This window comes from Lichenostomus cassidix, chromosome 3 (genome assembly GCF_008360975.1).
Source record: "Lichenostomus cassidix isolate B80296 chromosome 3, HeHo_3.0, whole genome shotgun sequence".
NCBI classification, from domain to species: Eukaryota; Metazoa; Chordata; class Aves; order Passeriformes; family Meliphagidae; genus Lichenostomus; species Lichenostomus cassidix.
Window position 1 is genome coordinate 77,569,222 of NC_139483.1, and position 144,179 is coordinate 77,713,400.

The 144,179-nt window shown below is 41.2% G+C and overlaps 2 protein-coding genes, 2 long non-coding RNA genes and 1 other non-coding gene across 10 annotated transcripts in view; 3 read left to right on the forward strand and 2 right to left on the reverse strand.

Annotated features, from left to right (window-relative positions):
* The window catches only part of LOC146440049 (uncharacterized), a 5,136-nt gene extending 1,554 nt beyond the window's left edge, over nucleotides 1-3,582 (reverse strand). Inside the window, exons 1-2 of the long non-coding RNA XR_014851338.1 lie at nucleotides 2,853-3,582; nucleotides 1,544-1,769 (exon numbers count right to left, since the gene is read on the reverse strand). This is a non-coding gene — a long non-coding RNA (uncharacterized LOC146440049). The remainder of the gene's footprint in view (nucleotides 1-1,543; nucleotides 1,770-2,852) is intronic.
* A 15,029-nt stretch (nucleotides 3,583-18,611) lies between these two features.
* On the reverse strand, nucleotides 18,612-101,171 carry LOC146440050 (uncharacterized). Of its 2 annotated transcripts, XR_014851340.1 has the most exons (4): nucleotides 101,023-101,171; nucleotides 65,950-66,068; nucleotides 35,811-35,889; nucleotides 18,612-18,728 (listed from the first exon to the last, which is right to left on the reverse strand). It is a non-coding gene; the product is annotated as an uncharacterized LOC146440050 (long non-coding RNA). The 2 variants fall into 2 exon arrangements; XR_014851339.1 differs by lacking the exons at nucleotides 18,612-18,728; nucleotides 35,811-35,889 and adding an exon at nucleotides 65,429-65,529.
* Nucleotides 101,172-103,298: 2,127 nt separating this feature from the next.
* On the forward strand, nucleotides 103,299-111,171 carry LOC146440051 (uncharacterized). Its single transcript, XM_085056744.1, has 6 exons — nucleotides 103,299-103,354; nucleotides 104,928-105,010; nucleotides 105,181-105,471; nucleotides 107,120-107,166; nucleotides 107,645-107,713; nucleotides 108,252-111,171. The coding sequence occupies exons 1-5, from the start codon at nucleotides 103,299-103,301 to the stop codon at nucleotides 107,705-107,707; spliced, it is 540 nt and encodes a 179-aa protein (XP_084912870.1). The 3' UTR covers nucleotides 107,708-107,713; nucleotides 108,252-111,171.
* Nucleotides 109,550-109,620, forward strand: LOC146440052 (small nucleolar RNA SNORD50). Its single transcript, XR_014851440.1, has one exon. It is a non-coding gene; the product is annotated as a small nucleolar RNA SNORD50 (small nucleolar RNA).
* Nucleotides 111,172-126,450: 15,279 nt separating the features above from the next.
* The window catches only part of SYNCRIP (synaptotagmin binding cytoplasmic RNA interacting protein), a 25,390-nt gene continuing 7,661 nt past the window's right edge, over nucleotides 126,451-144,179 (forward strand). For 2 of the 5 annotated variants that reach the window (XM_085056397.1, XM_085056398.1), the window contains exons 1-9: nucleotides 126,452-126,758; nucleotides 128,077-128,236; nucleotides 129,100-129,218; nucleotides 129,402-129,509; nucleotides 131,264-131,377; nucleotides 131,463-131,639; nucleotides 136,707-136,842; nucleotides 137,563-137,768; nucleotides 142,779-142,928. In XM_085056397.1, coding sequence (XP_084912523.1) covers nucleotides 128,089-128,236; nucleotides 129,100-129,218; nucleotides 129,402-129,509; nucleotides 131,264-131,377; nucleotides 131,463-131,639; nucleotides 136,707-136,842; nucleotides 137,563-137,768; nucleotides 142,779-142,928 — 1,158 coding nt within the window. In that variant the 5' untranslated portion in view covers nucleotides 126,452-126,758; nucleotides 128,077-128,088. Of the gene's footprint in view, nucleotides 126,759-128,076; nucleotides 128,237-129,099; nucleotides 129,219-129,401; nucleotides 129,510-131,263; nucleotides 131,378-131,462; nucleotides 131,640-136,706; nucleotides 136,843-137,562; nucleotides 137,769-142,778; nucleotides 142,929-144,179 lie in introns of all 5 variants that reach the window. The other 3 variants (XM_085056396.1, XM_085056400.1, XM_085056399.1) reach the window with 3 other exon arrangements.

Here is a 144,179-nt window from a genome sequence, read left to right on the forward strand (position 1 = left end):
CTGCCCTCATGGTAGTAGTCACTTTCCTGACTGGCATCCTCCCTCCCTGCCTGATGAGGGACAAAGCCTCCCACTTGTTTTCTTGCTTTTTCTTCTGCAGATGCCCTGGGCAGCTGCAACAGATGGACAGGAGCAGCCTGATGGGACAAGGCTGCCTGAGGAAACCAGCTCTTCACCCCAGGTGAGGGAGTGTAGATAAAACCAGGAATTTTGCAGCTGGGGGCCAGTAATAGTGCAGCAGGCTCATGCAAGCAGTGCTACCTCCAGTTGCAAAGAAATAAGATTAATTTGAGTGGGCTTTTACAAATTCATATTCTTTTTTTTTTTCTTCAAAGTGCCTACAAGACCTTGCTTTGTGCTGTGGTGTGCTAAAGGGTAGCTCTGTCATCTCATGGAAGGTCAACTGTCCCTCTGTGCCTCACTGACCTGGCTGGGTAGCACAGATGACAAAGTCCACAACCAGTACAACACAAAGAAATACAATTGCTGGCAGCCTGTCCTAGTTTCCACACCCACATCCACAAGGTCAGGTTTCTTCCAAAGGCTATGACATTCTCAGTAGTCTCCAGTGGTTCTGCCCCTGCCAGAAATGACCACCACTTCCACTTGAAAGACTGAAATCTTATCAAAACCAAAATTTCCCAGAGCTCAGCAGGTGCTATAAATCCCTGCTTACTTGACTCAGGCGGGCAGTAACACTGCTTTTAACACCTTTAGTGCTATGAGGAGTAAAAGCAAGTGGCTCTGAGCACCCTATTCCAGTTCAAGATGTTGAATTGAAGGGGGGTTGGGACTAGATGACCTTTAAAAATCCTTTCCAACCCAAACTATTCTATAATTTTATGATTCAATTTCATATGAGCAAAATACATATTTCAAATCTGACTCTTTTTATTTCTGGCCTTCAGAATGGATGGGAATTTGTTTCCTATATTTAAGTGTAGTGTTGAATTTCTGCCTCTACTATCACAATATTCCTGTCTGCTAAAGCATCTCTTGGCATGCTACAGCAATTATACATTTATCAGCCAAATCTGTTTCCAGTTGAGAGGAAAAATAGATTTTGCTTGGGCGCTTCAGAGTATTTTAAATAGCAGGGTGATTCCCTATAATATACAGATGAGCAATTACCACCTTTAAATCATGCACTGTATGTTACTACTCCCATGAATAATGTATATGCCAGCCAGCATTAAAAAATAAAATGGTGCTACATCATAGTCTGCTCCAGGTGACCTAAAGATACTAGGATTCTTGGCAGAAGGGAAAAACATTGCACAATCCTCATTCTGCCCATCACCAGGAAGCATCCATGGCAAGGGGAGAGTCTCACCATCTAACCTGAGATTCTGCAGTGAAGAGGTCTGAGCTGGTGCTAGTAGCTGGGCTCTGCCTTTTATAATCACTGAAAAGAAATAGGCAATTTCAGGGTGCAATTTCTATGGTCAGTTTAATGTTTTCTTTATGATGACATGGTGTAATGAATCCTATCTACTCACTCTGAAAATGTGTTTTGAGAGAAGGCTCTGAGGAAAGGGCTTACCTTTCTTTTCCAGACCACTTTTCCCCCTAAATTGCTTGCTTTCCTTTCTTTCCTCACCGACCTCAGGGAAATATTTTAGAACTGGTGGATTAAGATTTGATTCTTTCCAATGAAGAGCAAAAGGGTTCTGCACTGTAGGTCCCATGCAGACAAAGCTGTCAGCCACAAAGATGGTTTATCAATCTTTTGTCCTGTACTTCACACCTTTACTATTTCCCATAGATTGCTTTAAACAAACAGAAAAACATAACTGCCTGAGAAGCTTAATGGGTTTCCAGTCAGTAAATATACAGCTCACAAAACCCAGGTCTTTTGTTGACCCATCACTCCTGATACACATGAGGGTGGATCAGATCCTCAGTTGGTGTAAAGGGACTTGGTGACACAGATTTCCCCTTTTTGTGATCTGCACGGATATCTCTATGGTACAGATGTCCCAGTTCTGTGATCTGCACTGATATGCCTGTGTCACTATCTGCATGGGTATCCCCATGTCGAGACCTGCACAGATTCCCCCATATCGTCATCTGACAGCAGTTCAGTTCTCCAGCAAGAGTGGGTTAGCAAGCCCTGAATATCAGAGTGATTTGGCACTGAGGCTTCTTGTTGATGTGAAATTCAAATCCCTTCAAGCAAACAACTAACTTTTGCTTATGGATGGCAAAGGGACAAATGGATTTCTAGAGAACAATATTCACTGACATTTATATCATTCTGTGAGCTATCATTTCCTGATGTAATTGGAGTAATGAGGAAAGGAAAAACATCTTTTTCTTGGTTGAGGGTCAGAGGATCCTATCAAGGAACATGCTGTCATAAAGAAAGTATTTTGCAATCAAGTAGCCAATTATGCCAAAATGGAAATAAAAGTGTTTAAATGACAGAATAATTAGAGCTGTAATAATAACAGGCTTTAGTAGAAATTCTGAAAAGTGAAAACATATGAAAAACTCAGTTTGTAACAGATTAACATAGTGCTACAGATCAGGTCAGATTAAAAAATAACCTTTCCTGTTCAAACAATAGATCATTTTTGAACAGAAGGGAAAGTGTAAGTAACGTGAAAGGTCAGGATCTTGGTACAGCCTGAAAGAAGTACTGGTAAAAATCCATAGGTACAAATACCTATGAACAGTGCCAAAGGGGCACCAAAGAGGAGACACATTATCTGAATACTCAAATCCTAGAGAAACTCCATTATCTCTGGTGCCAAAGACTAGATTTAGAGGGACAGCTGACTGCATTTATCAACCCTGCTTGCTGACTCTCTTTGGAAACTCCAAGCTACTTAGTTTCCAACAAAGCATACTGCGTAGTAGGCACAAGCCCTCTGCAAGTTGAAGACTCTGTCACAACTTTCACATTCTTTTGTATTCCTGCTGCTCTTTGTTTGTCTCATCAACTTGTATTTTCACATTGTTCGTCTCTTGACAGCCTCTCCAAGGACCACAGACTGGGTGCTCGAGCCTGGGTACAATGTGAGGCACATTCAGTAAATTCAGTCTGCAGAAACCACCCATGGCACACAGCTCCACAAAACTGATGTAAGCACAGAGGTGGGGGTACATCATCAGAGACCCCTTCTGAAAAAAAAGATACAACTGCCCCCCCCATCATATTTTAAATTATTGACACAAATTGATCAGGAAAAAGGTCAAAGTTCACCTCAGTCAAACACAGTAAAAAAATTAATCTCAGACAAAAGTCAAGATTTTCAGTTGATGGAGGGATGTATGCCTGTGTCTGGTTGGCTGGTTGGTTGGTTAGGGTGAGTTTTCTACTTTTATATCATGAACCCAGCTAAAACAGAGCCGTTTCCTGCATCTCCCTTTTGTGAACACAATCCACACAATCCACCGTAGGAGTGTAACTGTTCAAGGCTCGACCAATTGAGACTATTGACATAAAACCCCACTGCTGGTCTTAGCAGGGCTGTCCTGCACTGTTTATTGAGCCCATTTGCTATGGACTCATGCCATTTTGTGACCAGAAGTGCTGCTGCAGAATACATCAGCACAGCTCTCTCTGTGTTTGTCTTCTCAAACAGTTCCCGATGAGTCTAAATTTAGAGCATTGCCAGCCTGCCTTATCAGGCAGACACATAAAAGCTGGGATCAGTTTAATTAACATTCACACAACCCTGCTTCAGAGAGTCCCCTGAATGTGGCAGTGATGGGAATCACATGCACGCAGCAAACACACAGATATAAGAGGGAGTCCACACTTGCTTTTTCTCAGTGTTCGCAGCGTGGTGCTTGCAGCTTCTGTGCATTATACATCCTTGCTCTCACTCTGGGTGCTGTCCTTGAGGCTGGCAGCACTGGGCTGTGAGAGACAATTTCTCCAGCCTCTTTCCCAGTGGCTGAAGGGCTGGACAGGGTACAGCTGCAAATCTGTGGGGCCTCTGTGGGACACCATGGTATGGGACCAGTCCCAGCAATGATAGTGGCACCACAGTCTCTGTGAGACAAGAGAGCCGAGTTGGAGGTGAAGGATGAAGCATCAGCACTGATGAGGACCCCAGATTTGAAGGAAATTATGTGTGTCTCCACGAGGACAAGTCTGGCATGCAGAGGCAGAGTGTTGTTCAAGGGCAGGCTCAGCAGCTGCTGACGTTGGTCAGGCTGTCCCTGACCTCAGGGCTGCAGCATCCTACAGGAGTTAATAGCTGGACTGGTGTATGGATAGAGGCAGGGACAGTGTTTGGTAGGGCCATGCTGTTTGCTGCACTTCAGCTCAGGTAACACACAGCTCATCCCCAAGGTGCGATGTGTGTTTGGAGTGGTGCCATTAAGTTAAAGCGACAGTGTCAGGCTGTCTGGGCACAAGGAGAAGAGAGGGAGAGGTCACCCTGCTGCCCTTACTACCTGCAGCTGATGTCTCCTGCAGTGTTGTCTGCAACAGGGACTGTATCTGCATGTTTGCTGTTGGATTTGTGATAGTTGAAGTAATCTGGGAATTCTGATTTGCCAAAGAGAAAGTGTTCAGCTATTTCTGTGTGGTAAGGATTTTATGCTAATAGCATGGCATTAGGCAATACGGCACATGAGTAAAATAATTTTCCCTATTTCATGTGCTCAGCCCATTTTAAAACCATAATCAACCAAACAGAAAGACACGGAGGGGAAAAATTGAATTAAAAAATTAATTCAGAGGAAGTGCTTACACCAGGATTAGTGATTTAATTCAATGCAAGAATTACTGTAGGCATGCATAATTCAGAGACAGTTTTGTACTTCTTCAACTAAGAAAGGAAAAAAAATTCTGACACTTATAGTCTGATAAACTGCAGTGGGATGTTCTTATCTTTACTACATGGATTTCTTATGGGACTGGGGGCCAAATGAAGGGCAGGGACTGTGATTTTCAAGATTTCAGCACAGCTCAATGGCCACCAGCACTATGGACATGATTTTCAGCAGTGACTTCCATAGGTGCAGTGAGTAGCTCACAGAGAGAGCTGGGAACAACATCAGTGGTGTTTTCAATGAGTGTGGAGAGGACTTTGTGGTTGTCTGGGAGAGACATTATGGGCTGGCAGCAGTCCACAGTCTCAACTACTTTAGAAACCACCGATGTAATTTGTGACGTAAATAGTGTTTTTCAGCAGCCTTGGAACCTTTCAGAAAATAAACAGCATTTTATTTTATGGATACACCTTACAAATCTTTACATCAAGCACAGGTATTTGGGTTATACAAGATAGGCAGTAATAGCCCTTAAGGGAGTAACCACAGCATTAAGTGACTCTTGACACAAAACGAAGTTTTTATGCCAAGAATAGGAAGTTTAAGTAAGTAAATATTCATCATTTTGCACATTCATTGATCTTTTACTTATGATATTTACTAGTTGCTGCTAAGAGAGTACCAGCTTAGCTATTAGACACAGTGAATTAAGTGCATGTCAGGGAGAAATGGAAAGTTTTCCTCCAATTTTAGTAATTTCTTCCCCTCTATTCAGAAGATTCAGTCTTTGGAGAGTTGTGGTGGTGAATTCTACTGTCAGTTCCAAATGTGACACTGCTATGTCAGTGCTAGAATTTTAATCTATATTGCCAGGCTTCCTGCAATTTTGGATCTAAAAATTTTCTGTCTGCCCCTGATACATAAATAGAGGCAAAGAATTTTTTAATACCAATTACAAAGGAAAATATCATTGTTTAACAGCTTGCCTGAAAATCCTTTGCAAATGCCAAAAGATCCCGCAAGGTCAGGGGAATTTTTATGTTGTTCAAAATTTTATGTGGAATAAAGTAAAAAGAGGTTCTGAAGGGAAATGCTGCTGATCTACTTAAAACTGCACAGTTTTACTAAATGCGGGACCTTCAGAATTTTCTTCCTCTCTTTCTGTTTAGGTATTGATTCAATTTTTAAAAGCTGTGAAAGCAGAGGCTGTATGAAATTTGAAAACATTTTCCTTTTAAAATAAAATGAATTAGCTGTCAATATATAGTTATATAGCTCTAGTGAAGAACTTCAGAGGCACAGACTTAAATTTCATTGCTTGGTTCCCAGAGGAGTCTAAAATCCCTCTTTTTTTTGGTTCTCTGATTTGAGTTAGTCCAAGGCTGCTCAGTCTTCTTATGGAACATGGTTAAATGAGAATTACAGTAATGTCCTGGCGCCTTACCTGGGAAATGATGTTGGCTTTAGACAGCAGTGGTTCAAACACCCATTTCCACCTAACAAGAAAATGGTCTGAGCATGAGAGACTGGGTGAACACAGGACTCCCTGGAGAACAGCTGTGGGAGTCATGAGTATGTAGGCAAGGACACTCAATGGGGAATCCAGGGTTTTTCATCAACTTCACTTTATGCTACCCTTGATTATAAAAATAGAAATATTTCAGGATATGAAAATCCACATTTCAGTGCTCCCAAAATGAAATAAAACTTGTTTGTAATTTGGTTTTGATCAGTCTTTCTCCTATTTGGTGAATTCCATTTCTCTTACATCCAGTGTCACACTTTGAAGTAGAACAGTGGCTTTATGTCTAAAGAAATAGTTATAGTCATGAACCTGTAGAACTGCTGTCATATTTTTGTAATACAGGGGTTTGTGCATACAAGATTTGTGTTCCTGCAAACACACTAAAAGAATTATAAGCCTTAATTGTGTAGATGTTCATTTTTGTTTAAAAAAAAATCCCCAAAGTAGGAAGGAATCTGCCACAGTTTCCTTGTTAAAATTTCTGCTTTCCATTTCTGTCATTGCTTCACGAGGCCTGCAGTGGCACAGATGATACAGCCAGACCAGCTCCATTAACAGCCCCAGCAACAGCCCCCTGATGAGACATGGTTGCATTCCTTCTAGCCCAAAATGTTCCTTAGAGGCCATGGAGCAAGGAGCGTGCATGAAGTCAAAGGTGCTCTCCTCCGCCCTCACCCAGCCTCAGGTCTAACGGGAAACTCACCTTCAAGAGGAACCTTTGCATGGGAGCAAAATGTTTCCAGAGCAAAAATAGCAGCACTTATTTCCACAAATATAAATCCATCAAAACATAGACTGCACGCTGTTGCTTTAAAATGCAGATACATTTTCCAGGACTTGAAAGCACAAATTCACCTGCTTTTCTGGTCTGTGTTAAATTCTTTGTGGTAAATCTTGTGCAAGTCCTTGGGTTCTCGCTGCTTCACACCACACTGGATGTGGGAGAACACCAGGCAAATGTAAGCTCCTAGACTTTATAACATGCAGGTGCAGTTGATATTGTTCATATGTTTTTGTGAATCAGATTTTACAGGTTATTTTCTTGGAAGGTTTTTGGGGCCAAATGCCCTCAAGGACCTTTTCACTCATTGTAGTCAGAATAGTTTTCTTTGGTGACCAATACCTCTGGGCTGGCCTGTGCACACACCTTTTAAGTCCTCTTTAACAAAATTTGAAAGGAAGTCCTTGAGACTTACTTCCTTGTCACTCAGAGAAATATCACCCTCTAATTGTCCTTTTGGCCTTTTTTTCTGGAAAATGGGATGTCTCCTGTTTCTTTAATCCAAGTCATTGCATCAAAGGTTTTCCAGTTCCTAGGTTTGTAGAAGGAAAGCTGCTGAGAAATGGTCAAGATGAGGGTGAGGTTTCATGCAGAAAAGGAGCCCCAAGACACCACCACAGCAGTAAGTTGTGAGGGGTATATCCCTTCCTTTTCATTTTCTCTTGTCAAATGACTTCTCAGAAGTAGAACAGATATAAATGGCTGCTCTGGTATTTTTCAAAAAAGGAAATCCTAAAAAGAAATATGCAAACCTCAACTGATTTTTAATGCCTTCTTTAATAAGTACTGAATGTTCTCAGCACTCCAGGGGAAGCAGAAGGAGTGGTATATGCAGCCTATTTTTAGGCTCTCAAACATTACTTCCAGTGCATCCAGTAATGTATTACTGATTTCCGGATGGTAGAGCAGCCATTGAACTCATTTAATTTCTCAAAGCCTGTCTAAAATTCAATAATTGTCTTCAGCTGTCTGAATTTTCACTACCTACCATTAGTTTGGCTGTGCTGAACCTTCCCATCACTTGAGCCAACCTGCCATTCCCCACACAGTGCAAATGCCTTGCAACCCACAACCCATAAGGCTCTGATGTGGTGGCAGCTGCGTCAATTATCCTCATTTCCCAGGTCCATCATGGAGAGGGTAACTGCCCCTCTCACATTCAACCCTTCTGTTGCATTGGAGGAGATTACAAGATTACAGGCAATGTTTTCAGAGCCCAGATTTCAAATGTGTGAGTACTGGCAGGCACACATTGTGAAATGTGGTCCAGTTGATATTCAGCACAAAAGTTCCTATCACCAGTTCTAAAAGAAATTGTGCTGCCATGGGTAGAAGGGAAGTTCTTTGTCAGGCTAGTGTATGATTAATAGCAAGAAGCTGAAGATTGGCTATTAAAAACCAGGTTGCTGGCAGGGTGCATGAGGCTCTATACCAGGACCATCCAATGTATTCTGTATGTACCTACAGAGGCCACTTTTGTATGAGAGTGACACACTCAGTTCAATGTACTGATAGAAAAGCAGAAGCAATGTGTGCTACCCAGCCTGAAGATAATACAAAATAAATCAAAGTAGTCTAATCTCAAGCTGTCTGCAAAAATTGTTATCAGAACACTAAATAAGTGGGCAATAAGCTTGCAGGTGAAATTGAGTGCAAATAAAAGCATAGTCAAACTCAAGGAGAAAATTATCCTGACTGCAACATCCCCATCCACAGCCTCTGAATTGCCCCTTATGAGCCAGAGAAGAGGTCTTGATATCAATGTGACTAGTTTTCTGGAAATGTCAATGCTCAGAGAAAGACAAGTAAACTATGAGATGTGGTCAGCAGTTTGACTGTCGCAGTAGAGTACAAAATATTGGTATATTTGGATTTAATATATTTTATTAGTCTAGGCAGTGCAGGTAGAAAAGCAGTGGATGAGTGTTCAGGATGCAGTGTTCAGCCTTTTCTGCATCTCAGGAAGAGAGAAGGAAATGGGAAATGTGATTATACCACCTTATAAAAGCATATAAATGCAGCTCCAATAATGCTTGTGGTGTCAGTCATCCCAGCTTAAAAATATGATAAATTTGAAAACTACAGAGATAAGGTATATGGAAAAGCTTCTTTTGAGAGCAGAAAAATATAGTTTTAGATTCTTCAGCATACAGAAAAGAGATTAGACATGGGACTCTGCATAGACAAGAACTGGTGTTACAGTCATAGGGAAAAGTAATAGGGAAAAACAATTGATTTTCCTCACAATACAAGGACTGTGAACATCTAATATGATTACTGGGCAGTAAGTTTTAAACAGAGAAATGAAAGTGCTTTTCAGTGCAATATTTAACTGAATTGTGGAACTCTTTGGAACAGTTTAGTATTATTTTGTAGGAGAGGGAATCCAGAACACATAAAATTGTAGGGATATGGGAAGATCAGAAATGTAAGTGTTACATTTAAAAATCAGTGGCTAGAAGAGGGAACAAATGTCAAAATGCCCTTGTTTGCACAGGATATTTAGCAAACTGGTGAGAAAAATTATCCTGTGAAAGCCCATAGTGAAGACAGAGGATGTTCTTTCAACTAGCTGTATGGCTGAAAAGAGTTAAATCTTGCTCTGATATGATATAAAGCTTAGCAAATCTTCAAACTAAATTATGTCCTATTTTAAAATCCCAAATTTGCTACACTTTTAAGCTCTTTCCTCTGTGGTGAGCCAGTCTATAATTGCTAGTTTTAGACACAAAACTCCATAATCCGTGGACTAATCTTAAACAAGCACACATCCCCAGACACCTTTTGCCTTGTTCCTCTCACTGCTGCAGTTGCATTTCTGCCTCCTCTGATCCATACAGTCTAGCAGCCACTGACTTAGCCACAGAATAACTTATTTCTTGTGATCCTGGCTCTTTATCAGCTCCAGCTCAGGCTTCCTTCACAGAGTGATTTCCTGCACAAATTTGTTTTTTTCCAATTCTTTTTGCCAGGTTTGTGAAAGACACAGACCAGGCACAGTGGCACAAGGACACCTAGAGCACACATCTAAGGAGTTTTGCCCTCAGAATTATGTCAGCCTGAGGATTAAAGAAATTCCCCATTCAGCTGACAGAGCCATGCCAGGAGATGGCCTTGGAGAGACACAGGAATCTTCTTCGTGGCAGTTTGCCAGGAGAGCTTTTGTCATTCCCCTAGACGCTACAAACTCCCCTGAGGAAACAACTTGCTCATCAGCATGAAATGTGCAAAAGGGCACTTGCTGCTTGAATTTGGTCATTGGACTGAGGTCTCTTCTGGCCACAGCTCAAGGCAAAGGGTGTATGCAGCAGAGAGAAGAGGTCATGGGAGCTAAATAGGGCTCAGCTGGGGCAGAGATCAAAAAGTGGTTATTACTCAAGCTGATCTGCAAGAGCTGGTGCAGAGTGAATGGGTCCTTGGCAGCTCCTCTCCTCCCTAGCAACTTTGGAGCAGCTTTTAACTAAACACAGCACTGAGTAGAGCAGAGTCTGTGCAGGGAAGCTCAGCTTGATGCAGTGTTGAAGGGAAATATTGCACTTCATTTCCACTGCATCACCCCAGCTGCTCTTGCACTTCATGGTGACAGGCTATTTGTCCAAGCTGCAGTGCTGTTGTTTCACGCAGCGCTTGCCAAATTCATCATTATGATGTCCCAGAGAAATTTCCTTTTTCCTCATGATTCAAGTCACAGCAGTCCTGGGAGTATCTTTTCATTCAGATCAAAGCTCCAGAGCTCTGCAAGGATGACTTTTCAGAAGCATGCCTGCACTGGGTGCTGGTTGCTCACCCAGGAGAGGCACAAGCTGTTGCAGCACCCATGGGGTCCCTGGCAGCCACATGTCCCCATGTCCCCTGTGCTCCTTAGCAGCCCATCCAGGGGTGGGTGGGTGTTTTGCAAATGTCCGAGGAGTTGAGCCATAGTGAGGGAAGGGGCTCTGTCATACCCTATTTTTGTCAAAGCTGCCTTTGGCCTTAACTTGCCTGTTTCCTCCCCTTCCCAGCACAGCATCGCATGTGTCCTCTCCTGCAGGAGGTGTGAGCAGTGAGGCACTGGGTGTTTGAGCTGCTCCTAACGCGGGAGGCCCACATGGGGCAGTAATTAGTTGGTGGTCATAATTACACAGCACTCCAATAGCACCACAGAGGGGTGAGCTTGAAAGCTACTTCCCCATGTAGCTGTTTGTGCCCCCAGGTCTGCAGGTGGACATCCCCTCCATTTCACATTGCACTCATGAAACTGTAGATGAGACTTGTCACCGTCTGGGAACATGCAGCAGATCCATATTTAAACAGCTGAATGGCTCTTTCTGCAATGCCTATGGGAGCTAAGAGAGAGGCTCCTCTTTATTTTGTATTTTATGACAGCGCCTGGCAAGCAGAGAGTAAGAGAGCTCCACCTGGGTTCCCCATCCAATTCTTGTTTCATTTCACTATCTCCCTTTGCCTTTGCCTTGCTGTCAGTACACTCCTACCTGCTGTACCATGCACTCATAAGTCCTCCTTCTCCTGCTTCCTGCCCCTCCACATGGACAAGTCCCTTGCTGCTGGAGCAAGGTGGCTTGAGGGGTGCGTGGGAGGTAAACACAGGAGGAGTGAAAGGCCATGTTTGTGTCTGCAGATCAGAGAAGCATCATTTCAAATATCTACCTTTAATTCCTCTAAACAAAGGGCAGCAAAGTTTTCACTATGAAGCTTCATACTGCAGTTTTTCTGTGGCTTTTTTTAATTGCCCCCAAGAGAGGTGTGTGAAACACATTCCCAGAGCAGGCTGTCTGTAAAAATTATTTTTTGTAATGACTTCTCCCTCTCATGCAATCTGGATAGAATTTTGAGTATGTTGCACTCAACTTACAAGTCTAAGGTAAAAGACTAGAAGAAAACCAAAAGAGTATGTTGCCTGCTAGAACATAAATTCATAATTTAAAAAAAAATTATCACAGAGCACACAAGACTAATTCATAGCATTTACCTTTCCCCATCTATAACAGACTTACATGACAGCAAACACCAAGGAATCCCATGGGGTTTTTCCTGTTTTAAACAGTTTGTGAGGAGAAAATACGTGTAAAAGTAAGAGAAGGTTTTCCAACTTGTAAGTTGGGAACAAAAATATTAAGAGAAATATTAAGAGACAAGGGGTCAAAATAAAATCTGAGAAATAAAGAAGAGGAAAGGAAGAGGGTGTGCTGGATCTCCTAGAAACATCAATGCACTGCTAGCCTGGAAACAAATGGGGACAGAAGAAACACAAATTATGCTGAGAAATAATAAAGGCAGCCTCAAATGTAGATGGCATGTAGGACATCCTTATTGGAGTCCACAGTTATGAGAGAAAAGTTATTCATCCACTGGAAAGAGTTTGATGAAGGCATAGCCACAAAATTAAATTCCTCCAGCTGCACCCTATTTGGTTTACTCTTTCATTGATGTAAATTGCTCCCCATTAGGCCTATTGCAGCAAACACTTTTCCTAGAAAGTTAGCTTGAACTCTCCTAGACCTGGGGACCAGAGATTAAAGAAACCCTTCTGAAAATTAGTTTAATTTGCCTCTTTGCTATTTTGGGCAGACAGTAAAGCTTTCAGAGGAATTTTATGCTCTTATTCACATCTTAATGTCTTCCGTACAGCAATTAATTAAAGGTGGACAGAACTGGCACAGCTGCATCCTCAGGAAACTGGTGGGTCTGGATATAAATGCTGGCATGTGCATGCATGTGAGAGGGTGAGGAGCAGGCAACAGTGTGAAGAAGTTAATGGTCCTTAAGACTTCAGACCTCATCTTGGATCCATTAGATAAATTAGCTATAGAAAGAGCGATGGTGTGAGTGGTTTCCAACACCCCAGGGTACCTTCTAGTGTCACAGGAGTGGCTGCCAGGGCAGTGTGCAACCAGGCTGCTCTTCAAACCCTCTATAAGCAAATGGCCTCATCACTGCAAGTGGTGATGGGCTTGATGGTATCTCACTTTGCCTCTGTTGAGAGCTAAATTTTGAGAGTGGAGAATCACACCAGTGATTTATAAAGATAAGGGGAAAAACCTCAGCAATACAGATCTAAAAGGAGAAATAAAGACATCAGAGCAGTCACTCAGCAGATATCCCTGCAGTGGAAGCACAGTTACTTTCTCAACCAAGCTTCACACCCCAGCTGACACAGGAGAGGCAGCTGCATGACTAAATGCTCTGTTCATAAAATCTTTGCTGTCTGGGAGAGTAGGTAAATAAAACATATTGTAGTCAAGCCTCAGGTCAAATTTATGTGTGTTTGTTATCAAGGTCATGCTCTGCAGGGCAGAGGTTTTCCAAACATTATAATCCCTCTAAAAATGGAATGGAATGGAATAGAATAGAATAAAATAGAAAATATAATAGTCAGTGATAGGAATCTGCAACAATCCATTCTCTAATCCAACTGCCTGTCCACTTCAGAGCTGACCAAAAGCTAAAGGTTATTAAGTTATTAAGGGCATTATCCAAATGCATCTTAAACACTGACAAGCTTGGGGCATCAACCACCACAGTAAGATCCTTGTTCCAGTGTTTGACCACTCTTGGTACAGAAATGCTTCCTAATGTCAAGTTTGAGCATCCCTGATGCAGCTTTGAGCCATGTCTTGCCCCTCAAGAGAGTAAATAACACCCCCCAGTTTGGTATCATCAAAAAGTCACTAATGGTGCATTCAACTCCTGCATCCAGATCATTGATAAATACATTGAACAGAAATGGCCCTAAAGTTAAACCCTGGGGAGCAGCACTGGTGAGTGTCACCAATCAGATGAAGCCCCATTCACTACAACCACTTGAGCCCTGCCATTCACCCAGCACACTGTGAATCCACTCAGCCCTCAGCTGGACAACTTGTCCAAAAGGGTGCTGTAAGGGACACTATCAAAAGCCTTATAGAAATCCAGAAAAGCTACATCCACTGCCTTCCCTTCATCTGCTAGGTGGGTGACCTTAATGCAGTTATCAAATCAGTAAAACAACCTTCCCTTTGTGAAACCATGTTGATTGTGCCTGATCTTTGCATTGTTCTTTCAGTAGCACCAATATGATCTTCTCCATATTTTTTCCTGGAACTGAGGTTAGACTAGTAGGTCTGTAGTTCCCTAAGTCTTCCCTCACACTTTTTTGTTAAAATTCAAATAATACTGGCTAACTTCCAGTCAGCAGGGAACCTTCCCAGACTCCAAAGACCTTTGGTAGATGATTGAGAGCAGTCCTGACATAACATTCATTAGGTCTTTCAGTATCTGGGATGAATCCCATCAGGCTGACTGGACTTGTGAACATTCAGCTGAAAATTATATTTATATACACATACTGAAATTCTAATAGATATATGTCTGTGTATATATAGTGCACATACGTATAGAAATAACATTTATCTATTGAGATACACATAAAAGAAATTATGGAAGCTAGGGTCCAAAACTAATCCTTGTGCCTGTACTACTTAAGGAAAGAATAGTTGAAGCCATTAAAAATTAAATACCAGAGGCACACAGGTAGGCAGAATGAGCTTCCAACAAGAAGAGCTGTTTCGTGAAAGTAAGAATTTGGGATGACCTCTAGCTAGATGCCATCCTAATGATGCTGAGGCTGTATATGTGTTATTAATGAAAAATACCAGCTGCAAAAACTCTGGAGTGAGAATTTGAGTGTTAAATTATGCAAGTGGAAAGGATTTGGTTAACAATTTTTCTGGCTGAGGAGCAGACCTTGATAATGAGGAGAATTTCAGGTAGAAAATGATAGAATATACCTCGTGACTTGCCTTCTTGTCTTCTCCTACTGCGTCAATGAACATGGAAAAAGCCTGAGGCTGCAGACAGGTTAAATACAGCCTTAGAAATGAGACCTGAACAGGTCCAAAGGATGGGAATCTTCTGATTGAGTGTGCCTGCCTGCAACTGAAATTCTTGCATTTGCTGACTCAAATGTCAGCAGTGAGAAGTGGAAATTGGCTTGTCCCAGGTCAATAGGCTCCGTAGAGCAATGAGTCATCCCTACATGCTCCAGTTTCTCCTCATCAGCTGTAAAGGAGGGAGAAAACCAGAGCTAGAACACTACCTCAGACTTGTGTGTCTAGAGGGGAGAGCTTCCAAAAAAAATCTGTTAGGTACACTTAAGTGTTACCAAAGTAATTTCCAACGAAGTACATTTCACTAACCTGCTGCAAGTATACAGCTCACTGAGATGTAGGATAAGACACAGAATTTCAGAGGCACAATTTCTACAGGAAGAATCCCTACCTGGAGTGAGGTGGTCCATACCAGTTACATGCTGCCTTCATATGTGTGTTCACCTGAAGGTGCAGGGGTCAAAGCTGAAGGAAAAGGTTATAGTGAGCTCCAGATAAAAGATTAGGCATATTCACACATCCTGCTGGCTTGTAGGATCCCACTACGCTACAGTGGGACATCTCTGCCCCCTTTCAGGACTATTGTTAAGATCTGTTCCCTTTGAATCCCTTTCAGATTAATTCTCAGGGGTAAGCATGGCTATCTATTTATCCCCAGAAGCACACAGAGACCTGACTGCAGCACCCACCAGCACAAACCCATGGGGTGAGCATGCCATACCTCCCCACTTCCCACACAACTCACAGCAATCTGCTGCAACCCTGTGCCTCCGTGTTGCTCAGCAGGTGACTTTTGGGATGCTGCAAGATTCACCTGTTTAGTTTTGAGCTGCTGTGATCATTCTGGACAGCTTAGGATCTCTCTGTTTGAGCTTTTGTTCTCAATTAATGACAGCAGCACAAAAGGGATTATGTTAGTGAGGCTGATCTCTGTACATTTACCCCATCAACGTTTGAGGGGCTCTGTGGATACAGCACATGTTCAGAGCTCCTACTGAATGTGAAACAACTCAGGAATACAAAAGTAAATATACCCCTGACAACCTACCCAGCTCAGGCCTCTGAGCAAGAAGGACCAGCAGCAGCAAGTGATGAAAGCCCCCCTCATGCTGTTCTCCTCAGCCTCTGCATTTTGCTCAGCAGTGCTGCAGCAGGTGTTAAGCTCGCAAGCCATGTATTTTTCCTTTCCCATATAGACTAGAGAATAATGAAATGAGCATGAAATATATATGTATTCAAGAAGAGTTTCTTCCTTCTAAGGTCTCTCTCTGGATCACGTTAGTGGAGCTTTTAGCATTACAGTGACTTTAATTTCTTTCCCTGAAAATTCCCTGAGGTGGGATTTGCAGATATTAGACCTGGCTTGGGTGAACAATTCAACTGATGCAGACAGCTGTTAAAAATCAGCACATATAAGCATAACCTAAGCATGCAAATGAGAAAACTTTGATTTCCTCACTCTTTTATCCTTGATTACAGCAAAATGATCATCAGTCTCCATAGTTACCTATTTACTATGGATAGAGCAGCCTCATGGAAATATTGCATTGCTGTTGGACACAATCTGAGATTTATTACTGTGAATTTCACACTTTGGGTAAGAGGTGTCGATAGGGTGTTTGTTCGCCTGCAATGGATAGTAAAATAAGTTCGTCTTAGATCTGTTGAAATGTTTCAAATTCGTATTTCTTGAAGAGTTCTTTTCAGCTTCACCCTGGCAGATTTCTTGCAAAGATATTCTAAAACAGAGAGAGTTTATGAATGGATTATGAAAAGCACAGCAAAAGCATTTGTTTTATGGGGACACATAAGATTATCTTTCCTAACCAATTCAAGTGATAAACATTGCTGAAGACTCTTTAAAGCCACTGTGTCAGAGTCATAACATCATTAATTATTCTGCAAATACCAGGTCATGTTTCAAATATGTAACAGAAATTATTAACTCTGAAACTTATCATGTCTAATTCACCTCTTCAAAAGCCACCTGAGGGAGTCTCAAATATCAAACATCTGGTAAATGCAAGGTCTCCATAGACAGAGGCAATTTTTCCACTAACCTGTCATTAGAGAAGCCAGTAACACAACCTATTCTTTTTAAATGCACCTTGACTCCTGCTCTTGTCCCTCTCACCATAATTCTCGTGATAAATTGTTAAAGAATTACTACAAATTATGTCCATAACTAATAAACTACCAAGGACTGGCCAAATACTGCTTATGCGACTCCCATGCTGTTGCTGAGGCCACATAGGTGTGAGAGGGGGCGTAAATCAGCCTTTCACATCTGCAGGGGCTGATGGTGTTGCTTTTTTCAGTATAACTGTGCCTTTTCTCATGGCTGTGTGAGAAAAGTAATGAATTTGATTTAGCACTTGCTTCACTTGCAGCTTCGCCATGCTGTGAATGTGCAGGAGCACTTTCAAAGGAATGTTTGTGTTGGGAACAATAAAACCAATCCATTTTTTCTGTGCATGATGCAAGGCTCTTGCTACCTTCCTGCTGAAGGGAGAGCAGTCCTTATTTGTCCATGCCGGAAAGGTGGTTCCAGGACAGTATTCTTGTCCCCATCAGCTTCAGGGTGTCCCTGGTCAGGGTATACCACACTGTCTCAAGTCTCATCAAAGACAAGGCAGTTATTTGTGGAATCACTTATCATAATATTACAATCAGTTGAGCTCATTATACTCTGGAAGATAAAGGCAGGGTATCAGACTAAGAATGAGCTGGTGAAAGAGGGCCAGGACCAGCTGTCATTTATCTCTGTGATAGGTGCCAAAGGATTACTGACATAGCAGGTCCAAAGAATTTTAAAGCTTGAGCCCTATGACTGGAAGGCTTGTCTTCCTTCATATGACTATAACACATATCACCCACTCTCATATTTGTTATGAACTCATATCACTTGTTGTCCATCAATGTTTTAATTTCTTCATACTGTTGTATCCATGGCAAGTGTGCATCTGCAGTCCAGCTGCTAGTAACACCCCTGAACTGCTAGTTCAGTGCAGAGGAATCTTCTTCCCCCCAGGATGAAGACCTGCATATTCCTGCAGTTCCTGTGGCACCTCAGAATGCAACTGCTCAGGCACAGGCAGATCCCTGCATACCCTTTTCCATGCCTTGTGAGTGCCTCCCACCTAACTGGCTTCTGAAACTGCTTGATTATAGCTGAGCCTGTTTTTCAAGACTGAGTAGCCACTATTTTAACTCTGCTTCTCACCGCCCCCCCATCACAGCACAACTGAATGAGCACTACTCCAAGTGGCTGATGCACCGACTGCAAATGGCTGGGATGCACTGAAAGGCAGCCACATTCCTCTCTCCTGAAAGTGTAAGTTGCTAGGGGGCTGGAAACACATCATCTTGCCACTGGGACAACCTCCCCCCACCCACCCCCCGTGTTAACTCCCTTCCTCCACGCACCCCACTTTCCAGCAGAGGTAGAAAGTGACTGGCCAAACAGGCAGCTGCTCTAAAGACATCAGTAACAGGCAGAGCGGATGTTGTGGGATTTCAGCCCAGGATGCTACATCAGACATGTGCACATAAACAAAGGCAAAGAGACATGCATAGAAATTATCCCCTGTGCTTTACTCTGCACTCACTGCTGTCACAGGGAACTCTTCCATGCTCTGCATAAGGCCAAAAATGCTGACAGCAATGCTGGTGACAGGAACTATCTGCACCCACTGTGATTTCAATGGGGGCTGCCAAAGAGTAGCTTAGAGAGGCTGCAGGTACCCTTCATTTCTGCTTGCTGCTCCAGTGCTGTTGCACCTCCAGAGTGGTCACTGCAAACCTGTATGATCTAAAGAATCTAAGCCTGCAGTAAAATAAGATTTGAAAGAAAAAGATAAAACTGATAAGGGAAATGCCTACATACTGATGTATAAGAAAAACAAATTTTCTAGGGAGATGCAGTATATTTAATATACAAGCTGTGAAAATAGGGAAAAGAATGGGCAAGGTTTCTGAATTTATGCAGCATGGCTGGGCATGAATTCAGGCTAGATCAGGGGGGCCTGGAATAACCCACATTTTATGGATAAAGCAAGAAAGTAAATTCTGAGCTAGAGGATTAGCAGGCACAGAGGAAGCTCCTCACAACATGGAAATATGTCTGTGTTTCCCCCTATGAGATGTGAGATATTCCTCCCTTGAACTACCACTGTAACCTGGGCTCCCTGTCATTTACAGAAGAAAGAGATTTGTGTCTGAAGAACGTGAGTTTCACAGAAACAGGGGGACAAATGACCCAGCACTTGGATGAGAGCTGTCTTCCTCAACTGCCTGTCTGTCAAGTGCAGAAGGCAGCAAACAGAAGAGCAGACGTGCTGATTGCTGCAAGGCATACCCCAGCCTCTCTGTGAGCAGTTATAGTAAGCTCATTTCTCTGGAGTGGCTCCTGTTGAGTTTCACGTTTTGCAGATATTTTCCTTATGAAAGTTCCTGTGTTACTACCCCAACCCCATTCTAGTTTGTTGGGATTCATCCACCTTGCTTCCTTGAGTGCCTTAGAAAACTTGCCATTAATTTCACTTGAAAACACAGACACTTTAACCAATCTCCCTCAGGGAAGTGGGTGTAGATCACACAAGATCCAAAGTCACAAGATCCAAACACTCACTGTCTGCCTGTGTCAGTGGCACCCTCTATATATTACTATGTTCTTTAATTTCTCTCCTAAATTTTTATGCTCAAGGCACTTACTACTGGACAAAATTCACAGAATTATAAGATATTCAAACATTCACACAGATCTGTAGTCTCTGGAGTTAAATAGTACTTCCATTTCCACCCAGCAAAGCTGCTGAGAGCACAGCAAAGCTGCTGAGAGCACAGCAAAGCTTGAATGCAAATGAAGATGCCATTTGACTCACAACGACTTGTGTGCCTTGACAGGCAAGGACCAAACACAGCAGACATTGCCCCAGATAGTTCCTAGTCTACAAAAGCAAATAAACAAAACCAGCCAGAAACGGCTGGTGGGAGGGAAGTGAAAGTTTTGCCATGCATTTTAGAAAAGGTCAAGGCCAGTCAAATTGCCTGCATATCAGCTTAAGCCAACTTTTCCAGTAATGGATCATTCCTACTCTTCTTTGGGATTATGTTCCCAAATGTGACAGCTAAGAAGAACTTTGAAATCCCAAATGGAAATACAATATTGTGCTGTCTGAAGACCACTCACTATGAGTCCAGAATACTCAATCTGTGGATCTACTGGCTCTGGATTGCACCTACCAAATAGAGCCAGCTCCTCCTACATCTGTCCACAGGCAGCAGTGACATGGCCCAGGACCACAAGGTTCCAGTCATGCCAACACAAGTTAGAAGGAAAATGTCTCAGACAACTGGTTTGATCCTTCTTTCATCCAGACACAATTTTCACATCGAAATATTTCTGAAATTAAAGACTGAAAAGTCAACTATGACAAAAATAGCAACTGCAGATACTAGAGCTACAGAAAACAAATATCCAGAAAAGGTTTCTCCACATAAAGATCACTGTTGAATTCAGGCTCTGTATGTAAACGAAACACGTCTGTTGATTATGTATATTATGAAAAATATCATGCTGGAGTGAAACCATCTGAAGAATGTTACTGAACCAATCACACAGACTTTCTTTATAGACATTTTACAAGGGACTGCAAAGTCATGCTAAGCAGAGAAAAATATAAACACATAAGATAGAGGCAGATATGTGTGTACATATGAGGTAAAGGAAGATGTCACCCTCATAATCAACTCTGGTAGCCAGATGATGCCCTAGGTCAGTCTGAGGAGTCAGTCAGTGTTTTGGACTCAGAGGGTCTCCTTTGCAAGGAGGACCTGGGGAGGTATTTATTTGCTACAACACTGTTGAATTATGAAGAACAGACACAGAGGCCCCCTATTCCTGCATACCTAGCAGCGCCCATTACCTGTTTTTTTAATAAAAGGTACCAAGAGAACTGCTGTGTTGCAGGGGTGAATTAGTGGAGAGGAGAGAGAAGGCAAAGGCAGCACTGACCCATCTCAATGCAGTTCAGTGCTGTCTGGGTGCATGACAGGGCCTGTGCATCCCCCATGTCACATTGCTGCAGCCACATCTAGACCTGAAACAGATCCACACACCCTATTTGGCTTTCCAAATGATCCATATTTGGGGCAGAGGTTTCCATCACTTTGGCTGTCTGTGACTTCCTGCATTTCTGACTGGCAAGGGGAAGCTGATATGCAAGGCAGCAGAAGAATGATGGTCAGGCAGAGCAATCAAGGCAATAGGAACACTGCAAAAATAGGACAATAGCAAGAAATCTAGGGATTATAACATCAATTAAAATGTCCAGAATAGAAAATTTGGCAATCAAGATGGCAGAACAACCAGCTGAGGACATGGACACCACTGCCAGAAGGCACCATCCCAGAAGCCTGAAGGGTCCAAGGCTCTCAGTGGATGGGAACTGCCACAGCTCTGTTCAGGCCAAACTGGAGGCTTGCCCACTTGTTTGTTAAATCCTGCACATTTCACACTGATGTTCATTGGACAGCATCTTTAAAGCTGAAATCCCAATTTTTTCCATGTCTTTCAGAGAGGAAGTGTCAGGTTTCATACCAGTTCATTAAAAAAGACCAAGAAAAGCTTAAAAACTTATGTTTTAAGCTTTAAATTAGTCTGCAGGGTAGGTTTAGATTGAATATTGGGAAAAATTTCTTCACTGAAGGGGTTGTCAAGCATGCAAACAGGCTGCCCTTGAAGATGGTTGAGCCTCAGGTTAAATACCGTCAGGTATTTAAAAAGGTATTTAAAAAGCATGTAGATGTGGTGCTTAGGGACAGGGTTTAGTGGTGGACTTGGCAGTACTGGGTTAATGGTTGTATTCAATGATCTTAAAGGTCTTTTCCAAAAAAACCAATTCTATAAGCATTGATACAGAAAGGCAATATGGCTTGTTCAAAGGAATACTTGTCTGTTTATAGATCAAGTGAATATTTCCATGGTCTTGGTCCTTCATTTTGAAGTGTGTTGCTTTTACCCTTGTAATTTTCTTGAAAGGGAGGTAAGAGATTTTAGATAGTGGCTGCAGTTCTCCTTTTCATGCAAATGCTTTCAGTGTTTATTTTATATTTACTGAAGCAAGATCTAATTGCAGTTTGTTTTTGTTAAACAGGAGAAACATATATAATATATGATTGTATATATGTATATATTTCATATTATTATTATAAATCTATAATATAAATAAACTTATTTTTATTTCTCTAGAACACACAGGCATTGTACCTTAACTTCTGAGCCAGGGACTAGTTTCTAGGAGCTTGCTATAATTGTGTAGAGTGAATGTTCATCAGGGGGAAGGACCCTGCAAATGTGGGATAATCCCACTTGGGAAATCATAGCTCTTACGAGCTGATGAAGGTTTGACTGATTGAGATAACTCTGGGGAACTTTAGTGGTTGTGGGACCACTGAAAAGGCAGCACCTTTTCTCAAAGACCAGATCATACCATATATTTGTATTTATAATGCATTATGTATCACCAGGAGTGCCAAAAAACCTGCAGTTCTCACTCCTTCATGCATTTCAGATAGGAGATAATCTGCACCTTACTCCTCAAGTCCCAGTGTTGTTTGGGAAGGAGCTATATGGTTTGGGAAGGAGCCATAAAGAAACCAGCAAAGCCACACTCACAGCAACTCTGTCTGCTGATTCCTATGGTGTTATGTGGCCTAACTATCATTTGTCTTTTAACCTGGTCAAATCTTCTTTCAAAAAGTGAACCCTATGCACAAAGAAATATCATTGTTCTAGTTATACTCTTGTACATGTCAAGAGGTAGATCACATTTATTATTGTTTAGGCTCATATATTACTTACCCCATTTCATTAATAGCTGTGACAGTGTACTCAGGAACAAAAATAAATCCTAATGAACACTACAATGGTAGAAAGCAGTTGTACTGAATTGTGGAACATGTCCTAGGCAATGAAGAATGACTGAGGGAAATGAGACAAAACTGGCAAATGCTTACTAACTGTCCCAGAAATGCTCTGTGAGGGTGTGGGCAAACCCACATTTCCTTTAGAAATGCACTCAAGGAAGGAATTTCAGGGCTCCTTCATGCTCGAGATGAGCTACATGGGCACTTTGAACTTAAAAGGGGACAAACTTGCAATGATTTGGAGGATCTTGCACTGAATCAAGTGCTGCTCACTAATAAGCAGGAGACAAAACAGGGTGCAATTCCCTGCCAGTGAAACACCCAGCATTTCACCATGGGCTCCCCACAGACAGGATACAGCTTTACATTTAAAAATCCAGTTCAGTAAAGCATTTAAGCAGAAACTCAGTAGCAGACAGAAAAATAAAGCACATACTGCTCTATAGCAAGGCTGAATCTGCTCCAGATCATGCCACAGGGCATCCTCCCCTCAGCAGCACAAATGCAACTGTTGAGCCTCTGGCTGTCAGCTCTTTTTCCCCATCACCAGGTTTCACAAGATTTAATGTGAAGTCAAGTGCTAAAGTATGAGCATGAAAGGAATGCCTTCACAGATGATTCAAACCCCATTCTGGCTTGCCTCGCTTCACTGCATGCTGCCATTCCAGTGATCCCTCCTTCTGGTGTAACTCCATTGTCTTAAAATAGTCCATTCTCTGAAAGGACAGTCATTAGAATCAGCAGTTTATTTTGAACAGGGAGGAGTACCAGGCATTTCAGGAGCCTGACAGCTTCTTCTTTTCAACCCCATGATCAAGACAAATCTCCTGTTCTGAGCTGAGCACCTTCCTGGCTGAAGTGATGTTCCCATCATTTTCCTTTCATGTTTCCAATTAGATGAAAGAATATTGCGCAGAGTTTCCTGTAATGACATTTATTGTCACATCTTTTCTACAAAGGCACATATCTATAAGCTGTGTGTCAGTGACATGAAAGTAAAACTGAGCCTCAACATTACAAGCTCAGATAATTGATGTAGTATGACAGAGGCTTTCCTTAGAAGTTTTTTCCATATCCTATACTCTATGCCAGGGAGTTTTGCCCACTGTGTCATAATCTTGCTTGTCACGGTACTTCCCACAGTAGGAAATAAGTGCCCTAAGAACTAATATGAGTCTTAAGGAGATTAAGTCATTAGCTACTTTGTTAAATGTTATTGTTAGAGTATTATTCACACATGTAGAGTCTAGCATGTGCTTAAATGCTTTTAACAACTGCAGCTGAAGGAAGGAGACATCTCACTCAAAAACACACTGAATAATTAGAGGTGAAAGTACTGCATGTCCCTTCCAGGGCACTGAAATGAATATAAACTGCTGTCTCAAGCCAGTTTTATAGGCATGTATATGGTTTCAGTTCCCAACTTCCATATGCCCTTTTGTAATGTTTGCATTCTCTCCTCAGATTCTTTTGCAATCATTGCTGACGTATTTTGAGAAAAAACAAAGTAGGCACATTTGCTGAGGCAGAGCATCTTCCCATCCCTAAGATGATTTCCTTTCTTTTTGTCTACAGTTCAGACCACTGTACCCCATTTCAAACCAACATTTTGAAAGAAACACTTCTTGGAAAGCTAACTTTTCAATGCTTTTCCTTTTTAAGGCTGTTGCTTCTTGGGTAATTTTCCTTATGTCTGCAGTGTTGACTCAGAGTGGTATGGGACAGAAGGAGGGAAGGAAGCTAGGACACCAAGTCAGTACCAGGACTTCTCTGTGATCCAGAGGAATCACCAGGGAAATGCTACTTAAATCTTCAAGCAATTTATATCTTTCTTGGGGAAAGTCAGTAAAAGATGTAATAGTGAAGTGTTTCCTTTCAATTGTAAATATAAAATGTCTTTAGCCAGGCGGAACATTTTAAGCATCTGTGTTATAGCAGAGCTGTAAATACAAGCAGAAACACTTCCACATCCCCAGACTACTTTGTCCACAGTTCAGCTCCTAGAAGTAACACAGGAACACAGAGGACTGATGGTCTCTTTGCTGCCACTCTTTCCACATGGCAGCATATGATGATGCAATGCAAAAGGTGCATTCACCTGAAACTTAGGAGCTGCTTAGGGAAAAAACTTCTTCGAAAAGGTTTGTGGCTTTTGTCTCTCTTTCCATTACAATGACTTCTGAGCCTGAGCATTTGCTCATGATTTTTCTAGTCTACTAACTTACTCCCGCTACCCCTCAGCTACTGTCAGAATTTTGTGCCAGTGTCACTTGGCAGGTCTGGCCCTTGGAGGGAGCTGTTCCTTCTCCTGATGACAGCTGTCGTGGCCTCTTCTGCTGCCAGTGCTTTTCAAGATGTGAAGACAAGGAAACTGGCAGCAGTGTTGAACAAAATTTATTCAGCAGTTCATTGTCACGGATCCACAGAGGCTTGAAGGGACCTCCAGAGGACAGCTGCTGTGATCCCTACTTAAAGGTGGGCTAGTAAGAGCACATTGCTCAACAATGCTTCAAAATCTCTGAGGATGAAGGTTCAAAAATGTCTCTCAGCTACTGAAGTCTACTTCCCTGTTTGAGCAGTCTCACAATGAATGATTTTTTGTTTGTATCTGATGATAATTTCTCCAGTTCCAGCTTGTGTCCATTGTGCATTGTTGTAGCCTTGTCCATTGCACTACCAAGAAGTTTGGCACCATGTTCTCTGTACCATCTCTTCTGATGGTTGTTTGCTTGGCTCACCCCAGCATGTCCATTTTTTCCTGTACTGGAAAGCCAGAAATGGAACCCAGTACTCTGGATGTGCATCCCCAGTGCTGAGCACACACTCCCCTTGACCCACTGGAAACAGTTGCCCAGCCCAGCACACTGCTGGCTCATGTCTCCCTTGTCCACCAGGACACCCAGATCCCTTTCTGTAGAGTTTCTGCCCAGCCAGTCAGTCCCCAGACTGCACTGGTGGATGGGGTCATTCCTCCCCAGGTGCAAGACTTCTCGTTTCCCAGTGTTGAATGCCATGGAATTCCAGTCTGACCATTTCTCTAGACTGTCCAGGTCCTTCTGCACAGCAAGCTGTCCTTAAGCAAATTGACCACTTCTCTCAGTTTAACATAGTCCTCAAAATACTGAGAGTTCACTGTCCAATCACCCACAAAACTAGCAAAGATGTTAAAGTATTGGCCCCAGCAATAGCCCCTCTCACTAGTCAGATTTTGCAGCACAAGTCATGTCCTTTGAGCCTACATGTCCAGCCAGTTTTCTGCTCACCATTCCCTGATTTACTTCCCATCCCACCAGTTTTGTTGGATAGATATTGTGGTGGACAGGCATGAAAGTCAAGGTAAACAGCATCCCCATCTCCACCAAGATGGTCACCTCATCATGGAAATCAGTCAGGTTGATCAGGCATGATTTGCCCAGTCACCTTCGTGACCATCACACAGTCATAAGCTGCTTTCAGGAGGATTTTCTTCATAATCTTTCCAGGGGCTGAGGGGAGTCTTTAGTAGAAAATGTAGGAGAATTCTCAAAACATTACAGACAGAGAATAAAATATCAACTCCTGGAAAAGAAGTTATAACCCTGTGTCTATCTATATATGTGGAAAAGTGGGCTAAAACCCTTAGGGTTTGTTGTACTGCTTTTACAGGAACTGAAGGTGAAAGAAAACACGATGGAGGGGGTGTAAGGGGTGTTGCACTGAGAGCTTCTTCCACTGAAACTTCCAACAATGAGATGTCAGCAAGCATTGCCAGACCTCTCCTACCTGCATCCACCTCTGCTCCATGCTGGTCTGCAACCCCTGGCAGTGAGGTCTCGGCCAAAGCAGAAGCACCAGGCAGTTGGTGATAAATAAAAACCCATCTACTTTTACTGCTCAAGTGTTAATTTGCAGATGTTAGAGGCACAGGATCTAGGGTGAAAGGTAAAGTATTCAGAGCGACTGATGAATTGTTGTATTTCCTTCAGATTCTATGAGGCTGTTCATCTGTTTACGGTGTTTCCTTGCAAAAATAGTCTATTGATTTTTCTTTTTCTTTCACAACCTGTTCCTGCTTATTGTCCCTCTGGTAGCCAAAAAAACTACACCTAAAATACCATTCATCTGTGCATAAAGACTGCTAATGGTATTGCACCACCTCAAATGTTTTATCAGAATGAAATTTAAGTAAATCAAGAAGCTCATACAAATAAAGATGCTTTAAAAGTTTTTTCTCTTTTGAAACAAATACTTTCTGCTAAGAGTTATCTGCTTTCTAGTTCTCAGTTTATGACACCACACACAGCAGCCAGGGGTCAGGCAGGGAACAGTCCAGTACAGGCAGTGAGGAGTAAAACAACACCCTGTGGAGCTTGGCAGAGACTGACATTTTGATTATCGATGCTAGAGAAAATGTCCTACTTCCCTTCGTATCTGATGCACTGCTGCTTTAAGAATTAGTGTTATCAAATCTCCTGGATTAAAGAAGATTTTTTTAAATGCATGGAGGAGGAACAGATTCAGTAGGTGGCACTTTCATTCTGACTTGGTGTTAGGGGCAGATGATGTCAGGATGGTTTTCTTAGCCCTGGTTTCACAGGGAACATATCCATGTACATAATTCTGGTACATGTGCCTCTTTAGCCCAGGCCTTCCTTCTAGCAACCCTGACTGGAATAGTGGCATTCATTACAGTTTAAAACAGTTGTAGAAGTGTTTAGGAAAAATATAGCACCTCAAAATAGCATGCAACCATCCACCCCACTGGTATTCATTTTGGCAATGGGTCCTTTTTATGAATGGTGACTTACAAAGCCTGATCCAAAGCACACTGAAATCATGGCGAACTTCTCTTTTGGTTTCACTGGACTTGGATTAGCTGCATGAAAAGCTAAAGGGATTTGCACACATCCAGAAAAAGTGTGGAGATAATGAAAAGCTTCTCTGCAAAAATGTAGTCTACAAGATCCTGTTCTGAGGGACTGCTGCTTGCCCTCCTGAAATAGTCTACTGACTGCATTCCTGCCTGAACAGTGAAATGAACCTGATGGATTAGCTACTATAAAAAGCATAAATACTCTGCATGAAAAAATAAAGCCTGCCATTCCCTGATGCTTTCTCTTGCTGAATTATCTAATAACTGAAACTGGTCTGCCAAGAAAAAACTTGCAGGCTCCTTGGCAATTTATTGCAGTGTCTGAAAGGCAACACATTACCCGTGGTGTAATGTCACTCACAGTGATCTCAGAAATTACACAGGGAACAAGAAGAATTTATGTGTGTTTATCCTATTAAAATTATTGCTGCAATAGAAGAATCATCTGTCCATTTAATGGGAGAACCTGCTTTAAAATTACCTAACTCTCTTTGCAGGCAAGTATGTGTACAATTTCTTCTTTTTAAATAAACAGAGGGTAGGGGTTAGGTTCCCTCACACACACGAAGACTAAGGAGAGCATTTTCTGAAATTGTTTTATTGTGTTTTCTTATGGTTCAGCACTGTTGACATCAGTGGCTTTGGTTGGTTCTAATTTAACTTAGTTCTGAAGACCAGACCTGCTAAGGGCTGAGTCTGGAATTCATGTAACAACACCTACATTGAATCATCCTGGTCATTCCCTGAGGATATCCCAGACTGACTCACCAGGGCTTACTAGCCCAGCAATAGGAATGTTAACATTGTTCAGGCTAATGGAAGAAAAGCTGCAACCATGAGCCCATGCTCCTCTCAGAAGATGCAGTTTTGAACTTGTCAATCAGAGAAGATTTGGGCAGGATTTTCTGCTGCAGATCCCTTGGATTTAAGAGCAGCAAGACCACATCTTTATTTAAAAGTAGTACAGATCAGGACCAAACAACCCAAGGGGCAAGTGGCACTTCAAAGTTTGTATACATCAAAGCAGAGCCTCTTCTCTGCTTCCCTGAGCCAAGGTCGCCTCATCCAGGGTACTGGTGGGGAGCCAGTTCTGCTTTGCACCCTCGCCAGGGCATGTACCAAAGCTCTTCTGGATGTGTATGAGTCTCCAGAAGGCAGCCTTCACTACCAAAAGTCTTCTACTACCAAAAGGAATTACATAAATACTGGATATTGTTTACATGAATGGTGAGTCTGGGCTAGTCTTTAGGAATAAAAGCTGCTCTGAAATATATGAAGGGATATGCAAGATGTTTTCTGCTCCTGTTTATCTTCATTGTGTGCAGAGGTGCTTATTAACATTTGCATATAATTTTAGTTTGCCAAACTGTAATTTTTCTGCTTCCCAAATTAAAACAGACAATGAGAATACGGCCATTTCCCCAGCTCACAGTGCAGTGCTGGCCATGTGTTAGAGAGAGTGTTGAACATCTAGTCACGTAATAATGCAAATGACTTGGAAGAAAAAATATAATTAGCTCATTAAGAAAACAGAAAATCTCTCCTGTCAGGCCAGACATGATTTAGCAGTTTCATCATTCATGTCCGGCCAGACAACACAAAGAACAAATTTCCTTTTCATTTGGTTGTAGCCTACCTAAGGCATACGAAAACCTCGGATGCAAAATTAAAGAATATGTACTAGGCTACTATGAAAGTAAGGCTTGGTTCTAGTTATTATGAGGCTCCTTCTTTCAGGCTTGTGTCTCTGAGCCCAACCTCAAAGAAATACCTGGGTTGATGCAAAGGCTTCATTCTGTCAGGTTGTCCTGGCAGCTGCAGCATCCACTCCACACATCGCTGCTCCTTGTCCTCCCCACACTTGCCCACAGCACTGGCAGTTCAAATGGATGCAAACCCTCCAGCTCACATGTCCAATAAATATAAAGCAAATGCAGGAAAATCTTATAGTAATCCCTCCATGCATAGCCTGGGATGATATCAGAATAAGCATTCTTGAAAAATACGTTTCAGTAAAACCTGAAAAGCGTTAGGTTTGACCACCCTCTTTTTTGTCACAGACAAAGACGGAAAGAGTGGAAAACTCACATTTCATCTGAGAGCCACAATTGCTTTTCTACAAAACATCCAATTATGATTCTTTTCTCTGGTCAAAATTCAGAATTTTCATAGGGAGAAATTGCAAACTTTTCTGGCTATACATGAAAAATAACACTGCCAGATGTAGCTCAGGGCACCTCTCCTCTCATTAATATTTGGCTGTTTAAGGATTAGCTGTGCTCGGTCGAGAATCACCCCATCTTAGTGAAACAACTAAGTAAATCATCTGATAACACAGGATTCAAGGGAACACAGAATGGAAATGGGCCTGTAGTAAAGCTGTCTAAAAAATCCTTCAGCTAATATCACCTGATAAACTCTGAACATTGAGAGACCATGGTAGAAGACAAGAAAAACTATTTCCCGTCATTCATGAGGAAGCAGATGCCAGAGTAACAACAGTGGGACAGCAATACTTTAGGTAGCAAAGGGGCACACACAGGTGGGAAGAAAAGAGAGTGAGTGAGTGTCCTGTCAGAAGCTTCAGCAACATCTGCAAACCCTGGTATGTGGTGTTAAGGCATCTTTCCACATGTGAAAACCCAGCTTTGAAACTTTACCTTCCCATCTTGTCTTCTCATGATCTTCTAAGAGCAACTGGATTGTTTATATACTTGAACCAAATTTTCAGGAAGCACTATGTGAAAATCAGTATCTGAAGGACAAATACAGCAGTGTCCTTGGAAAAAAAGAGTGGCCTAAAGGCTTTCATTCAGACTTTGCATCTCATTTGCATCCCTGTACACTCCATGAAGATAATTTCTTGAACCAAGAATGAGAGCTAACAGTGATTGAGTAGGAAAAAAGGATCAATATCTCCAGAGAAGATAGCCATCTACAAGATGTGATTCAAACTCCTCAAAAGCAGAGGCAATCCTTAGAAAACTTTCTAAGTAAAGAATGTTTATTTTTCTCTTTCTTCTTTGCCTTCACAGCACATACTACTAAGCAGTTCTCTGCAATCCATTGCATGTCACATAACTCCTCTCAGTCACATCTTGGAGGTGGAGGAGCTAATTTTGTGACCACAATTTGACTGCATAATCATACGATTGGTTGAACTGGGATTTTGAGAGAAACACTGCATGACATTCAAGTTTCATGATAACATAAGGAGAGCTGGGAACACTGTTGGGCTCTCTCTGAGCAGAAGAGCACTCGGGCAGGAGAAAATGCACACCCACAGCCAGTGATGGTGTTGGCAATTTGTTTAAGAAGTGAAGAGCAGGTATCACATTAAAAAGATGTCTGGCAACTTTTCAAAATATCCTTAAACATCAGCTCTTATTTTATCCTAAGCTGAGTGCCAAGATCCTAAAATCCATGTCGAGCACTGAACCCTGTCCCATGGACACACACAGAGCAGAGCCACATCTGGGGACATTTTTCCAGCCCTCACACAAGAGTTACCCTCCAAGGCTGTGCCAGGGTCTGCTGCTTCTGCTGACAGCATAGCTGTGAAAATCATAGCTGTGAAATGTGCTCAGTAACATCAGCTCATCTTCCTTCTTTCTGTCCCTGCTTTTTGAGGAATTTTTATGGTACCCTTTGAGATACCTCCAGGAGATTCCAGCAGCAGGCAAACACACCCTCCTCATGCTCTTTTCAGGGAGCGCCTATTCTATCTTTAATCAGCATCAGTACCTAGAAATACTGAAATGTCATGGTCTGGTGTGAAGAGCAGGGTCACCTCCTGGTAATTCCTCTCTGTTGACAGCAGTACAGGCGAATACAGAGAAGTGCTTCATACCTGACTGCTGCCCATAGGCGTATGAAAGGCTAAAGTTCAGAGAGACTTTTCTAAAAGCCCTGCCCCAATCTGAGGAGCAGATTATCTCTGTGACCCCCAAAATGTTTTGAAATAATAGTGTACAAGTCCATAAAAGCAACGGAATTACATTTGCTGTCAGATCACAGACAAGCAGAAAACACAGTAGGCAAAAAACTCCCTGCTGAGCCCTAAACCCACATCTTGTATTTGCAGTGAGTTTACCAAATCAAATCACAGGGTAATTTAGTCAAACTGAAAACTATGTAAAGTCTCAGAGGCAATACCTGCTTTCAGATGTAGTGGAGCATCTCGAGTTCAGCTCCAAGTGAGGAAGGGGTGTATTTGTATACGATGGCACTGCAGGCAAAGCTTCAAAGAGCAGTGCAAAGCAGGTAATAAAAGTGCACCAATGCACCAGGGAAGATCTGAGTTGATAAATAGACCCCATTTACAAGGTACAGACAAGTCTGGGAAAGCAAATGCAGGAAAAATAGTCAAATAAAGAAACAAATAGGCTCCTGCTTGAGAGATTTGCAAATCACATACTCTATCTGCAGCACGCCCAGCAAGCTGAATTGGATTCAGACTTACTGAGAAATCTTTAGAGAAATTCTGCTTTCTTTTATTTCCCTGTGGATATATATTTTCACTGCTCTACCTCCCACCATGTAGCAATAGGACAGATACAAATGATTGTCAATGAGTGTAATGTGAGCAACACAGGAAAAGGGAGCTGCTACTGCAACAGTAAGGCTGATTTGTACCTGTGAATTCCCATCAAAGAATTAAGATATTTCACATAATATTCCAAGCTGGAAGGGACCCACAAGGAGCATTGAGTCCAACTCTTAAGTGAATGGCCCATACTGGGATGGAACCTGTGACCTTGGTGTTATTAGCACCATTCTCTAACCAAGTCTAAGATGACACATTTTTGCATCCAAACTGACTGTGTACAAAGACTTACAACTGAAATTTTCAAATTGGACTCTGATATGAGGCAAGTTCAGTTGCTCACTTTTGATAAAAATTGTTACATTTCACTGATGCTGTATCGTCCTAAGTAAAGGAATGTTTTGTTATTCAATGAAAGGCTCTGGACAGCAAAAGACCCTAATTCAGTTTGCATTTCCATCACCTTCTGCATGTGCAAAAATCAGAAACACCCAAATGGGAAAAGATTAAAGAACATTTGTTGAGTTACTTTTCTAGCCACTGACTCTGAAAGAAAAATAGCAAGACAAACTACATCGTAATGTTCCTTCACAAGTGCTGCTATTATCAGCAACAAGGAGATACTATTTATTGATGATAGCCCAAATGAAAAAAGCTGCTCCTAGGAGGCTCTGCTCTTTTCTTGCTGATGTAATAAGAATACTTAAAACAGCAGATGGCTGCTGAAACCTTCCTAAGGCTACCAGAAAGACAGGCTGTGTCACCTTTTTGTGCAAGACCCCATAGGGAAATGACAAGAATGCCTGTAACCCTGTTTTATTGGAGGTCAGGGACTTTGTTTCAAGCTGAATTTTCCTTTATGTACTTGCTACAGTCAGCCAGAATTAAAACGGTTTTGAGGGAGAGGTTGGAAACCTGCTGAAACACAAGAGCAGCAAGTGCATTTTCGCTCTTTTATATTATCGCTCACTCCAGCGAAAGGCCTTCAGCTTGGATTGTCAAAAATGTTTGTTCAAGATTCATTAAAATCCACCACACAAACTGATATTTTTCATCTGAAGCTGCAAACTCCTTCAGAAGTTGTACTTTCATTATGTTTCACGAAGTACTCCTTCCTTTTTGCTGCAATTAAATGTGGAGTGATTTAGAGAGGAATTTGTCTGTATTTGCTGAAAATTATATTGTATTTTTATTACTAATTTATCTAGAAGCATTCTGCAAATGCAAATTAAACCCAGATAGATCATTCTTTCAAATGGAAATTTCATGGTCAAGTTATCATCACAAGAAGCTGAAGACTGAGGCCCTTTCTACCTGGATCAAATGTCTTATGGCTGAGCAAGATGAAACATTGTATGATGCTGAACACGCAAAGAGAACTTTTTCTTGAACTATCAGTCTCCTATTGCTTGCGTAATTCCTAACTCACAAGGCTGCATTTTACCCACTTATGCCAAGAAGGCTGTAGGAAGAGTCAAGTGACAGCCTTTGCTCAGCAGGACAAAAAAATTCTTCCTCGCACTCTCACTGCCAGGCCTCAGAGACATCCCCTGCACTGCTCTGGATGGCAGCAGCAGCCCCTTCTTGGATGTTCCAGTGGCTGTGAAATCCCTGCAGACAACATGGGAATCATTTGGTGTGAAGTTATGCCTGAGACAGAACTCCTTAGGTATCTCCTTCTTCCTTTTCATTTTTATCCTCTATTTCCTTATGGATTTTTTCCTTTCAGCTTTTATTGCTTTTCCCTCCGTATTTTTATCTTATGGGTCTTTTAATCTTTGCATAATAATTTTCCTGGAAATATCATGACAGCTTTGGTATTTTAGTCAGCAGAAGCCTGTGAGGCAATAACCTTGTCTACTATAAACAAGAAAGCATGAAGGAGCCAGATAATTTCATTTGCACATTTCTCTATTTTGCCCAATACTGTAATAACAGGGTCCCATTGAAAGTAAATATTTTGTGCTTTCCAATCTACTGATGCGTGGTAAAAAATTTGTTGAGTTACACTGCATCAGTTTTTTTTGGAGGAGAGTGTAAAAATAGTATTTGTCTCATTCCCAAATAATTTCAGAGAGAAAAGTATTGTGATGGGCTGTGTTACGACTCATGACATCTACCCATTTAATGTCTTTTGCTGTGCAAATGTACACTGTGTAGTTGCAGATAGGCAAACATAAAAACATGGTAAAAGACAATTTCCTTCAAATATGCCCAATGTGAGAGGAGATATCAGCTCACTGCAGTTAGAGATACCAGCTGTAAAAGAAATTATGAAGGCAAAGTCTATGTCCAATGTGCATCTGAAGGTCTGTCAGGTCATGGCAGGCTGAGGACACTTGAAATTTAATACCATTTCCCTGAGAAAGTCTAAACAAGCCAGCTGTGCTCAGGCAACTTCAAACATGGGATGTCACCTACTACAGAAATGCCTCTCACCTGCTGTGAGCACTGCATGGCAATCCGTGCATATCTGCAGGGCAAAGCCTTCACTAACACATAGCATGACTCTGGGACAGTCAACAGGTTTGGGAGAGGGATATCCTATGAGCATGGATAATTGCCCTCAAAGCTTACCTTGCAGGGGTTGTGATGAAATGTCCATCCACAAAGAAATTCTGGGAGTAGTTTTCATCAGATATCCCCCATTCCACTGGGTCCCAGATTAGTGGAATTTTTAAAATGTGGTCAAACTTTCAATGTATACCAGACCAAGGCTAACATGATGTTTTTGTGTTAGGTGATGCAAAATCCTCGACAACCCATGTCATGTAAGAAATTAACATGCAGCACAAGCAACTGGATTTATAGATGAAATACAAAGCTGTGGACTGACTTGCTTAATTCCAACGCTTTGGAATTTGGTATCAGGAATGATTTTCCATCTGAATGAAACACTTTTTTTTTTACAAGGGATACAGCAAGACTGACCAGCCATAACAAGATAAGTGAGTAGTATTTCCATTGGGAAAACAATGGATTAGGATGGGTTTTGATAATAATTTCACACTGGCACCACCTAGAAACTTCACTTTGTCTCCATTGAAGTGAAACTCCTATTCTCTAATGGGAAGGATTTAGAAGAATTTCTGAGTGAAATTATTCTTCAAGGCTCAGATCACTGTAATTAATGGTTTTGGAAACATTTTAAATGCTTCTGAAAAAGCAAGATCATACATGAGCCCTAGCATATGCTGAGAAATTATAAGGAATAAAAAAGTGAGATATTCTGTGAAAAGATGGAGATATAGAGAGAAAACCTTAGTGGTTTTATCTATGGGAGTAGACTAAGTTTTCTTTACTTGTTTGATGGTGAATTCCAAAACAGCAGCATACTGTCAGCTCTCATTGTCAGCTTTGAAATCCCAAAGACAGCAAAGCATTAGACACAAACCACATAGCATACATTCAATCCCACCAAAACTTCTCTGTCCTTATGGGACTCTACTGATTTAAATGGAAATAAACTCTTTCATTGTGCATATGGAGGAATCACTACCTAAAGATGGCTTTGAGAACACTGGCAAACAGTTGAAGGCCACTGACTGCAGGAGCTCAAAGCACAAAGTGATCAAACTCACCTTTACCTTCTTCAGGTGTTCATAGCAGAAAACTGGGTGAGGCTTTCACATCACCTGGTTTTGGAGTATGTAGGACACACTGAAAGACGATAACAAATTAATTGATTGAAAATAGAAGTAAAACACACTTTTCCCAAGCACGTTACTTAATATAATACCACTATAATACTCCAAAAGCATTCTTGTCCTTTTTACAGGAGCTATTTGTCCTTCCTTGATCCATTGAACAATTTTATATGGGAGGAACTATTCTAAATATTTCTTCCACTGTTCCTTCACTGTTCATGTGCTTTGAATTGATTCATGCTCCACAGCAGTTCATGCAAATTAAAATATGAATGAGAAAAATAGGTGTCAGACTAAAAATAACAGCTGATGAAATGCAGTTTAATATCCATAGATTAATATCCCAGATGTAGCCAAAACTGTGAGTCTTCATGGATAGATCTGCATTTCTAGATATGCTGTAAGGACAGGATTCAGTCACATAACTCCAGCTGTCTCAGGTCACTAAGTGACTGCAATAGCTGTTTGGCTATCTAATAGGGATAAATAGATAACAGGAAATATGAATGCAACCCACCTTAAAACTGTGAGTCAAGGGAGATTATGTGAATCACCCTCTGGTAGTGTTCCCTTATCCACTGAGTGCAGAAAGAGGCTTAGGGGCAAGCTGAGCCCTCATACTTACATTTAATAAAGGATTAGACAAGAAGAACCACAACTCTCAAGAGTGACATGTTTGTGGCTACCATGACAGTGGTGCTAAAGAGCTGTATTAGTACCTTGGGCACCTTAACTCTCCTTCAACCAATCACATACACATCTGCCAAAATCACTATCCATGTACATTTGTGTCCTTTTTGCTGCATCTGGGAACCTCTTCTCTCCCACAGCTCTATGCCATTTTTATCCTCTGCTTTAAGATATGCTGCTTCTGCCAATTCCTCACTTGCAAGCAATCTCATCAGTCCCCTCCCCTACCCAATGGAGTATAAATGCAAGACTGATGGCTCATCTTTTCCACGGCCTCCAGAAATATTTTAAACTTTGCAAAAGGAGATGAATAAAGTTTTCCCCTAGCCCCTTCAACTTTCATTCTGTAGATCTCTTAGTTCCAGGTGCAAACAACCAGAGAGCAACTCCAGTGCATTGTCTATGATTGCATGTGTATTTGCATCTACTGAGAATATATCTGAGTATGGACAGATATACACAGAGATATGCTTTTATATGAACCTTAAAATAAAAATTTATCAAGTTTACTATAAAAATCCTATGTCTGTAGACATCCCCATATAAGATGATCTGCAACTCTGTCAGTCCAGGTGCAAAGGTGTGGATCATACCCAGCCTGTGCACCCTGTGATCCCCTTGAGATTTCACGGAATCTCCTTCCTTCAGAGGTAACAATGTCTGGAGCTTTCAGGCAGTCTGACTTTCTATATACACCCCACCCAAGAAGAGTGAGGTGACCATGTCAACCTAGGAGCCATGGCAGGCATAATACAATATAATAATATAACTTAGAAATTCAGAAAATGGCACTGTTGATGAGGCTTAAAAAATCGCAACAAGCAGAGGTAACTGTGTTGAGATCTTGAGGTCGAATGACATACACACTCTGTAGTAAAACCAAACTCCAAAATTTCTTTCAGGGTCTTGACCTTGAGAAGGAGGATACAGAAAATGTGAGAAAGTAGAGTACCTCTTTGGGATTTTTGCTCTCAGCGGTATGCACAAAATGAGAAGCAGCAGATGAGTTTTTGATGCTCTTGAAATTTCCAGTGCTTCAGCATCTGATTTTTCTGAAGAGACTTGACCATGATGTGCTAGCAGGAATACTTGCAAATGTATCAGGCAAGCAGACAATTAGTCCTTTACAAAACCTGAAAGAATGAAACATTGCAAATACCCTGTGATTTTTGAGAACTGGAAAACTCTACAGTATCATATGCGCCACTGCGTCTTTGAAGAGCTCAGCAGGCAGTTCTTCCTGTGGCAAATGGGTTTACTGTAGTGTTACTAAAATGCTGCAGATAATGTAAATGCAAATGTATTGTGAAAGTGGAACATAGATAAATAAGGGAAGAAAGAACAAAATCTCTGTCCAAAAGTTGACCAAAATGTTGTCTTTTACCAAAAAAATGCAAGGAAAATTTTGAAAAAGCACTGAACTCCCTGTGAGAAACCTTCAGAAATAGAACAGGAGCAAGCTTTGAAGACAGGGGTGTTTTGTGGACTGGTAAGAAGGTATTGGTATTTCATCCTTTACTGTTTCAAGTGTAGAAGCATTCGTAACTGATTCCTTTTTAACCTCCAGCATTTAGAATTGCAAGCTAGTCCTAGTCCATCTCCATTACTCAAAATGGGCATGAGTAAATTTGCTCTCTGAGTAAAGAGACCAGTGCCAATTAGAAAGCAGGGAAATAAAACTCATGCAGCAGCTGCCAATGAAAAACAGTGCCACAAGTCACATTGGAAAGGAAAGAATAAACTGGTAAATGCTCTTCCACAGCTTCCACAGCATTTAGATTTGTTTTTATAAATTAAAATAGTCCGTTTTTATGACAAAAGAATTATAAAAGAAAACAATCCAGGACAGAATATTTCGTTCAAAATTCTCAGAATTCCTACTCTTAAAATAAATTGTTGGGAACAGTCCTTAAATACTAAGGCATACCTGACCACCTGTACTAAAAACACCTGCAAACAAAAGGCGTGTGGTCACCTGTATCAAGACTCTAAATGTATTGATACCACAACAAAGCAAACTTTCCCCAGTGTAAATTAAAACTCTGCAAAACTAGTATGCATGGTACAAGTAATGGCACAGAAAGATGCTTGGCCTATAATGAAATGCTAAGTGCAAGCTTTTAAAGACACTTCTATACAACATTTTAGAAATGTTTCCTTGAACACATATAACCTGATTCAAGGAGAGTCATATAAGACTCCCACATGTTACTGCATCGTGATAAAATGTCATTATTGTTGTTCCTTTGGTTGTTGCTATTATTTTTAAAATCATGTGTTGTCAGTGGCTGTAATGTACAAACTCATTGAAATCTGTGTCAAGATTCACCACCCACAAAAAAAATCAATGTTGTAAGCAGTCTGAGTCTAAAGGAGTCAATATTTGGCAAAGAAGCAGGATTGAAAGAAATTTTGGAAGTGCCAGCCCTTAAAAAAGAAATTGAAATGAATGGGGAGAGTAACTGGCAAATAATACTAATGACAACAGATGGCAATTTGCAAGTTGCATTTATTTAACTGAAATATAGATGATTAAAAAAAGTTGCCTCTTTCCAGAAAGCAGCAGGTATGGGAACTTTACATCTTTTTTTCCTGCTAGATATTAAACCAGTACTAACAATGAAGGAATATTTTCTAGTGCAACTTCGGTATTTACTGAATTTGGTATTGAATAGAAATAGTCAAAACCATATGTAAGGCATTTTTTCTTTCAGTCCACCAAGTGAGATACACAAACAAACCCACCCAGTTAGCCAAGAGTCGCTCCCTTTATTCTTTGATCTCAATCCCTTTGTTTCTGTCTCCACCTGCTCACTTTGGGAGTTTGTGCCCTTGAGGTCTTTCACTCTGACTCACTGGACTTTGAAAGCACAGCCCTTTTAGCAAAACCAAGCACAGCCTCCAGTAGAAAGTACTTTATGCTAATGATCCATCTGTGAATTGGCTTGACTATTCAGAAAATTTAAATATGTCCACTGTCCACAAGCCATCTTCAGCTGGCTCCCATTTGAGAAAGAGGTAACCCAGTGTTAGTCCACACATTATCCTCCAGGACCATTTAAAGCCATGGTAGGAATCAGTCCTCGGAGCATCTCTTGAACAACGTTTCTACCTGATCCTCTGTAACTCATTCTCCTCCCTAACACTTTTGTTCTAACAACAGGGAGCTCTCAGGTAACAGAGAGCTCACAGTGAGACATCAGATGCATCTTTTCGCTTACTGCCACTGTGTTCACGCTGTTAATATTGTAATAGCTAGTACACAGCATGCCAACATCAGACAACAAGGAGAATTAATTATCACAGGCTTTGGGGCTTTGAATCACATACTATCTACTAACATTTGTCTGCAGCAACCAAACGCTTGATAGAAATCTCAAGCATATCATTAAATCCCAAGGAGACATTTTGAGAGCAATATTTCAGTAGCAAGTAGAAAGGTAACTTCTTTGATAAGCCAGTTAAAAGAAAAAGAAAGGAAGATCCATCCAGGGATGTTCCCTATTCAGCAAACACCCCTGGAGCGAACAGCAAAACAACCTCACATACAGGCTCAGAATGAAGTGATTTCACAGTCATGGTGTGACACTTTTGCAGCTGATAGTGTAGTGACACCTGCTGATGAGCACAATCATTGCAAACACTTGGGAGATGAAGGGCTGGTTCACATCTGTATTAAGCCTATTTTTTCTTCTGATCCCACACGCTGCTTACAGTACTACAGTTCTACCAGAAGCACATTGCCAAGAGCACTGCAGACCCCCAGCCATTCCCCTCAGCCTGTGCCTGGCTACACCACTGGCTGGCCATGACAAGCTCACTGGGTCTCTAAATTAATGCCAATCCCTTTTTTTATGGGACTGCAGGCTGGATCATGACTGTGGGAGGGAGGAAATAGTATCCTTCTGGACATAACATTCAGTGATAAAGACACCTGCTCTTTACAGTGAACAAAGGGTTTTCTCACTGCAATTTAACTATCTTTGGCTTGTTTCCCAATTAATCTCTATGTTTGCAAATGACACCTGGGAAATGTATCTCAATGAAGGTGCAGGATTCAGAAACAATGTTGGAGGGTTCCAAGTATGGATCCAAGCCTGAAAGCAGAGATTCATTCAGCCCCACTCTTTCACACACTCTCATGAATTTCCGCCAACTGGATACTATGCCCTCAACCATGTTTTCCAGCTACATTTCTACATTTGCATTCATTCAAGCAATGGTAGGGGAAAGGCAGATAGTCACCTCAGTTATTACTAGGTGATGTTAATTTATATGCAGCTTTGATAGCCTTCATGCCCTGAAGGTCTGGATCACTCTTCTGGCTAGACCACTGATCCTTGCAGTGACTGTTTTCAAGTCACTCTGTCAGATCAAGTGTGTTGTTGTTTCATTCAGTCATGTCTGTCACCTTCTCAGTGACAAGCTCTCTTTGGATCTATGCTATAAGCCCTCAAGGCTTTCCCAAACTCTACCCACCACAAAGAATAGCCCCAGACACACTGAAAAAAAGAAAGACTTCTTAACAGGCAAAGGATCAGTTTAATATTGACAGGATAATGAGGTAATACCCACTTTGGTAATAGGACATTTTATATACATTTGTTAATAAGCATATATATAAATAGGATGAATGACTATGATGTTAAATGTCCTTGTGCCTCAAAATCTGATCAGCAAAGCCTTGTCTTCCTGGCTATTCTATCTACCCTTCAAGAAGCCTCCTTCATCATAGCAAAGCTCAGCAAGCAACAGGTACCAGTTCTGCTGTGGCCACCTTCAGTAAGTCAGTATTTATCAAAGTTTATTCAACTATTATAAACAACATGATGTACTACAAGAAACTCGTACTGAATTCCTCGACCAAGGAAATGTTATCTGAACAGCTGTACCTTCCCTCCTGGCTGATTTCCCAAAGTGTCTCCAATGATGTTTCAACTGTCTCAATTATTACCTTTGGCAAATGTGCAAGGAAAATAATTATTTTAGTATTTATCTCTATTGCTTAAATACTGCTAGGCAGAAGCAAGATGCCTCCTCTTAATTCTTTGACAATAATTAAAATTAATGCATTGTTTCTTATTAATTTAAATTTTTGTACCTTTAAAGGCCTCATCTTGTCTGCCTCATACAGCAGCTGGAAGGGAATACAAAGCAATAAAAATATGGGGGGAATACTATTTTTCTGATTGATATTAGAGCTGGAAAATAAAAAGATCACATCCAGTATTCATTACAACTCATTTTATCAGTTAAACTGTTATCATTATCAGAATCAAGCTGTCAGCAGCAACAGATAACTATGTGCATTCAGCTCTGCCCACTCACAACCTTTGAGGTGAGATCTGGGGTATCCAGACAGGACAGAAACAACCAAGTGTGCAAAAATCAAGGAGAGCTGCCAGCTCATCTGACTACCAGCCCATTCTCAGAGTACTTTTAATGTTGTCAAACAAGCATTTTGCCCTGGAAGACATTTCCCACCCAATATTTCTGCCCAGCATGAGGGCTGGCTGTTATGTGAGCTGTATTCCTCACAGTCTTCACTCACTCTCTAGTTCTCCTTCCCTCCCTCGATAAGTTAACAGGCATGTCTGACCATCCTGTTGCTGAAGGTGTTTTGTGGGGGCATTAGGAAGTGATGCTCTGCGCAAAGAAAATTATGGTGTGTGGTAGTGCAGAGCTGTGAAAGCAATAGCAACATCATACCTCTGGCAGCAGACTTCTCCAGGGAGTTGTATGCAAACGTATTTTAACTAATATGAAATTCTGCATTTGTTGCCTCCCTAAGGGCATCGTGCAAGCCACTCACTAAGGGTTTCTTACTATCGTTTCTAAATATGTATATCTGATTTGAGAAGGTCTCATGCTTCACTGAGACCACAGGAAAAGTCCCATTGGAAACAAAAGGACGGGGCTCAAGCTTGGCACTAGCCCTGAGCAGAGAACTTTGCTGGGTCATCAAGCAGGGTGAGCATGGGCAGCAGCACCTGGCCGTCTCTCTGCTTGCAGAGATGGGCAACGTGCTGTAGCTCAAAATATTAACTTGTTTGTATTCCCCTAACTTTAAGAGGCACTGCCTTTCACGTTTGTTGGGGCAGTGGTGATTTTTCATGTATACCATGGCCCTTCATTTCAGATACTTGTAGAAGATACTTGGTGCAGCACAGAGATATTTCACACCTATTCAGGCATGTCAGTGCAGTTTGGGGCAATTCTCCACATATCTCATGCTGCCATTTGCATCATGTTTAAAAAAGACAAAGGCACTGCCTAACCTGTCAGGTTACAAAGTCACACTGAGTCCAGAATCAGCATTAGAGTCCAAACCCTGCCCAGGACCATGGAGGGCAGTGGACAACAGGCACTCTGCCATACCTCCAGCCCCAGCTTCTCAGTCCATCATTAGCACCAGAATCATAAGACAAATAACTTGAGACACAAGCAAGAAAAACTCATCTCATCCAAGGTGTCCTTCTGGTATTTTCCCTGATTGGAGAGACTGGGTAGATTGGGGTTTGCAGGGATTTTTTCCCCTCTCATACAAAACTTCATCACAAAATGCTGCACTCTTTGCTCCTGCTTTGTTCTCTTTTGTCTTTGGGAAATTACTTTAGAGGGAAGTGGTAATTCTAACAGCTGATCTTTATCCAGAATTGCTGGAGGAAGCAATTCTGCTCTCTTTCTGAGAAAGGGACCTGGTGTGGGAAGAGCCCCTGGTGCCAGGCAGGAGCTGCCCCTAAGAGCATGTAACAGAACATTTTGCTGAGCACTTCTTGCACCTGCAAAGGGAGCTGTGCTATTTGAAAGGCTTTGAGCATGTGTGTGCATGTGTGTGAGCTATTGCAGCTAGACAGGGTTTACAAGTATGCACTAAAGGCAGGAAAAAAAAGCAAGATCAACCAGAAAAAAGTGAACTGTCAGGAGCAGCTGAAGGGATATGAAGTAGGGGCACAGTGCTGGCTGGAAACAGAGCTTTGAAAAAGTGGAGGAAGGAGATGAACAGTCTCCAGGCATTCACAGTGAATGTACTCAGCAAGGCACACATTTACACACTTCATACACAAAAGGGCAGCACCATGGACCAAGCACTGATTCCATCACTAAGATCTTTCCCCTGAGGCAGGAGGTGACTCCTTCTCCTAAAGGCTGTCTGCAGCCTCAGGCCTCACCCCAGGGCCACCCTACTTCCCTCTGGGCTACAAGGGCAGGGTGGTGCTCACCTTCAGCAGCTGGTAGCCCACACTGTGATCCAATGCTTGGAGCAGCCTGGGACCAGCAGTGACTACCCAGCTGTGAGACTGCCTTGCCCTGCTTCTCAGCCACCTCCTCCCCTCCTTCTTCTCTATTAGTAGGACTGTGATTTTAGTCACTTTAATAAATGTCAAGATAGGTCTGGCCTTTGGGTGCCTTTAGAAAAGTTTTATCCTGGTTTATATCTGCCTTTGCAGGAGAAGCTGCAAATCAGACCAGTTTTATTCTAATTAAGTAGATTTGTCCTATTTTATCCAATTTAGACTTTTTTTAATGGTATGACTTAAATAAGTGTACTAGCTGTGAGCAGAATACCACTGTCAAGTCAAGGAATCAGGAGTCACTGGCAATGCAGGGCACCAGAATTCTCTGGCACAGAATACAAGTAATATAACCACAGAGTGATTTTTCACATTAAATATAGTCCTAATTAGTTTCTATATTTGTTTTTGTTTGGGTTTTGTATTTTTTTTCATTTACAACACCTATGTCTGTATTAAAATCCAAGTTAAAAGGAAAAAAAGACCCTTGTACACGAGGTCAGTTGGAAAATACTGCTTTTAACTGAAAATCCTACTTGCACGTTCCCTGTTACAAGCAAATCCTCATTGTTTAGGGTCCTAGCAATGCTGAATGGAAACCTCTTGTTATGAGTCTCTGACTACATTGTGCTTCCTGATATCAGAGCACATCCTACCAGTAAGATCCTATCCCAACTATTCCCTACAAAACCACAATTAAATCATACAGCACTTCCTCCTTCTGAATGAGCTTGCTTTTGTCAAAGCATCACTGACAGCCATAACAAATCCTCCCACCGCTTGAAAAGTACCTTCAAAGAGTGAACTGTGATGGGCAGAAGATGAACTGATTAACTTCAGATAGCTGCTGAAAAAAAAATGGGGAAGGACCCTGCGGAGTATGACTTTCTCCCAGGGAAGGCTGTTGTGCTGTGTTTTGGTTTTTCTTTCAATTGTGTCTCGTGCTCATAAAAGTCAGTAACAGAACATATTTTGACATGAATTTAGAGCATTTGGAGCCTATTTTGCCAGAAATTGAAATGTGTGAAGAGTGATCACACCATTTTTTGCTCTAATTTTTTAACAGAAATTCCATGAATGAAGTTGAGCACTTCTGCTTCACTAGAACACTTGCCAGAGACAGATTTAAGTCCCCTCAGTCCATCAAAGCACGTGTCTTGGCCACCAGCACAGCATGTTGGAAGGCAGAGGCAGAGAGGTTGTCTGACAGCACAGCCACTGCTCGCTCCCACACCCAGCTGCCAGTCACTGCTGTCATGCTGGAAGCATTTTAAGATCTGAGCTCACAGAGCAGAGTGACTGATGTTAAAAAATATCTTTTCCAGATAAGGGACCAAACCTGATAGGACCACAAGGGGGTGGGAGGCTGGCCACCACAATTCCAGTCTCACAAGGAATTTAGGAGAGCACCAACAATCAGAGAAGCAACAGGTTCTGTGTATGCTAGGGGAAAATATTAGAGGCAGGAGATGAAAAGAGAATAAAAAAGACTTTGTGGACACTTTTTGCAAATAAAGACTACAGTGTAAAGAAATACATGAACTGCAGGACCAACAGCCCAGCATTGCCACTGCTACCAGTAAACTGCATGACTTTTCAAAGCCATATGCAGCAAAATCTGGAAATCATGGATATAAAACAAACTGGGCCTGTGGATTTCAGCACTAAGATTTTTCCCAACATATGAATATTAATGCTGCTTTAAAGGGATGTGATGAAATTTCAAGAGAAGATGAGAGAATGTGGTATTTACGAGGTCTGTGCCTGATAGCTTGCACATAGTGGGAAGAAGAGACAGAACAAATGTGATGCAGACACTTATATCCCAAGTGATTTGAAAAGTGTCTGTGCCAAGTCGCTTGGAAAATCTCATGAAATTAAATAATTCAATGGAGGAAAATGTTATTTTACAAAGCAAAGAGGAATGGGGAAGGAACAAGCTTTATAGACAAGATGGAAATGTGCATTAAGTATTAAAATAGATTGAAATAAGTGAACAACGACTGTCAGACCATGCTGCATTTTGTTTAAACACAGAACAAGTCAATGTAACACTGTAGGTTTATCTGACAAACATATATATAAAACACTGCACAGCCCCGGGAAGGGAGAGAAGGAAAAACATGTCTCAGAGATGGAGAGGTTTGGTTTGCAGTTACTGAGGTCAACGCTGACCCCAACTAGTAGAAATCTGTCCCCTAGTTTAGGTGGCTTCTCTGCCACACTGCAGATCCTCATAGGGAAGCGTTCAGATCCAAGCTTCTGAAAGTGGATCAAAGGTACCAAAATGCACACAGAATAACTGCAAACTGGTGTGGAAAACTGTGATCACAGAGAAGTTGTTTGGGCTGAACCCAAACTTCCACACAACCAACAGGAAAACTGCTGCTGACTTTGGTAGGATCAATCCTGACTTTTGAGAAGCAGTTAACTAGGGATTTCCTGGGCTGGGGTTTGAACAATTTGTGAACAGGGTAGTACAAAGATATTTACTGAAAAGGATAGAAGCAGTTATGTGAGGAAGGGGCTTAAGTTGCTTAAAGAATTACCATCAAAAATATTGGCAAAAGCAGATTTGAATATAAAATTGTGAAAGCATGACAAAGTTTGGTGGCAAGATTATATTCTATTACTTAGTACATAGATGAATCACACAAAGGAAAATAGGCTTGGAATCACTTTAGAATGATCTGCACAGAGGCTGAGGATGTGCAGGATAAGGATGTAAACTATAAGGATGCAAAGGGTAGGGGAGACCCTCACACTGAGTCATGAGGTTCAAGAGAGGACCCCTTGCTTCAGAGAGGACCCCTTGCTTTCTAAACCTGTGACAGTCTAGGTGTGTCTAAGTCCAATCTTACCAGTCCCAGACCTGGTCAACAGTTTATGTCCACAGAGTTTAGCATCACTTAATCATTGGCTAATTTAACATTTATAAAGCGATTCTGTAGAAATTACTACACTTACAAGAGTGACTTAGTTACAGATCTGAGATGGTGAAATTTATGCTATACTTGCCATAGGGTATTTAAATCCAGTCACACACACAGACACAGAGATGTATATATATGTATCTATATGCACAAATGTGCCTGTTAAAAATTCCCCCTCTGTGTCAGTGAAAAGTGTCAAATGCCCAGGTATTTCTCAGTGGGCAAGGGTTGACCCTCAAGGGGTTGGGGATATCAGCTGAAGACCCATCATCAGCTTTCAGCAACAGTCCTCCAAGTATTATGGGAGTTCATGAGCTCCAAGAGTGTTCCTCCCAGAGGGAGGTGCTGGGTCAACCCGCTGCCACCCAGGAGAGCTCAAAGTACCACACTCAGGACTACTCTTTTCAGGGTTGTTAGATGATTTGCTTTAGTCATCAGTAAATTTCCGTGCTGACCACAACCCAGGTCAATAATTACTGGAGCTTCCAAAACTCCACCAACAATGGTATTGTTCCACTCAAGCTATGACTGAGGTAGGGAATGTTCCAAGGCTGTCAGGGATGAATGAGCATCCCCACTTCCATCCTTCACTTCAGCCAGGCAACAGAGTTCCTGGTATGGTCAGTGCTGCTTCCACTTTAGCCACAAGAGAGTTCCCAGTGTCATCAAGGGATACTTGACTCACTGCCCAGCTCATGACACAAATGCCAAATTCCTAACAGCAATTCCAGTAATCAAAAAGCAGTTCTAAGGGCAGTGGAGGATGCACCACCACAACTGGGGAGCCCAGAAGTGAGCACCATTCTCCAAGTGTAGTCTCACCCACGCTGAGCAGTCAGGAATGTTCCCACAGTGTTCTGGCAGTGTTCTGTATGGGAACACTCTGAGGAGAACTCATCATCATCACAGAGGAGATCCATACTATCTTCCCCCATACTCCTTCTGAAGAACATGGCATTTCCTCTATGAGGGTGATGAGCATGACCATAAACAGAATTAAAAGAGCTTTGAAAGCCAACTGGGTAATAAAAAATTTGAATATCCTAGGCTTCATGGGCAGAAAAGCAGACAAGGCAAGCTTTGTGATCTTATTTCCATCAATCTGTTTCATATTTCACTTTTATTTCCTGGGAAGGAAAGATACAGACAGAGCACATTCATCTCTGTCAGGAGCAGGTCCAGTCCTCACTAATATAACAGGAGAGGGCCAAGCCAGAAATAAGCACTTTCCAGTGTAATTGCTTTGCCTCAGCAATTTTGTTTTATCACAGCTGATGTAAGTGAAGGCGAGTGAAAGGGACTTGAGAGCAGAGCAAAAAAGCGACATAGCACACAAAAGGCTTCAGCTTTCTCAAAGACAGATTGAGTCTGTCATCTTTATCTGACATTAATAGGGAGCTTTTTCATTATCACTGCCAAATTCTGCCCTTGGCTACTTGCAAATAAATCTTTCTGACATTTTACAGTGGGAGCTGGAGGAAGACAATCAGAGGGCAGAATCTGATGGGAAACATGCAGAAAGAAACAGGGAGGTATGGAGGCTCCAGATCAGAAAGGTGGTGAGTGTCCTAGGTTACAATACAGATGTATTTAAGCATTCTATTACCACCAGCTGTGGGCCATTAGCTGTTATCGCCTGCTATGACTCACACCTGATAACAGTCAATGAGCCATCAAGAAGCCACCACATGACTTATCCTGTTGTGAGATGCTCCCCCCAGAAGGGAGGAGCCAAGCATTCCAACCTGGATATAACCTGGCCTTGGAACTGCCTAAGTTAGTTCTGTCTACTGGATTCCCAGAGGACAAGAGCTATCACTGGACCTTCAGGTGGAGACCAGACCTTCCACAGGATCACTGCTTGAACTGAACTACTTAATTTGGACTGCTACCACCACCCTAACAGGGTGTCAGGGAGTATCTGACTTTGTCAGTGCCTTTTTTCCTAGTATTATTTCACTTATTTTTAATTTTTTCCATTAAATTTTAATCCTGACTTGCCATCTCCCACTAGTTTGTTTTCAAACTAATACAGAGAGCCACTAATTTTGGGGCCCAGTGGACATCATCTTGGCAAGCCCTGTCCAGCGCCAATGTGCCTGGAGCTCGAGGATCTTTAGATCTCTCAACCCAAACCCTAGGCATAACTGATTCACCTCAATTGAGCTCAGAGACACTTCAGAGACCAAGTCAGAGAAGTAGGTATTTGCTTTATTCGGTGCACCGGATGTGTAGGAATTGTTTCCACCAAACACACATACCTCAGTACCCCAAAGACAGAGTGTTATAGGTAAAATCATGAATATTAATTACATTCTTCAGGATAGGAGTGGTTATACAAAAAATTTCTCAGAAGTCATTAATATCATTAGCATGTGCACTACGCATGCTCCGTGTATCCTGGTGGTCTTTGGAGACCCCCAAAGCCCCCTCCAAGGTGAAGGTCCTTCATGGGATGATTCAGCGGTTTCTGTGCTGGTTTCAAATGCATGCTTAGCCGATAAGCCATCAGGCCAGAGCTGTTACCTACAATTTGAATTTGAATTAAGAGTTCAGCCTTCAGCCCTGGAAGCCACAGACAGGTGCCTGTGCTGGTGGAAGGGGGGCAAAAGCTCAGAGAATCTTTCTCATAACCCAAGTTTTTTACTTGAGCCCAACAGCTGGGTAACTCCAGCCCAGAAATATGCAGGAGAAGCAATGTTTGGGCCTTGCCACAATGGCCTTGGCAGGCCCTTTCCAGTGCCAGTGTCCCTGGACTCAAGGCTCTTTAGATCTACCAAGCCTAATCCTCGGTGTAACCGCAGTTAACTAACTGATCCAAATACCTGTGGTTCCCCAGCTCAGAAAGATGCAGGACCACCAATGTTGGGAACTTGTGGCAATAGTCCTAAAAGGCCCTTTCCAGTGCCAATATTCCTGGAGCTTGAGGCTATTTAGGTCTCTCAACCCTAACTCAAGCCCCTGCTGGCAGCTTGTCGCTGCAGCCAAGGGGCATGCTCCAGTGGGTGGGTCACATCAGAAAGGTGTGGGAGCAGCAGTGCTGGGGCCTTGCCAAGACTGTCTTGGCAAGCCATTTCCAGTAACAGTGTTCCAGAGCTCCAGGTTCCTCAGGTCTCAAAAGCCTAAAACTAGGCCTAACCATAACTGTAGACATAGTTAACTACCCAATCTTCATATGTGTGTTTCTCCAGCTAGGAATGATTCAGAAGAAGGAAGGATGGGGCCTTCCGCAACAGTTGAAAAAGGCCCTTTACAGCGCCAGTGTTCCTCAAGCCTGAGGCGCTTAAGACCTCCAGGACATAACCCTAGGCGTAACCCTAACCCTAGCCATAGGTAATTACCTGAGCAAAAGAGTTCGGATACTCCAGCACAGAAAGATGAAAGACAGGAAATTATGGGGCTTTGCATGACTGCCTTCCAGGCCATTACCACAGCAAGCATTCAAGGGGCTCAAGGTTCTCTAGATGTCTCAGTCCTAACCCTAATTCAAGCCTAACTCTACACCAAGTTCATAAGGGCTAGGGTTAGGGTTATGGCTAGGGTTAGGGTTGAGAGATCTAAAGAGCATCGAGCTCCAGGCACACTGCCACTGGAAAGAGCCTCCCAAGACGATTGTGGCAAGGCACTAACATTGCTGCTTTTCCATCTTTGTGAGCCAGGGAACTCAGGTATTGGGTTCAACTAATTGACTAGGGTTAGGGTTATGCCTAGGGTTAGGGTTGAGAAATCTAAAGAGCCTTGTGCTCCAGGCACAGTTTCTCTGGAAAGAACCTGTGAAGACGATTGCGGCAAGACACCAACATCGGTGCTCCACCATCTGTGTGAGCTGGAGAACCCAGGTATTGGTCTCGGGTATTTAACTAGGGCTAGGGTTAGAGTTATGCCTAGGGTTAGTGTTGAGAGATCTAAAGAGCCTCGGGCTCCAGGCACACTGGCGCTGGAAAGCCTTGCAAATAAAAGTGAGGCATGGCCCAAACATTGCTGCTCCTGCTTTTTTCTTTCTGAGTAGGATGACTGGAATTATTGGGCTCGGGTAATTAACTAGGGCTAGGTTGGGGTTACGTCTAGGGTTAGGGTTGAGAGATATAAAGAGCCTTCAGCTCCAGGCACAGTTTCATTGAAAGAGCCTACAAAGGCCATTGCAAGAAGACCCTTAAATGGCTGCTCCATCATCTTTCTCAGCTGGAGAACCCAGCTATTGGGCTTGGGTAATTAACTAGGGCTAGGGTTAGGGTTACGCCTATGTCACTGTTGAACCACTAGCAGAGAGAAGAAGTCCAGGTCCTCAGTGTAGCATAAAGAGATATTTTATTAATTAATTCCAATTTATATAGACTTTCAAAGGTCACCCAGTTTGGTCAGTTCAAAACCTCCTCCTAGGCCCATTGGCCAGGCCTGAACTGTCCACATCTCGAGAAACTGTTTTAATAACATCCAAACTTTATCTTTGTTTATAAAAACACAGGAAGAAGAGAGAAAGAATTCTCACGGGAAAGGTCTGTGCTAGCCACATGCCTAGGGTTATGATTTAGAGATGTAAAGAGCCTCAAGATTCAGCCACACTTGCTTTGCTAAGGCCTTCCCAAGACAAGTGAAGCAAGGCCGAAACATTGCTGCTCCTGCATTTTTCATAGCAGGAAACGTCGCACTGTTGGGATGGGTAATCAACTAGGGCTGGTGGTAGGGTTACACCTAGGGTTAGGGTTGAGAGATCTGAAGAGCTTTGAGCTCCAGGCACACTGGCACTGAAAGTGGTTTGCCAAGACAAGTGAGGCAAGGCCCAAATATTGCTGCTCCTGCATATTTCTGTGGAGGAGAACCTCAGCTGCTTAGCTCAGGTAATTAACTAGCGCTAGGTTTAGGGTCATGCCTAGGGTTAGGGTTGAGAGATCTAAAGAGCCTCGAGCTCCCGGCACACTGGCGCTGGAAAGGGTTTTCCAAGACAAGTGTGGCAAGGCCCAAACATTGCTGCTCCTGCATCTTTTTGTGCAGGAGAAGGATAACTGTTTGGCTCAGTTTATTAACTAGGGCTAGGGAAATATCAGAGAAGAAAATATTAGGAGCAGCAAAGTTTTGGTCTTTCCGTTTTTCCCTTATGAAACCCTTTCCAGTGCCAGCGTGCCTGGAGCTCAAGGCACTTTAGATCTCTCAACCCTAACCCTAAGCGTAACCCTAATCCTAGCCCTAGTTAATTACCCTAGCGAACAATGTGGAGATGTCCAAGTCAGAACAATGCAGGAGCAGTAATGCTGGTGGCTTGCTGAGATCATCTTGTGTGGCCATTACCAGAGCCACTGTTCCTGGAGCTCGAGCTTCTTTAAAGTTCTCAACCCTAACCCTAGCAGTTACACTCACTGCAGCCCTGGTTATTTACCTGAGCGCAACATTTCGGGTTCTCCTGCTAAAAAAAAAGCGTGTAGTAATGATGAGCCTTACCGTGATTGCCTTGGCAATCACTTTCCAGTGCCAACGTTCCTGGAGCTCGAGGCTCTCTAGATCTCTCAACCCTAACTATAGGCGTAACCCTAACCCTAGCCCTAGTTAATTACCTGCACCGAAGACCTGGGGTACTTCAGCTCAGAAAAAAGTAGGAGCAGCAATGTTGGGGCCTTTCCATTACTCTCTTGGCAAGCCCTTTCCAGCACCTGTGTACCTGGACATCGATCCTCTTTAGTTCTGTCAAGCCTAATCCTAGTCCCTGATGGCATCTTGGCATGGGGCCAAGGGGTACTCATCACCATAAACGGCTCAGATTAAAAGGCGTACAGTTGGCAATGATGGCATCTATTAAGCCCCTTTGATCCAGGGTTTAACTCAAGGTTCTCTGGTGCTCTTTCTTATTGCAATGTAGAAATCCCTATCAGATATAGTCAAGAGATGAAAATCACACTAAAGCTTTCTGCCAGAAATATCCAAATCAAATGCCCAAAAATGAACCACCTTTGGCAAATGATTAAATACAACATAGAATTCAACAATCAAGAACTTATCATAGCAGTACTCAGGGTTAATTTAGCATTTACCCAGGATAAACTTTGCCCAACCAGGAAAAAACCTTTAACCTTACGAAATGCTGTTACCCAAAAGCTCCGGGCAAAGAGAAGTAGCAAAAGAAAGAGGCAGAGAGGAAGCCAGAACGAGAGAAGAGACCTAGAAAAACACACCTAGAGCTACCACCTTCTAGGACTGCAGTGGAGGCAGAACATGAACTCCACACAGGCTTCTAGGCTGTGACCATGTGCTGACCTCATGCTCCACCCTTAACAGCACCATGGCCTTCCTGTGCTTGCCCCTTTGGTGGGACTGCCAGTCACTTGGTCAGTCAGGGCCCCGGGTAGCACCGTCACCCCAAGAATCCAGGACGGACAGCTCAGCCAGGCCATGGGGCCCCAAAGACTTCTCCTTGGAATTCTTCCCTTGCTCTGACTTGGGCACATTTGATAGCTGCAACGGCACGAGCTCATCCTTTCCCCTGGATCTGTGCTGAAAGGGAGCTCATGAGGTTTGCTAGTTTTGAGAGAGATGGGAATCAGCTTTAATTTAATTCTCTTTAATCTATTGGCAACTTTTAGAGGTAGTAGGCTAAAGGGAGGTTGCTCACTGTAACACTATTATTTGCACTGCGATTTCGATGGAGTTTGAAACTGCTTACACTTTTGGAGAGCTTTCCAACAACTTTCAAATACCTCTTTCGAATCATATACTGGGAAGGGATAGAATGTGGTGATCCTGACCAAGAGGTCACTGTACATCAAGCAGCTGGTGGTCCACACAGCAGGTAACCCAGATGAATGTCCATACAAGCTGAAACCAAAACTCTCTTTAAAAAGCAAATATATCTGAAACAAACAGCATCATACAATGGAAAAGGCTCATCAACTCAGGCAAAAAATGTGGATGCATGGACTAAAAAGGGAATTTTAGAGTTATTTTGAACACAGGATGAGGTTTAGCCTTATTTTAGCACTTCTTTCTCTTGTAAAGATGCAAATGAATGCATAACCCTTAATTTCCACAGCACAGCTAAAATGTTGCAACATGCAGAGAGGCATTTTATAAGTACCAGAAATCCAAAAGGGAAATAGCAGTATAATTAAATAAGGGCACTCCACTGTGCAAATAGGCTGCCCATATGCCCATCTTGTTTTGTTTCTGAGTGTCCACACAGTTATTCACAGGTTTGCTTTAAAAAATATGTGTGTAAATTGAAGCCTGCCAAAAGGAGGAACAAGTAGCAGTCTGGGGAAGAAGAAGGCTCCCTTGTCTATCTATCTTTACCTTTTGCTGTGCCTCATGGATTGATTTGCATATATACAAATATGGGTACTGACAATGGAAGGATAAGCGTCATGCTGAAAAGATGGATAGCATTGATACAATGGACAACTTGCCATTGCTACTGTTTGCTCATTTCTAGTCATTCTTCTAATCTCCATTTTGTGTAAAATGTCTGACTTCACACATTGGCTTATATATTACTATGGGAATTAGAGGACCAATTATTACATTGCTTGCATTATTTTGCTGTAATGCAAAGTTATGTTGCTTTGTACAGAGTGGGCTGGAGGGCAGAGCCAGGTAAGGATATTACTATTTTTATGTGACAGTACTTCACAGGAAGCCCAAAGATGAATCAGTGCCCTCTGGCAGGTTTTGTGTGAACACAGACTGAAAAGATGATCCCTGCCTTCAAGTGCAATTTAGCTTTAAGGGTATTTTCACCTGAGCTCAGCCTGGAGCAGCAGTGAGTGAAGATTCTTGCCTGGTAATGGGACTGGAGAGGTCTCAGTTCACATCCTGGCTCATCAGTACACAAATTATCATGACACTTTTTCTGGTTTCCACAGTAGGTTTTTCATCCTATGTGAGGCACTCAGAGGCCTGGAAAGATGTCCTCTGTCAAGGACACGACAAATTCTGTAAGGCCAACATAACTAATCCCTGGGAAAGAAAACTCACATACTGTACAGCCACTGGGGACATCTAAGAATCTTTGGGACTGTAGCAGGGTGAGGGATAAAGGGAAAAAAGAGAAAATCTTTCACAGGAAGATGAGGTTTTTGCTGCTGTCCTGGCTATCAGTCCCTGCCAGTGCTCTTTAGCAATTTTTTTCTATCGTTGGTCAATTCTGCTTCAGGTCTCAAAGGAGTTAAGTTGCTGCAAGTTTAGTGTATCAACTCCTCTGCAGAGGCAGGGTGACTTCAACTATCCCCTTTTCTGCCTAGCAGCAGCAGAAGTATAGGTCAGGAAATCACCATCCACATCAGTTCACATTATTTACAGTCTGTGATGCCAGCTCCTTGATTTCCAGGTCAAAAGATGAGTAAAAAGCAGGGAGTAAGAGAAAACAGTGTATTGCAGTGAAAGTGGAAGCTGGGGAGAAGCTAAAAATACTGGGGCAGATCTACCAAAAAAAGGGAAGAGCAGCAGAGGGGCTGTGGACTTGGGGGAGGCTTGTCCAGGGATAGGGGGCCAGGATCCCACAGTGTGGATAATATAGTACAAGGAGGAAACAACAACATGGTCCTGAGATTATTATGGTGGAGGAACAGGGAAAACCAGGTCTCATGTGAATATATTTTTAAAATTAGTTCAAAGACACTTTCTATTGTACTAAATACAGAATATTAATGGAGAAATACGCGTTGCCATTCACCCAGGCTCATTATGCACAGCTTCCTTTTGAGGGTGATTCTTGTCATCTAATCATTTGTGGCACACTATAAGATTGGGGTTTATGAGATAAAAAAATTACAGTTTTTTTCTGCACTTTAGGCCCTAAATTAGAGTTTGCAATTGAGAAAAATTGAAGATGCACTTGGTAAAGAAAATAGTCCAAACCAGACTCCAGAACAGACAATTTTTGCCTGATCCCTTCAGTGTTTCTAATTCAATCTTTTAATTTTCAGATCTTTCGGATCTAATTATATATTAATACTACCAGCTTTGAATTACAAATCTAAATCACCAGCACTACAAGGATGACTGATAAATGTATTCTGGAATAAATTGCATGCTTTTCCTTCCTCAAACTCACACTCATTGGTCAGTGGGAGACAGAAGAGAAAAAAAAACAAGCCAAAGTACACTGTATCACGGAGGATTGTCGTTTATGGAGACGAACTACTCATATTCAGAGTAAGCTTAAATTATACACATACATTGATACAGAAATAGCTAATAATAGCTGTTGATTTTGGTTTTAATGAAAAGCATTAATTTTAAACTTTCCTTAATAGCATTAATAAAAATCAGCCCTAGTGAAGCATTGTTGCTGCACTGGAAATCAGTTGCTCAAAATTTAATCCTGTTCCATTTCAGGCTCAAACTCACTGAACATCAGTGTGCAACAGCTCACTGTAAAGGCATGGATAATGTATGGATGGCACATAAAGTATTGCAGGTCAGATTATTTGTCCTAACCTGAGTTACATGCTATGAAAGTGGTGTCCATTTCTTTTGATGTAACTTTCTGTTATCTGGTGCAAAATTAATTAAGGATGTGACCATCATCTGGTGTAAATGGCTCAGATGCCTTTTTGTACTCCCTCAAAACAGACTGATTTCTCATTCCTACACAGTTCTGCCAGCAGACTCAACTTTTAGTGCCAGACTCTCAATTTTTAATTGCAGGGGTCTCTAATTCATTCCTCAGCACTAGCCAAGCCCAGCTTTTCCCTCTTTGTCTTTCCTCTCTTAACAACCCACTTAAATACATATTTTTGAAATGCAATCATCTTATTTTGATTTTTGAGCAGAGTGACGTTTGACTCCTTTGTATTCAGGTATGTACTATTTTTGTATTGCTCACTTTAGCACTGAGTAGTGAGAATTAGACTGGCAGAGTTGTAATTTTATGTCATCTTGCCAGAATAAACTTGAACAGCAGCTCTGCAATCTGAAAACAGCAGTACACAGCATGCCATGCAGTGGCTGCTTAAAACACTTACCAGGTGCTCAGTCCAAACCATGTTTAAACCAAACAAATCTGTGCCAAAATTTAGAATGTGGGAGAATAAAAATTTTACTTCATTTTGACAATTCTTTGGCATTCTGTTTTTTCGGCTGACTGCAGTTTGTACACAGATGTTCGGGGGGAAAAAAACACGAGAAAAGGTACACAGGCAGTGACAGTTCACTGTCTCTTCTGATACAAGAATCAGGCAGTAGGAGATGAAAATAGCAGGTGGTAAATAGCAGATTCAGAATGAATAAAAGCCCTGTTTAAATTTGGCTGAAGATGTCTGACATAATCACAAGTTTATGGGAAAGACTGACTGACAGTGCATAAAAATAAATATGAAAAAAAAAGACACAGTTTTCCCTTGAGAAACAAGGCATGCATTTAAAAGAAAACAGCAGTTTCCTTAGCCCAGGGGAGGCAGGGCATGTCTGTCCGGCAGGGAGAATTTATGCACAGCCATTGCCCCCTGAGGATGTCGAGGACACTTAGGCCAGTGAAAAAGATGACACCCATCCAAAACATTCACTGTATTTGCCTGTGAACTCTGGGGGTGGAGACCTGGCCAGGGTGATGTCCCTGACCCAGTTTAGTACTTGCAGAGGGCGTGCTTGGAGCTGGGCTGGAGCAAAGAGCAGTGTGAGAGTGCCCAGATGCAGCAGGAAAATCAAACGCCATGGCTTTTCCACTGGGGGTCCGTGTGACTGATGTGCTGACATCAACATGTTTTGTGTGACAGAAAGATGGGAAGAGGCTTGCACTTGGTTAAGGAAAAAGAAGGGAGATCTGTGCATTTTTTGTGATCTCAAAGTTGCTAATAAGCAGGCAAGCATTTATTGTGTCTCACCACAGCTTAGCAGGGCGCATTCCTCAAGAAAATTAGAGACTTTGACATCACCTTTCCCAGGTCTCCACACCCACAGGCTGCTAATTACTGACAAGCTGCAAAAGAGTTGGCAAAGAGAGCACCTTCAAATTGCAGACAGGCACTTTCCACTACTGCCAGCATGGAAATCATGAGGAATCGGGTTGCCCTGTGCTGTAAAGCTTTTCTGAAAGCTCAGGCTGAATTTGTTCAACTTTTCCTGGATTTGCAGCACTAACCCTTAGATGGTTTAGGACAATTTGTTTTACATAGCTCAGTTGCTCAATTGCTCTGTGGACAATTATTGAAAGATGCTGAAAGCCTTTTGATGCTTGCTGGAAATGACACTGACGGGGAACTTCACAGTTTCCACAGAAAGCTTTGCAAACATGTCTTCTACAGCAGTTTGTTGTGATACAATAAATAGTAAAGAGTCTGAAAATATCTAAACGGAAATAAAAAATACAAGCAGCCAGCAGCTCAAGTGTTGCCACACTAATACTTATAAACTCTAAATAAATAAAATAATAGTTCTCATTTTAGCTAATCACTGTGCTAGTGATGCCCAATTAGTCTAATAAATTGCCAGTAAAACAACTGAAAGCACCCATGCAATGATGCCTTTGTCTCTCCCTCCCAGGCATTTCACATGCAGAAATTTATTAAATGAAGACATAAAGCATGCATAATAATCCTTGGAACTCAATTGCTAATTTGCATAGAAAAATCAAACAAACAAATAAATATATTTTGTATGCAATGCAGAGTTAAGAAAAGGCTGCAGTGTGGTATGGGATTGGATAGATTGTGTATTACAAAATTAAAAGGCAGAATGGATTGAAGGAGCTGAATGGACAATTAAATCTATGAACTAGGCTGAAGGTGGACTCAATGGGGCTGTAAGGCCAGCTGAAGTATCAGGACTATGCCACAGGACTGATTTCTGTCAATACATGTGGGTGTTTATGAGCCTAAAAAACCTACGGTAACAGAAGTAAGTTAGAGAGCATTGTTAAGATTGAGAAGCCAAGCAAAGAAAATTTAGGATCTGCCAAGACTAAGGTCATTGGAATATTTCTTATTTATAATATATCCCATGGCAGTCCCCCAGGATGTGTTCATACACCAGTTTCCCATAGGACCCTTATCACACACCATTTTAGTACTGATCAGGAGTTACAGACACAAACAGAGCAACCCTTCAGCCCTTGCTCTGTTACAGGAGGAGGGTGATGGACACCACTGTGGTCAGAACATGCTGGGTGGTGACTGGAGATGTGCCCTTATCCCAACCTTCCTGCTGTTGCCCAGAAGTGCCAAGTGAGTCATACAGCCTCACTTCTCAGTGGCTGCCACCAGCTCATGGTGCCTGGGATATGATTTACACAAGTACCAAGCACTTTGGAAGACAAGCTAAATCAGGCAGAGCTGCACCAGGTGAACCAAGGGCAATTGTGCTGTTGATTTCATCAGGGTCAAACTCAGATCAACTCCTGCATTTCCTTCCAGACCTGAATTCAAGCAGGAACTACAGAGGAATAGGGGAAGAATGAAAAGATGGGCAATGAGAAATACACCATGTGCAATCCTGTCTCTTCATACAAAGCCAACCTATCTAGCTGGGAGATGGAACCATCTGAGGATGTCTAAATAGAGAGCCATAGACAAAGAATCAAGGTAAAAGGATTCATCTGCCTTAACTTAGGTGTTTAAAAGACTGACCTCTGAGCCTTAATAATATAATAATATAATCCCTTAATAATGGAGAAAAATATGTAGTTCCATTAGTCTAAGCCAAGTGTTGCCTAAGATACACCTGTTGCCTGACCTCTTCCTCTCTGTTGACTACAGTGAGGCACTAAGGCAAATTTTGGCTTGGCATCTACTTTGAAATAACAGAAGAGCAAAGCAGCTGGTGTGGAAGTCCCAATGGCCACTCCATATGCAGGCTGGAGTTTTGGTTTGGACTAGATTTATTCTGGCCCCTTAGACCAGCTTTCCTACCTAGAGCAGCTATTCCACCATAAGCACATTCCAAAATTGCTTGAAGGATTTGTTTAGACTACTATGCCTTTCTAGAGATGGAAGCACATTTGATGCACACCTGGAACAGGGGTTTTGGTTAAGTTTCCTCCAGAAGGAATTCAGCTAAGCAGAACTGCTCTAAGAACTGAGCAGACAACAGACACAAGGATGAGATTTGCTTTAGAACTGCATCATTGCACAGATCATAAATACTGCTGTATATGCATAGTATCAACTCAGACTCAACTATTTAATTTTCAGATAAGTGAATACCAGGCTTAGTGACACAGATAATAAAACCCAATCATATTATTTTAACAAAATCAATCAAAACTATTTACATAGCTGCAATTATCACAAATCCTTTTGAAATGCTGTTTGTTCAACACATAAAATTTGCGGAGAACAAAATGAAAACATAGAAATGGTATTTTTCGTTAGAAATTAATCAACTACAGGGGATTACTAGTCAAACTACAGGTTATCATTATAGACTAACTTTTCCTACAAATGTAAAAAGCAAAATCCTAATTCAGAGTCATAAATAACAGCATCGTAAGCAGAACTAGAAGGAAAGGCTCTTGATTGAGTATAGAGAACATTCAAATACAGATTCAATGCAATTTCTCTTTCTGTTTTCTTAGATGTAGTGGGAATGTGCACAAATTAGTCTCAGCTGTGACACTGAAGTATATTTCTTTATATTCACTGCAACTTTCCTGGGGAAATTCTGGCTCTGATCACAAAAGACCCCTTTATCATACTCAGCAGGGCCTAGATTTGTTCCTAAACTTCCCTTTCTAAGACTTAGTGTCTTTGGAACAGATTCCTTAAAACATTGCAGAACCAGCATCCTTTGAGCAGAAATAACAACAAATTCCCTGCTTAAGCTTTTCAAAATGTCTGTTAGTAAAGAATATTTAACAGCTTACATAATTGCTATTGCTTAAGAGACCATCAGTGAGGACATGCAGGGCTTTTCCATTCTCATCAGAGATATCAAAAAACACCTGACTGCTCAGATGCTTGATCTGGTAACTTGGGTTATGCATTCCTGTGCTGAATCATGTAGGGAAGATGAATAGTATATTGTCAAGCCAGAGAAAGGGAAAAATACAAGTATTTATGAGTGAAATTTATACCCAAGAAAATATAAATATTTTCCTGACAATTTTGTTTTATCTTTAGGTGCAGTTACTCCAAGTGATAACAAATTATGAATAATGTGATATACCACTGCATGGAGACAAGCAGGACTTTCTTCTCCAACCAGCAAATCATCCAGTTAGATTACTGGCCAGTACTAGCTGGCCATGGCCAGTGTTGCCTATCAGGCTCAGAAGTTTCCTTTGTTCTGTTTGTGTGAGAGCTCTCTGTCCTAGAATTCTGCTTCCTAACAACCTGGTGCTCTCATATCTAGGCCAGCAATCAAAGGCAACTTGAAAGATCCAGGGTGAGTTATGTTATTCTAAGGAATCTGATTAATTTTATAGCCCTGACAGAAGTTCATGCATCGAACAAGCCCCAGCTGTCACATTTTGTCACCTATTTCTGCTCTTAAACAATGGTATTATTCCAACTCAGTTGCAAAGTGTGGATGAAGAGCTTGAAGTGCTGAATCCATCTTTGTGCCTTTAAGGAGATTGTCTGGTATTTTCCTATTGCATTTTGTTTTTCTGTTTTCCTTTAATTCTTTTGTCCTTGGAACTTCAAAATGTCTGTGAGCATTCTCCTAACAACAATCTCTAAGCAAACCCTGAGGATTATTTTTGTCTGTCTTCCCAGCCATGCAGGCAGTAGACATCTTCATTCTGAAACCCTGAGCACCTGGAAGATTCCCCAGGGCTTCTACTGAGATGTATGACATGGCACACTGGCATTGTCCTCTCACTGTGGTTAGCACAGGCACAGGTTCCTGGAGTATTTTTACATTTCATTTTTGCATACAGTGTTTTACATGAGCCATTGGATGGTATAAAGCTTCTTGGAATGAGAAATAGAAGGGAACTTTTGTAAATCCTGATGAATTCAGTGTTTTGGTTTAGAATATGATTCATTAAACAGCCCCAAACGGGAGTGGAGAAGTGAAATATAGCACAGAGGGAGGGAGTCAGGTGGTAATATGGAGGAGATCAGGAAAACCTCAAGATGCCATTGGTCAACAAGCCAGTGAAGCTAGAGATCCTAGCACCACTTTCCTAAATTCCCAGCTAGATCAATTGGTCTAAGAAAAGGTGTTTTTTTTCTCCCTCCAAATATTTCTGTGGTTATTTGGAAGATAATAGCTCTAGTCCCTACAAAAATATCTCTTAAAGTCTTTGAAAATCATGTTAAGACAAGAATCACGGATGTGTTCTGCCACCGCCAAAGCTTTTCACAAGCTTTTTTTTTTTCCAGAGCATAAAACAATTCAGACTAATGTTGCCAGCTTTTAGCTGTGAGCAGTTAAATCTGACCCTTTTCCCTCCCACTCCCCCAGTGGTGACTGCTCCCCTCCATCACACCAACACAAGGACACTGCTGACCTCAGAACAACTGTGCAAATAAGCAGGACTGCACAGTTTAGTTTGTTGAGATGGTCCCTTAGGATGTGGCTTGCTTTTAAAGGCAGGAGCTGAACTATCGTGAATCCATATCACCACTTTCCTAGGCTGCATAACCCAAAATTAGCCAGAAGAATTAGACTGCTGCTTGAGATATCATTGTCCATTTATATATTTCTTGCCACTCTTTACTTAAGGCATCTTGAACACTCAAGACACTTCATACTGTATCCATACCACAAAGCGTTAGCTCGCTGACTCCTAATACACATTTGAGGTCAATCTTATATTTGATGAATGATATATGTTCTGAAAACCAGACAGGACTTCAGTCCAGCTACCATTTCTAGACAAGATAATGAGTACAGGAAGGTGCAGCAGTGGGGCAGGACAGAGAGAGGACCACTTGAAACAGACCAGGATGTGTACCTGAGGTCACAAGAGACAAAGGTGAAACAGAGAAACCTCTAAATGGAAGTGCTCATTTACAGCAACAAACCCCGACTGTCATGTGCCAAGTTCTTAATTGCATTTGTGCCATCTGCCATGGTTCAGCCTCAGCCAACAGCCCAGCCCCACTTAGCCACTCATTCACTCCCCTACCTGTAGGATCAGGGAGAGAATCGGAAAGATAAAAGGTAGAAAACTCAGAAGTTGAAATAAAGACAGCTCCACAGGGAAAGCAAAGGCCATTCACACAAGCAAAGCTAAACAAGGAATGAATCCACTGCTTCCCATGGGGTGTGGGTGCTCAGCCATCTCCAGGAGAGCAGGGCCCCATCACACATAACGGTGACTTGGGAAGACAAACACTACAAATGTCCACTTACTCCTTCTTCCCCCCACTTTATGCACTGAGCATGATATTCATGATCTGGAATATCCCTTTGGTCAGTTGGGGTCACCTGTCCCGACTATGTCTCCTCCCAACCTCTCAGGCACCCCCAGCCTCCTCCCCAGCATGGCAGTGCAAAAATCAGAAAAGGCCTTGGCTCTGTGTAATCCCTGCTCAGCAATAACAAAAACATCTCTGTATTATCAACCCTGTGTTCAGCACAAATCCAAAACACAGCCCTCTACCAGCCACTGTGAAGAAAACTAACTCCACCCGAGCAAAAACCAGCAGACCATGCAGCTGAGGTCTCTGCACTCTCGACAAAATAATTGTTGTTCAGTGTGGCCCAGCATCTCATGGCTGTGAGGACCAGAGTCTATCTTTTGAGAATTCTTTTCTTTTGCAGAAGTCACCACACTTACTGATGCAAAGGTTCAGGAGCCAAGTCAAACAAAGCACAGAAGCATGTGAAATGTTATTTATGCATCAGGATTTGGTTTAAGTAGCAGCCTTACATTTATGCATTATTACCAGCCGATTTCTTTGTCACCTTGGGGAGGTGAGGTTTGTCCTTTTTCTTTATGCTTCAGCTCTCTGCACATTATTCTTCAGCAAACATTTAAATTCACCATAAATCCACAAGAAATCTTTTCTTTTTTTCCCTGTCAATAGACTTCTTTTCTGAGTTGCTGCTTACTCTGCCTCTGTGCAATCATTTACTCAGGTTTCAAATTCCTTTCCAGTGTTCCCAGACTTAATAGTTTCTCCTGAAACTATTGCAGGAGACAGCAAAAATTAGTTTAGAGAAATAGTTTTTTCTGCCAACTGTCATTCCAGTATTTCCTCTCCCATCAATTTTCCAGCCTACCTTATTCCTTTTCTTCCTAACAGAATTTTCTGCATTATGATCCCTAAATTGTTCATATTCCTGTTTAGGCTTTAGTATTCTGCTTGCAAGCAACAAGAGTTTATTTTTTCTTCTTCAGTCATTTCTTAGGGATTAATCACTGTGCAAATACACTACTAAAGTAACTCCATGGAAGTCACTGAGATTCTGCCAATTCTAGGTAGCAGCCCCTTTGACCAGATATTTCTAACACTTCATTGACATTAAATCTATTTTTATATAACTCACTTTTTAAATTATACACAATTTTCTTATTTATTACAACTATTTAAAACCCTGGGTTCTTCAATTTGGACAGCAACAATAAGCAATTTTACAGCCCAGAGAAACTAATAACACTCAGAGGTGAGCTCTGTTGTCAGGCCAGAGACCTCCTGATCTTAATGGATTGCTTGGCACAGTCTTGGTATCCATTATTTAACTGGAAATAATATTTTTTTGCTCAGTATGATGGAATTCTCTGAAATAATTCAACTGGAAGGAAAGTTACCTTGTCAGAAAGTCATCATCTTAACAGTTGTAAAGCAAATTTGTGAGATAAGAAGTATTGGATAGGAAGAAAGAGTGTTTGAAGAAGTAATATTTCTTTGGAATAAGTCTGAGACTTGGACTCTAATATGAAGTGGAAGATTATCAGCTAGGGTTTTCCTACGACAGACTGGTAAGTAAATTGCACTAACTTTCATTGGGGCTAAAAACATGATCACACGTCTGTTTCCAAAGCAATGAGAAAAATTCAGCCTCATCCACTCTGCTTCCAAGGAGTTTTTAATTTTTTGTTTAGCCATTTCTATGCAAATAAGATAAGTGTTTCAATGACTATCATGACACAAATGCTTTATTACTGATTGCATTACATGTATTTTACCACTGTAAAGCATTGTGTACACAAATTATTGTGTACCAATTAATCTTCCAGTTTTTTCTTCCAGTCCTAAGCACATACTTGCTTTGTGGCAAAACCAAAATTAGTGACCCAAACAGAGCATAAGTTACCTTTATATCAGTGGTAACAGATATTATTTAGCAGGAGATTCTTTCAAGTATTCACCAATGTTATTCTATGGTACGGTCCTTCATGTAACTTACAAGATTAAGCAAAACAGTTCTACACTCACTAGTTAAGGATCAAAATTTAGTATTCACATAAGCCTGATACTTACTAAAATCTGGCAGCTCAACCAATCCTGCAGAAAAAAGTGAGTCACTTTTCAACCCATTGCAGTTCATCACATAACACTGGCACTGACATTGCAGTAATATCTGCTCGAGAATGGATGGTTGCTCTAATCTTTACACCCAGAAACTACTACTGTATCTACAGAAATGTAGTACGACTTTTAAAAAAGTCAAGCACTGACTTTTTAATAGAGTTCCTTTATTATAAAAAAGACTGAATACTTAAGCTCAGAAGCTAAAAAGGTCATCACATCTTGCTTTACATGACCCAGCTCCAAGCATGGACATTTGCCTGGCACAGAAAAGGAGACTTCACACCTGGATGGATGGATGGATGGCAGTCCTTGTGCTGTAGAACAGGCACACACAATCCACTCAACTTCCCTTTCTCTGGTGAGAGCCACCTGCAGACCATGCACACTGAGATAAGTGCAAAAATTTAAGATAGTCTTGCTGGGATGAGCTTCAGCTTTTTTTGGGATTTATTTTGGATTTATTAGTCTTTTCAATACTCTAGAGGATATGATAACACCCAGAATAGAAAGACTCTCAAATGCTATTCCTGACTTACCACTGGCTCATGAGTCAGTCTTGATAAATACTATAAATTATCTAATACACAGAGTATCCTTTTAAAAAGCAGAACTTTTCTTGTTTTATAGTGTCTCAGGGTTTGATATCAACTGATGTCTTGTACTAAATGCCTCTGTTTGACAACATGGTGGTCCAATGATTTGCTGGTGGAAACCAGACAGCATTTTCCAGACTGGTCTTCACAAATTACATGAAAGCAGCAGTGGCAGCACATGAAGCCAGTCACAGAGGATGCTGATGACTTACCTCCAGCCTGTCTCCTCCCTCTCCCCTGAAGATGGTAACAACTCCTCAAAGCCAAAGTTTTCAGGCCAGATGCAGCCTCAGCACAGCTGGATTCCCTAGGCCAGCAGCATACACAACTCCTACAAGGCAGTAGTGACAGGTGTCTTGGTTTGAAAGGTGTCTGCCAAGAGAGGTTGAACCCTCCCTTAGGACAGAGAATGTGATTTTCCCCTCCCTCCGAATTATTTAATTTTGAAAATCAAGGGCTTTGAGGCAAAGGTATAGGAAAAAAGGAATATCAGTTCTTTACTAGTATCTATAAACAAGCAATAACAATAATAGCAACCACAACTAGAACCAGAAACCAATAGCAGATGACTTGTGAGCTGCCAAGCCTTTTCCCGTGTGGTGTAATCACGGTTGTAAGCAGCAGGGGCGCTGTTGAGCTCCCGGCCAGGCAGGGCAGGTGCGATGACTCCCGAGCAGCTGCAGGTGGCGCTGTGGCGCAGGGTCAGGTCAGCCTCAGGCAGCTGGTAATGGCGGGCAGGCTGAAGAGCAGGCAGGGCAGCAAAGCAGCTCGGAGCAGCAAAAAAAGCAGGGCAGCAGGGGCAGGAGCTGGCCCTCTCCCGGCTAGTTAGCAAGGTAGCAAGGATTTCTGCAGTCACAGCAGACACTGCGGTCTCGTGCAGCAGAGGGTGGAGGCAGGCAGCAGAGGCAGCCGGACTCTCCCGGCAGCTACTGCGAGGAAATGCAGCCCCGGGAAAATGTGCGCTTCCCAGTGGGAAAAAAAAGGTTGAATCAAAGCTCACCCAGCCAGGAGATGAAAACAGGGCACAGTTGAATTTCCTCTGGTCCCAGCCAGAAGCAAGGAGCAGCCTCTCTTCCCAGTGTCCGAGGAGGAGAGTGAGTGTTCCAATGGCCCCGCTCTTCCCTTCCCCTGCCTTGCCCAAGCACACCCTTTGTCTCTTACAAAAGAGTTGATGGCTCTAATCATCCAGCTATTTCTTGCTTAGTAACAGTGATGGAGAAAAATTCCAAGGCATCTCCCAACCTCCGACAACAGGTTAACCATGGTGTTGAATTGAAGCTTGCAGCTTGTTGGCTACTGAGGAACAATCCTATTCAGCTGCCAAAGAGATAATGCCTGAATACAAGATGTGAGAGGAAGGGAGGAGAAGAAAATGCTTTTCAACCTTCATAGCCAAAGACAGAAAATGAAATTCTGATTATTATGTTCTAACAGACACTCGTTTCCAATAGTGAAACAACTTTGGGAGGTCATTTCTACTTCCAAGATACTCATTCCTCCAGAAAAATACCTGAAGATTTGGAGTAGTTTAACATCTAGAAAAACCATTGCATGTGCAATATAAACAGTTTACAACTACTTATTACTTTTTTGAAATATTAGTCATCTTGCCAAACACAGTGACTGATTTCACATTTGACTTCTTAGAAATGAAAGACCTACATAAAATTCACTCAGTTATGAAGAAAGACTACCAAAAATGTAAAAACACTTGAGGCCAGTTTCTGCTCTGAGTCAACATTGCTACCTCACTGGCAAGAGACAGCATTGCTCTGGACTGAGCCCAGCACTTGTAGTAAAAGGACAGAATTCAAATAAAATGTGTTCCCACCTTTAACAAATATGTATCTACAGCTATGCTGAACTTTGCCAAGAGCTTCCTTTGGGGAAATACGGATTTTTCTTTCTATCTTCCAGTAGCAGCAGGGACCTCTAAACCCCAGTGCGTTCTGAGAACAAGACTTCTGGAGTTAGTGCCACAATATCGCCTCCTTGCAATATGGCAATTTACTCATGAAAAGAATTCCTCTTTCCTTTCTTGATACTTTCCAATCTGTTTTTCCTACTTTGCTAAAATCAACAGTTTTTAATCACTCACATATGCAGTTATAATTAATTATATATATTGATACATACTATTGTCTATACTTATATGACAGGGAGGCCTTGACTTAAAAATATTTCAAAAATATGCCATTCGTCATAAACCTGTGCAGCATTTATTGTGTATAGGCCAGTGTGCCCAAACACAACTTAATATTGGTGTTTTTCTGCATGGTTCTTTGCAAGGCCAGTTCTGTTGCGCTGAAATCTTTTCCCTTCTGCAGTCCTTTCAGCAACTACTTTTATTCCCTGTTTTCTTGATCCAAACCCGAGCAATATGTGACAAGAGAGCTCAGGATCAAGCTCAGAACCCATGATAGATCATGCTGCTTCATGTAGGCGAATATCCCACCTGTGCAAGAGAACACTGGGGCTGAAAACTGAACTCCATATTCTGGGTCACTTCTTGGACTTCCTAAGCCCTCAGTTACATTGCTGGGATGAATAGGTTTCTGTCAGAGGAAAGCTCCAGTCTGGAACAGCAATCCTGCCACACGGACCCAACAAAAGGGGAGAAGTATCAGATGCTTGGGAGAAAAGCAACAACGGCAGTGGGAGAAGACATAGGGATAGAAGGACAAGGGGGAGGAGGGAGGCAGGACCACATTGCAGAAGTGTCAAAAACAGACAGGAAGAAGGGAGTTATTTCCAAGAAAAGTGAGCAAGCACAAAAAGAAACCAAAATCAAAACCAAAGAGAGAACACAGAGGGCAGGTAAAAGCAAAACTACAGTGTAAGAGGCTTATGAAACAAAAGGCTTCAAAGGCAGCAGGGAGCCAGGGGGCACAGGGAAACCACTTCGAGGCCAATATCTCTCACTCCTAGGTCAGCAAAATCCACAAATGTTTAAGTTATTTTCTTAATTGCCAATGCTTTTTGCCTAGGAGGTTTTATTTTTTTCCGAGAATTAAAAGATTACTGCCATGGCAATTTTATTTCAGTATGGATCCTACTTAATTAGATACACACACGTAAGACCATGGACCAGCAAAAGGAAGAAAAAACAACCTAATTTATTCACTAACCCATGAGGGGGAAAAACAACGACATTTTTAATCCTTTTTCTTGGAATTAGTGAGAAAGATCCTGACTCCCATGCCTTCCTCCTTAGGGATGTCCTGCTGGCTGTCAAGATTTCCTGGAGTCAGAAGGAGTTGGCAGCGCTGACTGAATTGCATGGCATGGTATTTGTGGATTACTGCACACAGCAACCAAGCCTGGCCTCTGAAATCTACTAGGAATTTGCAGCTTGGTATTCTGCACATGTGCAGATAAACCAAGAAAAAAAACTAAATTAAGAATCAGGCAGGGATTGTTAATAGGGAGTATACTTTCACAAAATGCAAAGCCATTTTATGCAACTGTCATTTTAAGAATCTCTCCAGAGACACTGTTCAGCATAAAACATGTAGCATCTTTTTGAAACTAAATTAATGAACACACTTCCCTGCCTAGAAGAGTTTACAAGCTGAACCAACCACATGTAGTGTAAATGAAGAATTAGATATAGTATGACACAAATTAATGACAGCTGAACCATGCTCCAGATTTTCTCCCACAGCTCAGGGACTTGGAATGCTTGAAGGTCAGACTTATCAGTAAAGGTCTAGGTGAAGAAGGCACTTGGTACTTTGGCTGTTTCCATGTTCTTTGTCACCAGATTCCCAGGACTATTAAGCAGCTGTCCCACATTTTCCCTAGTCTTCCTTTTGCTGTCTAAGTACCTGTAGAAGTCTTCCTTGATACCCTTTACACCCCTCAGCAGATTCAGCTCCAGGTGGACTTTGGGTTTGCTAAGCCCAACCCTTCATGATGCATTCCTCCTGGCTCCCCTATCCCTGGTTCTACCTCTTGCATGTCTGAATTTTGTCAGGAGCTGCTTTTTCATCTGTGCAAACCTTCTGTCTTCATCTTAAAGGAGCAGATCCTTGAAAAACAACCAGCTTTCCTGAATCTCTCTTCTCTACAGGTCTGTATCCCATCGGATTTCTTCAAGCAGATTTGTGATTAGGCTGCAGCCTGCTCTTCTGATACCCAGGGCTGTGATCTTCCTAGTGTATCTGCTCTGTCCTCTCAGGAACCTGAACTGTACCATCTCATGGGTACTGCAGTCAAGATCATCCCCAGAATTCACATGGTCATGATTGTCATGGAAAGGAATTAATTTTGCATTCTTCAGACTACCAACCCAAACTGAACTTAGGGACCTTCTTTAACCATATTGCACAAAATCTTTGTGCTTCCACAGGAATACTTTTGAATTACAGCTATCTGTTGTCATTTCCACCTAAGCAGCACTCCTTTTCTGTGCTGTTTAGATCACCAGACACTACAAGCATGAATGGACCTGCATTTGTGATTGACCTGTATCTCCTGCGGGACACAGAAAGAGTTGTCATCTCTCTATGCTTTTTTAAGAGCTTCTGTAAACATACAGAAAAAGTTTCCTTCAAGAGTTACAGAAATATTATGCTTTTAAAGAGAGAAGTGCTCACTTCCAAAACCTTAAATTATATTTACACCTGAGAAAAAACAGGAGGTGTGATTTTTCAAAGCACTGATTTCTCAGCATCCAATTCTTACATCTCTGTACTCCCAAGTATACATTATAGAGAAACCTTTTGTGGGTTGCTACTATGTCTTCTGTCACAGCATACTCAGAAGATCCATTATAGGGACATTCCTTTCTAAATATAGATATGGTAATAAACTTCAACAAGTAAAACGGTCTCAAAACAACACCAAATTTGACTCTACTGCCCTAGACCTTGGCAGAACTTTCCAGCAAATAAGGCTAAAGAAAGAGTTTTATAAGGAGATAAAAATCTCAAGGTGTATAAAGCATGGGGGAAAATAGAAAAAGTGATAAAGTGATGCCCTTTCTCAACCACCATTATTAAAATATTTCTGTATATTCCTCATTGCTCTGGAATGTAACTGCCTTGTTATATACAGTAATATATTTTATAAAGAGCAAAGTCTATGGGCTATACACTTCGTGGTCTTCTGACAAATCCACCTAAAAAATACTGGTAAAAAAACCTCAAACTTTGCAGTTTGATCACCTTTCCATGATCCGTACACACAAAATCTAGTGTACCCAGACACTGCAAAGTATGGCAAAGTGCAGGCATATACATCCAAAAAATATGGATCATACAGAACTATCTGAAATCAGGAGCAAATCACACACTCTCTCTCTTTGTTAATTTTACTTTGAAGTAAAATTCTATACCAAAAACTGTCTCAAACAACTTACAATAGATTTTTTTTTGGTGTTTACAGATATGCAGGGGAATAATTGTCACTATATTCAACATATTTTCCCAAATTATTTTATCTACTTTTTCTAATACTAAATACCTGCTACAACAATAATTTTTATTTGCTTATAAAAAGAACAGCTAGTACTTTGAGAATTGTATTTTAAACAAATGTTTCTTAAGCTGAGTGGAAGGAGTGTTTACTTTGCACAGAGGCTTACAGTGTGCAAGGGAAGTTTAGCAGTGAACCAACTGGAGTACAGACAGTGAAGGAGTCCAATGAGAACCTCAGTTAGATCTATGTGATCTCAGATAGTGCTGCAGAGCAAATACTGTGATAGCATCCTAGCAAATCAGTGCACAAGGCTATTTGGAGGCTTATAACCATAAAACAGAAACCCCTTTTTTATGAGGTAGTGTTAAGTATTTGGAGTAGATTTGTAAGATCTGAGCAGCTCAAAGTGAGCAGAAAGGAGTCATGGCTCTCCCACTGGATGAATGTCCTTGGCTGTTCCATGGCAGCATTGTGTTACAAAAGTTTATTGCTAAGTCTTTTAACACAAACTCTCGGATATATATAAAGGTTTGGGGAGTTTATAGCAATATTAGTCATTCTGCTGACTGCAGGAAGTACTGAAAATATGTGGAAAATAAAGTGAAGAGCAAAGAGATGATCTGTATTCCGCTCACATAAAAAGACTGTTTTCCAAGCAGGGCAAAACTGCCCTTGCTGAAACCCATGACAATAAATTACAGGGAAGATCTGCTCTATCTGCTATATGATGAGACAAATTTTGGCCTATATAATTTTCAGTTCCGAAATGTTGCTCTCCTTGAAACAAATTTCTTTTGATCTGTCAGTTATGCTTGTCTTTATGGGGAAATATGTCCATGACAACACAAAAACTCAAAACATAAAGGGCCAGATCTATTCCAGATGTAATTTTAATAACAATGTGAGATTGGGATGTTTAGCACTAGCAGGTTCCTGCTCTTTATGAAGCATGAGTATAGGATTGAAGCAATTGTGAGTGGTGTATCAGTTCACAGCAGGGCGTAGTAAATGGCATCCTGCAAAGCAGCTGTTACAGTAATTCACTATCAGGTGACAAAAAGCCCATTGAAAGAATTTGCTGTTCCTCCTGATTGATGTGATTTCTTTAACTTAAAATTAAAAAAAAAAAAAAAAAGAAGAGAGCGCAAGAGAGAGGGATGTTTTCTAATCACAGAATTTCTTTATGTTCCAACTGCAGCTTCACATCAGCTGGCAACTTGAAACTCGACATGTTATTTCATTTCACTTCAAGGCACAACAGGATTCAGGTAATTTTGACTGTGAACAAACTGGTAAAGTTCTCTGGCTATTAATGCAGAAGAAAGAAAATCTCTGTGCAGGCACTATCTAGTTGTTGGCAAGGGATAAAGAAAATGAACTGATTTTGCACTCCTTACTAATTATTAGCCTTACTAGTTATTGTAGACTGAAACAAGTCGATCTTTGCATGAGCTTTTTGGCATATTACTCCAAAGCTTTACTGTGGACTTCCATGAATTTTAAAACCTAACTGAAAAAAGACTCAAAGTTTATGTGTTTTAAAACCTTTCAGGACATTAAAAAACCCCTGTGATATTTGTAAGAAGCCTGATCCAAAGCCCACTGAAGTCAGTATGAGTCTTTCCATAAATGTAGGGGGTTGGATCAGGTCCTTGGTTTAAAAACATCGATTTCAGAAGGAAGATGATTATATTATATACTAGTCTGATCTAGGAGAATTCATCTATTATTTCCAGTGTGCTTTATTGATACTGAGAGGCCATTTAAGATTCACCTCTCTGCTACACCAGTTCATTATGGATGTTGTAAAACCTAGAGCTTATATTTGAATACATGACGCAGACACAAATTCTTCCATGCATTCAAGCAAATTAATTCCTTACCTGGTCATTTTATATTTCAGTTGTTTTGCTGCTTTTTGATGGATTGGAACAGATTAACTTTTCTGAAGGCAATTCCTCACTCATTGAACTATTCAGTCCTTTCTGTACATCAGCTAGCCTCAACCTATTTCCTTGCCACTGTTTAAAAATCAGGGTTTATTGCTCAACCCCCTGTCCGTGACCTCCAGCACACTGCGTAGTACTCTGAGATGGCCAAGTTGCCAGGAACAGGTGAAAGCTGTAGGGAAAGTGTCATGACTTCTGGTGGTATAGTCAGAATTTCTAACACAAATTTCTTGGGTTTTGGGGGTTTTTTCTGCATCACTTGCACACCAGGTCATGAGGGTTGAATACAACATGCATATGAAATGTCACTACAGGATGATGTCTCATCCATTTATCTAGGTTATATGGAGCTGGATAATGATTTGTCTGGAACTTTAAGCACAGCATCCCATCGTTCCTCAATCCCTTTCTTCAAAAATAGTGGAGTGAAGAGGGTCTAGGCACTTAAAAATTGCTTTACAAAGTAAAGGACTTTAAACTGTAGGGACCCTTCAGAAGTTCCATGTACACATTCAGTTTGCTTTGTGGCTAGAAGACCTCACGATGACAGTCTCCTTCCCTGTGCAGAATCACTCTGAGGAATTGCTGAGCTTCCTAATACTGCAGTCTTCACAACTTATGGTGCTTCCCAGTTATATGGTACAGGCCTGTTCTGTGCTCTGGGCTCGGGATATGCTGACAAAAATTCAAGCTAAATTTGTTTGTGTGCATATGCATGTCTACTCTTCCAAATTTCCATGGTCCCTTGAAGAGAGACAGCTGGTCTGCAGAGAACTTGTCCTCTCTGCATGGTGCAGGCTCCCAGAACACATAACAGAGAGTAGTAAAGAAAGCTGGAGGCACATCAGGAAGCAGCAAGAGCTGACTCTATGACTGGAACATAGCCTTCTTCTAACTTTGACCTGGGTTACAAGACTCAGCTCAGCATCTTCACATTCTTGCAATATAATTATAATATTACAGAAGTTGTCCATGTAAATTGCACAATGGAGTGTCCCAAGCCTTGACATGCCCTCAGCTTGTCCTACTGACATGCTCCTTCCTGCTCTCCTGACTAGTCACTCGGAATACTGGGCCTTTCATCTCAGTTCTCCTACTTGCCTTAAGCTGAAAACACCAATGATTTACTGTTGCTAACTCTAGAGCTAAATGAGTTTTTCCTGTTGTGTGTCTGGTTGAGTTAATGTTATAGCAATGAGTTAAGTATTGGGTTTTCCCTATGAAACAATGTCCTGTTAGCATAGTTTTATTGTTTTTCAATTTTAATTGTTGAATTTGCTTGGAACTTCTGCATATATTACTTTTGTTATGAGCCAAATGCAAACAGCCTGCTCTGAGAAGAGCTGTTTGTTAGCAATCATAGAATCATAGAACGGTTTGGGTTGGAGGGGACCTTAGAGATCATCTAGTCCAACCCTCTGCCATGGGAAGGGACATCTTCCACTAGATCAAGTCACTCAGAGCTCCATCCAACCTAGTCTGGAGCATTTCCAGGGATGGGGCATCCACGACTTCTCTGGGCAACCTGTTCCAGTGCCTCACCACCCTCACAGCAAAGAAGTTTTTTCTAGTATCTAGTCTAAACCTACTCTTTTTCAGTTTAAATCAATTTCCCCTTGTCCTATCACTACATGCCCTTGTAAATAGTTTTTCCCCAACTGTCTTACAGGCTCCCTTTTAGGTACTGGAAGGCCTAGTTAAGTCACCCCAAAATCTTCTCTTTTCCAGGCTGAAATTTGGATGTTCAAACAGAAAGTTCCTAATGTTCAATAGTACTATTAAAGGCTTTGAATGTTATTTCTGTAAGAGGCCATTTTTACCAGGTAGTGAAAAGAGACTGAGTAATTCAGTGAGCCCTGTAGATGTCCATAAACTGTGTGAGCTTTTAGCTGAATTGTCTTTGTACAGCAAAACAGTGTAAGGACACAGCCTCTAGCACTTATTCCCCAAAAATGCAATCACACACTTCTTCTTCAGCAAGTGAAAGCATGCAGATGCTAAGAGAAAAAAAGGCTCTGAAATCAGAGTTAATGAAGTTTGGCCACCGTAATATAAAAAAGACATAAAGCATATAGAGAGCATCCAAAGGACCACAAGGCTGGTGAAGGGTCTGGAGGGGAAGCCACGTGAGGAGTGGCTGAGGTCACTCGGTCTGCTCAGCCTGGAGAAGAGGAGACTGAGGGGAGACCTCACTGCAGTTACAACTTCCTCCAGAAGGGAAGAGGAGGGACAGCTACCGGTCTCTTCAATCTCATGACCAGTGACAGGACCTGAGGAGATATCCTGAAGCTGAATCAGGGGAAGTTTATGTTGGACATTAGGAGAAAGTTTTTCACCTAGAAGATAGCTGGCCACTGGAACGGGCTCCCAGGGAAGCAGTCACAGCACTAAGCCTGACAGAGTTCCAGAAGTATTTGGACCACACTCTCAGGCACATGGTGTGATTCTTGGGGTGTCCTGTGCAGGGCCAGGGGTTGGACTCAAAGATCCTGATGGGTTCCTTCCAGCTCAGCATATTCTCAGATTCTATGAGTCTATGAGTACTCTAGTGAACGACCTCTCTGGAAATGTGGCCTTGTCCCTCTGAAAGACATCCAGGAGCTGAAAGTAACAACAGCAGATCCCATTTTTCTTGGAAGAACCTGGGAAGTAACAGAGTAGAAGACCATTACATTGGGCAGATGTTAAGGAAAATGTTTCCTTTCCTTGGTCATTTAGCCACCGTATCTTTTAAAAATATTATCTTTTCAACTTTTCCTTTTTTTTTTTTGTTTGATTTTTTCATGAATTCCGCTTAACTTTGACTTTTCTTTTTGCTATTTACCAAATTATCTATATTTCCTTGTTTTTCTAAAGAGGTCTTCTGTATTTTTAGGTGGTATCATTGCAGGCAAAAATCCTGGCTGCATTTATTGCATGCTTTATTCGTGTGTGTTTATAAACATGTATCATACCATCTTCCTGAAGACAGAGCACCAAAGTCCCTCCAGATGCAGCTGCTGAGACAGATGTGGTTAAATTGGAACAGTACTGCTCTCTTGGAAAAAGCAGTGCCTGGAATAAACTAAACTGCACTGGAGTATCTTTGAACTACAGTCATTGCAAGCCCTTTCCTTCCTGCATTTCACCAGCAAACCTGCAATGACAGAGGACTCTGTGAGCAGGCTTGGCCCATGCAGGATGGGATTCATTGACTTTTTCAGCAACACTAGCCTCTGAGCACTGCAACTTTTCTCTGATATCACAGTTCAGGATTGGCAGACAGAGCTGGAGGTGTAACTAAACATGCAATACTATTAATGAATCTCATCAAAAGGAGATCACAAAATCCGTGAGATGAATAAATTTCTAGAGGCTATCTACAGCTAATTTTGTCAGCTGTGTTGTTTCTCCAAGCTCCCTGTAATAATGAAACAGCACTTAGACCTTTTAAGCACCATATTGTATAAATTACAGGTGACACACCACTCTCACAGCAAGCCAAGGAAAATGACAGCATTAAATTCCCCACAGCTATCAGGATACATTAACAACTTTAGAAGAAAATTACCTTTGAGAAGACAAATTTTAAATGAATAAACATGAATCTACAAGGTTTCAGCAGAGCATGGAATTTCATCCACAAAATTTTGCTTCGGGGTCACGTAATTCCATTCAAAGCAAAGCAAAAGCACAACAACAGATACACACAGTTACAGCAAGCTTATCTCAGCTCTGATCACAAATTTGTCAAAACTCAGCTCAGCTCAGAAGGGATTTATATCAGACAATAAAGAATTTATCAGCTGCTATCATAGAAAGCAGCCCCTGCAAACCGCAGGAGAGATAAAATAGTTGGGGCTGCAGCTTCATCCTATTTGGCTATAGTATCCCTTCAGCTGCTGCTCCCTTCTGTGCATTGCACTTGTAGCTGTCCTGACACAGCCTTTCAAGGGACCAGCTTTGCTGCAATAGTATGGTCTAGGTCATAAGCATCGGTCTGTTTGGGCCCTGAGCTTGCCAAAGGAACAGCAGTAAACAACCTGGCACCTAGGAGACAATGGGACAGCTAGCCAGGTGGCTGCAAGCCAGCAGAGGAGTGAATGTGCTCAGCTCCAGCTGGGATGCTATGGATTGCTTCTCTGTTTCCCCCTATAGCTGGTAGTTGCCTGTGTGCCTCCTTTTGTTGCTAGTGTTGGTGGTTTGGGGAGTTTCACACTACACTTCTGGTGTCAGGTGGATGAGAGTCACCTTCTCGCTCCATCAGTAACGCACACTGCAAGGTGCCATGTGCCCACTTTGGCCTCCCAGCAGAACACTCAGCATCCCCAAGGACCATCCTGCATACACATCCTATGTGGGCTATTGGTAATCACTGGAGCAGCTCCAAGGGTCACTTTGGAAAGGCTGTCATTCTCCTTTGGTGTCACTTTTGGGCTGCAAGAGCAGTTGAATTTCAGGAGGGCACAGATGACACCTAAGACCAGCACAGATCCCTTAGTGCTCTGCTTTCAGTCTCATTCCATATGTCTAAATCACACACCTCCAAATCAGTCCCTGCAACAAGTGAAATCTGCTGAATTGGCAGCTCTGGGAGAGGGGAGTTATGCAAAAAAGGTTTCAGAGCTGCCAAATTTTCAAGCAAAAGCATGGCACAGAAAGTAGAAGGCATGCAGATAACATAATAGGGAGCAAGCTGGAAGGCACTGGAGGTCACGGTACAACCTATGGGAGAGAAAAGGGCATGTAAGCAGCACAGAAAGGTGAAAAGTATAATGACTATTGGAATCAATGCAAATGGGTCCCCAGGGAAAGGATATCTTTGTACAAAGAGCCAGAGAAGAAGTGATGTGCTGTTTAGGCAGAGCACAAAACATGGGTCTGGCAGTCAGCACAGACTAAGCAGAGCCCAAGGTCAATTGCTGTGTAATTCATATTCATATCAAAACAAGTGCGGTGCAGAACAGTGCATATCTGCATAAGTAGCAAAAAACTGCACATCCCATATTGGTGTAAAAATACCCAGAGCTCAATTAATTATAATCTAGACTAAGAAAATGAGAGCTTGAAATGCGCTCATTGAAAAAGAAGCTGCAAACACAGACTAAGCTGATTATGCAGAAAGTAATGCTGTAAAGAGAGAAACTCAGATGTTTTAATGGATGCATAACTTCTTGCATCAGGAGTGCAAGCTAGCCAGAGCTTTGAAGCATATCTTTCCAAAATAAGATTTCTGAAGGAGAGTACAAAGATTCTAAACTTGGGGAAATCAGGTTTCATTGGAGTATAAACTCACATTCTCAACTTTTTCTGCAGAGAAAACTCAGAGTCCTAAATCAGGCTGAATAGAAATAAAAAAGGTTATAAAATACTCTTTTCCCCATCCACTATGTCTTTGCAGGGCAAGCCACTGTTTCCAGTTTGGTTTTTTTAAGTCAATTCAGGGATTTTCAGAATTACAGAAAACCGCCCAAATTAAGGCATTTTCTCATTCTGTCATCACTGAGACAGGCAACACCTGGAGTAATTATTAAATAGGGCAGGCATGGACTTCTTTCTGCTCTCAGAGCCAATTGGTACAGTACAGGTCACATCCACAAAGCAAAACACTCTTCCACTTCCTGGAAATAGGGTATCTATATCCAAATTGCCTAATCAGGAATGGTCCCTTGGTTCTTTAGTCCCAGGTGTCCTTGCATCTGTTGAAGCCTCAGCCTCTGCACTTCCTTCTTTTCCTTTTCTTGAAAGGATTCTTCCCTTGGGTTGTTCTCTCCATGAGCATGTCCCACTGCTCCCCAGGGAAGCAGCAACTTCCTCCTCATCCCTCTCATCCCAGATTCAGTTGCTCTGTCTTAGAGATAATTGAAATCCATATTAAACCAGTTAGGGTGGTCTAGCTATGCATCTGGGTTTTTAAAAAGAGGATATGAAAATGACATGAATGTGTGAAATCTAATCTTAGTTAAATTAAATCAGAAGCAGGCACTTAAAAGTCCTTATTTCTGGATGTAGTTAAAGAAAATGGGTCAGTCTCAGTGGTAACATCGCTGGACATTAATCTTTGGAATATGGCAAATGGAAGCAATCTGCATCAAATATTGTAAGAGGGGTAGCGAATTAGGAACTGAGAAACCAAGAGCAGTTCTGAGACTTCAATGAAAGTAAATTCAGTGACATATTTGTATACTGATGAAAAGACCAACTGATTCTAGCAGTTAATAGGCATAAATATCTGCAAGATGGACAGTGTATGTCTTTCACTGCTATTAATAGCTTGATGAAGAGAGAAATCTGTCTGGCTCCCAACAACTCCAAAGATTTATGAGGATCATTCTAAGGCCTATGAATATAAGGCATTTGAAAGTGAGAACTGAAAAAGCACTAACAAGGCAGTGAGAGACAGATGAATGCTTCTGAAATGAAAAACATTGGCAACATCCAGAGACAAGAGATGCGTGGAAAATTATTTAATAATTAGCTAACAAGTTTCTCCCCAGTAACTGTTTGTTTATTCAAGTAAATAAAATTGTTGGATAAGAAGAAACACCATCAAATAAATGAAAAGCTGGTTAAAGAGAGGGAATATGGTTGAAATGAGCAGTTTTCATTGTGAGAGGGATTCTAAATGAAGCACCACAGGGATCTCTGCTCTGGCCTGTGCTGTTCAATATCTCCCTAAATGATCTTGAGAAGAGATTGGAAAGGAAAATTAAAGCATTTGCTGGTGTTAAGCTTTGAGGGTAGTTAAAAAACTGTAGAAGGACGTTGTAGAATTATAAAAGTGGGCAGGTGAAATTCAGTAAATGTATTCAGAGTATTTTAAACAAACCCAGCTTTACAATTAAAGGGATGGGCTCTTACTTGACAATAATATCTTATAAAGAAAATCTGACTGTTAAAGTGGATATTACTGAAACATCATTTCCACAAATAGTTTTGTCATAAATTAGGTGTCAGTGGCATTAGAAAAGGAACAGAGAACAAAAAAAAGCCACTATGAAAGCCTTTCTGCATCCATATCTTCTTTATTGTAATTTGTGTTGCTCTACTCAACTGAAAACATGAACAGGGAATGATCAAGGGATGACTGTCCTGTATAAGAAAACTGAACACATGCAGATCATTGTGCTTTGAGAAGAGATGACTGAAGAGGGTATGATGGGCACCATTAAGATCCCAAGAGCAGAGAGGATGTGGCTGCAGAGCAGCTGTATTTCTAACTGAAGAGCTGAAAAACTTGGGATGAATTCAGCAAGGAGAGATTTGCACAGAGAATGTGGAACTTCTCTGGCAGCTCCTAGTTTATTTCCTGGCTTATTCCATGCAAGGTCTTGCTGCACATTTTTCTACCTCTCACCTCAGTGCCTTGGCCAAGGATCCCCTACATGTTTCCTGGGGCCTCCAGCTGACATAGCCAGCATAGGGCAGAACAGAAATATTCTCATGACAAGCCCAGCCTCCTCGTACAGATGGTATACACTCCTACTATTGCATGAAGCATTTCTTGAGATTTGGACTTGAAAGCATTTCTAAGCTGCCTGTGTAGAAATGAACGATCAAGAAAACCCCAAAAGCACCAAGAAAAATCTGTATGTCAAAGTAGGTATCGAAGTATTTCCCTATTCATTACCGTCTCGTCATTCCTTCTGTCATGATGAACACAGGTAGTATACAAACACTGACGTAAAAAAAAGTCCTTTAACATTCTTTCCTCAGAAAATTGCCAGGAGACACTGTCTTTGCCTAGAACACTCCAAGTGTTGTTGAAGCGTTCAATCCCAAACACATCCACCTCAGAGCCTGGGTAATGAAATCATCCATTGTTTCCATAGCAACAGTAAGCATTAGAAAACTCATGGAATTCAGACAATGATGCCTTCTGAGAGCTTGGCACTTAACTTGAGAGTGAGTGTCTCAAACAAATTCCTTGTTTAAGAAAGATCTCAAATTTAAAGATACCTCTTCAACCAGTAAACAGCAAGATACCCAGCTGACTGGTTCCAAATTATTTTGGTAATTTAGGTACAGCTCTGATAACCTTTAAACTACAATCTGTATTGACATGCATATTAGATCAGTATCTGATTTTTTCTTATTAGAAAAGCTACAGAAAACCTGTGACAAAGTAATGAAGAAAAATTAAATTCCATTTAGATACAAGTTAGTATCCAAAACCAACAATAGCTGTCTCATGCTTGATTTCACTGATGGCTATGGATTCATACATGCTGACCTAGAGGAATCATTAAGGAAATTAAATATTCTTTAAAATGTCTGGAGACTATATGTGCTTACATAAACACAGTACATGCTATGGCCTAAATTGCTAGTTGCTGTTATTAAATACCTTAGTTAGTTTTGTACTTATGGGACAGAAATTTTCATTGACTATCTACACAACAGGAATCTGTAAAAGTTAATTCTCTCCTTTAACCATTACGACAGACCACATACACCTATCCCATGTTTATGACATACCACAAGGCTATATTGGAGTGCTATAGGTCAGATGTAAAGACAATATACTGATCAAGACAGAAGGCAAACATATTTCCTATATGCAACTGTATATATGTAATGAAGAGTTATTAACAACTAAAGATATTTTTAACACTTTGGTTGAAGAATTCAGGCATGCTGGACTGGAAAGGGCATCCAGGACCAGTTTCTACAGTTAGAAGTAGCTACATCATGTAGTTCTTTAGAGGAGTTTAACAAGTTGACACAAGACTGTCACAACCAGGGGTAAGTTCAGCTGTCCCTCTCACAGGCACTAAAAGCTGTATGAATGCCTGGTGTGTGGTCCCAGCTGCTGTGACAGAAAGGCAAGGATCTGCCAGGTTAACTATAATGAGGGCTTAAAAATCTGCTCCCTGTGTAAAGTTCTACATGGAGATAGCTAAATTAGGCATCATTACTTGCCACTGAAGCTTGTCCCAGGTTTTAATCCCCTCAGATATCTGCTGTTCCCTTCCAGCATTAAGTCCTATTCTTCACATTGCAGTTCCTCCTAAGACCCATCTCTTTTCTTCCTTTCTCTCCACTCACTGTTTCTCATTACTGCTCTCTGGTTCCTCTCTCTCCTCTCTCCTCTCTTCTTCAAATCCCTGTCACAGATTTTCTGTCTCTGAAATAATTCCTGCTAACCTCCTTTTCTCCCTTTTCCCAATACCCAAGTGAGTTTCTTGACTTTGTATTCAAATAAAGTAGCTCCTCTATGCACACTGCAAAAAAAAAAAAAAAAAAAAAAGCATCTGGGGATCTGTAAAGATGCAGGAAAGGCAGCCCTCTTCCCATTTCTCATCACTCTCTGTGGGGGCTAGGAGAGGAAAGAGGCAAGGCAGCTGCACTATTTAGTGTACATGGAAACTGCAGAGATTTATGGAAGTCTAAGCTGTGATTAACATTTTATGAGCAGGACCAAATGGTGACAACTTAATCAAATTTGGACATATATTAATGGGAAAATGCAAAGTTCACACCTGGTTTAAAGGGTACTCTTTAGCAGATATGATGCCTTAATCCCAGATTATAAAGATACTGGAGCTTTTCAAAGAAAAGCAATCATCTGTTGTTTGCAGAATTATTTTTCCCACCACATGTCAAAGATATGCTGACTTAAACTGTAAAAAAGCACTCAACTCAAGGTGGTGCTGGACAATGATGAAAGACAAGGTCTGGGCAGCTTGGCTAACTGGTGACTGGTGGTGATTCCAGACACTTTATCTAACAGTGCAAGCTCTCATTGACATATATATGTATATAATATGTACATATATATATTTTTTCAGGACCTTACCTCTGAGCCTTGACTAAAGTTGCATCGATCCCTATTTATGCACCACACTGCTCCTCCCAACACTTCATGCTATTCAGGTGGTAGCATTGCTGCCATCTGAGCTACAAACCCTTGGCCCATCCCCTTCAAGCTGCTCCTGGCAACGTGGGAAGAGATTGTTCTGCATATTGGCATTTTTCTACTGGCACAAAACACCTTCAACAGCAGTCAGGATCTGAAGGTTTAAACCAGCTGTTTACTTGGAGAACCCAGAAAATGAAAGGCACATCCACATCCTTTCAGGTGCTAAGTACTTGGTTCAAAGAATATGAAAATCAATACAATCCACCAAGTATTGCTTTGAGGGTATTTGTTCTTGCATTCCTACCTACTTTTAACATGTCATCTCTTCACAGGATCTTTCATCAATTTGCAAGTTCTGCATTCACGTTTCAGAGGTACCAAACTGTAGGTGCTACTTATATCAGGGAATGACAGAGTATTTGAGAATGACAACACATATGAAGGATATTGAAAACTGGCATCTTTCCTCTCTACATCCAAGGAATAGCCAAAGTAGCCCATACAGTTTGGCTCATCTGGTATAATGCTGTTGCCCCATTGAGGTCAATGGTGTTATGTTAGCAATGGCTGTACTTTTCAGGCACTAATGCACCAGAGCACTTAAATATTTTGCTTATCTATCTCATTCCTTGATCTGAGGTCAAAGGTAATTTTGTATAGAAAAGTATACTAAAATGTGAATGCATAAAATTGCAGCTAACATCATTGCAGCTTAAAGGTGAAATCAGCTTCAGGTTATTCTGCCTCCAGAATTAGTCCTGCTTTAAGCAAAGCATAGACCAGAGTGAATAGCAATAAATTATTGAATTGACACTTTCAGATTTGATTTCTGGCTTTGCAGTGGAAAAATCAAGGATTTCTCAGTAACTATGATAAATAGATATGTTGTCTCAAAAGTCACACTGGACATAGAAAGATTCTTTTTTTAAATATGCAAGTAGTACCAGACACAAACATCAGTCAGGATACTTCAGAAAGGATGTATCGATTTATTAGAGATCTGGGAAAAACTGTTATTATTTAAACAAGGGATAAAACAATTACAGGCTATGTGTGCATGCAACTATATACTGTATTATCTAGAGTAAATCATGGATGTCATATATACAATAGGGCACACACACATTGAGCTCACAATTTTTAACTCCAATTCCTGGAATTATGGTATTTTACAAGTTATAAAGTAATGAAATATAAAATAAAGCATTTATGGCACATAACCCTGTTAAAATGTTGCAAGCATTTATGGGGTATATCATTGTTAAAATGCTCCCCATTAAATGGCTATTAATTAAACTCATTTAAATTCAGTGGAATTGTGTTGCTTCACACAAGTGCCAGAGTGACTCACATAAAAATATGTCCGTGGTTTCTCTTCAAGGACATCAACACAATGGTGGTTTTTTTCCTCTGGTCGTTTAAAAAAAATACAAAGTATCTGTGACCCAGGCATCTGAAGCAATGGCCCCTAGAAGAGCTGCAGAGTACACACTGACAGGAGGTATTGTATTTCCCCATCTGTGGAGCAGTAGACTGGAGTATTGAAGGCAGGCACATGGCACAGTAGCTAACTTGAGAGAAAGCTGTCTCATAAAACCTAGTAAGAGTCTGCCGAAGACCGTAAACATAGCAAAATTTTAAAAAGTTTGCAACGGCGTTGCACAGATTGTCTGCTGTGTAGAAGTCTGGACACTTTTATTGAGTCAGACTTAAAATTAACCCAGCTGTATTTCTAAGAATACAAGTCTATTGTTAGAGAAAATTAGCCCTGCAACCGTGAACTCTTACTATGTTCTACAAAAAAAAAAAAAGTGCAGTTTCATTTAGCATAGCAACACTTGCAAACTGACGCATTGTGAAACTCACAGTGCCCTCTGCTAGTATTCAAATTGGAATTCATGCTATCACGCTCATCTAACATTTGCATTCAGACAGGCAAGGCTGTTACTAACTATGGAGTTTGTTACGTTTGACATTGAACTCAAGTCTATGATGCACCTTTAGAGAAATTTGAGAGAAGAGAAAGCCTTCCAGTGAGCCAAGCTTAATATACTAACACGGGGAACTCCTTAGACTTTAAGTTTCTCTGTTTTAAGCAATGCATTTTTCCTTTCCTCTCATTTTTCCTGTATTTTACAACTGTTACCAATAGGCCTCTTGATCAATTATTGATTAGCATTGCTATTGCTGAGATTCATTCTAGGCACAAGCAAAATATGTAGAAGTCTATAGCAGTTATGCTCAGAAAATGAAAAAAGCAGGTCTGCATTTTCTATTTTTATTTTTACATCTTTTATCTGAGAAGAAAAGCATATTACCTCTTCAAACATACAAGGCACTTTGGGTGAAAGACTATGGAAATACAAACCACTTATGGTTAAAAAGATGAGAAAAACAGCGCTGAACCCAATTAACACAGTAACACTACAAGGTGATTAATACTTCTGCAAATTGTTTCTGAGAACAGGGTTATCAAATTGTCTGATTTTTATGGATTTTCTTCCATTAGGACTATTGGAATCTCCTGCTCTTGTAAGGCTCATGACAATGGTCTCTACAGAACTTCTCTAACGGGAAACCTGGTGAGCCCTATGAAACACCATTTAAATCAGATGCAGCTGTTTCTTGTCCTCTTTTTGCTTATGGAAACTGAGGCACAGTGATGACACAGCTTCCCAAGGGCAAGCAGGTGGCAGCCTAGAAAAGGAGAAATGAGTCTCAGAGCACCTGGAGCACACGCCCAGTGGCCCAGCCATGAGCTCAGGATGCCCTTAAGACCCTCATGCAGGTAGTTCAGCAGCAGCAGCATGAACATCAATGACCTGTTCATGTTTGGAAATGCATTTTTTTATTTTTCAAGTTTGAAGGAAGCAGGGGGAAGCAATACAGGAAAAAAAGGCAGATGATTTCCCCAAGCCTGTGCTGCAGGACTCTCTTCTGGAAAATGAGGACATTCAGAAATCTGTGTTTGACCTTCCACAGGATAGGAAAAGGCCTATGTGACCCTGGGAGCACAGACACCTTTCTGCACCCTTTACAGTCTAAGCAGCCCCCTGCAAATCTTTTATGGACAGGCAGCCACACAAACCAGCTTTAGCTTGTTCAGGCTTTTTAAAGGGAAATAAATTCTTCAACCTCTCTTATCACTGACAGAGCACTTACCAGCCTAAAAGTCTCATAAATGTATAGCTTGTGTTAAATTGCCCTCTAGAGGAGACAACACAGAGGCAACAGAATGAAGATCTGGAAACAAATTTTAACATTTTTTTAAAGCAGCAATACTACCACAGTGATGTCATGCTGTTCTTTCAATAAATCAGGAGAGAAATCTCATTGTACAATTGGCCTTTGTTTCATTTTGCTTCAAGGGCATAAAATCATGTACTGCAAAATAAAACTGTGCTGTAGTTTCAAGATGAGGAGGGCAGATCTTTATGGATCAAAGGTGGAGTTCTGTTTTTCAAACAGGGAGCTGCACTCTTCATTTGTAATTAGCTTTAAGGAGAGAAGGATGAGTTTTTTGATCAGAAATGGATTTCTGCTGATCAGAGTCAACTCTGTTGCCTCACACCCATTCAATTCTGAGCTTTTCAAAACTTCATTTCCCACCATGCTTAATTGATAGGGCTCTGCAAAAAGAATCCCTGGGGGGGGAAAAAAACCACTAATTGTTGCAGCCCTTTTGTTCTTGCAACAGGAATTTTATAGATTCCTTTAATTTTTCCATTTTATAGAAAGTTGTCTTTAAATTTGAAAGAATGACTATATCTCTAACCTGGACCTTTTCACCCTTACTGAGCCTGCCTACCCATGTCAAAAGGAAACAAATGGTATTATATATCTTAGAAGTAAAATGTGTGATAAGGGCCATCTGGTTTAATTTTAAAAGATAAATAGCAAATCAAAGCATTTTATCTTTCTGTAACACTAACAAAGTGGGAATACAACACATAAAAACAAGTACTGGGGTGAATGGAGGCAGAAAAACACCAAGAAACAAAGAGAATTCAAAAGGCTGGGCATCTGAGGGAAAATTCATGCCTACTGAAAGTTTACCACTATGAATTTATATCAGAGATGATATGTGTCTCCTTTTTTTGGGAAACCACAAAGAGGTACACTGTCATGTCGCTGTTGAACTGCTAGCAGAGTGAAGGAATCAGGCTCTTGAATGTGGCAAAATTCTAATTTTATTAATTAATTCCAACTTATATAGACTTTCACAGATCATCCGATTTGGGTCAGTCCAAAACCTCCCCCTAGGTCATTTGGCTAGGCTTGAACCGCCTATGTTTCCAGAGACTGTTTCAATAACATCTAAACTTTACCTTTGTTTATAGAACACAGGAAGAAGAAGAGAAAAATTCCCATGGGAAAGAATCTGTGCTTGCCACACTGTCACATAAGCTAAAACAATGCATAATTCATAAATTGTTATATGCAGTTAGGAAACTTGTTAATCCTTTAATGCAATATTATGTTAAAAAAGATAAAAAACAAGCAATTCTGGTTGGTATACCTGCAAAGATGTATAAACCATGGCTACTTTACCAATATAACAGTGGCAACATTACTGTAAATTACAAATGACAAGACTAAAAAATGAGAGGAAGCTGGAGAACCCAAGGTCTCTGATATGATATAGCAACATGAGAAATTACCTGGCTCACACTGATACCTTTCTCAGGCATCTGCCCTACCCCTCTGATGGATGTTGCTGGCCCCAAGGCAGGGAAATCTGATGCACCATTAATTAGTTTCCAAATTGCTGTAAGTTTCCGTATTTAAGTAAGCTGATTCCTCTTTCAATGTACCTTAACATAACGAGCAAAAAGCCTGGTGTTCCAGGAAAAACATAATTAATGGATTAGGTGTCTTTTGTACAGGCAAGGGAAATCAACTGGAATTACACTGATCTAAATTTTATGAGTATCTTCTGTGTTGACCATTAAAAATGGAAGTTACAAAGTTAATTACAGTAATTATTTTTCTGTGCACATATCAGTCAGCCCCTTCAGCATTCATGGGTGCATGCCATCAGGGCTCTATATATGTCCAGTTGGCATCAGTGTTTGCTATGCTGGTCATTATTCACAAAAGATAAGACATCCTTGCTCCAGACTTTTCTCTTGATCTCTGCAGACTGGGATTAGCTGCAGCTAATTTATGCTGTCCCTCTACTTGGGAACGAAGACCTGCTCTAATTTGCCCCCCTCCTGCATCTATGTGAGAAGAAAAACTTCATCTTGAAACTTGAAAAAAGCTTTTTTCAAGAAAAAAATCTAAGTATAACTCTAGAGCCCATGGTGCATTCTGAAATTAACTTTTTGTAATTCAGTCCCGAGACCCATGGTAACAAAGGGAAGTTGATATCTACATAATTGTACCTAAATATTTACAAATGGTTGAGAGAATATGAGCAACACAGAAAGAAAAATGTAACAAGAACACAAACCCATAAATCTGGTATGGAAGACACGTTATTCACATCACCTCATATTCTCAGGATGCACAAGAACTGCATAATAATTTGATGGGTGCATTTCTAGAATTGTATATAGTATTTCTCTTCTGCCTCTACAGATTACAGATAGGGACACTGTATTAGTATGGGGATAAGAAAAATTAGTCAATGCATTCATTTTACAAAGCACTAAAATAGAACCATAATATCAAATCAATGTCAGCTACTGTAAAACATGCATAGTAAAAATGTGATCAGTTTAGGCTTACTCATGACTTTGCTGGAAAGCTTTCAAGCTGATTTGAGTAAGAACATCATATTACAAAAATGGAGCTGAGCTTTATTTATGACATTTCATCCAACCTTCTCCTTTTAGGAAGACATTTGTTGGTGCCTACCATTCTGAAGTATAAGCACCCTTCAAAATCTTTCACAAAATACTATGCGAGAAGCTGCAGGTTCTTCCAATGGGCTAGAGTGGAAGCAGTTCTAGCACAGCAATTCAATGCCATCTTCCATGCTCTCACCAGGTTCTCAGAGATCATTTAATGTATTAATATTTGGCAATCTGCAAATTCTCTCAACTAAGTAACCAAAAGAGTGCCATTACATTCACAAAGTCTTAAAAAGTGAAATTTTGGGAGTGAACATGGGGGATCTGGAGTTATTGTAAAGAGAGGGAATAGGTTTTTGAGATAGAAATTTGCAGAAAATAAGGCTTCAATCATTCCACTGGCTGTCATGACGAGTCTTTCTGTGCTTCCAGCCCCCATCATTTTCTGTCAGCCTTGAAAATACAGATGTAAGACATACATCTGTCTGTTGGTGTAGCACCATGACCACAACAAGGTGATCAAAAAGCACAGCACCACTGAATGGGTGCCCTTGTGCTTCTGCCACATCAGGTTCAGCTTTCAGCACCTGGGGCTGAGCTTGGTTTATTTGCTGATCTGACTAGGAACTAATATAGTCTTAGTGAGGAATGAATGCCTGAAGCACTGCTAGAGCCAATACAAGAGCAGTGATGCAAACATACACCCATAGCTGGGACAATAAGATTCTGCAATTAGACTGTCTTTAGTATGATATGAAACTGCAGGACTAATGTACACTGAAAAACCCAACAGTTCTAAGCACTAAAGGACTGCATTGCTCTCTTTTGGGGACTATGGGTAAAGAGTTTGATTCCTGAGCCATGGAGTCTTCCATTAACAGTTATTTCTCATCCTCTGGAAGAAGTCTCTGAATTACAACACCAGAGGTCCTGCCTTGCACTGAGGCAAGCACAAGAGTAAGTTTGTCTGCTTGCTTGAAACAAATACATATTGCTGCACTACCAGGCATGACAATAATATATCTGTGGAAAGAAAACCACCTACACAAATTAACTTTATGCCAGAGATTTCCTGAAATCCATTTAAGGATAATACTACTGTGAGAGGACACTCTTAGAGCAACATGAAATGCAATTAAATGAGAAATCAAGATCTAAGTACAAGTTGGTTGTATGTATCATTCCTTTTTTTTGGATGATGGTTCAATCCAGGGAGACTGTTTATCAACAGCATGAGAGAACATGCCTTAAAAGGGACAACACACATTTGTTACTGTGGTACAGTGGGTCTGCTGTAAATCACATGGACTAACAAACCAGCCAGCAGCAGTAGCTCATGAGTACTGGACATTTTTAGACGGGCAGAGTAAATCTCTTGTCAGAGATGCCAGAGATAAACCACACTTCATCACCTTTCCCCTTCACTGAAAGAAATCAGGAATAGCAGTAACAGAATATTCATTTACAGACACACCTTTGAAACAGATGTTGAAGGACTGATAAGAAAAGATGCTTCCAGAGTATTTTGTAAACAATCTATAGAATCACATAAGAAACTTAATACATTACAGCTTGAAAACCTATGAATATAGTTATCTTACATAGAGTAAGTGTGAATGCACTAAGTGCATTCTTCTCAACTTTAGCACTTCTCAGCTGTGGTCTTCTGGTGGCAGAAACATAAATACTCTGCTACATCCTACAGTGTTATGCCAATGCTACTGGTAGTATACACTTATTTTTGCATATCTTTGCATTAGAGTGTGAAGTCACCTTGTGACATTTTTCCTCCAAGTCGGTACCACTTGTCACTCCCAGGAAAACTGGGCTCCCTCCTTGCAGAGGTCTACTCCCCTTGTCTGACTGAAAAGTCCATGGAGGTGGGCTGTGTAGCTGTCCTATCATTTTTAGGGCAGCTTTGCAGTGATGATGTCCAGAGCACTGAGAGACTCCCTGCTCCTCAGACATACCTTTCACAGCAAGAAAATCCTACTTATTTATGTTCTTTTGTACATACCCTGCAACCAGTTTTGTCCAGATCTGCACTTCCTTATCTGGCAGCCACAGAACAGTTCATAGCCGTGGGGTCTCCAGTGCTAGGCCCATGCCCTATCTCTTATCATCCCTCGCCTGCATTGCTCAGTGCTGTGTCCCATTTTTCCATTTCTCAAGGCCGATGCTATCGCTCCAGGGCTGTATTTCTCCACACAGCAGCACTGTGTTAGAGGCATAAATATCTCATTCTACACATAGAATAACTGTCTGCTAAAATATCTATACAGAACCACACAAAGACAAAAGCGAAACAAAGACACCTGGTCAATTAGAGAAACTGGTGTCGCAGCTACACCAAGTGAAACCAAGCTACAAGTGTGTCAAGAAAAGCTCAGACTGAGCAAGCCTGACAAACCACAGTCACGCTGCCTTGCAGATTCAATAAAAAGATCGTGGTCTGCTATCTGCAAACAGCAATCTTGAGTTGCAAGGACAAGGCTCTCATTCCTAGATCTGTACATCCTGAATCCTGTTTTTTAATCCCCCTTACTCTGAAAAAAAATAAAAAATAAAGAAATCTTCTTTCTCCAGTGAACAGATCAAGTCCCCAGCATTTAACTTCTCTGGAAGTGACTCACTTGCTCCGTGCCTGGTGATATCTTACCCAGCAAATCCCACCAGTTAGAGAATGATTGTGATGGGATCACCACCCATCTACAGCCACACAGAGGCTTCCAGGGCAAGCCAGTGTGTCTCAGCAGGGAATCCTTTCCTGAGAGGCAGAATGAAAGAGGAGAATCAGATTTGCATTCAGTGTCAATCAACACAGATTCATTGAAATTAATGACAATGAACTTATGAGAGATTTGAGAACTATTAAAAATCCTTTTGTTCGTGTACAGCAGGAATTTATACTTGCAATTCTACCTTCTAAAAATCCACTATTTGAATTCTTTGAATCGTATTTGAATTTACAGCCAGATATGAAGGGCAGTTTTCTGTCTACTAGTCAGTGCTCAAGAAGGGAATAAGCTTCTGCAGGACCACAGAGTGGGTTCATCCTCGTTGCCTGCACATTCACTAAGCACAAACACAGCACCTCTGAGCCTTTGAATTTCTTGTGGGAATCCCCAGTGCCTCACACAAATCTAAGGAAATAAGGAGGAGGTGAAGGGGGGTTTTGAATAACACTACACAACTAAGTTCTTTGACAATAGGGATTCAAAATGACAGGTTTTCTGTTTTGATTCAGGCATTCGGAAAGTCATTAAAAATGTTCAGCTAAAATGGCAAAATGTATGCAAACTTGTGCCTGTTTCTGCCCTCAGATTACTCAACCCTTTCCTTCTCATAGTGTCCTGGTTATCATTGTTTTGCCAAAGCAGAAATTAACCACTCATTAATAACTGTGTCATGTCTAGACATTTTAATTAATAACTCTGAGCTCCTATTACCTGCTCACTAGCCATCATAGTCCAAACTGCAGTGTTGGGTGTTTTGGTTTGCTAATCTCCAGAGCATTTTATGAGGATGCTAGATGCACATAGATCATGCCCATGCATATTAGAAGTCAATGTTTAAATATCCCACTAAACAACTTGACCTCTCATTAAAATAATGGTATAGAGGTTTCAGAATTGTACATCCTTGATGCTGAGACCAAATTATTTTAAGCTGTAGCCTCACTCTTAAACTGCAGTTTCACAAAGAGACTGAGATGAGGAACAGCTTTGTAGTCATTGCAGAAACATACAACTTAGAAATGCAAGCACTTTTGTATTTTTCTTTCTGAATGCTGCTTTGGCATCCAAGGCATTGCATAGTCCTACTTTTCAAGAGAAATTTCTGCTCAGCAGCATTTTGGGGACGCTTTGTTTGAAATTTCAGGAGCTTTTCAGAGAGTTTTCCTTTGCTGCTGATCTCTGGCCACAGATGGCTAGAGTATTCTCTCCTATTTTTAAGATGCTCACCCAGATTATTCTTGTTGCCTCCATTCTGGTATTTCTCAGTGACATAAGTTTTGATTAAAGGTCTAGTAAATTCAGTTGAAGGACTCCTGATGTCAGTAGATGCTAAGTTAATATAATTGTAAACTGGAACACTTCTGTGTCTTATTTTTCTGTCCCATTCTCATACTACACAAATAACATGTGTAGCATGTTTATTTCATTAACGAGAATTATGGTGGCAGGTTTTGTCCACAGCTATTGCTGCATGATCTCCCACATAATTCTTCTTGCTAATTTTCCTCCCTCCTTGCAACGCTCCTTGAATTTCCGTACAGCCAGTCAAGTACAATGATACTCTGCATTATTTGTATATTGTTTCAAAACAATCCATCTCAGTCTTCTTTTTCCTGCTGGATGGTTTCCATGGGGGCAGCTGTTCTGCCACAAACTGTGGTAGGTTTCTCTGACCAGGCAGTCATCCAAGAGTCTGGAATTAAATTTGATTCATGTTTTCAAGCACGGATGAGATTCGGGACATATCAACTTATCCCTCTCAGGATCCACCTCCAGGACCTTTTTAAACTGCCATCCACCAATGTTATAAGAAAACCATTTTTGTTGTTTTACTTGTGAATGTGATTTAAACAAACATTTTTGATGTAAGGCCTTTCACAAGTTCTCTCCTTGGCAATTGTTTCCTGCACGGTTTAAACACATCCAAAACTGAAGTCTAACCATACAGAGAAGTTTAACTCCTTATTGCTAAAGCATAGTTGACAAATGGAGATTACTGAGCCTATGTTGCCAAGATTGGCCTCAGCACATCCCCATGGTGCCTCCAGTGCCACAGGATTCTACCTGAGCATTGCAGCATGCCCTGCGCACAAGGAGCTGCATGCATAAAATGCAGTTTCCATATACAGCCCAAAGACGGGGTAAAAACAGTGTCCACATAGCATTTATGGTTGTAACAGCCATCAGTCACTGCACCATCACACCTTCAGCCAGAGCACCTTGTGTCACTCTCAGAGAGAAGAAATGACTGGGAAATGGGTTTGTCTGTGATGGAGGGTGGGATGTACAGACCTCATAATTCAATCATAAATACAGAGGAATAGAAAATGAATAATTATATGTAATAAATTACATAAGTAATTACAAGAATTTTTCATTGCCAAATTCATAGTCACAATATATTTTCAAATTATTCTACTTTTCACAAGTTTCTCCTCCTGTCCCAACTTTGCCATGCATAAGAATATGACCATTTATAGGAAAAGGAAAAAACCTATGAGAGAGTCATTAGCATTTCCAATTGATTTCTTCTGTTTTAATAATCACTATTGACCCTTCCTGGGGGAGCAACTTCCCAGTGCTGGCAGAGGAGGCCTTCTGTAGAGCAGCCAGACTCTTCAATACAGTTCGTTAACATAGCTAAAAGTCAACTTTTATGATTGTCATTTCAGAAACATCCATACTTACAAATCATTTACTATTTCTGAGGAGAAGATCATGCTTGAAAATGAAATGAGCACCTTAACCCAAAAGGATCTGTCACTACCTTTTTTGTTTCAGGCAAAATGTGCATTTTTTAAACCAGATTTCCTTGAAGAGGCAACTGATAACTGACAATTTAGTTACACTCAATATTATTATATTAAGTTACTTTACAAACATTTTGCCTGCTTTTAATCTCTTCAAGCCATACTTAACAGTCTACTTTATGAAGTAGTCAGGCATGAGCTTATGGGTCTGCTGGGCCATAAAATAAAAAAGTAGTGTCATAAAATGCAATACAAGACTCCACAGCCCTCACTCACATGCCTTTAACGCCAGCACTCTCCATAATTCTTTTTCTACTACTTTACACTTCCAGTCCCTCATATTTTCCCCCAGAGTGCTGCACTAGTGTTGATCCTTCTTCTGTTTCTTGCTTTCAGCATTTCAAATCAAAAATATTCTGAAAGAGACACATCAGATCTCTTGGCCAAAGGAAGAGTTGTTTAAGAAATTGGTGGTGAAGCTTCTAATGACCAAAATAAGCATGAGGATGAGAAGAAGAGGTACGAAGCGCAGGGGAAGATCACCAAGCTGGTAGCTGGACAAGATTCATGCACACAAATCTGCCATCTCCCATGGGGGACTGCCAGGCCTCTCTCCTCCCACCCCACTTCTTATTCCACTGCCTGACATTTTCTGTCTTTTATGGGAAACAGAGGCTAGAATACACTTCCGTGGGAGGGGACCATTAAGGGACAATGAAAAGTGCATCCCACTTACACAAAACAGGATAGAAAAACACCTTGCAGAAAGAATGTGAAGAGGCTAATTGTGCAGTTATAATTCATTTCCCCATGGAAAAGGTTTAGACAATACCAGATAACTCTCTCCAAGTGAAGGAACTGTAAGCATTTAAACTGAGAGAATTAGCACAGTGGACACTGGGATTTGTAGATTTATACTTCCCTTTAATGAGTAATTATTTGTGGGTTTCATTTGTATTTCAAAATGGACAGGAAGTTCTGCTTTACAACCTAGCTTTCCTTTTACTGTGCTGAACAATATTAAAATTTAAAATATTTCTGAGTGATCAAGTGAGACTCTGACCCCTACAGCTGAGAGGCCCTGGAGTAAGCTTAAAATACATTTTTTCTTGTGACTAGAGTATGCAAAACATTGATAGCCTAACACATTAGGCAGAAAAGAATGAATGGGCAAGAAAGGCTTACATGAATGGATCACTGACATTCTACTTTAAGATGTGAGTGTTGGCAAGCATAACAATTTTAAATCTCATTACCTCTCTCTGTAGCTCCTTTTAGTGTTTTTTTTACTATAAACACAAGAAGTATTCTCTATTTCCATGAGATAATGTACCTAAAATCCCAAAAAGTAGTCTATAGTGCCCCAGTGTCAGTGTGATTCCAGTTAAAAGGACATATGAATTTTGTTGTTACTTCATTGAGATTAGGATTAAATTTACTCTTTTCTTCATACATACTCATTTAGTGAAAGCATTGAGCCAAGACCACATTTCTTAAATATGCCCTATAAATGCATGATATGTAAATGCTTACAAATGCATAGTGTTGTGTTATCAAAGCACGTACAAAGGATTAGCTGCAAATCTGTGTTGTTCCATTAAAAACTTCTGTGTGCTGCAAACCGTTGAGGAGTGAGGTGGGAGTGCCCTCTTGTGTTTGCAGAGGAATGATCTTAGTGATCATCCCATTCAAAATCACTAAGTGGGGAAAATTCATTCACTCCTGTACCAAGCATCTTCACACTGGCTGTGGGTCACGTATACACATCTGATCAGCATTACAAAACTGATTGCTTACTAGCTCAAACAAGGATTCAGCCTCTTGTTTTGTCATGCAGTATCCTGCAGCACATTTCTCCTTCACCAACTTTTCTGCTGCAACCTTTAGCAATCCCTGGCTTTGCACAGGCCCACAGCCCCATCCTACGCAGGGTGTGGAGGAACATGGGCAAGAGCCACAGGCTGTCTCTCTACGTGATGTTCCCTCCCAGTGCCTGTGAGGCAAGTCCTGCCTTTGTTGCAGAAATGCAGCTATAAAGTAAGATCAAGTTACTGCAGATCCTAGCGTAGTCTGTGGTAACTCAAAGCAGGGGGACAGCAGGAGAGGATGTATGGAGCTGGACCCACATGACTCCCAAAAGGAAAGACATGGATAATGTCTTAGTCTGCTTCTGCCTACTACTAGTCTTGTAGGCTGAATAAGGTTTTCAAACTCTATGACATTCCTAGCATAATATGTATTACTTATGCTAAAGCTATCTTAGTTTATCCCTTACTTGCATGACAAACCCTACAACAAAGCTTTGTCACAAACTCCCACTGCTGTCCATAGAAACTGCTTAAGCATGCCAATAAACTGCAGGATCTTCAAGAGAAATGAAAGATATCAATTAACAGGGCAACTGGAACCAGCCAGGGTCACATGGTAATTCTGGCAACTCTGACAGCTCCTGTGGGAATAGTCAGCTGCATTACAGCAAGTATTAATGGTTTTCACTGTGCATGCAGCTACCAGGGCCCCTCAGTAGCTTCTTCAGCCCCATCTGGCATCCTGAGTTCCCCTGTGCAACACCAGGCTGCCCATGGGCAGTGGGCTGCTTGCCTCACCCAAGAACACATAGTGGCCAGACTTTTTGCATCTTGCACTCCACCTCCACAGGCTTCCACCTAGGAGTTGCTCCAGAGGAGACTGAGAGTCAACTGCTATTCCCTGGAGGGGTGCACTGAGATATGATCACTGGTGTCTCTGAAAACTACCCCAGCATTGCTTTTTAAGAAGGAATAGAGAACCTCCTGATCATCCATTCCTGGCTCCCAAGATGGCCTAGGTTAGGGATTGCAAAGGAGGCTGATGGGAGTACACCCTGAGACTCTGGCAGCAACTGCAGATTAAGGAGCACCAGAGGATTCATGTCTGAAATAGGGCCCCAACTCAAGCTTCAGATCACAATTTCTCTGATCTGCAAAGACCTTGTATTTAGAAAAAGTGTGTGCTCATTACCTCTGGCAGAGCAATTGCTTCATGTCACATGAAGTGCAAGAAGAAATTTCATCTGCCTATTAGCAGCATATTCTGTAGCCAAGGAGAACATGTTCCCAGTGCTGACAAGGAGTGGCAGCCTTGTCCCATACTTCCATACACAGGGAGGACCAAAAAACAGGATGGCCTTGTCTTACTCTGCTCTCGGCTGTTGAGTGCACAGAGGGAGCCAGCAAGTTCTGAAATGCTCAGGTCTTTCCCTCTGTTGCCCTGACAGCCTGGGTGAGCTCCTTTGAGTTCTGGTGACTATCCAAGAGAGCCCAACCAGGCAAAGCAGGTTAGATCACAGGAGAGCCTTCAGCAGAAGCCACCTTGTATGAACAGTTCCATGACAGAAGGATGCAGCCTCTCCAGAGGTCCATTATCTGCTACAGTCAAGAATATCAGGAGAGGGAATGTGCACTTGCGTACATGGTCAAAATTTGCAATGCTATGAGTTCCCTCCTAAGAAGTTATCAATATTAGTTTACTTTCTCTTAAAGTTAACAAATTACTTGCATAGCTGAAATGGCTTATTTAGCTTTTAATGAATATTATCATGGTTATGCAATTAACTGTGCTGCCTGCCTCTTTCTGTTCTTTATGAATACAGACTTCCACCTTCAAACACTGAACACATTTATATTACATATTCTAGGGCAAAGCATCGCAATTGTATTGCTCATTAGTAGGACCAGTCATAAGTTTTACTGCTCTGAATATAAATTGTTCCTTTAATTGTATTTGGATAGAGATAATTTTTTCTTCACAGTGTAAGAGTAAATATGAGTGAACAGAAAAAGAACAGACTTCTTACACATCAAATATTGTTTATTTTAATAGTTGAATCCTTGCATTTGAGCATAATTAAATAGGAACTATACTGCACTTTGTAGGGATCAAGCAGGAGGTTTCACATCATATTTATAGCAGCCTGAGTATTAGCTGCTGTCAGGGGACATCACTCTGTTCAACAATTCCCCAGCCTGGGGTTTTTGTTCCCACCACTTCCTTTCTGTTAAATCTAGTTGTTAGATGGTCACAATGTAAGTCAGCTCAGGTGGCTGATTCGCTAGAAAACTAAAGTGGAAGAAAAAATTTAAAAATGTTTTTTATTGCACCACGTAGTTGCTTGTAGCAGCATGTAGTAGCCTGTAGTAGTAACAGGGGAGGAGGGAAGAAAAAAGACATCTATGGAAAGTGCTGTTTGATCTCTCCCTGTATAACAAAAACTGAGCTGCTGAGCGCAAGACACACTCACAAAACCTGCTAACCTGTCCCGGAAAGCTTGCTATTTTTAAGAACAAGACAACACGGAAACAGAATTCTATAATAAAAGGCTTGAGAAATACCTGTGTCTATGCAAATTTCTTTGAAGGAAAGACTTATGCACCATCTTAAGTGAAGATCTGATGTGAAATTACATCTATTAAAATTTATATATTGGTACTGTAGCCACGGTAGTTACATTTTCCTACATCTTTTATTTTTTTAAAAATATATATTTGTATCTGCTTTGATATAAATATTATGAGTAAAGTAATATGTGTGCCTATTTGCATTTCTTACATTATCAAGTGAAACATTCCAAGCAGTTGAAGAAGTGTCCAAGAAATATCCACTTCAAAGAGAGTGCCTCTTTCTCACCCAGAGTTCTGTACGTATCATATCCCGATTCAACCCCAGATACTGGAATGCAGTTTTACAACTTCTATTTCATTGCAGCAGTTCACATAGTACTTCATTTTTAAAAGTGCAAAGTGAGTATGTGTTGTTTTTCCTGATTCTGTAGAGTGTGATTTTAGGATATCTTAATTGTAAGAAAGGCTCTGAAAGATGGCAATATTAAGAATAGTTCTGGTAAAAATAATCAAATAGTTCAGCAGCCTTCTCTTCTCAAAGAGCCAGAGGCAGCATCTTGTTAAGGAACATGAAGATATATTTCCTATTTAAAAGTGGATTTGACACTCAATTTGCCAAGGCTGTATAAATATGACAGAAAAGCCTTATTTCCTCCATGCCTCATTAATGAATTAAGTGATTGCAAGTGATAGTAATAAACAGCTGGGTCATACAACTATGAGAAGAACATTAAAAGCAGGTTCCTCTTCTCCCATTTTGCTACTTCAAAGGTTTTATCTCACCGGAGTCTGTTCATCTCATCTCTTAAGGGTGGGCAGAAACCAGTTAGATAAGTAGCAATTATATAGCAATTAAATAAAACATATTATCTTGCAGTAATATGCTATTTATGTGGAATAATATAGAAGAGATTTAAACATTGAGAGAAAGATGCTGTTGCCAACCACTAACAAAGACTCAGACTGAAATTTCCCTTAAGTATTTTTGGGCATACTGCTACAGTAGTTCAAGGTAATGAACGCTCCTGTTAAACAATAAAATAATTACAATTATGTACTCCTAGAGACAGCACACAGAATTACCTTTGCAAATAGAGGAAAAGCTAGCTAATTTAATTTAAAATTGTTAATATTAATTAGTTTGCCTGCCTTAATACACCAACTTTATCACTTCTTTTAAGTAACAAAGTGAAGAGGCTTTGAGGGCTTTTCTTTCACAAGGCTTAGATATGCTTTACTGTTCATTTTAGCCATGTATAAACTGATTAGAATATGGCACTAAACCAACTGTATCAGTATAAGCAACCATTGTATTTTTAGATTAACTTGGCAGCAGAAACCCCAAATATCTGCCACCACTGTACTCAACTTCAGAAAGGGGAGATACCTAAAAATGAAGATGCTTGTTAAAAATAAAAGTAACAGAAACATTAATGTGCATTAGATCCTCACAAGTGGTATGAAGACAAACTAAGAACACTGTCTTGAAGGCACAAAATCACCATTCAACGCTTGTAAAAGGGCAAAAAGAAACTTACATTATATGTCAGAGTAACACTGTTTAGTTGTCAAAACTAATAATATCTCCCTTTTAAAATTCATGAACCTGACTCCCATGAGGAAATCTGTTAGGAGAAAATTAGGCCATGTAATTGCATTAATTTTTGCTCCTGTGTTCAGTGTGAAAAATCTGGGGAAATTCCCTGCACCACACCACTTTTGACGTTTTCATGAGGGAACTTGCTTCCAACTTCTTGAAGATGCTGCAGTTTCAACTTGACCAAATGATGTTCTAGAGGAACCCAGTGAAACACACAACCTTCTAATTGTGGTGTGTGAGCTCCTCCTTGAAATTGCTCTGATGATAAAGAAGCGCAAGTAGCAAACAGAATTGTAATGTTTCGCACAGGTTCTACAGAAATCCAGGAAACTAAAGCCCACTAAGCCTCACATCTATTCCAGGGAAATAAGCAAAAAGCTTATTGTAAAAAATAGAATTTGTGTGTATCTAGATAAATACGATCTGTAGGACAATGGTCAGAACACTTGGTAAGCTCACATCATACTTATCATCAAGCATGTGATTAATTGAAATAGTGCATGGGTTCCCTAAAGCCTCTTAGCAAATTATTTTAGGCAAACTAAGCAGATGTGTGGTAAAAGACAGGAAAAAGAGGGTAGAAACAAATGGTTAATTTTCACAGTGGAAAAAAACTACCTCAGAAATCTGCATGACCTGTACTGGTGAACTTACTGAATTGATCTGTAATAGGTGGTATGCAGAGGGGTAAAAAAAACTAGTAATCACTCATTGCTGATGCAAAAGTAGTTGCAGGAGCTTAAAAAGGCTGAGTGAATATAACAGCAACATGTGAAATTCAACATAGTTCAATATAAAGCACCACTTACCAAGGAAAGCAGACACACCAGCAAATGCAGAATGATGGGCTCTGGCCTTTATTGGTCAGACGTGAGATCCTGCAGTTATGACAGATGGTTCTGTGGAAATGTCAGCTCCATGCACAGCAACAGCCAGAAAAGGACACCAAAGTTTAGGAAGTGCTAAGGAACAAAAAAAAAGAAAGCAGAGAAAATCATGGCACCTCTGCATAAGCCAATTTTATACCTGCTTCCTGAACACACTGTATACTCTGGGAGTCCCATCTCAAAAAGAAGGTAAAAGAACTTTGGAAATCAATGAGAAGGAGGTAAAAGATAGGAACTGATTCCCCCGTGAGGAATGATTAAATAAATGAGATTTCCTCGGCCTGAAGAAGAGATTGGGGGGTGGGGGCTCAGTGAGGGGATGATTATGGAGGGAAGGATTGCCTGCTGCTTCTTATAAAACTGTGCAAAGAGCAAGAGGGCAAGTAAAAAGAGAACTAAAGAAGATTCATTTTCCTGTAATACTAATTAAGTTCTGGTATTCCTTGCCATTGTTATTGGGGATGCTAAAATTTTACAAAGGCTCTGGGGAAGACTGGACAAATTTGTGGGTAGGAAATTAATGGAGGATTGTTACATTCTCATGCACGCAAAAATAATAACCCTCTAGGAGGTTTCTGAGTTTTCTATTCCCAGAGGCTGGGCAAATCTTCAGGGAAGGACATGCTTGTTCTATCTCTACTTCCCTCCCAAGACATTTAGTTTTGGCTACATTTGGAAGCAGGATACTAGTGGGTGGTGGGGGTTGGTAGACTTTTGATCTGACCCTGTACAGCTGTTCTACTGTTTTTATGATCTCATTTATTATTAACAAAAAAACAAAACCCACACTTGTCTTTCTGTGACAGTGAAGTGACTAAAAATCAAAGAGAGAGACTTGAGAAGTTTAAATAAAAAATTCTGGTATCTGTAAAACACTGAAAACAGGGTCACATTTGTAAGCTGAATTGTTTCCCAACTCAAGTATTTTATGATACATAATGTGAAATACGGCAAAGTCAGCTCAGGAGTTTACAATGAGTACTATCTGTTCTGAAAAGGAAGAAATTAAAGCTGCATACAATAGACTTCCTGCTGGGAAGGTGAGAGGGAAGGGGAACTCAGCATCCCAAAGGATGCACTGGTAAAAACCCCAAACCAAACCAAGAGATGTGAGTCATCAAAGCTGCAATGGTATTGGAGAAAATCCAGGAAGCCAGACCTAAAATAGGAACAGAAAGGAAGTGGGGGGAGATGGAAATAAACAAAGAACAAGAAAGAAATAATTTAAGTCAAGAAAAGAGAACTTTGAAAGAGTTGCCTAGACCTAAAAAGCAACCAGGTTTTCAGGCTGACATATATTTGTGTGGGCCAACTCAAGACAGTCAATCCAGTACATCCCCATTATCTCATAACCAGCACTCCCTTCTGCCAGTGCTGACACTGTGTATGAACATGCAGCCAGGTGGGGAGCTCAATTCAAAAGCAACTCATCTATAAACTAACATTATATGGCAATCAGGCTGATGGTTCAGACCAGCCTCAGGATCTCTGTGGGGAATGGCAAGGAAGATCAGGTCTTGGTCTACAGCTTGCACCCTAATTCAGACACCTGGGATACAGGTTAAAGATGTGGAAGACTGAAGAAGGGGAAAGAAAGGCAAGAGAATGAGCCTTACTTTGAAAAATAATCTGTGTTTGTGGTGTACATTTTTTCTTTGGTTTGGTTAACTTTTTTCAGACTTGTAATTGTTGCTTACCCACAGTAAAAACATGCTTCACTAGGCCCGCAAGCTTCTCCAGTGCTAGCAGCCTTGGGTGATGATGAGAAATATGAGACACATTTCTTCAAGGATAAAAGGTCTGCATAGAACGTGCTTTCAGGCACTGCTAGTAAACTTGTGCCCTCCAATCTAACAGAAAGACCAGGAGTTTCCTCTGCCAAGTTCCAAAAGCCAAAATGGCTGTGATTACTTTGCTTATCTTTAATCCTGATGTCACTGAAGAAGGAGGGGTCAGCATTTTCAGTGCTAGGTGGCAAACATCAGTTTTGGGGTCATTCGAATAGGTCAGATGGAAAGATAACACCATAAACTGCTTGTCTGTGCCCAAGTTTGGCTGCTGAGCACTCCCTGAAGCACTAGCAGCTCTGCTCGGATACTTAACAGCTTCTCATTGTCTCTCCTGCAGAAACAGAAGCTGAAACAATTGCCGGTGGGAGGCACCCAGAGAAAAAGGCAGCATTGTAGACCTTTGTCCTCATGCCTCTACAGCTGAAAAGGGGCCAACTGCAGCTCACGCTCAAGATTTCAGACAGGTAAAATGGGATGTATAAGACGAAAAGCAGAGAGAAAACTGTCATGCCCTGCCATGGACTGCAGAAAAAAACTTGTTTAAAATTTGTCAGCTGTTTCGTTTTCCTGGTAGTATTAATCTCAATATTTTAGCACTTTACAACTGACTTTTCTAGATGTTCCTTATCTGTTCCCAACAGTTAAACCCTCCTAATAAGAGTCCATCTCATGGAACATCGATTTTTTTGTCATATTGTTAATAACTTGTCAAAACACCAAACATTTTTTTTCAGGTTTTCTTCATCCTTCCTTGTTTTTACCTTATTTCCTCAATGAAGTTGATTGATATACTAAACCCCTCAATAAACAGGCAGGCAAAAAAAAAAAATAAACAATTATTGAGAACCTCCATAAATGAGAATTTAGCATGTGGTTTCCCATCAGTTTAAACATCATCTAAGCTGTAGTGCTCTTGCTATCCCCACTGTAGCCCAAATACCTTTCACTAAGACTTTCTTTCACTAACACTTCCACAGCAGTACAGGAGGCAGATTCAGATAGAGACTAATTCACTTTCTGAGGTGCAGCTGTACAATTTCCAGTGGCTAAAGCTGTGGTGGAACAGGGCGAATCATAAAATGGTTTGGGCTGAAAGGAGCATTAAACATAATCCAGCTGAACCCCCCCTGCCATAGGCAAGGACACCTTCCACCAGTTCAAGTTGCTCAGAGCCCCATCCAACTTGGTCTTGAACACTTCTAGGAATGGGGCATGCACAGCTTTTCTGGGCAACCTGTTCCAGTGCCTCACCAACTTCACAGTATGGAAGTTCTTCCTAAAATCCACTATTAGGTTCACTGTGGAACAGTATCCTTAGACTAATTGTATAGAGTGAAAAACTGCAGAAAGCTCTATTTTTTTTTTTGCCAGCTGTAGGTAAGAGGAGATTTTTCAGTTTTCACAACTTGTTATGTTATGTTATACAAGGATATAGCATCGCATACTACTTCCAAAAGGTAGAAACGAGTGCACCTGTGGTTAATGTTTCAGAAACACCTACTTAGAATCAAAGGAAAGTTGAGGCATCAAGGCATAGCTTCACAAGGTTACCCAGCTGGGAGCCCTAGGGAACAGGATAAGAAGATAAGAAGATAGATATAAGAAACAAGTACTCCCTCTGGGGGCAGAGTGGCTGGGAAACTGCCTGGTGGAAAAGGACCTGGGCGTGTTGGAAGGTGAACATGAGCCAGCATGCACTCAGGTGGCCAAGAAGGCCAATGGCATCCTGGCCTGCACCAGCAACAGTGTGGCCAGCAGGTTCTGGGCCCCTCACTGCAGGAAGGACATTGAGGGGCAGGAGTGAGTCCAGAGAGCAACTAAACTGGTGAACAGCCTGGAACACAAGGGTCTGTCTGACGTGGTGGTGTTCGGTGATAGGTTGGACTAGGTGATCTCTGAGGTCTTTTCCAAACTTAATGATGCTGTGATTCTTCGGGAATCATACTCTTTAATAAAGCCTGGAAGGTGGAGCTACACCAGGTAGGTTCCTGCCCTCACTTTAAAAGCTCGCATAAAGCCGCTCTGCGTTTTACACAGGAAACCTGCGAAGCAAACCGTTCCAGTGCCCGCCCCTCCACTCCCGCCGGGGCGCACAGCGCTGCCGGAGCGGCGGGAGCGCGGTTAGGGGCGGGGCGGGGCGGGGCGGGGCGGTGAGGGGCGGTGCGGGGCGGGGCGGGGCGGGGCGGGGCGGTGCGGGGCGGTGAGGGGCGGGGCGGGGCGGGGCGGTGAGGGGCGGGGCGGTGAGGGGCGGGGCGGTGAGGGGCGGGGCGGTGAGGGGCGGGGCGGTGAGGGGCGGGGCGGGGCGGTGAGGGGCGAGGCGGGGCGGGGCGGGGCAGGGCAGGGAGGCCCCTCGGCGCCCGGACCCAGCGGCCTGCGCGTCAGAGCCCGCGTGCCCGCCTCCCGCGCGCCCCCGTGAGCCAAGCGCGCTCCCGCGCCCGCTCCGCACGGCGTCTCCGCCCCTCGGTCCTCGCTGAAGGAGGCGTGGCCAGCCTCGTTCCCACCCCGCAGCGTACCTATAAAGCTGGCGAGCGCCCCCCACGCCTCCTCTTTCCTTGCGGAGCGCTGGCCGGGATGGAGTGCGGTAAGATGGCGGGGGATGTGGTGTGTGCCGCTGCCCCAGAGAAGCTGGGGGACGGGGGGCACCGTGGGCTCTTCCTTGTGCTTGGACGTTCGTGAGGGCCGCCTGGGGCGCCGCTCGCGTAGTGCTCGAGGCTGGAGCTGGCGAGGGAAGCTCGCACCGTTGGAGCCGCGGGTAGGGCCCGGCGTAAGGCAGCCGTAATCCAGCTGTGGGGCCGCGGCTGCCAGTGCCCAGCGCCCTCCTGGCAGCCGCGGCGGTGCGAAGGGACGGAAGTGCGAACTACATATCCCAGCACGCCTCGCGGGAGGCTCCCTGCCGGAAGCTTTATCCCGGGGCGCGGGGCAGGCTGGGATGGGTAGGCGGCGGCCACCCGCGTGGCGCTGCAGGGCCCGCGCCATTTTGATCCCCGCCCGCCCGCGCCGGGGCTGTGAGGGCGTGCTGCCCGTCTGTGCCCTCAGCTGCGGCCGGGGCAGCTTTCAGTCGTCTGGATTCGTGCGTAAAACGTTAATAACGCGGAGCCACCTCGCTCATGTGGCAGACGGTTTTTGGAGGGCTCAGCCACCGGCATTGCTCCACAGCAGAAGACCTTTAAAAGTACTGTGAAATCCACATAGCCTCCCAAGGAAAAAAGACCCACAACATTTGGATGAATTTTAATATAAATCGTAAGATTAACATTCTAGCTAATGATGTTTCCTTCAGATTTTTAAGACAATGACAGCAGAATAAACGTAGATTTGTTACAGGATAAACCACCCATCCAACCCCCAAGAAAAAAAGCCCACACCACCTCCTGTAGAAGCTTCCTGTGGCCTTAAGATGCGTTTGTGCCCCCTCATGAAATGCTGATGTCATTGAGCCCGTACTACTGAAAAACCAGGAAATAGCATTAAAAATAAATATAGGGTTCCAGGCTTTTACCTGCAAGCAAAGGTTAGGATATGGTTGGATTCACGTAGGAAGTTGTCGGGTGCAGGCATTCTGTGTTGTATTTGTTTGTCTGATAGTCTGAGTCACACGTTAGATTACTGACCATGGGGTTTATTGCACTCAAAAAGCATAGTTTTCTACATGCAGTAAGTGGAAGCTTAACTTTCGGGTTTCCATGGCTTAAATTCTTTCTGTGACCTGAAGCAAAGTCATGACTTGATGCATTTATTTCATATATGTAGTACAGAGTGAGATACTTCAAATAAGCACACTCAAGTAATAATGTATATGACAAAACATACTTCATCATGCATTTCTTAAACTGCTTGAGTTGGTGGATTTTGGTAATTGCTACATGGTTAAAACAATTCTCTAAACAAACTTAAAGCAGTTCTTAAAAGTGATTGAAACATTGAGATTATGACTTTTCATGAAAAAAATTTTGGACTGAGGTTTAATGGTGGGTACATGCAGTAATTTCTACAACTCTTTTAATACAGGATTTGAGGGGGGTGTAACTCACAACTCCTTGGTTGCTTTAAACTGCATTTCTTGCTGCCTTTCTCCCCCAAGCTTGTGATTTAACTGCAAGCTTGTGACTTGACATGCTGCTTCTTGAGATTGTGTTGACGATTATTGCCTCATAATGTATGTGACTTACTGGCCTGGTAGTACTAATCTGCTGGTTTCAAGTTGTAATACTGTCCATGTCTGTTTCTAGGTAAGATGAAGAGATTTCCTGTGGTGTTGAATTCATTGTTCATTAAGGTAACAGCTCTGGAATTTTTAATGTTAATCTAGAAGTAACACTGTGTTTCTATTTTTGACCAAGTCAATAAATACTTCTGTTTCACAACTTGCTTTCTGCTTTTTTGTCTGTCAAAAGTATGGGAAGTACCAGAGTTGTCATCTTTATATGGCTACTGAGTGGGGCAGAAAGGAAAAACTACATTGCATTTTCATAACTGTCATCAAACTGATACATAATTATTTGATAATTTTTGGGCTTGGTGCTCTTTAGTTTAGGTCAGCCTGTAGGTCTGTTCTTAGATTTCTTCTGCTTACAAAATTTCACCTTGTCAGGCATTGTAGGCTGTTCCAGAAGAACATTAAATTGTTGTATGAAACTGTCAATTTTTAGGGCTTGGTGATTGTTTCTGACATAGTAACATAAGAGATGATGCTAGAGTAGAGCATGAGATGTTTTCTGGTTTAAAAGATAATTTTTGCTTATTTTTAATTTTAGGCCTTCATGGAAGGACTATCACAAGTAGAAGAATATTTGGTACACACAAGTGGATTTTCCTGAAGCCACGTATGTTCTGAATGATCAGTGGGGATAAATTAACGATAAATGGATTAGCAAAGTATGCATATGATCAAATTGATAGTTGTGCCATTAGCATTGAAATTAAGGAAACAGTATATTTTGGGCGTATTTGACATGGTCTAGACCTGGGGGGATATGCAATAGTTTTTGTGTCAGGAGCTGGTAAAATGCCTTTCTGAAGTGTTAATAATAAATCTAAATGTTACCTCAGTATGGATTTTAGTTGTGAATTTGCCCTTTATTGGGCGATAAGTGTAAGTGCTTAGTCAAAGAAAACAGGGCATCTAGAGGCTTGTTAATATAAATGAGCAAATTTTTTAATGAAAATCTGTATTCACTTTTTTAATGTATAGTTCATATTCTCACTTTTTTGAAAGAAATGGCTCTGGGATCTGTATTCATTTTAATTTAACTCAAATGCTTACAACCAGTTCTTTTAGAAGTAAAATTTGGTTATCCTTATTGGCTTGTGTTATATTCTGCATGAATTTGTTGTAATTCAAGATTTTACTCTACTTTCTAGAGTGGCATGAACAGTTTGTAGTAATGGGAATGTGACATGTCCTGGAAAAAGACTTCCTCACAGCAGGAAATATAACAGAGGTAGTATTTATTAAACAGTTTTTTGTTGATTGTAATGTATTCCCTTTCCAGTACGTTGCTAATGAAAGACATAAAGCTTATTTTGTGGAATATGAGTGTATGAGTGGTGTTACACTTCGCAGTCACTGATATCTGTGGATAGTGGTGAGTCATGCTTAAACTGTCAAACCTGACACATAGATGAGAAACTTCATGCAGGTCTGGCTACTGAGATCAAACTGCTTAATCTTTCAGTCATAAATCATCCCAGTTGGTTTGCTGCTGTTGCTGTGTACAAGTTAGGTGCCAGCATGCACCAGGCCGTGAATGTTGATTCATTAGTTAAGCCCACTTCAGGTCCATGTTGACACAAATATGTACTTTTAAAGAGCAGAGAGGGGGAGGTGTTAGACTTCAGGTATTTTGGCTTATAGTGGGTAAATAACAAGCATTAGCCAGGTATGGTTAGGAAGTGTTGCTGGTGTTTAAAAGCTAGTGATGATTGCATGATCCTCTTACTAGATTTAATTCAGGGGTCACTCAGATGTGACCATTTAGGAGAAGTCATGTTAATGAGAAAGGTTGAATTTGATGGTAAATTGTAGTATATTTTAAATAAAGCTGTTACAGCTACAGAGATAAACTACTTCACAAGAGCTGGTACTTAAAGCAGGCAAAAAAAAAGTTTATCAATGCTTACTGAGCATTAAGAATATTAACAGTGGTTTCTCCAAGAAGTTCATTCCCCTCTAAGTATCTGAATTTAATAATTTTCAGTGAAATTCACTTTATTGCACTGGTGCTTGAGTATATCCACGTGTTGGTTTTAGTTAAAATCTAGAATGTGAGATTCCTATGTTACTACACATCTATAATTTTATTCCACTCAAAGGTACCTTTAAATACTTTGCCAGCTGCCAGTACTCTCTAAGTCTAAAGTAACTGTACTTACAGTTCATATTTGTTTCCATTATGACAGTGATGAACATACTTAACAGATCAATTGATATGGTAAGTCATAGTTGGCATTTAAAAAACACTTGTTGCGCAAGGCACAGTGTGTGCTGATAGCTGTGCCTAACCTTGGTCAGCTTTCAAACCTATGTGAAAAGTTTCAAATAAGTGTACATTATTATTGAAAAATGACAAAATATTAGAGATTGTAATACAAAAATTAAGTAATCAGAAACCTACAGAATGTTTCCTACTAAATTTTTGGTTTCTCTACTGCTTTTGTCTCATCTATGATGAACCTATCCCGAACCTGAATTCCTTGCTGAAAAACTTAATACGGATCTGGCTTCTGAGACGAGACCAAAATACTTGATTTAAACTTTTTGAAAAGTATTAAACTGTCTTTGTGGGTTTAGTTTTTGGTTTGGTTTTTTGTTTTGTTGTTTAGAAATAGCAACATTTTAATACAAACTGTTGGGTCTTACTTGCAAATTGAAATTTCTCCCTTAAATGAACCATTTTGACTTAATCTTGTTCTCTTTTTCCAGTGATGAATTTGAATACTTAGTCAGTACTGCCTGCAAATGTGGATGATGTAACCAGAAGGAAGTGTAACACCTGAAGAGATATTGTGGCTTGGAGTGGGATGCTGTGATTTTAAAAGACTGCTGAAACAGCTGCAATTTTGTTTAGTAGATACTGTTCTCAGAAACTGCATGTAGACTAAAATTACTGTCCCTGCATATTTAAAGCACCATCTTTTCAAAATCCTGAACTGTCTTATCCAGGAAGTGTAGCAACAATATTAGGGAAATAAGCTTCAGTACATGGAAAAGCCCTTGATTATTTACCCTTTTAAAATGCCATATGGGTACACAGTCTTGCAGATACTGAAGATCTGTGATAACTCAAGACTGAAGCTCACAGGTGGGCCCTGTGAAGACAGTGCAAAAACAAAGAAAAAGACAATGTCTACAGCTCGCATCACTGTATCTAGTGAGGGTAGTGAGCAGTTGAGGTTTTATGGACTGCCACTTTAGCTGGAGACTAGTACCACAACAGCAGAACTGCCCTTTAAAGAATACACTGGCAACAGTACTTGCTTGCTCTGGTGGGGGGGGAAAGAGGTTGGTAGTGGGTAAAGAGCATTACATACTTTGGAACTTGGGCTTTGAACAGTCACTTGAAAAGTACTGGTGTTGTATCACAGCATATTTGCTGTATTCAGCAAGCTGTCACTTCCACAGAGGAATGTGGGATCATATTGGTCACCAAGCAAATTTAAGACAACTCACAGTGTATACCAGATGCATTTGGCCTTGAAGCATGACTTCCAAGCCTAATTGTCAGGAATTCTTTGTAAGGGCAGAAATACAAGAGCAGCATAAATAAAAATTAATAGATCTACTATTGCTGAATTATTTTGAAATGGTCCAAAATACATAAAACAGCCCTATAGTCTATTCCTCAGTGACAAATTCCATGTAAAGCTCAATTTTCTGTCAAAGCAGTATCATGAAGTACAAAAAACTACCATGAGCAGCACATAAAACATGGGAAATACCAAAAATAAGTATTCATCAGACTACTTAAATGGATGCTGAGGATTTGATTCAACTCCAGGAGTGCATTGACTATCAGCATCTTGTATGGTTTGCTTACTAATGAGCAGTGGCCAGCTACTTTGGCTAAATGCTGCTCCTTTCCAGCAAGGAAAGGTAAATCCATCTAGTGAGTATTAAGATTCGCAGAAATTCACTAGAAAATAGCTTTCTCTTAATTGCTTTCAATAGGATTTTTTTCTGTTGACAAATGTTACTGAGAGTTGTATGTATTTCCATGTGTCATGTTTTGTACATCTTTCTGAATAAAGATGAGGATGTTAAAATCATGGCTGTTGCACATCAGGTGTGTGTTGCACCACAGTGTTCCTTGACTGCTTGTACTTCTCTAAGAGCTGTGGGGGCAATGTGGCCTTGTGCTGACTGGTACACCCTGTACTGGGCACATGGTGCTCCATGTTGTGCTTGAGTGACTCCAAGACAAAAACTACTCACTATATACTCAAAGTGAGAAGGGAAGATCAGTCTCCATCTTGTGTGCACTGTGGTGAAAAGTGTGTGTGCTGTTGACAGTGTCTAGGGGAGCTGCTTGCATGGAAAGTCCAAAAGTTGTCAGTTCTAGATCAGTCTCTTCTGGATGTTAATATGTCAGCCAGAGAGATGGTTAATAGAGCAGCAATATATGGTATTTTGTTAGATACTGAAAGGGATCTATATGTGACTTCATTGCAGGGTTAAAAGAGTGGCATGTGTTTTGGGGAATTTATTCTTAAGGCTGATGCTAATACAAAATGTGAAGGCCTTGAAGAGAGAATGTCATGTGTATGTGCAGTAAACTTGGTGAAAGTTCATTTTGTGATGTTGGAGATGAAATAGAATGCTAAAGTTTCACTATTCTGGGTGGCACTTCAGGTACCAAAAGTACTTCATGAACATGGTGTGTATACTAAAACATCCACTGGGGACTCAAGATGTAGGATTGGCAGCATTAGATAAAGGGTGCCAGGGAATAAAGCGTATCTGTGGTGGAGGCCTCTCTCAAGGTATGCTTAATCATGAAAAAGATTGGCCTCTCAGCATACAAAAAAGGTGGATGTGGCGAGTGGTAAGGCATATTGAATATTGACCTGCCGAACTTCCTCTAGAAATGATCCTGTAATTAGAAAATTGGTAGCCAATGAAAAATGTGTATAGGGAGTCTAGTGTTTTACAAAAGTGAACAAATGTTTTAACCATGACATGTTCCAGAGGTTTTGGTTTATGAGACCAGTGAAAATTATGTAGGTACATCATTTTTACAACCACTTTTAAGATGAAAATTCTTTTTTGCTTTGTGGGAGGGGGATATGTTTTCAACCACTTGTGGATTTAGTTCCAGTACTTTTTTTTGAGTGATGTTTAATACAAGTGATTGAGGTAGGGAGATGTAGTTGTGAAGACTTACTGTGTGACACATTTGGAACATGTGGCATGAGATTTCTCTGGAATAGCACTTCATTAAACTTCAGGTTTACAAAACATATTGTTAGATTTAAAGCTTTAAGATTATGCAGTAAACAGCATGAAAACACTTCAATGCTTTTGTGCTTTAGTCCAGTGAAATCTTGCAGTAGCCATCATTAGTGGGGTGTAAGAAGTGTCACATGCTTGTTGGGCTGTGGTCCAAGAAATCGGTGGTTAGACAAACTGTTCTGGAATGTTGCCATTTATCTGTCTTCGTTACTGGGCAAAACCAGCAGACTTCGTAATTAAATGAGTGTTGGGCTTATAAGCAAGAGGAGTAGCTTGCAACCACAAGGAAGATCTGAGAGTAGTTCTGCATAAATGCTTTGCAACTATTGAAGTAATGAGGTCCTTGTTAAGGTGGGAGGCTTTGTCTTGCTGAAGAACTTGTCTTACTGGTGAAGGCTGTGATCTATAATCAAGAGTTGCAAGTGAGTGAAACTAAGCTAGCAGTGGTTATCTTGCCACAACACCTGTGCTGCTATGTGAGTGCCAGTGCTGGTGTGACACCTGCTTGAAATATCAGATCCCGGTGAGCAGGAATTTCAGTGTAAACTATGCTGCCAGGCTGCCATGCTGTACAGGAGTGTGTGGCTGTGGCTGCAGCTATATTCTGTGCTGGTGTTGGGGTTCCTGCCATATAGTGCAGGCAAGCTCTTAACTCTATAATTTTGCCATACAAAGTTCGGGTATGTGTTTTGCCAGTTAAAAGCCACCATTGAAATCAAACATCAATTGGTAAAAAAAAAGCATTCTGTAGGACATTCAAACACGGACACAGCAGAGTGAGCAAGTGCTCAACTTGGCCCAAGGAAAGGTATTTATGTTGAAGTGTGTTCAGCCCTAACTTTGGTAGCTTTTCTTCACACCCCCTCCCTTTGTCCCAGAAGACAAAATTTGAGTTGCAGTCTGGATTATGAATGAATTTAACAGAAAAATGGTAATTTCAGATGAGTGGAGTATACATGGAGGCTTTTTATGCTATGCAAATGTATGTCTGCTGATTTGCATTCTCTACTTTTTGGTGTTACAACCGGTATTACAAGCATTTTTGCTTGTCTGCCCTTGTCTTTCCCTTGGAGGATATAAACTGGAAAAGTACAATTAAAATGATGAATTCTGTTTTCTTTCAAACATCATGTGGCTTTTTAGTTGATAGTCCAGTTGAGCTATCAGGGCTATGAAGACAGTACTTCTCTGCCATTGTCTCAAACTTCCTGCGGGCTCTGGAGGACAAAGTGGTGTTTGATGCTCAGAAGAATGGCTGTATTGAGTGGGACAAAGTCTGCCTCGTTCAGTATTCTGTCTGAGGATGACCAGTATAAGGAAGAGAAGTATAGAGAGCCTTTCCAGCAGTTTTCTTGGGAATTTCCTGAGATTTTCATTTGTATTTGAATACTACTTGGCAATTACGACCTATATCCATATAAAAAGATTTGAAACATGAATATGTGGGCTGTAAAATAGATGAAGTAGGGGGTATGTTAATAAGTGTAGGGAGGGTAGGATTGGGAGCAGGCTGAAGTTAAAGGTTGGGGGGTTTTTTCCCTGTTTGAAGCTGATGTCACTTTTAATTCTCATGTTACTGAAAACAATGGTAAGTGAAGTTCAGTGAAGGCCACAGTGCTAGGCCAGCTTTGCTGTTTGATTGAGCTATGTTGGGGGTGAAAATTTGAAGCCCTGATGTGTGCTCTCACCCCTGAGCTACACTTCAGGTTTCTCACCAGACCAATGAACATTATCTTTTTCCCTGAAATTTGAGTTCTCCATAACTGATGGAACACACTCCCAGCAACGACAGTACTAGTCTTACAGTTGCAGGTGAAGAATGATTAATATCTGCCCCAAAATGAAGTTCAGTCCTTTTTTAATGCGGAAAGAAAGTAGGAAGAGATGGAGTGTAATAAAACAAATGCTTAGGCCTAACTTTGGAATTGGTAAGTTGATTGAAAAGTAAAGGTATTTTTAAATCATCTTAAGATCATTAAAGAATATACAGCTATTGTTAAATCTGTGTGCTTCATCGTACCTTGATAAAATAGGAAATAATTTGCCCTATGCTTACCTTGGTTTCTTTCAGAGTGAGTAGTATTGCAGATACTAGGGTCCTGAAAAAAACATTTGAGACTTAAACTCGTTTGCCTCAAGGTTTAACCCAAGCCAGTAACTAAGTACCACACCCTACCTGCCCTGGTAGGATGGAGAGGAGAATAAGAAGAAAGGTAAAAGCCAGGGGTTGAAGCAAGACCAGAACTGAAATTAAACATAATAATTGTACCATAAAGGAAAACAACAAAGAGAAGCCCCAAGATAGGAAATTGATGATGCACAATACAATTGCTCATCACCTGCTGACATGCCCAGCCTAAGCAATGATCCATACCTCCTGGCCAGCTTTCCCCAGTTTATATACTGGGCATGACATGCTAGTATGGAGCATCGCCTTAGCCAGTTTGGGCCAGCTGTCCTGGCCATGCTCCCTCCTGGCTTTTTGCGCCCCTCCTCACTGGCAGAGCACGAGACACTGAAAAATCTTTGACTTTTGGTTGTTGCTAAGTAGTGCTTACCCCAACATCAAAGTGTTAGCAACACTATTCTCATACTGAATCCAAACCACAGCACTGCATCAGCTACTAAGAAAACTAACTAACCCAGCTGAAACCACGATGGTGTGTCTTCTCTGTCTAGTAGCTAGACTGTTTTCTGCGGCCAAAAATACAAGAAAAATTGCTGTCTTTTTTTTCATGTACCCCACCAAAAAAGAACAACATTGAAACATGGTAAGTGGCAGTTCTTAATGTCATTTTTGACTTCATAACTGAAACAGTTCAGGGTATGATTGCTCATTCCCCAGTGTATATTACAATAAGCATTTTCTGGAAGTAGTTGGATTACATAGTTTCTGATTCTGAAAATTTTATTAAACTGCCTATTTGCTACTGTAAACAGAAAGAGAAGTTTGGTTTGTGGGAATTAGTGCTCCTTTCCCTCTTCCTATTTCACAGACTATAAACCGCATAATATAAAAAATTTAACGGCAGGAACAGGAGTTACCTCTGAAACATCTTGAAATAGTAATTTATAGTAAATGGTATCACAGTGCTGAGAAGGTTTCCTCAAAAATCTGGATGGCAGGAAAGAGTGTTTGGGCTTTTGAAAATGTTTCTGAAGTAGTACTCTTACAGTTGTAAGAATTGGCTTGTCTTCATTTACTTCAACTTAATTTCTGTTGCTAGTGAAAAGTTGTTCAGTATAGTTTCTGCTAATTCAACATACAGGTTGTAAGGCTGCTGGAAACCTTCTTTTCCATGTAAAGAGCTCTTAATATGGTGATCCTCTGGCAGGGTTGACTGCAAGGTGTTTTGCCATGGTTTTGCTGTGCTTTTAAATGCTATGAGAAGATGACTGGAAATTGTACGAATACTTTCTGCTGAGAGTATTATGTAGTTTCTAGTTTTATAATTGAAAAGGTAACAATGACCAATTGTAGTAACTGCTTGATATGTTTTCTGTAAAAGTGGAGTCCCCTTATGAGCCATGGGAAAACCCAAAGCTTTTACCTTACAAATATTAACAAATATGATCTAAGAGCTACAGATTTGTAGAGATGTGTGGTGTAAGGAATATTGACTTCCTCATGGCTATTGCCTGACATTATTAACTTTCAAATGAACCAGAGCCACTTAGCTCTGGTTTTTGGCTGAAGAAACTTGATGGTGATGAGGATGGTTCACTATAATGAAACTGTTGTATCCTCACCTACCAGTAAGAGAAGAAAAAGAGGAATTCTGTTATACTGAGGTAGTGTTCCTGGAGGTGTTCAGTCTCTTGGTCTTATATGCTGATTTTTCTTAAGGGCTACTTGGGGTTTTCTAGTTGTGATTTTTTTCACTGAGGTGTGACCAGGAAATCTTGAAGTATTGTTGATTCTCAACTAGAAAATACGTATAAAATTACAAAAGGAATATGCGTATTTGGTCTTTCCTGAAGTTGTATCTTTAATAGAAAGCCTACTCTTTCACAGATGATCTGCTCTGTCTCCCAGCATGAACTTTCTTACTCTGGGCCAAGGTTGGGACCTTGGTATCCAAAACTTTTATGTTGCACTCAGTTTTGTCCCAGTCTCTAAAATGTACTATTCCTCCTCTTCCATACTAGTTCTGTATTGCTTTCCTTGGAAGAGTTATGTATTAAACATCCCAAGAACCACGGCAAAACCACAAAATTCTGCAAGACTACCACATAAGCATTCAGTATTAATCCCAAAAGGGCTGCAAAAATATATGAAATTTCTGTAAAGGGAAAAAAAAAGAAAGATCTCTGGGACTCAAGGATATAATAATGACATTGAAATATGTGATGAGTTTTAAAAACAGGACCAGGTCCTGTAATTGATGTGATTTGACAGCTGTGATTTGCTGTTCAGAAATCAGAGACAGAACTGGCACATAAGAGTCAGTTATGAGGTAAATTGCAGATCCATCAGGAATAACAGCCAGCTGGGCTTCAGGTTGTTTCAGATGTGGAAGGGAAATACTTCTTTCTCTGCTTCTGTGTTCATACTGAGCTCTCTGCTGGAAAGTTTCATTCTAAAAAGTAGGAACTAGAAAAAAAAGTGGAAGGTGACTATTATTTTAAATAAAAGTCTTTCCTACTCACCATTAACGTAACAGGGCTAAAACTCCATCTGTACTTTGTACAGTATTCTCTTTAGAAGTCATAACCATTTTTCATGTTCAGAAATATCTCAATTCTGCAGAAATAGGGTCTGTTGAAATTGTTCTTCTCTCCTTGACTATTTTGAAGTTTGGCTGGGAAACAGGCACCTCAAATTCATTAAAAAGGCAGAAATTAATGTCTGGAAGATGACAGCCTTTTCTATAGCAGCAGCAAAAAGAACTATCAGCAGAATTGGCATCTGGCCCTGGAAGCAAAACATTCTGAGCTTCTGCTAAAGCTTCCAAAAGAAGTATGATAATGAGGTTTTAGAAAATTCCTGGGCTGTCTTTCATATACAGTCTATTCCTACTTCTCAACTTTGGTGATTAAGATAAATAATATAGAAAATACTGTCTTGGGCCAAGCAACAGCAAGTTATGAGGTATTTGCTTTTTGTGGTTGAATGAGATAGTCTCCCCTTTTGCTGGAATTTAATGTTAGAATAACTTACTCTTTGTTGGGGTGCATAGACTCACTGCTTGCTAAGAAATCTGACTAACTGTTGAGGTGTCAGAGGCTGAGAGGGGAAGCAAATGTGTTACCAGGGCTATTATCATCAGCCTAAGGGTGGAAGAACCCATTTGTGTCACTTTGGCTGAGCTGTAGAAAGCAGGTGAAAATCTAAGCCAGGAATGTCTCATATTTGGGGGGTTTTGTGGGGTTTTTTTTTCTGCTTGGTTTGGGTTGGGGTTTTTGTGCATAGCTTTGTGCAAAGTTTCTACTGTAATACCCCTCCCGTCTTAATTCTGGTTCTATTTTTTTTCCATTGTGTACTGAGACTGAAGGAGTTTGAAATATTTTCAGACTAAAAAAAAATTCTATTGGCTGCAGCATGTCTGTATCAATATTGTTGATCTGAAATTTGTTAATGGTTTTCATGCATTAAATTTACTAACCAGGACTGATCTTTTAATAGAAGTTTAAAGGGATTAAAATAAATCTTGGCACTAAGTTACAAACCTTTGCCTTTTAGTGTACGTAAGAAGATCTCTTGCATAAGAATTATTTTATTATTTTTCTTGGGAGACACATAAACTATTGCCGTGGATGTGGCAGTAAAATCTAAAATCACCTGACCTGGAAGGGTATGAAAGAATTTAGAAACTTATGCAGTTAACTGTCATCAGTGATTTTAACTATTTTTTATGGACATGCTCAGAGCTCATTATTGATTCTGCTGTAACTAAAAAGTGATGTATTGGCAGTAAAAATGTGTATTCTCACACAGTTGCATTGACTCCTTTGGCTGCTCAATATGTGCCTCCTGAAACTGCTCTCCATTGGTACCTAACTCCAGTTGGAGAACACAACAGCTACTTAGAAGTTTTTTGGTTAATTTAAATGTAGTGTCAATAAACAAGTTCAAAGATTTATCACCCAGGTCATAACTAGCTATAAACTGAGAAAATGTTTTTTTGTTTTAAATTGACCCAAATAGGTTTGAGTTTTCAAAATGAAACTTCCCTAATGTAAATGTTCTTACTTGCTGCTACTTTTAAGATGTAAACTTTGAAAAGGAAAACATAGCCTTTATATTTTTAAAGGATCAAAGGTAACTGAAATTTTTTTTAAAAAGCAGATTAAGCATAATATTCTTTATCTGCCCCCTGAATATCACAGAATGGCAATTTATTTTTTCTAGTTATCAGTTGCTGTGTAAAATTAAAACTTTGCTTTTCTGAAGAACTAAACTTGTGCTTCTAGCAGTACAATAGAGCTGCATTAGTTGCACCATATTAAATTACAAATTTGTTCAGGTTTGAGCACAAGTTATGTTGCCTGCACTGCTCTGGCCTGTGCAAAACAATGAAGAGATTCTTGGTTAATGCTGCACAAACTGGAAAGGGAAAACTTATACACATGTGCTGAAGCTCTGTTTTAAGATCTAATTGTAGTATCATTCGAGGCCCATGTAGAAGTAGAGAGTAGATCTTCCAAAAGAAGATTATTTAAAAGCAGCAATCACAGCCTGAGGTACTGATACAGGAAGGGTTCTTCATCACTGTGCTCTGGTCTGATGTTTGTGCTGTAAATGAGAATTCCCTTAGGGCAGCATTCTCCAGGTATCTTTAAAAAATAAAATACAAAACCAGTTGTATACAAAAGGTTGTATTGTCTGCTCTTGGGATCTGCAGAAATGCTGCATTTTGGTAGTCACTTCCGCCTTGTACCTGGTAAGGGTCATAAATGTGTGTGAGGAAGATTGTTCTGTTCTTAAAAGGACCTTGAAGATACAAGGTTATTTGGGCTCATCCATGCTTGAAAGGATTTTTAGGTTGTTTGGTTACATGTTAAGTAGCCTGGAACACTTAACCTGAAAGCTGTGTATTGCAACTGCTGCATCAGGCACTTTCCTGAGTAATCAGCCATGTCATTACTAGCCAACTAAATAGTCCTGGGACATGAGCCCAGTTGCTGGCAGCTGATCATCCATGCCATGAAGGGTTAATGCAGTCTGACAGCTAAAGCTTGGGCAGCAGCATAATATTTGGGCATGGTTTAGAGGTTAAGGTGGGCGAGAGCTTAGCTGGGGGAATGCAAGCTGTGCTCTCCATATTTGCCTTACAGCTGCAGAACAGCCCGTGACCTGTCCCATCTGCTGTATGGCTGTGGCCATTGTGTCTGTGGTATGCTGTGCTCTCCTCTCCTGGGAAAGATGCCCAGAGCTGGAGAAGAATATTCTGTGACCCAGTGACATGCTGTCTGCCTTTGGAGATGGGCTTAATGCAGTAAGTAACTTACATGGGGTTAAGTAGATCCCAAGCGTCTCTTTCCTTCAGCTGGCTTTTACAAATGTGCCAAGTAGTGGAATCCTTACGGCTGCTAGGCAGTACAGGGATGTAAGGGCCAGGCTGGATGAGTGACTGGGGTGAAGGAAGGTCTAAATACAGCAGTAAGTTCTCTATTGACACTTTCATTTGTGGCTGTATTCAGTGAGTTGCAACTTCAGCACTTGGCTACCTCGCACTGCGCAAGTGGACAGGACAGCACTACTGTCCTGAGATGACTCTGAGATGTTTGAAGATGGATGCTGATAAAGAATGCTCTCTGCAGGTCTCTTGCATGAGTCCTTCTCATACGGCAGAATGCACCAGGACATGAAGGAAACTTCTTTCTCCAACCCTTCCATGCTAATTTGATGAAAATAGGGCAGTATGTGTGGTAACTCTCCTGTCACTTCTTTGCTGAATATCTTGTCTCCTCTTTCCATGGAGCTTTGCCAGGCACTGACCTAATGGTAGCATTCATCTAAGAGCTTTAAAGCATCAGATGCTTAGGATAACAGGAATGGAAAAGGCAGCAGTTGTGTCTTAACTCTCGCCCTTGTACCCATAGCAATGGTAAAGCAGTGCTCCTTTTTTGTCAGATTGGGAAGCATTTTTCTGTAGTTTCCTTGCCCTTGATAAACTTGTGATCTATTTGTATAGGAAGCTTGTGATTTACAGGTTTATAGTGGGAAGAGGAATATGTCATTAGAGGGAATCTGGAGAAACATTTGCATGTGTACTTTTCCAGGAAGTAGAAATGATTTGGCAAGAAAGGAACAGATTAACGATTGCATGTTCTGTTTGCTGCAATGGCAAGGTATTTGAATTGTCAAACTGAAGAGTTGAGACCAACATTCAGTTTCCAGTAGTGAATATTGGCTAAGGGAAAAATACAAAGGGCAAGCATAGATACAATACTATGTTCTGGTATACTCCCCCAGTTTATGCAATTCCTCCACTAATTTATGTTGCAAAATTTAAATTGGGGTGATATTTCTATCTCTGCATTTAACAATTTTAGATGGATTTTTTTTCATTAATTAGTTAATTTGGGGGTTTATGGAAATACCTACAGCTTCATGTGCCAATGAATCCCCCAGCTTTAGCTGCATGTTGTAAAAGCGTTTTTGTGCTTGGCTATCTGCCTGTTTAATTTAATGTTTCCTAGTTCTGCCAGAAGAAAGAGTGAGCAGTTAATCTCTAGTTTTCCCCACGCCACTTCTGACTTGTAGGCCTGCATTAGGTTTCCTTATTTGTCTCTTGCTTGTATTGAAGGTGTAGGTTCTGAATAACTTAGCGCTGCTTTTTTGCCAGTAAGCATGTGGCATTTGTAGTTCTTTGTTGCAAGGCTGGGCCTATTTTCTGAGTGACAATAGTCAGTTTGGGATGGCTTTCAGTTGGCATTTCCACAATACACGTGGAAGCGACTTCACAGTCTTCTGAGCATGCAAAAATAGAGCGCTCTCCTCCTCCACTCCACTTTCAATACTTACACATTAGCCTACAGGGTACTGCAAATACATTGAATTCTACAGTGATTGCTCTGAACCCTCAACTGATAAACAACTGTTAAAATCTTCTAACTTTAGTTAGAAAAAAACTAAAGGTATTACTGGAATGTGAACCAAGTTACCTTCTGCTGCTTCTCTTCTGCCTCTTTCTTACAAAGTCACCTCTGGAGTGTTTAGCTTGGGGGTGGATGTACCTGTGTGTTTGGGGGTGATGTTGACTGGGAAGAGGAAAAAACAGAGATTGGTATTGGAAAGAAGGACTTAAAACGTACTTTACAGAAATGAGCAGTTAGATACCCTTTCTTTCATGGGCAGTGTTGCTATAGCAGAGATATAAAACAAAAGAAAGAGAAGAATTTAAGACCTTCGGTCTATACATAGAATTCAACACCAAAAGAATTCCTAGGAGAGCCTCATACTTCCTCACTGCCAGGCTTGTTCTCTGCCTGCAACTATCTGGGCAAATATTTAGCAGAATGCAGGTGATTTCGACCTAAAAAGTCATGAAATAGATCATCTTAAGTCTGCAGGATCAGACTCCCATCCGGCAGAACTAGAAGGATTAAAAATTAGTTACTTCGGAGTTTTGTTTTGGGGGTGGGGGTAAGTCTTAACAAGTCTCCAGAAAGAAGCATCAATTTGTGGGTAGAACTGGATTTGTAAAGATCAGGGTAATTACTGGATCACAGAATCTGTCTACTCCAGTAGGGCCACCTAGAGCTAGTTGCTCAGGTCCATATCCAGACAGCTTAATGTCTTGGAGGATGGAGACTCTGTCGCTGTTGAGCAGCTAGCAGAGTAATGAATGCATCGGTTCTCAGTGGCAAGAAGGAATGACCTTTATTGTTTTGATTTCATCACATTTATAGAGTTCTCAAAAGTCACCCAGATTGGTCAGTCAGAAGCCTTCCCCCAGGCCTGATTGGCCAGGCCTGTACTGCCCAAGTTCTGGGACACTGTTCCAAAACATCCAAACTTTATCTTTATTTACAAAACACAAGAAAACCTCTCATGGGAAAAACTGTGCTAGCCACAGAGACTCTACAATCCGATGCCTCCTACTACTACATCAGATGCCTCCCTGGGCAACTGATGCCAGTGCCTGATCACTCTCACAGTGAAAAAGTGTTTCCTGATGTTTCGAGTGTTTCAGTTTGTGCCCATTGCCTCTGGTGATGTGAATCATACTGGGTTTGCAAAAGGTTTTTTTGCTGCTTTTGTTTTCCTGACTTAGTTGGAAGAAGTGGAGTAGTTGAAGAGTTGGCAGGGTCAAAGTTAGAACTTTAGAAATAGTTTAAATATAATGGGGATTAATCTTGATTTTGAGAAGTGCTACCCTGCCTAGTTTTGAAAAAGTTTGAATGTGCACAAAAGATATAACTGGGAAGAATGTTAAAAGAAAGTATTACCATTAGTTAAGTTAGTAAAGTTTCTTTGCTGAAATCATGTGACAATTTTAGATTGTAAGCTACTTTTTATAGAATGGAAGTACTCTCAAATCTGCATATTAAAGACTGAGACAGTCACATATGGAAAGCTTTTTTTTCTGAAGAACATTTCATATATGTAATTAATCTCCTTTTCATAAATTTCTGACTTGCCTCTTTCTCTTAATAGACACAGGCCTTGCATTTCATAATGCAACTTATCTTTTAAGACACAGAATTTGACTAATAGAATGAAGAAATTGGACAAACTTTTAATTAAACAGGTATTTCCCCAAATAGCTTTGTTTTACCAAGGATCTTGCAGGGCAAATAGGCCACTAGCCAGCTGTGCTCTACATCAAACAAAAATGCAGACTGCAATCCTCTCCAGAAGCATCTTTATTATATACAGATACATTAATAACTTGGCAGCCTTACTAACAAGGCTAGGGCTGGGAATGGCTTGAAAAGCACATTGCTGAGAAACTCCAAGAGTGGCTCATTCATTTCAGAATTCTGCTGTGGCAGACACAGCACAGGGGGCTTGTTTTGTTGTTATGAGTGATGATGTCTGCTGTGTGACCAGAAGGATCAACCCCTCTAGCGCTCTAGCTGGTGTATTTCATAGCTCAGGTATAGCAAATTCTACAGACAAACCTAAACTTCCAATGAGTACACACTTTGGAAAGGTGAGGCACCATAGAAACTGAAGGTAATATTCCTGTTGAGTTTCCTAGATTTTTTTTCTCTGTTTAGGGTATGATTATTTAACTGCAAATAAGTAACTCCAAAGCAAAAATTAGTCTCTTAGTCTTATGGTTAAATTAAATTAATTTTTCAATGCTTTATTTGTGCTACTCTGTAGTTGCTTTTGTTGTAATCACTGGTTTTACCATGGGTGTGCTGGGAGGCTCAGAAGTCCAGCCGTGGCTTCAGTGTGGTTTTATAATGGTTACAACTGGAACAGAACTAGGCAGGGGTTTCAGATACCAGGAACATTTAGGAATCAACACAACTTTCATTATGGTGAGAAGCTGTCAAACTTCCAGGCATGTGCAGTGAAGCTCCACATGTAAATCTAAGTAACCAGGTAAGTTCCTGCAAATGTTCTTGGCAAGGGTATTTTTTCAGTCAATGTTCCACATGACTAAAAAGAAAAAAACCCCACTGATTTAATGGATCTTTTCACAGAATTAGAGAATATTCTGAGTTGGAAGGTATCTACAAGGATCATTGAGTCCAACTCTTAAGCAAATAGCCCATGTAGGGATCAAGCCCATGACTTTGGTCTCATTAGCACAATGGTTTACCAATTGATGCTCTGCTGATCTCACGGTTTTCCTGGGCATGCCACTTTTGACTTTGATATTAGGGCTAATAATGGAGATATAGTTGAAGGAACTGCATGTCAGACTCTGTGCTTCCTGCTTTCTATGTAAAATTTCAAAGGATCAAGTAACTGTAACTCTGGGTCAGCTGTGATTTTAAGTAAGGGTGCAAATGTGATTTTAAGTAAAGGTGAAATCTGCTCACTGCATTTATCCTAGCCTTTTTATTGTTTTTACTTCCATTTTATGGAGGAAAAGGTTAAGTGCATAAAAAGGTTTTCCTCTAAAAATGGGCCTCAAAGCAGGAGTTACTTTCTCACTGACTGAGAAATGTTATGAAACACAAGAAGTTCCACCTTAACATGAGGAAGAATTTCTTTATATTGAGGGTGGCAGAGCACTGGAACAGGCTGCCTAGGGAGGTCGTGGATCTCCCTCTCTGGAGACATTCCAAACCCACCTGGACATGTTCCTGTGTAATCCGTTCTAGGTGACCCTGCCATGGCAGGTTTGACTGGATAATCTGCAGTGGTCCCTTCCAACCCTAATGATTCTGTGATTTTTCAGTTTTCATTAGTTCCAAAGAACAAATGTGTTTATGAAATTTAGATAATACTCTGTGCCACACTTGTACTATAAACATAACACTGAAACATCTTCTGTAAATATCTGAAAACAGGTTTTGGTGCAAACGCTCCAAAATTGGAAAAACTGGAAATTTGGAAAAATGCTCCCTAGATCTGTTTTTGAGAATATTACTTTCACTCCCCAGCTCACAGCTATGTTCTTGGTGAAAGTTACTAACTTCTGAAGGGAGAAAAGTTTGGGGTACTTTTAATAAAGGATATGTTTAAAAATAACACTCAGGTTTGCACAAAAAATGTTAGCTTTTTTTTTTACTAATTTTTTTTCAGGAAGTTTCATTTTTTAAAGGTGGGGCAAAGAGTGAAAATTACCTTTAAACAAATTTTCTAATTAAAAATTAGCTGGACTATTTGATAGTGTACAGCTGTCTTGCATGTTGTTATCTGAGACAAATCTGTGGAGTGGTCCAGCTTTTAATGAAGTCTTCTTGCGTCGAATACTTGAAGATTTCTTCCTTGTATGGCCGAATACCAGTTATATGTTTCACATACTTAAACATCAGCATGTGAGCATTTGTTGACAGTGAGCTAACCCTGTAATTGTCTGTGCTTGCTCCACTGCACAGGTTCAAGTGTTTTTAAAGCACTGGAGATACGCTGAAAGTATTCGGCCGGGCTCAGGGGCAGGAGGCACTGCTCAACTTGCGGCTGAGCTGCCTCTGGGGAAGTAACTAATACTGTATGTGCCTTCCTGCCTCCGCTTCGCTGTCTTTATCTCGACACACAGGTCTGGCATAGATCAGTAGGTTGCTTTCCAAGTTTCTCGTGTGGGGTGTGCAAGCGCGACGTGCTCAGAACTGGAATTGTGAAGTGTGCAACAACGATCACTCTAGCAAGGAGCCCACCCCTGACCGCGCAGTGCGGGCAGTCCCACACTCCGCTGGGGCCAGCAGGAGAAAGTTAAATCGCTAACGAGGGTGCGCTCCAAGCGTGGCTGCGGGGCAAAGGCCCGTTCCTGGGGCCGTGCTGCGGAATTCAGGCGCTGCAACCGCGAGGAGCCCTGACAGTGCCGCTGTCAGCGCCTCCCCAGCGCCGACCCCCGCCCTGGGGCCCCGTGCGGCGCCGTCACTCCGCGCAGCGCCCGAAGGAACCCCCGTTCCCCGCGGACAAACTCTGCCTCCGCCCGGCGCTAGCTGGCGGGGCGGGCAGCGCGAGGGCCCGGCGGTGAGCGCGGTTCGCCCCTCTGGGCAGGGGTGAGGCGCCTCCCGTCTCCAGTGCGGGAACGCCGAGCGCTGCCGGGCTCGCCTGGCCGGCAGCCACACAAAGCGTGGCTCTCCCCTCCCTTTGTCTGCGTGGCTTTGTCTCCTCCGTCCCTCCCCGCCGCGGGCCGGGACTTCCCCCCAGCCCCCCCGCCTGCGGCCGCCGTTACCCCCCCCTCTGTGCCACCTGCGTGCCGTGGGAACGGCCGCTCGCCCAATCCCAATCGCGGTCCGGCCACGGCCGCTCCGCCGGCGCCGAGCCCGCACAGGTGCACGCGGGCGGCTCCGGGGAGCGCGCCATCCGCGCACGGGGCTCGTCCCGCCGCCGCCTCCCCTCGGCAGCGCTTCGCCCGGGCGGGAGGAACGGAGGGAGGGAGGGAGGGAGGGAGGGAGCGGCGCGCGCCGCTCCGCATGGAAGGCAGAGAGCGCGCGCGTGGGGGGAACGAGGGGAGGGCGGGCGCGCGCGGGCGGGGCGCGGCGATATAACCCTTGCGGAGCTGCCTGGGAGACCCCGGGTTTTGGGGCTGCGCCAGCGCGCGCGGCGGCGCCTCCTCCTCCTCTTCTCTTCCCTCTCCCCCCGCTCCGCTCCCGCCCGCCCTCCGCCCGCCCCCCCGCGCGGAGTGGAAGGGGCCGGGGCTGGTGCCAGCAGCAGCAGCAGCAGCGGCGTGAGCGCTCGAGCGGCCGCCATTTTACGCCAGCTCCAGCAGCAGCACTGCCCGGACACACCGCCGCGGGAGCGCGGAACGGGGGCAGCGCCTCAGCACGCCGAGCCGCGACCCGCGCCCCGAGAGACCCTTCGCACACCGCGGTTCTCCCCCCGCAGGCACACACAGGTCAGGGCGGCCGGGCGCCGGCGGGGTGGGAGCGGGCCGGGTGGCAGAGCGGGCTGAGGCGGCGGAGGGCGGGAGGCGCACGCTGGGGCCCTGCAGCGCTGTGGGGCCGGGGCGCTGCGCGATGGGTGGAGGAGCTGCTGGCGCTGCCTTCGTGGCCGCCACTGTCGGTCGGGCGGGGGGCGGCCGGGCCGGTGCCCGGCCCCGGCGTGGCGGCGGCGGTGGCGACCGGGGCACCACCCGAGCCGGGCCGGCGCGGGGCGCGTGGCTCCCGCCTTATTGTCCCGCCGGCCCCGCCGCTCCATTCATTGCCTGTGAGGGGCAGGGGGCGAACCGCGGCCTCGGTGCCCGGTGTGCGCGCGGATAGCGGAGCCGCCCGGGTTTCGCGTGTCCCCGGTCACGTCGGGAGGCGGTGGGCGACGGGTAGCGGTGTTTCCTGGCTGGAAAACGGGGCCTTGCATTGTTCCGGGCAGGAGTATGGCCGGGGGGCGGCGGCGGGGCCGGGAGGCATCGCGAACTCCCGGCCGGGTGGTGAAATCGGGCCCGGGGTGTTGCAACCCGCTCTCCGGGGGGAATAGGGTGAGAGGTGGGGAATGGCCGGGGCTCGGGGCGGGGGGGAGCCGCTCCTCCCGCGGGAGTGTGGCGGGGAGGGGGGGAAGTCGGTCACTGGAGGAAGTTGTAGGACATCTGAACGCGCGGAGCACGTGTTTCCATCGGGCTCATGGCCGCCGCCGCCGTGGGTGGGTGCGGGCTGGGAAGAGCGCTTTGTTCCTCTCGCTTGCCCGGCCGGCACCGAAGTGGAGGCGGGAAGGGATCCCGGCCGCGCCCGGGGCCTGGAGAGGCGGCGTGCGCCGAGGGGCAGCGAGTTTGCAGCGGGCGGTGCAGGCGGCGGCGGGTGTCAGTGACGGTATCGCGGTGCATGTGGCAGGTTTGCTTGTCCTCCCACCCCCGCTGTTGCCTTTTTGCTCCGTTTCTAACTTGTTCAGAGCGTCTTAGGGAGTGTGTTAGAGAGACAGAGAGAGGGGAGGTGAGTCAGTGTCTGGCTGGGTTGTGTAAAACCTGCAGTGAAAACTACCCCACTCCCCACCCCCCCCCCCAGTGGTGTTAGGGCTTTCCTTTGTGTTAGTGCTTCTTTTGAGGAATTTCCTGTGCCTTGCAAAACTAAAAAAAAAAGTATCGCGGCGGTGATCTGCTATTTTTTATATATTTTTTTTTCCATTACTTTCAAAGAATAGGGCAATCTGTTGCATGTGTTGTCACTTGAATTGTTCTGCCTGAAGATACATTTAGATTAATTTTGATGCTTATTGCATTTGAACAGATACCTGGGAACATGGCTACTGAACATGTTAATGGGAATGGTACTGAAGAGCCCATGGATACTTCTGCTGCAGTTACCCATTCTGAGCATTTCCAGACATTGCTTGATGCTGGTTTACCACAGAAAGTTGCTGAAAAACTAGATGAAATTTACGTTGCAGGTAAGACCTAAGACTTGCAAAACCACACATACAATATTTTATTGGATTCTGCTGTCTTTGGGCTAAAATAGCAACTTTTTGTGGTTTCCAAAAGTATGGGAACTGCAGTCTTACTAAAATCTGGAAGTTTTACATTCAGTACTTAAATTTGTTGTAGTATTTTTCAGAGGAAAGTCCCAGGCTACTTGGGCTGGGGGGTGGGAATAATTATGCAGGTGACCAGAGCAACAGCTGGAATAGGCAACAGATGATTTTTAGGAGGAGTGGGTGATGTAGTCTTTGTGCATTTTTTGCAGTAATTGTAGGTAACTGTGAGAAACTGAAGCCTTGATATGCATCTTCTCATGCAAGTGATACTTCCTGACATGGTGTTTGGGCTCATGCATGCAGAAGTTACTGTGTTGGTTTTCTCAGATGTGATTATAGCTAGCATTTTTTACGCTTGATTTTTGGATCGTGGTGGTAATTTTCAGTTTATTTGTATTTAAAGTCTTCTGAAAACATACGAAGGTACCATTGCTAGGCAAGCTAAGTGAGGCTTTGGTAGGTTCTGATAGACTCCTCTGAGTTCAGCTTCAGGATATTGAAATTAAACTTGACGTGTGTAACATCTGGGTTTCACAGAAGTCAAATGAACACATAAATTTAGTAACTTTTACTTTGAATCTTACCTCCTTTTGTTTTTAATTAAAAATTATATAGCCTTAAATATTTAACTTCAAAGGAACTAAGTGGTTTTTTAGCTATAGTAACTTCCTTTAATCAGTAATTGATTTATAGGTCACTGAAATGTGTTAGGGATGTTGCATTAGGTTTTACAAATATTACTGCCCAAATATAATTAATAATTTTTTTTTCTTTAGGGCTAGTTGCACATAGTGATCTAGATGAAAGAGCTATTGAAGCTTTAAAGGAATTCAATGAAGAAGGTGCACTGGCAGTGCTTCAACAGTTTAAAGACAGTGATCTCTCACATGTGCAGGTAACATTAAGCAATTTTCAATATAATTTTTGAGGGATAAGCTGTTAGTTGTCTGGGAAGAGGTCCGTTTGAGTCTCTTCAGTGATCCATGTGTGATATGTGAAATGAACACTGTATTAATTCAAGGTAAAATGAAATTTCGGCTTGTCATGTTTTCAGAACTGAAGATTATATCTTTTGCAGAACAAAAGTGCCTTTTTATGTGGAGTCATGAAGACATACAGGCAGAGGGAAAAACAGGGGACCAAGGTGGCAGATTCTAGCAAAGGACCAGATGAGGCAAAAATTAAGGTATGTCCCTAAAAACAAAAGTTATGAGGTCTACCTGTTGTTTGTTTTTCAGAGCTGTTGTAGTTACCTTGATTGTTTTGGGAACTGTGCTTTTCTTAAAAAAAGCTATTACAGATTATTTGTCGTTGAAAGCTGTCACTTGCAATTTTGTCTTGCACTTCTTCCTTTTCAAGTAGAAAGTTAATATATTAATTGCTGGAACTAAACATATAAAAGTGAAAAAGATTTCACAGTTTGCTGTATGTCTTAGTGAGACTTACTCTATTTTGCAGTTAAAAGTTCATGCGATCTTGTCAGCATAGTTACTCGAGTTCAAAATGCATAAGTTCAGCCACTGCTGATTGTTTTTTGTTCGGGTTTATTTTTTTTTATTGTTTCCATTCCTCTCCCTTAGTTCAGATTTAAAGCAACTCCACAATAGGGAGGAGATACCACGTGTCTGAAAAAACAGATTGTAATGGATTTAGGATTTAGCCCACTTCTTATGACATAATCACTGTGCTCATAAACTGTACCCCAAACTGTCTTAATAAGGGATAAATTATTTCTTTGATCATGTCTGCTGCTAGCAAGAGACTCCTCTCTCAAGAATTAGGCACACAATGATTTATTTTAAAATACTGTGATTAGCAGCTTTACCAAAGCTTAAGGGAAGGAAAACTATCTAAGCATGTTTAGGTGATGTCATCAAAAAAACTAGAAAATCTTTCTTCTTTGATGGTTCATGTGCAAAGTATAAAATGATCACCACAAATAACTATGTACCCTGTAAAATTAAATAATCTTTTTTTCTCTTGACTTTTTGAGGCTGGGATGCCATTAATTATAAACAAAAAAAAACCTGGTAGTTTCTGTCACTGCCACATTAAACAACAATATTGTGAGGACTAGTTAATAACTTCAAGTATCATAGCTTTTACTGCTGATGGCTATAGCATTTAAAATAACTGCAATTTTCTAGTTGTGAAATTGTGAACTCTTGAGTATAATTTGGCTGGTTTAATATGCAGTTTCTTTGTGTGTAGAGTTGATTTGTCTTTGTACAAAATTATTAAGAAAGACTTAATTTCAGACTCACATTTCTCATATGTTTGCATACTGAATTTCATCTAACATTTTAAGTTGGTAGTATGTCTGTAACTATATCCGACTACATCTGTAACTACATGCAGTAGTTCTAGTGAGAGTTAGTTGTCCTGGGATACTGTATGAGCCCACACAGAACTTGAAGGGGGAATGATAATTGAAAGGAAGTAGTACCACCACTTTAGTAGTCAGGTACCTGAAGCAGTCTGTACAGTGTTCCAGGGGTGTAAGCACTTAAACATGTGTTCTTTAACTTCACACTTATGAGTAATCTCATTAAGTGCAGAGAACTCTGGTGCATAAATGTCTGCAGGATGGGACATGCCAAAACATGAAGTGGCTCAGAGTAAGATCTTTCTAATTAAAGGGAAACTCGCTGTTCTATTACTTGGCTTTTTTTTTTTTTTTTTTTTTTTTGTATGAAAATGAAGGAATTGGGAAAGCTGGATGTGACTTTCTAATTTTCTAGCAGTGTTCCTTTACCTGATAGTTCTGTTAATTGTTTTGCAAGTTTCTTGTTGAAGTACTAGCAGTAGTTCTGTTTGTGGGAGCTTCAGAGCAGTACAGTGTAAAAGGAACTATAACCATGTCTGTCTGTGAATGAAGTGGTGCAGCTAAACTTGCTCAAATTTTATGTGATTTTAAAATTTTGAGTTTCTTCCTTGAAGGCACTGTTGGAGAGAACTGGCTACACTCTTGATGTGACTACTGGACAGAGGAAGTATGGTGGACCTCCTCCAGAGTCCGTGTATTCAGGACAGCAACCTTCTGTTGGTACAGAGGTAAGAAGGAGAAGATGTTTATGTAGATATCGACTTACTCATTGGAAATATATTTTATAAACAATGCTTTGTATGTCTGTTGTAGATATTCGTGGGCAAGATTCCAAGAGACTTGTTTGAAGATGAACTTGTTCCATTATTTGAGAAAGCTGGACCTATATGGGATCTCCGCTTAATGATGGATCCACTAACTGGTCTAAACAGAGGATATGCTTTTGTCACTTTTTGTACTAAAGAGGCAGCTCAGGAAGCTGTTAAACTGGTAAGTTTCCTTGGATTTTTTTCTTTTTGTTGAAGAATAGAAGCAGCTGTCCTGGTCCTAGTGCTTAAATGCTTAAGGTGAAACTGTCGTTGTTAGATTACTTCATAAGTGTCCATTAGGTGTTAAATTTATTTCCACACTGCATATAAATTTTTACTGATTGCTTTAGGGACAGGGGGAAAAAAAAAGGCTGATGGACTGTTTGGTGCAGTTAGATGAGCTTTTATTATTGACCAAAGTTGAATTGTCAGTAATGACTTCTGAGCTGTCTGTATCTGCATGAGTTCTGGAGAGCAGTGGTGTTGGGGTTGCTGTGATACAAGGGCAGCTCTGGTCAGGGTATCTGTGACTCCTGATTGTGCTTCTGCACCAGCAGGGGGCCCATGCTGCAGAAGTGCTTCAAAGTCACAGAATTTCATAAGATACTTGAGATGGGGAAAAATGTCTCTTGAGCATTGAAGGTCTGTTCTGTTTGCTGCAACTGAAAGGAAAATATCATAAATCCTGCCATCTTAAAGAGCATTTCCTCTGTTTTACACAGAGATATGGAATAATTTGATATGGGGTGCTGCTAATAAGTTTTTCAGCTTTTATGCGTGAAGTACCTATCACTAAAAAGCAGGGTAGGGAGAAACACTACCCTGATCCTCTCAGTGTGCCTTAATTTTTCTGGCTAAGTTAAATTTGAATTTTTTGAGCTGGTTACTACTGCATTGATATGGCCAAGTTCAGTGTGTGGTATGACTCGCAAGAGTGCTAACCATACACGTTCTGAAGTGTGCTGATGTTGCCTTGCCGTAGTAGGCTTGACATACCTTGTTTTGTCATGTACAGTTTAAATTAAGGTACCCTACTGATACATTAATGTAGGTCAACTGGTGAAGAGAAATCAAACTGAAAATAGGAATGTGCTTTGAGAAAGTACACAAATGTCTGCAAAGGTAGAAGTACAAAACCAATCTGGTGTATGCTGCTTAGCTTTCTAAATAAGAACAGTTGGATGTTCTAGTGTGCAGTCAGATTTAGTGGGGATGACTGTGTTTCCTTTGTACTTTCATTGTCAACCTAGTTGTTTAGAGTGTGTGTGAACTCTTATGAGTTGTGCTCTTAATAGTTGACTCTTAAAACTCAGCAAAACAGTGAATCAAATCACGTGAGTTTGCAGAGGCATGTAGTAAATGAACAAAATTTTCTTCACTTAGCTGGTTTTTGCTTAAAGGCAGGATGCTCTGAAAAGTCAGTCAGGTCATGTTTCCATAAAAGTAACATCAGATCCTAGCCTCAGTCTTCCACTAAATGATGCAAGGGAAGGACCTACTTGGTGTCTCTTTATGTCTGATCTTTGATATGCAGGAAAAAAGCACACTGTGTTCTGTTTGTCAGTTACATAGTCACTGAGTGTAATAGCTGAAAAGTGTTGCAGTTGATGGGGCAGTCTTTCAACCTTTATGCTAAACTCTTTGAAAATAGGGTTAGTCTTAAATTGAATCCTGGGACTGTCAGGTTTTTTGGAGTGGTTCCAACCATGGTTGACTGGCTAGTTTGTGGTATAGTAGAAGTTTCCCAAGTTGTCTAGAAGTGGTTTGTTGGAGTAGTAGCAAATCGTGGCTGTTGAGTTCAGTTGAAAATTGTAGATCTGTAACTTATATTAGTTAAACATGCATGGGAGAGACTGGTGAAAGACCTCTTCAAAACACTGAACACTTGGTTGTAGTCGTTTCCATAACCTATTTTAACAGGTGGTATTGTTCTTGATACTATCTGTAATCTTCTCATGTGTATACAACTTACTGCCCAGCTTTCTGGATTCCTGGGTATAATAGTTCTTTTCTCATTTCCCATCTTTTTCCAAGAGGCTTTTTTTTTTTTCCCTAGGACAGTAAAAATCAGATTAAAAGTCTCTGCATTGCCTGTAGGCTTTTGATTAATAAGAGACATCTATGTTTTTGTCAATACCCAAACTACAGAAGAGAATAAACTGATCTGTCTTTGGGCTCTTGGAGTTGGTGTAACATATTTTGCCTACGGTTCACGTTTGTGTGGCTGCTGTAGGTATCTTCCACAGTCTGCATAACAACTTAATGTAAATTTGAACTAAAACTTTTGGATACACTTAATGTTGACTTACTTTATTCATTAACGAGAAGTCTTGCAGTTTAAAAGGTTGAAGTCTTGATTTTCTTTATGCACATGCATTTTTAAGCCACTTAAAATTAATTACTGTTGGTATCTGTAATTCTTCTCAGTATCAGGCCATAGTATCACTCCATTTTTCTCTTAAGCACAACCAGAACTATTTTAAACACAATTTAGGGAAGTCTCTCCTTTTTTATATCCAGTACTTAATTCGGTGTGGCTAACCCTTGCTGGTTAACTAGAAATGGCATCTCAGATGTTCACACAAGCATTCACTACCAAAGAATGATTTTTTTTTTTTCTCTCAGTATTTTTTTTTTCTTTACCCTGCTAACATGTTTACTTCACATTATACTGTTTAGGAATTACAACTCCAGTTGTGTTCTTTTGCGCACATGTTCAATTCTCCTTCCTATTTCAGAAGAAGTTGCTAGAGTAAAGTTTTTCAAAAGATTGCTTTGTGAATAAGGTCACTGTATATATGTACAGAATAAATACTTTTGAGGTGAAGCTTGTAGGAAAATATACTGAAAACTACTGAAGCTTTCAGTGTATTTTTGACTAGAACAGGTGTAAGCTCAGTCAAAATGGGGGTACAGGTGAGTTATGCAGATATGCCCCTTAAGTAGTTTGCCAGCTATGCATAGAGGTACAACTTGCCATTTGCACCTGGAAATAAACTAAAATTGGTGGTGAAAATTTAAGTCAATAAAGTTACACGACAGACCTTCTGCATACTTTGACTTGTTAGTGAGTAACTTCTTCAGAAGTCAGCAAAGAGAAAAAAAAAACCTATTACATTGTCTAGAGGGTGGCACTCTCTCTGCTACTGATTTTAGACATTGATTCCATGGTGACAGGAGAGGGAAGAAGTATGCTGACATAGCTAATTTGGTAGCCTGACTGTTTTGGCACTTTACCCACATCATGGTCTGGACCTTTTTATGTCTAATCTAAGTTTGCAAATGCTATGTGAACTATTTACCTAAAAATCACCAACTTGATGTTCAAGAACACCTAATTGAAGACTGTTTTCTCTGTGTCAAGAGAAACATGCAGTGAAAAGCAGCAGTTAATACGTTGTAGGATGAAAAAACTACTAGAAATTACTATCAGTGAAATGGCAGTAGGTAGGATATATTAATTTTACTTTGTTTGTTTTACTCTCATACAACATATTGAGTTGTATGAGAGAATCTTTTTGGGTTAGTTGTGTAGCCAAACTTTGGTCTTAGACTTCAGTATGAACAGCTGGTTAATACTTTCTACTATCCATATAGAATAGAGTATTTCATTTGGAAGGGACCTGCAATCATCACCTAGTCCATCTGCCTGATCACTTCATGGCTGACCAAAATTGTTGCTGTCATCTTGATCATCAAGGGCATTGTCCAGATACTTCTCTTAGACATGGACAGCTTTGGGACATTGACCACCTCTCTAGGAAGCCTGTTCCAGTGTGACCACCCTCTCAGTAAAATAAGTTTCCTAATGTCAGGAAATGTTTCCTAGTGTACACTTCAGTTAATAAAGAATCACTTTCACAAACTAAAACTGTCAACTTCTTTAAATGTGTTTCTTTGAAAGATTTTTTTTAGCTGCTGTAATCTGTCACTTCAATAATTTGTACATTTATTAGCGATGATGAGATACATACAGTCTTCCTATACAGCTATTGCAGCTCCTACTGCAGTTTCCTACTTTAAAATCAGCTATTCATTTGCCACATGGGCAACAGATACGGAGATTGAAGTCTTTTGTTGTCTTCTACTACATTTTGAGACATAATTATTTGGGAGCATGTAACTCCAGGTCCTTTTCACATGTACAGTTCTCCTTTTGACTCAGTTTTGGTGCAGTTACCTAGCTTAGAAAATTTTCAGTGATGGAGTTTTTGTTTGCCCAAGATAAATACAAGTAAACATCTTCCCCCAGATTTCATTGCATGAAAAGCATGATGGAGTGGAGGATAACTGGCTTGTGTAGTAAGATTTATCACCAAGCACAAAATAACTGATAGAATAAATAGCTGGATGAAGTTTTAAAAACCTGTCCTGCTACTTGTCAATAAGATGTTGACCACAAAATTAATTTTCTTAGCTAAAAGAGCTGTCTGTTGCAGGGCTTCCAGTTGGAAGTGGGTGGATGTACCAGCAGTTGACTTCCCTGCTGCTTATTTGGATGGTGCATGTCTATGTCTGCATCTCAATGGAAGGCTTTTTTTTTTTTTTTTTTTTTGGTTAACAGATGTCTGCAGTAATACTTTTTTTTCCCCTTAAACTGCTGACTAGTTCAGGTATCCTCTAAATGTGTTATGGGAGAAGCATATGAACAGAAGTCTTAGGATTTCAAAATCAGTAGAAGGTTCTTGCTGTTTACTATGTTTAGATGTGTAATCTCTATGCTTTGGAAAGTATTTTCCAATTGCTCTTGCAGATTTTACTGAGAATACCTGATCACAGCTCTCTTATTAATGGTAGAACTCCAGAAGGGACTCTGACTTCTATTGCAACTCATGTCTTGTATTACACATAAATCAAGAATTTGTAGATACAGCCTATAGAGGAACTTTTTTTTTTCTGCATGGTTGTGAAGGGAGAAGGCTTGACCTTGATGACTTGGATGGTTCTATATTAAAAAGTCTCTAAAGAAACCAGTTTTGAGAGACTTGGACAAGAAGGGAAGAATAATTGTTGGCTGAAATTATGGAGATACCTTACAAAACATGAGTGTACTTCAGAATAGTTAAATATGCATCATAAAAATACGTTAAGCTGCAAAAATTTCATATATTGGTCAATGCTGAGTTTTAAAAAGTTGGTATTGTAATAATAAATAATAATAATAAAGTTATAATTCATATTTGGTATGCTGCTATTGAAGGGGAGAAGAAATTGTTACTGATGACTGTCCAATTATTTTTTCATGCAGTACAACAACCATGAAATTCGTTCTGGAAAACACATTGGTGTATGCATCTCTGTTGCCAATAATAGGCTTTTTGTTGGCTCTATTCCTAAGAGTAAAACCAAGGAACAAATTGTTGAAGAATTCAGCAAAGTAACAGGTAAGTCAGTAACTAGGTTTTGTAGAGCTGGGAAGTGTCAGATGTGGTCAGTGATGAGCTCTATTCACCACCTTTTGGCTTATACTTGAATGAGGATGAAACCAAACCAAGCCCACTCAGCATTTATCTCAGTTTTGTGTTGGGGTTTGTTTGTTTTTTTTTAAACTGTTGAGTTGCAGGCTGAGATACTTGTAATTAGACTAAATGGGTGGTTCCAAGTTTTACCTATAGAGTAAGTTAAAAAACCCATTCAAAGAAATTGAATTAGAAGTTTAACAATTTTAGTACTAATGAATCTTTCAGAACTGCTCAAGGCAAAATGGAAGGAAATTAAAGAATGTAACTGGTTCTGTACTTTAGAATTCTTAAATTTTACAGATTTCTTTTTGATAATATATGAACTTGCAAAGGTAATGTTTGATGACTTTCTCTGTTACTGAATGATATACTTCAGGTTCTTTGGAGCAATAAACTTTTGGGGTACTAAAGTCACGCAACTTCTATCTCTTGTTTAGATGTGAATGGAAAAAGCTCACACTGGTAAGTGTTATAACTTAGGGGCTTAAAAGGAGAATTGACAAAGCAAAACTTTCAGCTGCCTTTAACTCTCCTTCAGTCAGAGAAAGGGTATTCTTCCATAGCTACAAAGACAATCCCCTATTTTATAATGCAAATTGATGGATTGAAAGCATAACAAATAAATATTTTACTTAATTTCAGAGGGTCTTACAGATGTCATATTGTATCATCAGCCTGATGACAAGAAAAAGAACCGGGGTTTCTGCTTCCTTGAATATGAAGATCACAAAACTGCTGCTCAGGCCAGACGTAGGTTAATGAGCGGCAAAGTGAAAGTCTGGGGAAATGTTGTTACAGTGGAATGGGCTGACCCTATAGAAGACCCAGATCCTGAAGTCATGGCAAAGGTAATAAAGTTATAAGGGGACCATAGTACATTTAAAGTGCTGTGTTCCAAATTAAGTATTTACTGGCATTAGCCTACGATTAAATAACATCTTTCGGCCTTCTTGACAGAGATGTTGTAGGTGAGATGATAAAATATGAATATACTCTGGAAATTATGTGGATTTAAAAACTATATGGCCTTATATTATTTTGTGCTTCCAAGATCTAAATAGTGAACATAATTCTTGCCAAAATGACACGTAGGATGACACAGTTAATTTCTTACCTGGAAGTGATGGTGGTGACTCTTGGAGTTAAAATGGTTTTGTATCCAAGTATTTGGAGGGACACAAATTGAGGTATCATCACAGAGCAAGCCTTAATTCGATTTAAACCTGGAACTGTATCACTTCAGCATTAGAACATGTCAGTGTTCAAATGTATACAAATGTATTTTCAAAGTTGCCATTAGCAGTCAATTCTGAGAAGTTAGGTAATTAGCTTGTATTTGGAATTCAGTAGTTACTTTTAATTTGGGAGAGGTAATTCCTTTAAATACCTTGACTGGCAATATTTTGGATTTTGAATATTGAGGGGAAACTGAAGTCTGGACTGTTAACATGTTGAAGTACGTTTTAGCAGTTGTTTTGTATATGTGTGTGGTATTTTGCCAGAAACAAACTACCTGATTTTTTTTTCCCATCAGATATTGCCCGACCCTGTCTTTTTCAGTTGTGTTGTGTAGCTGAGTTGTTTAATGGAAACTCCTAGCTAGCCCATATCCTTATCTCTTTCTCTTTGCTTGCTTTTTGTCTGTGCTTTTACTCTCATCTGAGACACGTCACTTGCTGGAGTCCTACTTTGATGGACCTAGTAAGATAGCTTGGCTGGGATCTCCTCTTTGGTGAGCCATAAGGGAAAAGGGTTGGGGTGGGGGCTCATTTTAGGGAAAAAGCTGCTTTTGTAATACAGGTATTACAGAAGCTTTTGGACTATCTTGTCTGCAGACTTTATTTTTCTTGCCCAGCATGATAGACTGTCAGCAGCAGGGAAAGAGTCTTGCAGGTCAAATTTGAGGAAGGTGGCACTTCCTAAATATGGCAGCCTGTATGTTCAGTTTCTTGGCTCAAAGGAGAAGAGATGTAATCCACCAAACTGTTAAAATAAATGAGCAGGAATTTCTGCTGACATAACAGAATAGATGGAAAGGAAATAATAGGGGACGTAATCGAGTATCTCTCCTAAGTAAGTTTACAGATGTGCAGAGTGAAAGGCTAAAGAAATTAAAGTTTGATTGTGGTTTGCCCCATTTACTGTACAGTTTTTTGAATGTGTTAATATCTTGTATTGTTTTGTATTTGAAATGGAACATGAAAAGAGAAGCAACATGGAAATAATGGGAAGAACTATAGAAAATGTGGAGAAAATTAGCTTGCATACTTATAGTTCCACATGCCAAAGACAGGACATGAGGCTTGGGTTGATGTATGGAAAAGTGAGGCTATATGAATAAGGATGCTGAAAAAGTGGAGAGCATCTGGCTTGTGTCTGAAGACAGATCATTGGTGTGTGACCTTCCTCACTGGCTGTGTCCCTTAGTTCATTCTTGCAACAAGGCAAGTTTCTACTCCAGTCTTTCTTGGCCGTGTGCTGTACCTGTGGAGAAAATTACTGTATCTGTCACTTCTCTAAATGTAAGGTTTACTTTTTCTTATTGCTGTCTTTCTCCTAAGAGAAAGAGCAGTGGAGCTGCTGCTGCAGTCAGTAATCTGGATGTGAGCTGCAGGTTTGCTGTCACTGCTTCTGACTACTGTCAATCCAGAACAAAAGGAAAGCTATTGACCCATGTCATCTTGCACATTGCTGTGGTAGAAGGTTCTGGAGGAAACTGTGACTAGGAGGAGTAGGTTGTTTTTATCAGCATAATCATCTTGTCATCAGTTTTCTTATCAAGACTGCTAGAAGAGCAAGTTCATAAGAGCAAACTGTAAGGAAGACAAATTCACATATGTAGCCAGAAGGTGAACAGTGTTCTAAATCTTGCAGAAGAAGCATGTTGTTTCATCAATATATGGACACCTACTAATTTAAATTTCTGAAATGTCTACTTGAGTCGTTTTTCCGTTATGCTTCTGAAAAAATGTGGAGAGTACTGTGTGGGTAAATACCTTTTAAATAGGCTGTTACCTTAAATACGAAGTAGTTTGAGCATGAGGAGGTATGAAGCTAGATTCTCAAGCTAGATGTATGTGCTACAAGAGATGAATGGTTGTACTAACAGATCAAAGTGTAATTGCTCAAAGTATTGACTTCTTGTCCAAAGTGAACTTTTTTCCAAATTCACAAGCAGCTGTGTTGATAGTTTAATTTCTCCTAAGTGTCATTTTGTTGCCTCTTACACCTGTAGTCTAGCTAAATTTATTAATGTTTTACTTGATTTCTGTAGGATGGCTGAGGCTGCAGAGGACGTTCTGGAGTGGCAGGTTAAGCAGCTAAATAAAGTCTTATGCTTGTGGCTGTCTGGCAGATTACAGGACAAGAGACAGGGCTAGTAACCCTTGGAAAATGTGGCCTGAAGTGTTTGTGCTGTAGGTAAGAGGAGGAAAAGGAGCAGATCCCAGAAGTTTTGGGGTAATCTAATCTTAAGCAGTTTTAAATGGGAGCTCTGCCTTTAAAACAAAGTGCTGGTGCTGGGTATATTGCTTATTAGGAGTATTTATGGATTCTTGGTGTAATAATCTGTGAATTTTGATGAAGAAGACTTCTTTCTTTTACCTTCCCTCCCTTTCTAGCTAGCTTAAGTGAAGAAAAAATGGGTTTTTCATCTCTCAACCTATGCTTAAACCTGCCTAATAGCTTTTACATCATGTTTCACTCATTCAGTTACACTTCTAATCAGTAACATGAGCAATGGTGTTAAAAAATTTCAGCTGTTAGAGATTAATGGATTTGTCTACACTGGGAAAATTTAAATTAGTTGCTTTTTTATTTCTTTAAAAAACACTGTGTTAGTGCATCTTGTAAAAACAGTGATTATTCTGACTAGTCTTTAGTTGTGTCAGTCATCATGGATTTATTAGTGAAGGCTACTTACAGTTCCTTGTGAGATTCTAGTTTTCATCCTTTCCTAAAGAACAAGAATATGGAATGTTTGTTTAAAAATTACTGTTTTTCAAACCCAATGATTACATCACAAAACTTCCTGTAACTAATTTTGATGGAATGAGATTAAGGTAGCAGTTAGGATATATTTTCTAAAAATGGTTATTACATGTGGGTTACAATGAATAAAGGTTGCTCTTACCATCAAGACATGTAGGAGAATCTTAATACATGAGAAGCAGCTTTCCTTGTGGAGTTGGCTAGGATTTTATGATCTCCTGAAAAATCAGCAGGAAACTATTGCCAAAGTCTAGAGTTGGTACACTGGTTTAGATTTATGGTCTGTAGTATCCCTTCCTCCAAATTCTGCATCTCATCCTAGTTCAGCTCATGAGTGAGACAGATTTATGGAAGTCTGTCCTGTTTGTTTTGGGTTTGGTTTTTTTTTTTTTTGTAACTTAATTGCATAGCAATTCTTTTTAAAAGGGTGTCTGGGTTTATTGAATTCCTGTATGTGGTGGGAGTAGAGTATAGCTCTACTTCAAAAATCAAAGCGTGCTTTCCTTGGTCCTTTCACACCTTGTGTTATTTGTGTTGACCTTCAGTCAGTGGTGCCGTGTGCAGTGTCCATTTTATGTCATCAGCTAATTTGAAACCAGTAGGAGCAGAGGTGATGTAAGCAGAAGTTGTAGGTCGTGCAGCTGGTTGGCAGCTGCATTGTAGGCAGGTAAGACTATGAGCATTCCTTGGCAGTGGGAAGTGATTAGACTGTCAGAGCATGGTGCCAGCATGTGGAAGGAACTCTCCTCAACAAGTTGAGGAGTCTTGTAAATTGTCACAATTCATGGATGACATCATGTAAATATGCTAATGTCTAGCCATTGAGTGTAGCCTTGGCATGGCCACAAGGATGAATCTTTCAGTGCTGTTGGGTCACTGATCCCTGTTGGGACACTGGGTCACTGTGACTCCTGATGTCCAGTGTACGTTGTCTGCTATGTTAAATAAGGGTTTATTCTAAGCCTTTGTCAGACTGCTCTAGATTTTCCTTTTTCTTATGCAGTTGGTGATTGATGAAACTTTATATTGATGATTTAGTCCATGTCAGGCAGTTAACAGGGCATATATCAACAGTTGGAAGATTACCTGCCTTTCTGATTTTAGAAGCAGCCTAGCAGTCTTTATGTAGCTTAAGAGCCATATTGCATGCTTTAGTGAGACAGAGGAGGAAATAAAGTTCCTGAGTTATTTGGAGGTGACTCTTCCTCAAGGGAACAGCACAGTTTGACTTTTGAGAAAGTCCAAAGGTGGATGGGCAGTGTCCACCTTTGTATCCCCCTCTGTCTGCAATTCTGTCTTTGACCAGTGGCTTCAGGTCACTGAGTGCCCCTCAGGCAAGCACAGTCCTGACATTGGATGTTTGGTGTAGCTACAGCATAGGAACCACAAGTTAAGCAGCTTGAAAGCTGCAGGCCTGTCACCTCTGACCTAGATATCATAGTGATGACTGTTCTGCAAATAACTGAGCAAAAACCTGTCTAAACAATTAAATGTTTTGGTAACTTAATTGTTTTGTGTGTAGCAAATTCTGGTTACCTTCTTTCAAGTTTGATGGAGTTCTGGGTAGAAGATAAATGCTCCTAGGATCCTTTTAAACACTAACACAAACTGGATTGACTTTCAGGATACTAATACTTATGTAATCATGTTTGATAACAGATTGAATACCTCTGTGAGGGAATTTTGGAGGTAACTCATGCTTTATGATTATTTAAATGCATATATTCATGTATCTGTATATAAAATGCTGTACAGAAAATGTAATGTTGTTTTCAGTACTGCCAATAACAGTAATTTGCAAAGCTTCATTTTGTGTTTTGAAATTAGATCATACTTCTAAGTTGGTTTTTTTTTTTTCTTCCCTTTAGGTAAAAGTTTTGTTTGTACGCAATCTTGCCAATACTGTAACAGAGGAGATTCTAGAAAAGGCCTTCAGTCAATTTGGAAAGCTAGAACGAGTGAAGAAGCTAAAAGACTATGCTTTCATTCATTTTGATGAACGGGATGGTGCTGTAAAGGTAAGTGAAGAGGACTGTAACTCTGTGTGTGTGTGTTGTAATTAGCATTGTTAGAAACCATGTGCTTCTTCTAACTTGGGAAAAAGCTTTGTCTGGAGAAATGGTAGCACATTGTCACTGGTAACTTTGTCCTCTCTGGGTGTCTCCTAGGATGATGCAATTCTAGCTTGAAAAATGGATCTTAAATGCACCTATCCCAAGTAATTCTGCTGATGAGCTTTTAAGATAATCATGTTGTTACCATTTGAAACTGAAGTGCCAGAAGTTGAATGACTTTTCTCACCAAATTATTGGTAGAAATCTAAAGTGGTTTCTCTAGGGCAGGTGATAAATTCTTAGTTTTTTTTTTTTTTAAATTTTTCCAGGAATAAACGTCCTTTTTTGTTTGTTTGTTAGGGGTGTTTTTTGGGTTTTTTTGGTGGGTTTTTTTTGTTTTTTTTACAGAGGGGTGCTGGACAATTAAGTAATTGTCATTCCTGGATTTTTGCTAGCCTGGTCTGGATGTCATCTGTTGTTAGGAAGGGAAAGTGTAATTCCCCTCCTGCCTGTAGAGTATCCATTTCTTTTATGTTCTGTGGGCAGATGCAGGATACAGAGGGATTGTTTTTTTACATATCCATATGCCTTAAAGCAGATGCTTAGGAAGATGATGGGAAGAATCTTAGTAAGATATATATCCTGTCAAGGCTTAGCTATGTAGAGGCCCTAAAAGTGGTTTCTTTAGGATTCCTCTGCTCAAAATTAACTTGTAGCAATAGCTGTGGCACATGGGAATTGTATATGGCAGGGAGGGTAGGGGGGGATTTGATGGTTTGCTGTTTGTTTTGCATTTTTTTGGGGAGAGGGTTTGGGTGGTGGTGGAGAGGTATGTATTTGGGGAGGAGTTGGAGTTTTTTGGTTGTTGTATTTGTTTTTTTCCTTGTAATCAGAATGACACTTTAATTTCTGGTTTCTGGTTGAAAAAGAAAGTTATCTTTATTACAAGTAAAATAAAGGAATAGAAGAATATACTGATCTCTAGCTTTAGTACTGTTTGCATGTGTGCTGACATTAGGAATTTATTCATGGATTACAAAACGTGCACTTTCAGAGGACAGTTCTGTCACTTCATTAATTGTAACAGCTTGCAAAGATTGAAGCCTGTTTTCAGCTTTGAGGGGAAGATTTCTAAACTCATACATGAAGTCCTGGGTTTGAGAGCCAAATTCAAAGGACGTGCATAACTGGAACCCACAATACTATGCTGTCTGA

What these genes read in the sequence shown, in the direction of transcription:
- LOC146440051 (XM_085056744.1), top strand. Translation starts at nt 103,299, where the DNA reads ATGCCTCTACAGCTGAAAAGGGGCCAACTGCAGCTCACGCTCAAGATT. An exon ending in GCTGGCCGGGATGGAGTGCG is followed by an intron (nt 105,472 to 107,119) that starts GTAAGATGGCGG and finishes GTCTGTTTCTAG; the next exon opens with GTAAGATGAAGAGATTTCCT. An exon ending in TGAATTCATTGTTCATTAAG is followed by an intron (nt 107,167 to 107,644) that starts GTAACAGCTCTG and finishes TTTTAATTTTAG; the next exon opens with GCCTTCATGGAAGGACTATC.